Raw genomic sequence first — 137,458 nt, forward strand, 5'->3', positions numbered from 1 at the left:
GGATCACCCATAACTTTCCCAGAAAAATTGTTCTGTTAAAAGTTAGCTAACAACATTTTGGGCTGGATGAAAAATAATAATAATAAAAACAAACAAATAAATAAAACAATTAGCTGAGCTGGAACTCAAATCAGGCTTTGACTCCCAGTCCAAGGCTCTTTCCACTCTGCCATCATTGAATTCCATATTTTTAACTTTAGCCACTTCCACTTGTTAAGCTATAAAACAAATCACAACATAAGAACCTTGCACACTATATTGTTTATTACTTTCTATTTTTCAATAAAAAATAAACTACAATGATATTCTTGGGGCTCTCAATTTTTACTGGCTAGGAGCTATATTGGTAATGTGAAACTAATTCTCTCTCACTCTTGAGAATCCTCTTACAACACAGGCATTATGCCACCTGCCTCTAAGAAGGACATCGTTAGACACAGTGGGTGAGAAGCTCCTTGCTACCTCTCCTGTAATGATGTGAACTTATTGTCCATTCCTTTATAAAATAACCCCTGTCTTCCTCTCAGATTGCAAATCAAACTTGATGAGCGTCTGTACTAATGCTTCATTTTTCTCTCGTGGATACGGTCAACCTCATAATTAAATACAATTTCCCATTGATGTTACAAGCTTAGAGAACATTTTGGGTTCACCTTTAGCAAGTGGACACCACCTCATACAACTTGTGTCTTGCACTTATTTCTGGTGCCTTCTTCCTTTCCTACTTTATGTTTTTTTCTTTCATTTTTCCTATAAATCTGAAATTATTTTTATTTTGCTACACTGTATGCATATTTGTAAATACCTAAAACTCTTCAGGAACAAATCACTCAAGTAACTTAAGTTTTTGTATGTAATCATCTGATTTCTGGATACTTGGCTGTTCCTAAGAAAAACTCAGATATATCTTATTTTTTGGCTTCCTTTGGTTCACCCAGCCAATTTATAGTGTAACATCCTTGGAGTCTATAGGAGGTTTAGGACTGCTTCTGTGTGTCAAATACACATAAAAAGATCATGTACTCCTGAAGAAAGTTGTAAACAAGTTTCTCTATCTGAGAATTATTAGATCACAGAATATTTTGTTGAGGAAATAGTAGAAAGAAAAAATAAAGCCTTTCTTACTAGTCATTTTATTAAAAAAAAAAAAACATTAAACGAAGCATTAAAAATTATGCCATGGAAAAGAATGCTCTGCTGAAACCTGGATTGACTGGAAGCCCCAAGACTGTAGGTGAAATCTCTCATTCATAAATCAAATGATTGGATAAAGATTCTGCTTAAAAAGAAAATATTCATTCCTTTACATAATACTTTAGTCTCTTACAAAACATTTATTTAAAATATTTCAAATAGTGCCATCCAACTGCCTTTCCTTTCCACTGACCTCCTACCCAGCACCTTTAAATTGGGCAGCAGGAGACGTTGTACTGAACATATTATCTTCATAATTTCACAGGCCCCTCAGCTGGAGTTCAGGATCAATTCTCACACTTTAATCCTATCTGCCAAAGAATTTTTAAACTACATAACTGACAAATAACCTCAGCCATAATTTATGGATCTTTCCGCCACGGGAAATAGATAGTCATAGCTGGTTTTTAATACAAATCGCCTTACAATACTGTAAAAGCTGAGTAGTCTTACCAAGTCCACTAACTCCAAAACAAACAAAAACGGAACAGAAGAGCAATATCAAAACAACTGCTAGGTCTTGTGTCTTTAATGAAGGACAAATTCTGGACTTAGCCCCATTATATTTTTCATTCTTTGTCTGATATTATGGTATTTCTTCTTTTAAAATCTATTTTAAATTTTACCATACTCTTCCAATTCCTCCCCCAAAAGGGTATTCTGGACACATCATCATTTACCTTCCTAATTAGAATATCATTACTTTAGTAAAAACATGGTCTATAATGTATTTAAATGGTGTTTACTGAATTGTACATGCATATCTGGAAAAGATGACAATTTAAAAAAATCTTATTTATATATCAAGACTCCATAATGCCTATCCAAATTTTCCCATATATCCAATTGTTTATTTGACATCCACACCCAGGCTTTTCAAGGGAAGGACAGTACGTCCAAAACTACATTTATCACCTTCCCTCCCCATGTAGTCCTCTTTCCATGTTCATATTTCAGTGACTACCATGACCATCTTGCTTTTCCTCACTAAGCATATTTAAATCAATACCTGTTAAATAGCTCCTAAATCCATCTTCTCCCCACCTACCCCAGTGCTATCATAACCTCTTACTTGGATTAACATCATGATTCAACCTGGACTCTTCTGGATTTTGGTCTTAACACTCCTTCCGTTCATTCTCTAAACTCAACTAGAGAGATCATCCCAAAGTGCTGATACAATCATGTTGGGCCCCCATTTAAAACTCTTGGGTGTAGTTTTTGGTCTATTTCTTTCTTTCTAATTCTTTTAGAAGTTTAAAATCTTTTATATGGCTACAGGGTTCTTCCAGATCTGCTTTCTTCTCCAGCCTCACCATTCACCTCTGCTATCCATTGCTCTATCATATCAAGCCATCTTTATTTCTACAGTGGGCTTTGCATTCCTTTGGGCTCATTGTCATTCCTTTTTAGACAGGAAGTCTTCTTCAATGACCCTTCCTCTGCCAAAATTCACTTAGGTGTCCCTGCTGCTAGGTACTTGGATATGATTCCCTGTGTTACACTACTTGTCCACTGTATTTTAATTGCTTATCTCATGTCTGTATTTTGCCCACTAGATTGCAAGCTATCTGTGTCCTGTTCATCTGCTAATGCATAGTACCTAACATGTTATTTAATGCTTTTTCAGTACAATTTTATTTCTCATTCTCAAGCTTTCTTTCCATATTCTTTCCATAGCAATTTATGTTATAGCCTTATTGTTTGAATTATTTTAAAAAGTACTTACAGATATATTAAAGATTCAATTACATATGAAAATAAAAATATATTAGATGACTATTCAATTCTGTCAAAAATTTAAAGATACTCTTTATGGTAACATAAAAAAGGAACTTAAATTTGATAAAAACATTTTTATATTACTAAAAATAAGATCTTTGGAAAGCTTAGAGTATTTCTAGGTTATACTATTTCTTTTATTTTGTTTTTTCCTCATTGGAAAGATTTTTTTTTAATTAAACATATAATGTAGGAACTATTAACTTGATTTATATGCTGTAAATGATAAAGCTGAAAAGGGCTTTAAGAAGTTGTTCATCTGCCCTTTGATAAGGCTGCACTTAAAACTTTTCTAAGGTAAATCTGTTTAGTTCCAAAGTGACCCCAGAATGTATATTTTAAAAACAATATAGCTTGGGCTTTAATTATAACCAATATTTATATGAAGATAGAATGCAGTTCATTAAAGAATTTTATTTTGTTAATGAGTAATACCAATGCTTGACATTATAAAATACTGCAATGCATTTTACAGCAGACTTCTAAATAACTTCTTTTAAAAACTGAAATATTTATATATACATTCAGATAGCAAAGATAAAATATTGGTTGAATTTTTCCATTTGGAAAACCTTAGTGTTACTTTGAGCAACATGATAAAAATCTAAGTTTAACAAAGAGAGTAAGTTTGTAGTTCATTCCAGGCTTTGTGACCCCTTGCTTGTCTTTTCCTGTTTAGTTTTTAGCTTACTTGGTTACATAACCATTGCTTTTGCTTAAAGGTCAGCCAAGAGTAAAGTTATATCTTGCTGGAGGTGAGATGTAAACAATGTCTGATCTTGCCCTGCCATTTTTCTTAAATCTTTCACAGAGCTGGGTGAAATTGTGCCAGTATTCATAAAAGAAGATTATGTTTTAGAATCTGTATTGTATTATTCAATAAATATTTCAAGGTGTCTGCAAACAGGGATTAATGGGTATTATATTTCAGGAAACCAGAAAGGTATCAACCCAAAGAATTAAATAAAACATTCATGTTTGATGCTCATATAAACTGTAACTTAAAATAAAATGTGTGTAAACTTCCTTTTCCTTTTGTTTCATTTTCTTGTCATAAGATAATGCAGCATAAAATCAAATGAGAAAAAAAATGAAAGGTGATTTTTTAAAAATCTAAAATTGACCTTCACTCCGAAAAGTATTGCCTTTCTTCCATCATCACTGTTAACAGTCAGTGATGGAGTCTGTATGCAATTAAAACATCTGGATGAAAAATGCATGCTTCAGTGTTTCAGCAGTGTGTTTCACTGATACTGCACTGCATACTGGTGCAATTGCATACTGGTGCAATTGGAGGCATCTGGACATGAGAGAACAGTACTACAAAGTATGTCAACACAAATTTGGGGTGTAGTGTGTATTCAAACTTAAAATCATACTAAAATGACTGGAATTTATGGAAAAATTCTTGGCTTTTTAAAAACATTCTGTGTCATTGTTAGAAAAAAGTATATAATAAGTTGGATCTTCATTCAATGCTTGTACTTAAAAGATTCATTAATGATCTTAAATGGGTTTCTCATCTGTTGTAAAACTCCCACAAGAGCCAAATGCTCTGGTGTTTCTGTCTCTGTTCCCGCCTCTGAAAATTCTGTAAACAGGTCAGTTACCTACCTGGAATATTCTATAGTAATTTAATAGGTCTTTTCTCCTTATATGAAGTTCTTATATGATCATTTTAGGCACTACTCATTTTAGTGGCCAGTAACTAATGATTTGATATGCAGAATGCAATAAGCAATGTTGTTTTTTTTCAGTTGTTTGGGAATTTAATTTAACAAATTGTATTTATATAAATTGTAATAAAATAGAAGAATAGTTATTTCCTTATAAAAATATGGAATAGATAATAATTTTATTTGGAAAGAAAAAAATGACCCTTTCACAATTACTTCTTCCATGATCTCTTTGGAATTTACATCTATTTTCAACATAGAATTCTTTAAACATTCCACTTCTGTTTGAATGTCTGTAAAAGACAATCAACCACTTTCTCAGGTTTGTGAATAGTGTTCTAAAAGCCCTTATGGTTAGTCTGAAACTTCTTTCACCTATAATACAGTAAAAGTGAGACTTCTATCTCTTCTGTTTAATTTGTTAAGCTTCTTAGAGATTCTAACTTTGGCTAACATTATCACTGACTCTTTAACTGTAGTTTCAGAGTTTTTAGTAATATAAAAAATCACAATTATGTCTTATAAATCTGATTATGTCTTAGTTAATATTGTTTATTGTAATTTGGCACTACCCTTCTGGTTTTGAGTTTATAAATGTAATATACATTTAGGAAATTATTTACGTACATTACCTTTCTAGTAATCAAACGATGTGTAGATGATTTTTGGAATATTAAAAGTTGGTGCATTTTAACTCGAAAAAAAAGAAAAAAATTAATCACACTGTTATTCTGACTATGTGACAAAGGAGCTATGCTGGGAGAAAAAACCAGAAGGATATACCAAAATATTAATAGTAGAATAATAGCCTAGTTAAAATAATGTATACTGAAGAGCTTCCGCCAAAGCAATGGTTACCAAAACTGTCCTTTCATTATAATTATCTGAAAAATTTTTAAAAGATACAATTGCCCAGACTCTATTTTATGTCTATGGAATTAGAATCCCTGGGGCAGTGCTGGGTAATCTGTATTTTTAGTCCAAGGTTTTGTTTGTATTTGAAACCTGCCACTCTGAAGGGTATAGTATCTATTTGTTTCTTGAGAACACTCTGATTTGATCCCTTAAAGGAACCAAAACTTAACATGTCCTTCACATTTATTGAGAATGGCTATAAGAAATGGCAACATAGGATTTCTGCATATTTTGCAAAATTATCACTAAGAAAAGTCTCAACAGATGGATATTCATAGGATGATTGGACTGAGGAGTCACTTGCTCCATTTGTCCTGAGCCTAACTTAAAAGGCAAAGGTCAACATGATTGAAGGTCATCAAATTTAGATTTTCTACATTTTTATTTCAAATGGGATTTCTGTGTATGTTAAATGGGTTAAATTGTTATATATTTTAAATATATCAAAAAATGTTTAATCCTACTTTATCTCCTGATTTTTTAATATATCAGAGACTAAAACACTGAATCTCTCTCAACTTTGAATGATCCTGGCTAATAAATATCTTTTATTTAAAGTCTCATGAAAAGAATTTCCATTGAAGATTAGAGGTAATGACAAGGTTGTCTCTCCTGATGAACTGTGAGCCTGGGAGAGAACACAAATGCTGACCTGAGTTCAAAGATTGACAATAACAACTGGGACTCAGTTTAAGGTTTGTTTCTTCTTGATTTAAACCATCGACCCAGGAAACCAACAGGGCAGGTTTTTCATGAGATCAAGGAACCATGGGGGCAGATGTATATCTCCTTGTTGCTGCCCTTTCTCTCACAGCACCTGCATTTCAGTGGTAACTTCACTTTCAATGGTCACTGAAACCTTTGCAGAGTGAGGGATCAGTTAATTCAGAGAAGCCCAGGGCTACAGATTTCTACCTTTCATATACTAGTCTCCATGGGGGTGAGGGGCAGTAATTGGAATTTCAAGGTCACTGTAGAGTTGTCACTATGCTACAATGACATATTTCTGAGCTCTACTTTACCTTAATCCTGGGCCCAGAAGGGCCTACTCAAGCCTACCACAGGTGATACCTCATCATGTCATCATGTTACCTTTTTCCTTGGCTTCCTGGATCTTCTGTACTATTTTTGTGTTTGATCTCAGGTGCATATTCCAAGAGGGCAAGTAGTTGGCCTTGTTCATCATTGAATCTCTAATACCTTCAATCACAGTTGGCCCAGAGTAAGTGCTCAATAATTATTTATTAATTACATGAATGAATGCAGGAGATTCTCTTAACCTTAAAAAATTAACTTTTAAAATTTATAACATAGCTATTTTTGTCCCTTTTAAAAAGTCTCCTCAAATATCTATCTATCTATCTATCTATCTATCTATCTATCTATCTATCTATCTATCATCTATCTATCTATCTATCTATCATTTGAAAAATACTAGTTGTACCAAGACATATACCTTAATTTAGTTCTTTTTTACTTTTATTTTTTGTTAGTCAATCAATAATCTTCACTGTATGCGGAACACTATATTAGGCACTTAGGAAGATACAAAATATATATTATAGAAGACATAGCTTATAATGAGATTTAAAAAACCATTTAGTCATCTTCATATTCCTTGGAAAAATTAAATTTTATGAAGTATTAACATCTTTACAAAAATGAATTTACATGCAAGTATATATTTTTAGGTAAATATATAAGGAGGTAGTTACGTGCCTAATATTCAATACTGGTAAAAAATGTTATAATTACCCAAATCATAAGAGAATACATCCTCAATATAAGAGATTTAATATAATGTCAAAAAAGAAATACAAGCTAAAATAAGAAAATTTCTCTTTTACCCCCAACTCCTTATTTTCTATTTATTTCCCCTAAAATAACCTGAAAAGCACTATTAATAGTTTAGATAGGTTTCATTTATTACATTTTTAATGAACTTGTATTTCCACATGTTTGTATTTTCTATATCTTGCTTCTTTCACTCAGCAAAATTTGCTTTGGAGATCTTTCAAAGTTAGTACAAAATAGATTTATTCCATTCTGATAATGCTAAATTATTTGGTGTTAAACATTTGTTAAATTTTACCTAGTTGCATATTTTGTCAATAGGCATATATGAACAATGTTTTATTTTCTAGACTAATTTATATTTCATCATTTCATCATATTTCATTTTCTTGGCAAAGTACTAAGATGACCTCATTTTGAGAATATTTAGTACTTGAGATACCGATTGATATAAAATGTATTTTTTCATATTATATTCTTTTAATACAATAATAAATGGTGTTGTTAATTTATTGCCAACTTTTTAATATGCAAAGTGAATTATGGATCCTGTCTTTCTAATTATATAGCAGAATCAACCCCTCATGCAGAAGGATTGCTTTTTCTTCCTTTTGTCTAACTCCACCACTATGTATGTTGTGTTATTTGAGAATTGAATGTTTCTAGGCAGGGGGTTAAAAAAGAGAATACTTCTTAAGTAATCACTAATATATTTACAGAAAGCTAGAAAGATTTCCAGGAATAACTACCACAAAAGAGAATATTTTGGTTGTTGTTTGTCTCAAATTCATTTATCTCACTTTATTTGGATGAACCATGACCAATCTAACTGGATGTCACTTTAATAGAAAATTAAGCATTTACAATTCAGAAAGTATATGTCTTTTAATATATATTCCTAGTGTCCACTAACCTTCTCCTTTAACAAGTACATTGCAACAATATGTGTTCATGTCAGAAAACTCAATCAAAATTTGTAATTTTTTAAAGCAGGTAACAAGCCTAATCGAGGATAAAAAGTCATGCTCTCTAGCCCTAAAATGGATTTTTCTATGCTGAAAGTGTACAACCCGAGTGCTAATGGCCAGAGACTAGGAATATTCCAAACTGTATTATTCCGAAAGGCTGACTCAAGGAGGTCACCAGCCATAGAAACAAAAAGGAAGGGCACGATTAATTCTCATTTATAAAATGCAAGCATATCATGCCCACTGATCTAGATTTAGATCCAGGCTACAAAGTATTTTATGTGAAGAAATTATTAAATTTGCACATTAGCCTACTTTTAAGTCGTAATCAGTTTCTTTAGCAAAAATGTCCTAAGAGTGAGAAAGGGATTCCTGCTTTGCCCCAGAGAGCAATGTAGCGATTAATTCCACCACCTGAAGCAAAAGTACTCAGAGCGGAAGATCTGCCTTCTACACGACAATCCCAACTGAGAAAATAGTTTCTTTAAGTGTTCTTTAATATATTTTGTTTCTCACAATGTATCAGATTTCCAAAGCTTATGTTCCATATGAATTATCTTTCATATGCAGGTTACTTTCTAAATCTTAACAAATACTAAGCTGAACCATTCAACTCTTTGTATTTAATTCATTATAATTTGGTCTATTAGGAAGGTTAATTTCTAGTGGTATTTTGAGTTCTAAGAATGTATGTTTCCCATATAGAAGCTTTATTTTAAATACTTCACTTCCAAAAGAATGTATACGTTAGTTCAGAAATGCTTTCCCAGTCACTGAACTAAATATATAACTGAACCAAAGTTGAATTTCATGTGTAGCTCCTATCTACAGTTTTCCTTCTCAGCTTTAAATTAGATGGATTATAATACTGGAAATTTGATTAATTGTTTGTAAACAAAAACTACTTAGAGATTCTGTTGAGTATGTGTGTTTGAGGGCGGTGGTGGTGAGAATCAAGAGAAATTTTTTTTAAAACTACACTAGTCTTGGGTGTTATTTAATAAATCACTTGAAACCTAGCTTTTATCCTCAGTAGCAAAATGAAATTACTCTGTTAGAGATGATTGGTAAATATTAAAAGTCAAAGGAAATGATCCTTTTTCTTCAATCTTTCTTCTCCTTGATTTCACAGTAACATAGGTAACAGTGTTGGCATTTGTTTCCTGTATCAACAAGGACTTTTTGGTTACGAGTGACAAAAAGCCCAACTCAAACTTGCTTAAGCAAAAAGAGAATATATCGGTTCACAGAACTGGGAAGAAGAGAGATACTTCTGTTTTCAGGCAAACTGAATCCATAAACTAATAGAATTCTTGTCATCTCCCCGTCTCTCTTTCTGCGTGTCAGGCTATTTCTCTCCCACACGGAATGAATGGCTACTTGCAGCTTGAGTCATATTCTTATAGTTTGTGAATCACGGGGAAAGAGAATTTCTCTTTTCCAGTAACTGTAAGCCTCTGGGAAGGACTCTAGTTGGGATCAACTTTGGTCCATCATGATTACTCAGGCCAAGGTCATGTCCATCCCTGTGGCCACAGGGCAGCACACAATGATTGGAAACAGAAACAGAACCATGTAGAGTTGGGGAGGGGGTGTTAGTGCCCAAAGGACACAGAGGAGAGAGAAGGGGAAAGGTCTAAGGAAACACATCATTGCTCTTGATTCCCCTCTGGCATCTCTGATTTCTTTCTCCCCATGACTGCATTGGCTTTTCATCTTCTTTTTACCCAATGCCTCTCATTTAGACATTCTCTAACATTCTACTCTTTTAAAAAAATTATATTCTCCTCCACAAATATCTCTTCTTAACACACAGTCGCAACTAGTCCATCTATGCAGAAGCATTGTAAGTTTCTACCTTCAGACATCAGTACCATCATTATCTACTTGTCACGCAAGAAGATAAGTGTGAGTTATAAATTTATTCATCCTCAAGAATCTTATATACTATAGAAAAAATACAAGGATGTAACACCCATGATATGGCTAATTTTTCACTGATTTCTTAAATCTTGATAGAAAATTGTTATGAGCCACATTTTACTCTTTCCTAGCACCCCTGAGACTTAAATATGGAATTGACATTCTTGCCAATAAAGTTAGCTAAGAAATATAATTAATGGAAAGCACTGATTTTCACATATCAGAAACATCAAATACATATGCAGAAACTCCTGGAAAACTCATCCTTTGAAAGAGAAATCTTTGCAATATATTTTACATTATGGTACTGAGTCCAGTGACAGGAGTCCTTCCCACGATCTATATTAGTCACATCTTCAGTTCTTTCTCTCATACGCAATACATAACACACTCTGAAAGCAATCATAAAGGCCCTTTAATGTATCAGAGCAAAACATAACTCTGAGAAGTCGGCCTACCTGGTGTTCTGCTACAGGTGCTCTCACCCCATGTCTGCTAAACAAAGAACCACCACAGGGGAAGGAAGAGTGCATTTTGCCTAAAGTGGTCGCTTTATATTGCTCTCTCTGCCCTCTCACCCATTAGAGGGCAGCTGGGACACAATGTGGCAAGTGCCAAAAAGAGGAAGCAAGTGTTATAAGAGTAAAGGAAGAAGAGACTATTCTTTTGAAGGAACAGAGTAGACAGAAAAACAAGTTGAGGAGGAAGACAAGTACAATGTTGGACTTTTTCAATTTTGAGTTTTAAAAATATCCATCCAGAGATTGAAAATTGTAATCTAGGTAGGGCTCAGGTCAGAGATTTCTGCTAAAGATTGAAATATGCGAGTCATCCAGTTAAACAAATTCTACAAATGTTCAGCTGTGTAACTGAGCAAATCATTTCTCAGCACCCTGGTTTCCCTATCTTCGTAATGGGGAAAATGATATGTAATTATTAGGATTTTTGTGAGGATTACAAATTTATGTAGGAGAATTTCTCTGTTGAGATCTTATTAATAAGGGAGTCATTGTTATGACTATCCTAATTGCCATCATAGTGTGCTTGGCTTTGTGTCATGCTCAAAGAGCTCATCTTTTGCTGGGAGTAAATGAAGTTGCCAAGAAAGAGCCTCATAGAAAGGACCACTGTATTAGACTCTCCTGATGACTGTCATCACAGGTTATTTATCACCCTGTCCTGCCCCCTCTCTTTACATCTCCCAGGGCATCCATTCCTTCACTTTTATATCTTGAATCCCTCTATCAGCCAGGACTGCTGAAGTATTTGATGTCACTGATAGATTTCTGTTTTATTTCTAACAGTACTGCACATAGCTTATATTTACTAAGTACTGACGAAGTAATCCTTGCAACCACCCTGTAAGGAGAAAATTGAGTCCGCGTCATATCAAGTAACTGGCCCATGGTGACATAGAGTAAGTGACAGAGATGGAATATGAACCAAGATAGTCTGAAATAGGATCCCTCCATCTTTCCCACCTTCCTAAGTTGCCTCTTCTTATAAACAAAGTAATTGTTACCATTCCCTCTTTGCTCAAATTCTACCCATCATTTGATACATATTTCTAGCCTCAAATTTTCAGGAAAGCACTTCATGAATACTGTGACAATTGATGGTCTTCTTTAAACCTCGGTGTTCAAATACAACATCTTGCCCAGGAATATAAGATTTGGAGAATGGAAACTTCTATGTGAGTTACAATGATTGGTGCAAATAGTAGGACAATGAGAGTTTGGAAAGGCACAGAAATGGAAAAGAACCTAGTATGCAGAGGCATGGCAAAATCCTGGGTACCACTCAGGAGTGAACATGGATTGAGAGGAACAGTGGGGACCCTCCTGGGCTGGAGAAAATCAAGATAAAGGTGAATAAGGAGAGTTAAATTAGAGATTTGAATGATAGATTGAGGTTTTTAAACTTTATCTTGAGTTAGAAATAAAATACTAGAAAAGACTAATAATAATTCAAGATTTCAGGAAGACTTAATCCATGTTTTATATCTATAACGGATTAAAAAAGAGAAAAAAACAGAGTCAGGAAAACTATTAATAACAGAGAAGTTGTTGCAACAATCCAAGTATGGAGTAATAAGTGCCTAAAATGTGATGCTGGTGAGCAGAATGGAAAATAATTTGTTTTATAAAAATGGAAGAAGAAGAAAAGAAGAAGGAAGAGGAGAAGAAGGAAAAGGAGAAGGAGAAGAAGAAGGAGAATGTGTTGGTTCACAAAGCACTTGCAGAAAGACCCTAAGGAGCTTGCAGGGTCATGGGTTAAGATAAAGATAATTGGGAAATACAGTGCCTCACATCCACTTAGGTTCTTCAAATGTATGTGCTTTTTGAAGTGTTTTCCTTTTTAGTGGGGAAACAACAGGTGAAGAGCTTTGTAGAATTATGTCCCACTTTACTTTGCTTCTTATTTCAAGATGTGGATTTTCCCTAGTATTGAGAATTGTGGCTTTATCCATTTTTGTCATCTTACCATCCTTATTGTCTAGGTTTACAAGCCTACTTTTGAGGGCTCATTTAATATTAGAGGATCATGACATTGCTTTAATCTGACTTTTTTCTAGACTTCACTACTCTTTCCTGCTTGTTGAGAGAGGGGGCAGAAAATAGGAGAAAGAGAATTGTGGAATTTCAGGAAATATGTGATATCATTTATTTTCAGATGGTTAGCCCCATAAGGTAGAAGGTCTGTATTCCCAAACCACTCTATCTACGTTGACTTAGGCCACTTTCCCCTCCTCCTCAGGCAGAATTCATTTATTCTCTTTAATTATTTCCTTTGATTATTTATTTATTATAGCTTTGTCATATGTTGTCTTAGTTCTGTGCATATTGCAGTTACTACCATCAAGTATTGAGTCCTCAGGGAGAGTGGAAGTAAGACTTTTAAGATAGTTTCTCAAATTTTTTTAGAAGGAGATGGAGAAAAGGAAGGAGGAAAAAGAGAAAAAAGAACTTTTATTTAGGGAGATACAGATATATATATATATATATATTGTGTGTGTGTGTGTGTGTGTGTGTGTGTGTGTTTGTGTATGTGTGTAGCCAAAGAGGAAACTTGAATAACAATTAGTAAGAATTACACATGATCAATAATTTATACACTATGCACACACGTGCATACACACACACAGTGTCTGGCTGCTAAAAGCCTGAGGAATTATCTATTAGGAATATTTTGAATGTTTATCTATGGTATTGACAAAATTAGACCAATAAGACAATCTTTTTCTTTTTGATCATTCTAGACATAAGAAGATTCCTCCTTGGGTAACATAGTGGTGTTGTGTTATAAGGACTGAAGCTGATATGGTGAAGTGATAAATGATTTCCTATAGAATTAATGATTCAGCCAGGAGACAATGACAAGATGGAGCTGCATTACTGGGTCAGTAAATACAGTTTCTTTTTAAAGCACTACATCAACCCAGTTCTATTTGTTTGTGAGAACAATTGTTCCTCTTGGGTATCCCAAGGGGATTGGTTCCAGGATCCATTATAGATACTGAAATCCATGGATGCTCAAGTCCCTTACATAAAATGGCATAGTATTTTCACATCCTTCTGTATACATTAAATCTGTGGTCCCCAACCCTGGGGCTGCGGACCCATACATGTCCCCAGCCTGTTAGGGACCACTGCAGAGCTCCGAGGGCCTTCCATGAAACTTAGGAACTAGGGGGAGAACAGAGTGGGGGGGCATGGGGGGAGGTATACAGCAGGAGGTGAGCAGCCAGTGAGTGAGCTTCATCTGTATTTACAGCTGCTCCCCACGGCAGGCATCACCGCCTGAGCTCCACCCCCCAGCTCCGCCTCCTATCCCCACCACCAAAATTGTCTTCCATGAAACCAGTGCCAACCGGTGTCCCTGGTGCCAAAAAGGTTGGGGACCACTGCTTTAAATCATTTCTGAATTACTTGTAATACCTAATACAATTCTATTAATGCTATGAACTACAATGTAAATGCTATGTATTAATAAATATGTTATGCTACACTTTTCAATTTGGTTGATTGGTTGTTACTTTTGATACTAGTTTGGTTGAATCCATGGATATTAAACCCGCAGATATGGAGGGCAAACTGCATTTCTGAAACACCTCTATATTATCTCTGTATATAGATACCATTTGATGTTAGCACAGTTTACCTCTTTCATGACCCCTATTGCATATTGCCGTGGGCTTACTGTTAAATAATTTAAGGCAGAATCATCTTATTTGCTTTGAAATTCCCCATAGTACTAAGCTCAATCTTTAGACTATAGCAGGTATTTTTTATATGTTTTGTAAACTGAGTAGAATAAAATGAATTAATGTTAAGTGAAGTATTGCAAGAATGGAAAAACAAACACCGTTTGTAAATTAAATTTTATATCAAGCATATACATTCAATACATGTTCTATCAAAAGTTAGCTTGTTTTCTATTTTTTCTTCTTTTCATTGTTTTTGACCAGCATGTACTGAGTATATTTACCCAACACTGAAATGAATTATAAGAAATTTGAAAAACTGAAAGAAATACAAAAAAATATGGCACGTACTCTCAAGGAACTAACTTTCATGTCACATAGTGTCAACCCTATCTCAATTTTTATTTGCCTAATGTGTTTCTACTTTCAAAGACCATCTGTATCTGTATCTAGTTTTTCAGAATTATATCATCCTCTATAAACAGTGGAAACATTGCATTTTTTGTAGGAATTGAAACATAAGCCTCCATTTGTCATTTCTACTTTCATCCCTTACTTCATCTTTCCCTTTCTATTTAAAACAAAGATGAAATTAAATGGTATCTTTAAATACTAAGGTGACAAGTGAAATGATAAAAATTCAGAAGAAGCAATAGAACATGTTACGATCAGTCATACCTAGCTAAGGTGTGAATGTGTGAGAATATGTTTTATATGGGTCTATACTTCCTATATACCTCAAAATTGTATTATAATTTGAAAAAAATTGGAGTATCTACTTTGTCATCAATTAAGAAATATTCCATGACATTTGAGGTTGTACTACTATATAAATTTTGCTAGGATATAAATTCTGTAAAGAATTTAAGAGCTGACATTCTGGTCAGGTAGTTTTACAGATGAGGTAACATTGGCACAAGTCCCAGTGATGACAAATTTGCAAGGTAAAAGAGAAACTTTGAACAGAACCCCAAATTCATGACTCTCATCTAGTCTAGGGGTCTTTGTCTTACACTATGTTTCTAAAAATATCATGTAATATATTTTATTATTTCATTTTCTATACCAGGTATCTTTATTGTCACAGCAATTCTAACACAGTTGGATACGTACAGCTTTGTCTGAATGACACTAGATGAGGTTACAAAAAGGAGCAACATTTTAAGACATTCATTTATTTCATTTATTCAAAAATACTCAGAGTGCCTACTCTGAGCCAGGCAACTTGAAAGATACACAAAAAAGTTCTGAGGTATAACATAGACTTAGCTCCTGACCTTTAACAGCTGAGTGGCTCACATACTGGTTTTCATGGCTCACATACTGGTTTTCAAACTGTTTCTTTAAACCAGAGGTCCTCAAACTTTTTAAACAGGAGGCCAGTTAACTGTCCCGCAGACCGTTGGAGGGCCGGACTATAGTTTAAAAAAAACTATGAACAAATTCCTATGTACACTTCACATGTCTTATTTTGAAGTAAAAAAACAAACGGGCAAAAACACCTGCATGTGGCCTGCGGGCTGTAGTTTGAGGACGCCTGCTTTAAACCCTCCAGCACTATGGAAATACATCAATGATAAGACCAAAACTGAAGAAATTTCCACTAACCAATAAAAACTTTTAAAGTGGCTCATTTATTGATATATATTTTTTATTTAAAAAACAAAAAAATAAGTTTATTTCAAAGTATTATGGGGGTACAGATGTTTTTGGTTACATAGATCGCTTTTGTAATGCTTGAGTCAGGGTTAAAAGTGTGCCCATCACCAGGTAGTGTTCATTGTACCTGTGAGGTAGGTTTTCATTCATCCCCTCCTTCCACCTCCTTCTGGCTTGATTTCCACTGAGTTTTACTTCCCTCTATGCACACGTGTGCTTTTCAGTGAGTTCCAATTTAATAGTGAGTATAACAACAAAGATAAATAAATGGGACCTGATTAAATTAAAAAGCTTCTATACAGCCAAGGAAATAGTCAACACTTATTGATATTTATCTTTTTTGAACATGATCTTGGGAAGGATTTCATTTAAAGAAAAAATTCTAAATCTAGCCTAGTACGATTGACTAACTTATAGAAAACAATGAACTATATTTGGAATAAAAGGAGAACATGCCACTATTCATCCATAGTAACAGGCACTGTGTTCTCTAAAATATAAATGTATTATAAACACATTTCTGACTTTTTCTCTCTGTTTCTATTTTCAACACTCATTCCCATAGATAGTGTGATAATTTTAATAATTATGAAACTAAGCTGATCATCATGATGAAGAAAGAGCTACTTTCTCATAAATGTAAAGGTTTTTCATTTAAGATGATGTTTTCTCTTGGAATGATGTGACAGTTTTACTTTGCAGTTGATACAATATTGTATATAGGCATTTTGTAGTAGTCACATGAGTGGAATGAATGACTATTGGCTGGAAAAACATAATCTAGATTATGAAGTGACTTTAGAACACATTCCATTGGAATCCTCTGACTAGATGTCTTAGATTTCATTGTCATGTTAACATGCTTCCTGAGTACAGAGGTCTGTCTTGTTTGCTTTGTGATACTGTGAAATTTGATTTCATTGTAGTAATTCATAAGTACTCTGCCTTTCCAGAGAGTTCTTGGATTTCTTAACTGCTTGAAGTCATTCCGACTTCATCTTATGGCCCGGTAACACTATCCAAGGTATTTAAAATCACACAAAAACTCACAACTCTCATTGCTTTTATTTACTTAGTGACCAGCTAAACTTCAAAGATTCCTCAGAAATCTAAAAGACATGTTGAGTTGACATTATGAGTTTAGGTCATTTGGTTGATGAACAACTACCTAGCAATGATACCATATGATTTGTTAAATAGCTACAAATTTCATTTCATTTACATCTTGCACAATTTGGGAACTTTCATAAGTTTATCCAAACTTTTGCAATTATTACAGGACCTTTAAAAATAAGAGCTCTGAAATGAGTTCATAATGAAAATGTGTTGATTACAACTAAAGTTGCTAATTCTTTTACCCATGTAGTCCATAATCTGATGTTGATGATATCATCAAGAAGGATCCTATCTAAAAAAAAAGAAAAAACTTTCAATATGATAATGTAGTCCTCTGAAAACCTGAGTTTTCTATGAATTTCTACTCCAAAATATAGAAATAACATTTAATAAATAGTAGAAAAGTAATGTGTTTAAGTTAATAGCTTTTAAATATTATAACTATATTTTTATAAATATTTTACTATACATTCAACATGATGAACTCATAATATGTAAATGTATTCTACTCTTAATATGCATTAACAGCCTATGTTGATAATAGTTCCAAAGGAACTGTTATAAGAGATGCTCTGAATATGAATGAAGAATAATAGACATATGTTATGGGTTCAATATATAGTAAGGGTACAAAAGGAAGAATACATGGTTTTGTTAATCCTCATTCACTAAAAATGCGGAAGCAACAGAAAGAGACACGTGGTTTAAGTCTGAACACTTATTTGATATATAGCACAAATTTAGCAAGCCTTAGAGACTTCATTGATGCTGCACAGTAATGCTATCAGTAGGATTTGTTTTATAGAACATTAGCTAGTTCGTAAACATAAAAATAATATAGATTGAATAATATAATTCATATTTTAATAAAATGAAATACTTGGAAGACATTTGTACCTGTGATCTATTGATCAATGTATAGACTTAGAATGTCTGCTTCTGTTATGGAGGAATAATTTCCTAAGAGATTGATTCTCACTCAGATTATAGCCACAAATTTTAGAGAAAACACAAAAAACAATTTCCTTTCTTTTTCAAGAACTGTTAGCTGAAGGCCACCCTCAGTTCCTTGCTGTAGGGAAGATGGAGAAGTTTAGTGCACGAGAAAGAGAGAGAGAGAGAGAGAGAGAGAGAGAGAGAGAGAGAGAGAGAGAGAGAGAAAGAGAGAAATATCACATAAGATGGAAGGCTCAGACTTTTGAAATCTAATCATAGAAGAGATGTCCCATCACTTTTTTCTAATTATGTGCATTAGAAGCAAGTCACTAGGTCTACCTCACACTCAGAGGAAGGGACTGACTATACAGAAAGTGAGGATCAAGGAAGTTTGTCTTATAATGCTATCTACCAAGATATTTACTAATGGTGTCTAGGTAAGGAGATACTAAGTATAGAGTTTGCATGAGTTCTTTTATCATAATGTGGAGAAATTTTATATGATGCTACAAAGAAAATATAACAATGTTTAAATATATTTTCATAATGTAGAGTTGTAAGTGTATAATATAGACAGTGGTTGACAGGGGAACAATGTAATCTTCCAGAGTTATAAATTATTAAATTTGCATTACAATTTGTAAAGTTAATTAGTAAATGGTATATGGTCTACATAAAGTAACTTAGATTTGATTTTTTTTTTTTTTTTTTGAGACAGAGTCTCGCTTTGTTGTCCAGGCTAGAGTGAGTGCCGTGGCGTCAGCCTAGCTCACAGCAACCTCAAACTCCTGGGCTCGAGTGATCCTTCTGTCTCAGCCTCCCGAGTAGCTGGGACTACAGGCATGCGCCACCATGCCCGGCTAATTTTTTATATATATATATCAGTTGGCCAATTGATTTCTTTCTATTTATAGTAGAGACGGGGTCTCGCTCTTGCTCAGGCTGGTTTTGAACTCCTGACCTTGAGCAATCCGCCCGCCTCAGCCTCCCAAGAGCTAGGATTACAGGCGTGAGCCACAGCGCCCGGCCAGATTTGATTTTTTTTAGTTGACTGTATCATTTTGAGAAGTATAAATCTGTGCATGGTGTATTTTAATAGTTTATATAATATAGTAGGTAATATAGTAGATATAATTTGATAGTATGGACAGTTAATTGCTTGTTGGATTGATATTTCAATGAAAACTCATCCCAAACCACCAAAAATAATTATTTAACTTCAAAGTTAATTTTTTGAAGTATTGAATTTTTAAAAATTTATTAAATACATTACTATCACTATGCACTTAAAATATCTAGGGAAACAAATTTGAAAATATTTGTAATATAGGAAAAACGATATTTCTTTTATTCAATATTTTGAAATTACCATTGAGCTTTTACTGAATACACTAAATTATGTACACATAGACATGTAAACATATTATAAATATGTTATTATAAATATTATAAATATATTTATTAGTCAAGTTTCTGTATCATCTATATTATGGAAGCAAGATTTTTTTCAGTAAAGGTTATCACTTTTTGGAGGAATTTTAACAAACCAAAAGTATGATGTTAAACTCATCAGAGATCAAAATATGAATTTTCTTCATTTTATCTCACTTGAAATGTGCAATTTTTTAATGTATCTGTTGCCTTGGGTCAAAGGCCACTAGGGAAATATTTCAAACTCCTGGTTGTTTTGTTCCAATATTTCAGCTTTTTCTCTTGGGTTAAGGTTTAGAATTCTCTAATTAATCAAAAGTCTTCTCTTTGCCTATTGTTTCATTGTCTACCATGAGTGGAGAGACTGGCTGGGGGATACAACGTGGCTCCTTCACTTAAGAACCATTGTCTTCAAAGCATGACTTTAGGAAAGCTAAAGATAGGGAGTGATTTATGTTCCTTATGCTGAACTAAAAATTAATATCACAATTTGAGTTATTTAAGAATCCTCTATAGCCTTGTTTTGAAAGTAGCTGTGCTTACTTTGAGAATTATACTCAATTTTTAAAATGCCTTTAAAAAAGTGATGCTAAGAAAATTTCTTAACCTCTACAAGGATTGATTTATCAGGAAAAAAAATCTGGTGTCCCTAAGAAGTTGCTTCTGCCTGGTTTTGAACGCATTCACCCCGTTGTATGATAGAGATGTAGTCTTTGTAATGCTGAACGGTCATAGACAATGTCTGTCGGCCAGTATAAGAGAAGAGCATCCTGGGTCTTAGTACATACCAACTGGAACATTCTACAGTCATTCCAGCAATTTTAAATGGCATAGTTTCATTTTGTAATGGTTTATTCAACATCAGCTTTTTAATAATCTTTGGCATTAATGGCTATGTTTCATATGGTTTCCTTCCAACACAGTTTAACAATTATATCTTTATAACCACCACTCTCTTTCTTTCATTTAAAAAATTATCTTTTACTCATTAGTGGGCTCTCCAAATACGATCTTCTTGATCACAGAGAGACCCAGGATTTTCTGTTTTTCAGAACCTAAAAGATAAAGAGTTTAGGATAAGAAGAGACCAACCACACATAGGGCCTCTACCCAGTGTCACACTCCAGCAGCACTATGGGACCTGTGAAGTGCAGCAACATTACTTTAATATTGACAGTGCAGTTTATGGTGAAAATAAAAGTGAGCCTTCTAAGCATACTCTTTTTTTGCTATCAGATAGATTTTCCAAGTCCCATATAGCCAATAGAATCTTGGGCATACTTCAAATGGATTTTCATCTAATCACTTGGTGGGAAATAGCATGAATAGTCTTACTGTTACAGAGTAAAAACGTAAGTATAGAAAGCCCTCTAATAGAATTCTAAGATGAATTAAAAACTTCTGGAATGTATAAATGAGGCCTGATTTTGATACAGGTATATAGGTTATAAGAAAGATAGTAGAATAGGCATGAGGTTTGGAGTTCTCGGCATGTGCCCACTTCCACCTTCTCCCGCATGTTTGCACTTGCTGCTTCCTTATCCTTCCTCTCTTCCTTCCTGTGGTTAACTCCTCATCCAGGGTATCTTCTCCAAACCCAGTTCATTCTTCAAATTCCTCTCTCTTCAGATTGGGTTCTGTGCTGTCTCTCTGTACTACCACAGGTCCTAATTCTTCCCTCATGATATGAACTGTATTATATTTTATATTACTTTATTTTTATTTGTTTAACTTCAAAACAAGTTTTATTTGGGAAGAGCTTGTCATTTTGTTAAAGCTGCAAAAAGTTCTTTCACAATTACAGTTCTAGAGATCTGGTAATTTCCAAGATTTCAGTGTTCAAATGTATATTTCAAAATGAATAACAGGAGGAGGATCAAGATGGTGGACGAGAAACACTGCCAGAAACAGTGTCTCTGCAGAAAAGAGAGATTCCAGCAGAAATTAGAAAAAAGAAGCAAGAAGACGAGCATACAGCGGACGAGGGCCCGAAGGAGGGGTACCTGAGACCCCGGGAGACTCCACGGGAGGAGGCTGCGGAGGAGAACTGGAAGCTGAGACCACCGGAGCAGTGGGAAGGGTAGGAGGATAAATCACCTTTCCCCTCCCCTGCATTTGGGACTGCTGGTGGGCTCCCCAGCGGGTGGAGAGACCTGCGGACACCAGCCCAGAGACGGCCGCCGCCAGCCAGCGGTGAGCCTGTAGCCGACGTGGCACCAGACTCCCAAATCCCTCGGGGCACCTCCATGTGCACAGACCCGACCCACGCGGCAGGCGCCATATTGCCTCCTCCTCCCCTCCGCCGACCCTACCCGCGGCTGCCCAGAGAGACAATACAGCCACCAGCCAGAGGCACCTCCAGAGGGTGGGACCTTCTCTTTTTGGGACCCTACAGCTGACTCAGGGGAACTCAGACTGTGAGCTCCCTACCCGCCAGCCCTCCCAGGTGCTGGTGGCATGGTGTTCCCAGGAGAACGGTGCCGACCCAGAGGCTGAGAGACACAGACACAGCTTGGGCTCCCTGTGGGTGAACTGGGACCGGAACTCCTCTCCCTGGTGGGGATACAGTTTGAACTCTGGGACACAGAGGTCGGACATGCAGACCAGATCCCGTGCACCGAGGTTTAGCATTGCCCGGGGAACAGAAGGGATATTTGTGAACAGCCTGCTGAGGTGTGTGTGCCTCCAGGGGCAGATCAGCATCCTAGAGGGCAACCCTCCCACCAAAGGGAGACCGTGCGCCCAGCCCAGACAGTGTTTCTGTGCAGGGAACCTCCCCGCCAGCATCACAATCCGGGGAGGCCTGGTGGCATGTGGTCTGGCCTGCTGGCAGAGGCCCAGGAGTAGCTGCAGAGTTGAGGCCTGCTCCAGACTGCGGGTCTCAGACAGCCCCACCCCCACAAGCAGACTTTCTGGCTGAGCGGGACCATTCCAGCCCTGCCCTGACAGCTTTTCCTGGAAGCAGAGAACAGAACTTTGACCCCTGCTAACGGCATTGGTGGTATCTAAGGGCAGGCTTACCCAACCCAGCTCTGCCCAGAACAAGAGCTGATAACAGGACACAAAAACAACAGTATAGCCTATTCCTCCAAGCAAATGCCACCTACTGACAGGGACGGCATCCTGCACAGCCTTTTCACAGCACCCACTGACTCATTATACAGGGAGTGGTCGAATCTCACCCACAGACACCACCTAACGGCTCAGAAACTAAACAAGGCGTGTGAATACCCAAACAAAAACCTAAAGGAAAGAAACAACAACTGATCGACATGGGAAGAAATCAGCGAAGAACTCAGGTAATATGGAGAACCAAATGGAAAACACACCCCCAAAGAGGAGCACCAGCCCCTTAGAAATGGACACCAACCCAAATCAGGCAACCAAAATGACAGAAGAGGAATTTTGTCTGTGGATCATAAGAACACTCACCGAGCTGCAACAACAACTCAATAACCAACACAAAGAAACCACAAAAAGCCTCCAGGACCTAGAACAAAAGTTCACTAAAGAAATAGACACAATGAAGAAAAGTTTAACCGAACTCCTGGAAATGAAGAATCAATTCAGGCAACTACAAAATACAGTGGTAAGTCTCAAGAACAGGGTAGATCAAACAGAAGAAAGAATCTCAGAGCTTGAAGATAACACCCTCCAACTAAATAAAACCATCACAGAGAGAGAGCAGAGAAACAAGAGAAAAGAGCAAAGCCTACAAGAGATGTGGGATTATGTGAAGAAACCTAATGTGAGGGTCATAGGGTTACCAGAAGGGGAAGAGGACAACACCCAAGGGTTGGACAAGCTATTTGAAGATATAATAGAGGAAAATTTCCCAGGCCTTGCTCAAAATCTTGATATACAAGTTCAAGAAGCTCAGAGGACCCCTGGGAGACTCAATGCAAACAGGAAGACGTCACGACATGCAGTCATCAGACTGACCAAAATATCAACTAAAGAGGCCTTTCTAAGAGCTGTAAGACGAAAGAAGCAAGTGACATACAAGGGAAAGCCAATTCAAATAACACCAGACTTCTCTAATGAGACTTTACAAGCAAGGAGAGACTGAGGCCCCATTCTCACTCTTCTGAAACAAAACAATGCCCACCCTAGAATCTTATTCCCTGCAAAACTAAGCTTCATATATGAAGGAAAAATAAAGACATTCTCAGACAAGCAAAGTCTCAGAGAATTCACCAAGACAAGACCAGCCCTACAAGAAGTACTCAAAACAGTGCTACGCACGGAACAACATAATAAAAACTCACGAATATAAAAACAACCAAAACCCAAAGATTAAAGGCCAGATAATACAATGGCTCAAGAGAGAAATCAAAGCAACAACATCCAACCCAACAGAATGAACAGTAATCTACCTTACCTATCAGTTCTCTCAATAAATGTGAATGGCTTAAACTCTCCACTCAAGAGACATAGGCTGGCTGAATGGATAAGAAAATACAGGCCAAGTCTATGCTGTCTTCAGGAAACACATCTAACCTGCAAGGATGTATATAGACTAAAAGTAAAAGGGTAGAGATCAGTATTCTAGGCAAGTGGAAGCCAAAAGAAGGCTGGCATGGCAGTTCTAATTTCAGATGATTTAGTTTTTAAACCAACAAAAGTAGTGAAAGACAAAGAGGGTCATTATATAATGGTGAAGGGCACATTTCAACAAGAAGAGATAACAATTTTAAATATATATGCACCCAACTTAGGTGCACCCAGTTTCATCCAGTAAGCAAACCTTACTGGATCTAAGCAAATGGATTAATAGCAACTCCATAATCACCGGAGATTTCAACACCCCACTGACGGCACAAGATAGATCCTCCAAACAGAAAATTAATAAAGAAATGATGGACTTAAATAAAACCTTGGAACAACTGGGTCTGACTGACATCTACAGGACATTCTACCCAAAATCCACTGAATATACGTTCTTCTCATCAGCTCACGGGACATTCTCTAAGATTGACCATATCCTAGGACACAAAGTAAATCTCAAGAAATTTAAAAAAATAGAAATCATACCATGTACCTTCTCAGATCACAGTGGAATAAAAGTAGAAATCAACCTAACAGAAACTCACATTTCTACACAAAAATGTGGAAATTAAACAACCTCCTACTAAATGATTACTTCATAAATGAAGAAATCAAGATGGACATAAAAAAATTCTATACTCTTACACTGCTAGTGGGACTGCAAATTAGTTCAACCTCTGTGGAAAGCAATATGGAGATACCTTAAAGCAATACAAGTGAATCTACCATTTGATCCAGCAATCCCATTGCTGGGCATCTACACAAAAGATCCAATGACACTCTACAAAAAAGACACTTGCACTCGAATGTTTATAGCAGCACAATTCATAATTGCAAGGCTGTGGAAACAGCCCAAGTGCCCATCAATCCAAGAATGGATTAATAAAATGTAGTATATGTATACCATGGAGTACTATTCAGCTCTAAGAAACAATGGTGATATAGCACATCTTATATTTTTCTGGTTAGAGCTGGAACCCATACTATTAAGTGAAGTCTCCCAAGAATGGAAAAACAAGCACCACATATACTCACCAGCAAATTGGTATTAACTGAACAGCACCTAAGTGGTCACATAGGTACTGCAGTAATAGGGTATTGGGCAGGGGGGAGGGGGGCGGGTATATACATATATAATGAGTGAGATTGCACCATCTGGGGGATGGTCATGCTGGAGACTCAGACTTGTGGGGGGAGGGGGGGAAATGGGCATTTATTGAAACCTTAAAATCTGTACCCACATAATATGCCAAAATAAAAAAATAATTATTGTTTAAAAAAAATTAATAACAAAGCCAAACCCACACCAAAAGGAAATAGCTTTTAGATTGGTTTGGAATGTACAACCTTGATTTCAGCTTTTCTCAGAAACAGACCTACCGCTTCCTTGGAAAACAGGTAAGATGGAGTCAATGCCCACAGAAAGATATGTCTTTAAATAAGTTAGTCATTTGGCCAAGATTATTCACTCCTTAGAAAATACAGAAAGATAACAAGACCTAGCTGGCAAGGTATGTGGTACAGCACCATTCTCATAGGGAACTTACAGGGTGCTGGGGTCAGCAGTTGTTGGCTTATGGCACACAAAATAAGAGCAGTCACTGGAGGTGGGGAGAAAATGCTGAAGGGCAGGGAGCCAATCACAGTCTTGTCCAGCCCGTTAACTTGCTAAAAGGAGAGGCTGTGTTCTACAGCATCTTTGGGAGAACATTTGAGATAGTTCAAAAATAATAACAAAGGCCCGGTGTGGTGGCTCATGCTGGTAATCCTAGCACTCTAGGAGGTCGAGGCAGGCAGATCATTCGAGCTCAGGAGTTCGAGACCAGCCTAAGCAAGAGCGAGACTCCGTTTCTACTAAAAAAAATAGAAAGAAATTAGCTGGACAACTGAAATATATATATATATATAATTTAGCTGGGCATGGTGGCGCATGACTGTAGTCCCCGCTACTCCATAGGCTGAGGCAGGAGGATCAATTCAGCCCAGGAGTTTGAGGTTGCTGTGAGCTAGGCTGACACCAGGGCACTCTAGCCCAGGCAACAGAGTGTGACTCTGTCTCTAAAAAAAACAAAAATCACAAATAATAACAAAAACCCCAGTATTCTTCCCCAGAGGTTCTGTGTCTGAAAGGAAGGGGGACCTGGTCAAGGTTCCCACAGGGTACTTGTGCCTGCCATCCACTTCCGTCTCCATGTGATACAAAACATCAGCCAGGGTGTGCTCCACCACAGTGCCCCAGCCTTGTCTCTCATAGAGTGATAAGTGAAGTCCTTTGGAGAGTACTTGAAGCACGGTCCAAAGTTAATGGAAACCGTGCATCTCTTGTACAGCAAGATGGCTAGAAAGTAAATCTCCTCAAAAATATCTATGTAAGCCACACCTTGATTGACACCATTTGGGAATCCGCTTTAGGCTCTTCTCTCCTTTATTCACAAAGTCTTTTCCCTCAAAATATAAATAACTCTTGAACTTTATCAAAGCCTTATCTTCATAAGTATCAGGGAATGATTTGGCTGTCTGTGTCTGCAGGAAGGTTACTATAAAATCCCAGGACGTCTCCCTGTCCACAGCCAGAAGACTAGTGTTTGCCAGTGGACAAACTGGTGCAATTGGTTCCCTTTTTTGCTCCGCCAAGAATACCTAAACTTATCATAACCTAAGGGAGCTTGAAGATTACCTAAGGGCTGAAACCAACTCAGTCTGGCAGTGGTGTCTGGCGGCGTCTCATCCACAGTTTTATTTGGGAAGAGCTTGTCATTTTGTTAAAGCTGCAAAAAGTTCTTTCACAATTACAGTTCTAGAGATCTAGTAATTTCCAAGATTTCAGTGTTCAAATAATTTCAAAGTACCTGACACCTTTTCATACCCCATAAATGGCCTGCACCATCCAGTAACCCTTCTCTCCAATCACAGTCAGACGGTCATTGGAGATCTTTAACTGGGGAGTTTGATCATGTAGGGATAACAAAACCCGTTCATATAAGCAGGTTCTGTAGACGTCTCCAGGAATAGATTTTCCTGCCCAGCAGTCAAGTCGAAGCTTCTCAGGGTCAGGGGCACGGGGATCAGGCTCAGCTAGAACATACAGACAGCCGTCTTTGTTAACCGGGTGTTCCAAGGCGCAGCCATGAGGGGGAAGGCACTGAGCAGAAAACGAAGGGTCCCTCTGGGCCTTCTTGGTGGCCCTCTGGTCCCTCCATCCTGCTCCTCTTCCTTTTCCAGTGCTTCCTACTGTGATTCCCCCATTTAGATTCTCACTGGTAGACACTGCACTGCTTTGTTTTTGGTCGTCATAAAAAGAGCCGATGTTACTAGGATCCTGATCCAAAAGTCAAAATTTGGAGTAATTTTTCTCTGGGTCTACTTCCAGAACCAGGGTGTTTCTTTACCAAGAATACATCTTTTTATTTATTCACTGTTTTTAAAATGTTATTTGGCCAAATCATTTTCCCAGGTCTCTGTCTGGTCATCATGCACTCCCAGTATTTACCAATATATGGTATGATATCTTTATCTTTAGAGGACATGGTTTTGGATGTTCATCCTGTGTTGGGTACTGCCATGTGAGGTTGGCCAAAGCACTGAGGCACATTTCCTTCAAGTTTGCTTGCTTCCGGAAGAAATAGGTATTCCCACTATGATGGCATACACTGCAATAAAAACTGTAGTTGGTGATATATGTAGCTTGTCATTGACTGAAACATTGCTAAGTGATACATAACTATAGTTTAGTTACAATCTTGTTTTTATGATTTAGTGACTATTTCTTAAAACAAAATTTGGAGACATATAGGTACTGATTTAAATGTCAGAGTTGATATCTCCTCTCTTTACCTGAGAATCTAAATGACTTTAGGGGTCATATTAACAAAAGAATCCTCATCATCTATATCATTTTAAACATCTTTGTCATGATTACCATGCTAAGATTATGTTTAACTATAGCTTCAACAGATCAGTCATCATTTTCAATGGCCTCTTGCATTTACTGCTTTTCTGTAATTCTTATTCTCCTGGTATATCTAGGTTCACTTTCTATATATGAAGCATTGTCTGCTGCATATGTTATGACCATTTTCATTTCTGTCTTCCTTCGTGTTGCTCTTATCTGACGTGTACCACTGTATGCCTTAACATCTCATCTCCCTTCCTTCAAAACACAAGCAGGGAAGAGCAGTGACAGCAAGGAGAGACTCTGAAGGCCAGTGCCCCAGGCCAGGGAAGCCAGACAACTGAAAGGGACACTAACTGAGAGCTTGGAGGGGGAGGACACATCCAGTTAATTCAGCAACAGGAGATTTTATGCCCAGTTCTTTAGTCACACATCCACAATAGAAAAATATTTGAGCTCCTAAATATGACATCAAGTGTGCCCTTGTTTTTACCATTAGAAATGATGGATTCATTTACATGCATTATCCAGGTAACTGGAGCAAGAAGCCTGGATGTCGAGAAACTTAGGCTCCTAGTGCTGGCTCTGCAATTAACTCACTAAATGACCTTTGCCAAGTCATTTAACTTCTCTGAGGCTTTCACATTTCTGTAGTCTTGCAGGTGTTATCTCTTGTATCTGGAATTCCCTAACCTCTCTGACAGGCAAGCTTTTACTCATTGTCAACACTCAGTTTGGCATCATCTTCTCTCTGAACCATCCCCTGACTCCCCCCACCTACGCCTGAGCAGAGTTAGGTGCTACTTCCTCTGTGTGCCTGTAGTATGGTAATTATTTACGTGAATGTCCCTCGCCTACTCTGCTGCCTTCTTATACCCCTTGCCTTACAGACTATGAGCTCCCAGAAGACTAAAACAGTATTTTCTCTATTTTTGAAACCCCAGTGCCTGACATGTGGGTTGACATACAGTAAACAGTCAATATGTTTGTTGAACCTAGTGAATGAACTGTATGTCTTTATATTTCTTTATATGTCAAATGAAGGAGTTAGACAAGATTGCTGGTTTTGTAAACTTGCAAAACTGGAAGAAGCAGTTTAAAATGGAAGGGAAGGACCAATACATTATGGAGAAAAAGAAGAAAATGCTCTATTTGAAGTAAGGACTGGATTTCAGCAACCTGTCCACTTGACCTCTCCTCTTAGAATACAGTAGTAGGAGATGCAGCAAGACAATCCAATAATCTTGGCCCCAAATCATCATTACTAATTTCCCTTACAGCTATAAAATTGTTATTTTGTGAAATTCACTCGTTCAAATAGCAACATTTTTTATTTGAACATTTTTGAAGTAATTTTTCCTAAAATGTAAAAAAATATTGACCTGGCTCTATAAAACGTACAGCATGGCACTTACATAACTGACTCTTTTGTTTTGTTTTGTTTTTTTTGAGTCAGAGTCTCTGTTGCCCGGGCTAGAGTGCTATGGCATCAACATAGCTCACAGGAACCTCAAACTCCTGAGCTCAAGCAATCCGATCCTATTGCCTCAGCCTCCCGAGTAGCTGGGACTACAGACAAATGCCACCATGCCTGGCTAATTTTTTCTATATATTTTTAGTTGGCAAATTAATTTCTTTCTATTTTTAGTAGAGACAGGATCTCACTCTTGCTCAGGCTGGTTTCGAACTCCTGACCTTGAGGGATCCTCCTGCCTTGGCCTCCCAGAGTGCTAGGATTACAGGGGTTAGCCACTGCGCCCTGCCGTGACTCTTTTCTTAATGACCCAGGTCTTCATTAGGAACATTGAGTATTTCGCTGAGCCAAATTCACAGAGGCATTGTTATGACATATTTATTTTCCTGTATCTTCCTTGTTTGTCTGTTGTCATTTCTCCTGCTGTCCATATTACTAACTTAATAGCTTCCTTAGCTCGTATCTTCTCAAAGTTTCGGTGCCCTAAATTTTCTTCTTTTATTATAATAAGCTGTGAGCTAAAATAATGGAAAATAAAGTTTATTTAGAGGTATGTGTTCACAAAAGAATGAGTAGGATTTGAACAAGTTGATGGCTTTTGTGTTGTCACTTTGTGAGGATCATGAAGGTTGTTTAAGATATTTAGTGGGATGGTGTTATTTTTTGGTTTCCAAGTCCTTGGTTTTGCAGATTGCTAAAGTTGTGCTTCTACATAAATGAGGTATATATGTTTTCCAGAAAAACCATCCTTGGTAGGATCTGGGAATGACTGAATGAATGTACCTTGAATGATTCAAAGCATTTAAATCATTTTTTGTTTTACAAAGCAACTGATAAAATATTTGAGTATGCATCCCTAATGTATGCTCTCTTATAAATTATACCCAAGTACTTTTTTACTAATAGGTTATATACCTTATAAAAACATATCAAAAATATAAATGAAAAATGACAACATGAAAAGAAATATAAATACTCCTTCTAATATTTTCTGCCCACTTTCCACAAGATTGTCTAGTGCACCCTCTGGAATGCATACCCTACTTGTAAATCTCTGCTATATATATATGTATATATATATATATATATATATATATGTATATATATATATATGGATATTAACTTTGACTTTAGCTAGGCAAATAAGCCTCTGCCCAAGTACAAACTAATTTAGCTGATTTTCAAGACATCAAACCAAATTTCTTTATCTTTAGAGCTTAACATGTGTCGTAGCGTATAGTATGTGCACAATACATGTTTGATGAATGCCCATTGAAGAACTGACGAAGATTAAGAATAATTCATAAATTCTTTTAATTAGTTCTTTACTTTTGTCTGCCTAGCTCATGTCAGACCTCTTTTGCAATGTGATCGCATATTATTATATTATTATTGGCATGCACATCACTAAACAGGAATGGTTGTAAAGCACACTGGAATTTCAAAGGCAGGGGCCTTTGATCCAGGGGTAGGGCATATAACTCCTCTGGCAGGTTGGTCCCCATGGAAAGTTTCCACTCATCCAGATTACTGTAGCATAAGACATGGCAAAATCTATCTTAATAAAGACCATCTATGGGCATCTGGGATAGCGAGTGGGGCACTGGCAGTAGCAGTACTTAAACAATGGTGATTCTCCAAGCTGGAAAGATACCAATCTCTTTCCCCACACACTGGAAAGGGTGTGGGGAAAAGGAGAGGGGCCAGTAAGGACACGTTTGGGTTGAGTTTCAGGGCGTAGCTATGCTTAGGCCTTCTGCTTTCACTCTGCACACTCACCTTGGGCACTTGTATTACCACTTAGCTAGTGAAGTACCATCTATTTGCTTGTATTTCAGAAACGTACCCAGCAGCCTACTGGACAGTTCCCATTAGCTGTCTCAAAGGTACTATATCATTTACATGATTAACTCAACAGTTTTCCCCCAAACCTGTCTGTCCTGAATGTTTCCATCTCTGTAGATGGTATAACCACCATACAGCTAGATGCAGAACCCTGGAAGTTTTCCTTTATTCCTCTAACTCCCTCATCCTTTACCTTCATCTATTTGGCTCCATTTCTACTTCCAGCATCAGCTCTTGCCTCCTACTTGGACTTCCTAGATCCAATCTTGGTACCTCCAAATCATTTTACACATTTATACCAGGGTGGCATCCACAAATGGTAATTTGGATAATATATCCTCTGTGCTATGGTCTGAATGTTTGTGTCCTCCCAAAATTCATATCACTAAGTGAATCCTAATCACCAAAGTGATAGTATTAGTAAGGTAGGGCCTTGGGAGGTGATTAGGTCCTTGCATGGCAGAGAGCAGAGAACAAGAGGCAAGCTCTCTTGTGTGTTTTTATAAGGGTACTAATTACATTCAGGAGGGCTCCACTTTTATGACCTAATTACTTCCCAAGGGCCCCACCTCCTAATACCATCATATGTGGTGCTAGGATTTCAACATATGAATTTTGGGGAATGCAATCATTCAGCTCATGACATTGAGTGAAAGAATGATAGAATGAGGTAGAGGTACAGTCCTGGCAATTTACTTAAAGGGCTGATATAAGAATTCATTGAGATAATTTGTTTAAAGAGCAGGGCATGATTACTTGGTGTTTTGATGTGGCCTGTGTGATATAGTCATTATGCCATGCTTAACTGTACCCATCAAAATGCTTCTGCTATATAGTAGTAATAATATTTAGTACTTTTGAGTATCTTTTCCCATGTACAACATTCTTTCAAATGTTATAGGAGAACATTTATAACATTATAATGTGATATCTTATTTAATCCTCATAAAGAAACTCCATGATGCGTTTCTTATGAGGCAACCAAGACATAAAGGGGTCAACTAACTTCCCCAAAATCACATGACTGAACAAAGTTCAGCATTTGGGCATTTGGTGATTCTAGGACACAGACTCTCATTTCTAAACTATTAGAAATAAAATGATTCCTAATAGTTTTATTTGAGCTTTATTTCGTCCCCATTAAAGAATAAGATATTTAAATTTAATGCAAGGAGTATTTACCGACTCATTCACCATGTGTGCAACATTAACAACTGTGTGAGGTTAACAAATATTTATCACTGACTTTCTAGAAGAGTGCTGTAACTTCTTGATATTTCTGGACCTTAATATCTTTGTGAGAGAATTAAAAGAAACAAAGCGAGGGATAATAAAACAATAAAAAAGAATTTTCCAGAACATTCTGCATTCTAAACAACTCCTTTGAGTACAGATTACGTTTCAGTAGATAGTGAGGCTTCCTAAATGTTTGTTCGCTGATGATAATGCCCTCATCCTCAGAATTCATCTGCTTCCATCAAATCGGTTCTATAAAAAATAGTCCAGGCCCTTAGACAAGTTTTCAAGAGAGTGAAGGCACTTTCACACACACCATTTCTGAAATCTCCACATTTTTTTTTAAAGCATTTGGTAGTTATGGGTCATTGGGCAAAATGTCATTTGTCTTTGGAAGACTGTGGTCTGAATGACTGTCATCAGAAACTTTGAAGTCTGTTTTTTTCAGGATGATTGAAATCAAGTTTGAATGCACTGGCTACAGGTAAGAGATGGATTTTTTCCCTTCCATTGGAATCTACACCAATGGGCTTTTTGAGGAAATGAAATTCCTGGGCTATTATTAATAACACATCTAGAAAGAAAGTGAATCCAATGTCCATTTTCTCCAATTTTGATAAAATCACTGTGGTTCCTCTTATCGTAGAGAGTCAAAGAGTGAGTTCCTTCTAGCTTTCTACAAATGAATTCTGCATTTCACTCACAATGAAATAAATAACAAAAGTTATATGAATATATTATTAAAGTAATTTATATCTGTGAATTACTGTACACTTGTTATTGTTGGCTCATCAGATTAAGACACAATCACAACGTCTCATTTATGCACTGAGTGTTGATCAGTTTTTTACTTCCGACCACAAGTTTATCTCCCCACCAATACCACTGGTCCAGTGAGGCATGCAGCCTGCAATATAGGCCAGTCTGGAGACCTGAGCTAGGACACCCTCAAAGGCGTCAACTTTGCTTGCCTGGATGCCTGGGTTTACAAAACTGCAACTGGTTCTACTTGATCAGGGATTCTGGTTCTACCTAATCAGGAATCCTGTTTGACCAAAAAGTGATTTTAGAGTCAAAGATTAAGAGGTTAAACGCTCAGCTAGGGCTCAGGGTTTCAAATGCACTGTCCCACCAAGAAAGTATTTTTTCGTTTTTCCTTGTCACCTTAAAGATTTTTACTTCCCCTAGGGAATTCCCAGAGCTTCTGGGGAGACATATGGGCAGCCAGGGGCCAGCCCATTCGCTCCCTTTTCCCAGCCCGTGGAGGGCGTGTAGCGCCCGGGTGGGGAGCCCGCGCCAGCCCAGTCGCGCTTTGGCCTCCTGACCCAGACAGCCTCGGACGCGAGGGAGCGCTCGGCCAGCCTGGGTCGCGCACCGCCCCCGGCCTCGGGGCTGCCCGCCAAGAGTTCGAGGCCTCCCCAATCCGGATGTGATGAAAGGGAGCAACAGAGGGAGAAGTGTTGGAGTGTAGGAGTGGTGGACGGGGCGAAAGAGAGGCAGAGGGGGGAAAAGTCCCCCTGGGAGGGGAACTGGCCGGAGTGAGCAGGCTGGAAAGAGGGGGCGGAGTGCGCGGAGTCTGAGGAGCCGCCGCTCCGCAGTTGCCGCCACTGCGGCGTCTAGGCTGCGCCAGAGGGAGGCGGGGAGGGACGCGCAGGGGCGGCCGCCGCGGTCGTCAGGCCACCGGGGCGACATGCGGCCGCTGCCCGAGCCTCGCTAACTTCCCGGGCGGAAGAGGAGGAGGAGGAAGGGGCTGTGAGCGACTGGGGGGATGCCGAGGTAGGTGGTGGTCTCCGGGCCGAGGAGAGGAGGGCTTTGATCCCATCCCGAACCTCTCCCAAACCCCTACCTCTCTTCCCGGCGCCCGCCCGGCCCGGCTCCCCGCGGGACTCCCCGGGCACTCGGCCGCGGTCGACTCGCACTGGAACAGTTTTCCTCGCTACTTTCAAATCAAAACTTCCCGGGGTGGAGTTTGGGGGAGGGCAGCGGAGGGGGAGGGAATGTCCCGCAGGGGTGGTGTGCTCTTCTCTGAAAACATTTTTCTTTTCCCCACTCCAGAAGCAGTCAGTTCCCTGCACCCAACACCTAACAGCCCTCCCTCCGTGCGCCCCGCGGGGCGGCGGGCTCGGCGGCGGCGCGGCGGGCTCGGCGGAGCGGCCCATGTCCGGCGCGGGCGAAGCCGGCGCTCCCGGGCCCGCGGGGCCGCAGCGCGCGGCCGAGGCGGGCGGCGGCCGGCTCGGCGCCCCGGCCCAGGGTGAGTGCGCGCTTGCGAGTTGCGAGCTTCTTTCGTTATTGCATGTGTCAGTTTGCCCACACACTTACTGGTGGGGGGACGGTGAAGGTGCTGCGAGGACGGTTTCCAACCTCCTGGTTGTGAACTTTTGCACAGTTCGCATTATTCAAGCAAGTTCTCCAGGATTCCTGCCCTGGATCAACAACCGGATAAGAGGGCGGGATCCGCTGGTCCCTCCACTCCCCCTTCCTTCGGTTGGGAAGAAACAGGATGACCATGATTGCTTTTTTTCTTAAACATATGCATTTCTGGGTTTCTGGGCCTAAGACTCAGATGTAAGTTCTGAAGCACTTCCCTAAGTCTCTTCAGTTCTTGTGTCCTCAACAGATCCAGGACTGGCGCTGCTCTCTGAACAAGCATGCACCCTCCCTTTCACCTTCCTGTCTCTTGTGGGCTACTATGCAACCCATTTGATAATCCAGGTTTCTGTGACCAGTTGCTTTGGAATGGCTTATGCGTATGTTTTCAATAACTGTTTTGTTTTGAAATAAACATGTTTTAAAAGAAACACTTTTCAAGAATGAATTAGCTCCTTTGTGTTCTTCCAAAGTGTAAACACATACAGCCTATAAAAGTAAATAAGTACTCTTGCGTTTGGGAAACTTCCATAACAAGCTTATAAACAGGTTAGACAGTATCTTCCCTCTCTTGAGGTTTATATGCCTCAGGTTTTCACTGGGGACATAGAACAAGGTTCTTAAATTTCTCATGCATTTTACTTTAAGGATGGTTCTGATTTAAAGAGTTCTGACACTCATATATCAAAACTAAGTACTTTTCCAGGGCTCAAAGCCTACCTTATACCCTTGATTTTAAGCATATCTTGTAGCTTTTTTTCTCCTGTAATAATAATGTAGTGAGCTTCATAGGATTTTTTTTTAAGGCACAAAAAGTGGAAAAGAAGTTGTTAACTTAATGTTCAAGCCACCATAAGTAAAAGCAGAAAACATCCATGGTTAAATTATAATGTTCTGCCATCCAGGGCTGTTAAATTGAATTATATTTATCACTGTTTTTTGCTTCTAAAGAATGAGCCGTTTTTCTAAACAGAGAAAATAAAAACGATTAGCTGCAGAACATCAGAAAACTAGAATAATAAACATATGTTTTCCCAGAAGCAGCCCATGTTCTACATGTTGTATTGTCAACACAATCATTTTCCTGTCATTAGGCATGCCCTCAGTAGTCATATCGACTCATTGATGGGCTGTTTATGCTCACACTTGAGCTGTTAATCATTATTGTTAAACAAGTCATATGTCAAAAGTCAACATCAAACACCCAAGGAAAACAATTTGATTTGAAAATAGGTAATATCTACCACATCCAACTTTAATAATTTGCATTTTCAAATCAGCTGGAAGAACTTGCAGTGGTACTTAATGCACCTGTGCAGTGTGATGCGGTATGGTATGACGTGATCTAACCTTAAGAAGGAGGACATCTAGAATGGCTTGAAGTAGGATGCTTGCTGTGTAGGATGCTTGCATCACATACTATCAGTGTGGAAACTCTTGGGTTATATTTTACCTGAAAATTACCTTAGCTTCAGCAACATAGTTTACATGTTGCTTTTTTATTAGTTTAACTTTGACTTATAATATTCTTTAAGTAGGGATCAATTTAATCACAAATGTATTACAAAATTGATTTTTAAAAAAGGTAATCCTTGCAATCTTGTTAAAATATTGTATCTCAAACAGGTAGATTTCATAAGGTGTATTTAAAGAAGAAAATTTTGGTGAGTGGGTGGAGAAAAGCTTCAAGTGTAGCTTGCCATGGTTGGTTTTATTGGTAAAGATGTTTGTGGAGAAGCATTGCTCAAAGGCCACTATTAAGCCCTTTCTCGATTTCTCTTATCCTTTGTTTCTGGCCTTGGATTCTTTATCATCCTTTCTGAAGAATAGTTTAATAATTCTCCTGTAGGACATGGCCATGTAGTTCATTGAAACTTAATTTTATAATTCTGTATATTAAAGTCAGTGAGAAAAACTGAAGGCTTTGTAAAAGTTAACAGAAAATATCATTTCATGAAGGATAGGATCAAGTCTTCCTCTGCAAGCAGTTATATGTATAGGTATATTCAAAAGACATTGTAACCTATATATATATTCTGTATTATGTTGTATTGGGCTATCCATATTGTTAACCAAAGGCATGGAACCTTAAAGTTGAAAGTAATTTTAGGAATTCTCTAGTCTGAACGCCTTATCAAATCTAAGATGCTATTCTGTATCCTTTTTGGTGGTTGGTTAGTAGCCTACAGTGTAGCTCATTCTAAGTATCAGCCTTAAGAGTTAGGAAGATTTTCCTTATTAAGATTCTTACTCTCCTTCCTTAAAACTTCTACGTTTTTGATATGATTGTGCAAACCTTACTATTTGAAAGCATTATAAAGCACTAGAAGTCTTCCGCATGTGTTTTTAAAAGTTGTTACAGAGTAGGGACATAAGCTTGTGTGCTCCAGGCTGTCAGAGAGAACCAGGATGGTTGTCAGACAGTAGAGAGCAGTGGGGATTTCGGGAACTGGAGAACTCATGGGCTAGGAGGCAGCATTCCTGAGTTCTAGCTAATTTTTGTCATGTGAGTTAGTATCTTCCAGTATTTCAAGTGATACTGGAAATCTGGATCTTCATGTATCATCTCTCCATTTTTAAAAGTTGGCAACTAATTAAATATAATCTTTGTCTAGGCCAAACAAAACAACCACACCTGCAGGCTGGATGTGGCCTCTGAGCAGCTGATTTGTGATCTCTGTTGTAGAAAATAGAAATTAAATGTGTAGTTTAAAACTATTTTCCTATTTATGACTAGCTTGTGAAATATTGATTTACTTTCTAATGCAAAGTACCAGTATAAATGTCTTGATAGGTGGAGGACAATTTGGGCCATACTTAACTTTTATTTTAAAAAAGGATGGCTCTTGTATGTGTGCTTCCTCTAATGGTCATTTTTTTCCCTTTTTGATTAAGCACTTTAAAATTCTGTTATAAAGCAATATTAAAAGTGTAGGTATTTGCTCTTTGGCATACTAGTTACTAGAATCCCTATAATAGAAAGAACCTTTTAATTAAATGCTTCTTTCATAAGCTTGTGATTTATAACTAGAGGAATCTTTAGAAATAGTTTAGTCCAACCTGCTCATTTTTTTTAAATAAGGGAAAGGATGCCCAAAGAATTTAAGTGACTTGCTCAAGGTCTCATATACAGTAGCAAAAAATCAGGATGGAAGCACAAATTGTAAAATATATGTCATTGCGATAAATGCAGCTGAAGTAGAGAATCAATGCAACTTTTTTGTAGGGATGGACGTGTTGAAGATAATAGGCTTTGGATATTGTGAATCACTTGGGCCTGTTCCCATCCCTGTATCATCTCCCCAGCCCCCACCCCATTGCGTTTGCCAAGATGTAGACGGTTGGACTCTGAGTGCTGGAATATACTTTAATGTGATAATGTGTGATTTAATGCACTCTTCTCTCTTGGGAGAGTCCTCTGAGACTATTAGGCGGACTTTTCATAGCAGGATGCAAAATGCCAGTGAAGTTAATTAAAAATAATCTAAAATAGAAGCTAGGGAGAGAATCAAGTTGAAATTATATAAGAAGAGCTTTGACTTAGAAGCTTAACTGAATTGTCAGAAGTTTATAGTGGTTAATCGGATTTTCTTTTTGGGAAGCCTGTTTGTTTGAATGTATATAATTTATACTTGTAGGTATCTATATTCTACTTTTATCACATTATTTTATCCTCTTTTTTTTTTTTTTTTTTTTGAGACAGAGTCTCGCTTTGTTGTCCAGGCTAGAGTGAGTGCCCTGGCGTCAGCCTAGCTCACAGCAACCTCAAACTCCTGGGCTCGAGCGATCCTACTGCCTCAGCCTCCCGAGTAGCTGGGACTACAGGCATGCGCCACCATGCCCGGCTAATTTTTTTAAATATATATATCAGTTGGCCAATTAATTTCTTTCTATTTATAGTAGAGATGGGGTCTTGCTCTTGCTCAGGCTGGTTTTGAACTCCTGACCTTGAGCAATCCGCCCGACTTGGCCTCCCAGAGAGCTAGGATTACAGGCGTGAGCCACCGCGCCCGGCCAGTATTTTATCCTCTTAATTAAGGATGGCATTTCTCAAAATTTGTCATCTTTGGAAAGGGTCTAATCCTGTTTCTCAATTGGGGATGATTTTGCCCTCCAAAAGACATTTGGCAATATGTGGAGACATGTTTGGTGGTCATTACAGGGGTGAGGTGTGTGCCACTGTCATCTAGTGAGCGGAGGCCAGAGTCATTGCTAAGCATCCTACAGAGCATAGGATGGGAAGCCTTCCCAACAAAGAAGGACCTGGCCCAAAATGTATGTCAACAGTGTTGAGATGGAGAAACCCTGCTATACTAATCTCCCAAGGCAACTAAAGTTTTTGGCTCCACCCCAGACTTTCAGAAACTCCGGGTGTGAGACACAAGAATCTGTATTTTTAAACAAGTTCTAGGTGCTCCTTAACTTTAGTTGAGAATCACTGCTTTACATACTTTTATCTGTAAAAAGATGTTATATTGATAGACTTTTAAAAACAGTCTTTTTTTAAGGGGGTATAAGGGGGAGAGAAAAGGCTTCAAAAATCTTTTAAATAAAAGTTCCTTTTTTCAAGTTCCAAAGTTTAAATTGTTACCACTGTATGTAAATTCTCTAATAACACTCTCAAAAATTTTTATCACATACTCTAGATCATCCTCAAAATACTCCTGAATATTCATCTTCAAAAATGTTTATTTCTTTTCAAAATTATATGTACTATAATACAAATATATTTTGAGCATCATAAAAGAAATACATTAGTAAAATTAAAAAGTATAAGAGGATAAATGAATAGAATTTTAATACTTTCTTTTACTACCTCAGTAGATATTCTTGTCTTGTTACCCTGTACTTCTCTTTGGAGACCCTAGGATATGGGAAAACAAAAAAAGTCCCCATTTTTTACATGAGTTGTGTTCCTTTGTAAATTAGACTTTTGGAAACTGGATTATACTGTCTCATAGGAACAGCATGATAAATTATATTTAGTTCCATAATAAATCTGAAAAAATTGTTGGTAGTAAATTTCATTAATTTTTTTATTCTTACAATGATAAATCGCAGAGAACATACTATTATAAAACTGTGTTTATATAATAACACAAATTTAAATGTCCAAGAAAAAAATAAAATTGAATAGAAACTGGCTTAAGTCACTTTTTGAATATAGGTGCTTAAGGAAGGACAAACCTTAGTTAGAAAAATATAGGGAGACTTGTCTAGATTTGAAAGAGGATTTGGGTACATTTTCAAGCCCCTTAAAACTAACACTTTTAATTCTTTTTTATGTCTAAAGGAACTAATGTACGTTTTATACATTTAGTTATAGAAGTGCAAGTCCTAACAGCCGGGCATATTTATTTTCCCTTTGCTAAGAAAAAGAATCAAATGAGGAAGAGAAGGATGTAACTGGGAAAAGAACTAAGAAGGAATGAAGAAGGGAAATGGTTAGAGAAGATGTGTCTATAAATCTAAGAAAGTGTTTGGAGAGACTGAACTGTTTGAATTGAGAACCGAGAGGAAAAAAGCTGTAAGGAATAGCTTGGTGTGCACTGAGCCTGTGACTGATATTAGGGAAACAGGTGCTGTAGTAGAGATACAAAGAAAGTGTGATGGCAGAACATGAAGGAGAGAAAATGTCTCTAGTGGGGCATTTGGAAAAGCCTCAAGAGAAATTTTGGTTTGAGTTGCACCAGGAAGCATGCTTCGAGGACTCAGTGGTGTGGCAATGCATGGTAGAAAACAGGGCTCAGAGGGGATGGTTGCAGAATATTGGGTACTTCATTAAGACCATTGTATGGGCTGTATAAAGGGCCAGAGCATGGGGTAAGGTTGTAAAGAAGGGCAAAAGTCAGATGCATCAGGAGGGCCCTGATTCTCCTGTTGAGGAGCTTGAGCATCCTTTCTGTAGGTGGTGGGGAGCCACTGAAAGTTCTTGAGTAGGGGATGGACAGGACCCATTTGGTGTTTTTTAGGAAACACCAGATTCAGAGGATGGTTTTCGAGGGAGAGGCAAGAGTAGAGGCAGCAATTATCAGGAAGCTACTACAATAGCTTGACAAAAGATTAGGGGACCTAGGGCAGCATCAGTGAGAGTGGAATTAAGCAAAGGGACTTTAGAACAATAGCAAAAGTAGGATAGAACTCTGCCTAGTTTCGAGAACCCCTTGAGGGCATCGATGTTTACATATACATCTTTGAATCTCCTGAGTCCAAGCACAGTGTTCCCATTTCGATGACTTGGACTGACATGGTTGGATAAAATATTTAATATAGGAGGTGGTGGAAAAATAGACATTTAAGGTAATTTATAAATTTGCTTTATATCCTCAGTGGAAACATAGGAGAAGCTGTTGAGTCTTCTTTTGATAAGTTTGACTCCAGAGACTTTATCCCTCACCATGATAGCCAATGGGCAGCTGGAAAAGCAAATTTGTAGCTAGGAGCGTGGTGAGGAAGGGTCAGGCTCACAGACTAAGAAGTCACCACCCTGGAGCTGATGGATAAGCACATGAGTGAGGGAGTGGACTGAGGAATACATTTTGGAGAATGGCTACACTTCTAAAAGGAGTAGGAAAAGAATACAGAAGTTCATAATGCTGGTCACAGAAGCATGAGATGTTTGGTGCATGCAGAAGATGGAAAGAGTTGTGGGTTATTGAAGGAGAAACCAGGTGCATGGAGGGCTTCTGCTCATCAAGCACTAATGAGAAGAAAGCCTGGGAAAAGAAAGATTGAAGATGAAAGGGGATGCAATGGGTGGGTGTTGATGGTGCAGTGGGTGTTTGTATTAATAATTGCAATAGAAAAATTCTGGGAAAGAATGGGATAAAGAGGCGAGTCTTAGGACAGTTGAGAACATTCCATTTTGAGATAGGGATGGGAGAAAAGGATGGGTGATAATCTAGAGAAAATTTGATATGATAAAGAATATCAAAGGCCTGAATCTTCTCACTAAAGAGATGGTAACACTTGCTTAGAGCAAGGGAGGTTAGAATGAGTCAAGAAATTTGAGATTTGTGGAAAAGATTTGGAAGAGGGAAAAATTCAAGAGGGAGTGAATCTGGGGCAAACAAAAGGCTGCTCAGTAGCACTGAGGGCTTGACTAGGAATGAATGCCATGAATTCTAGTGAACAAGATCGGCATGGTTGAGTGACTTTCCCAGTGATGAGCATGTGGGAGCTTGAGAAGAGAAGCAGATATAATGGATTTTGGAATTAGCACAGGGCTGGAGGTTGGCAGGATTGAAGCAATGGGAAGACAAGGGATCTGTATCACGCGTATCAGAAGAGTGTGTTTGTATTATATGATCTCGTGTTCCAGGCTGGGAAGTGGAGCCAGAGACCAAAAATGCAATTGGCAGGCTGACACTTCTGGCGAGCAAAGCTTGTGGCTGTTGCTTTGTTTGGTCAGTTCACATACAAAGATTTAATATATATGATTGGGTAACCTTTACGTGGATTATGAGGGAAGCTGTGGAATTTTTGGGTGTGTAAAAGCTTTTCCTGTTTCTTTGAACCTTATTTCCTGGATCTTGTTGAGGTGATTTCATGGAAAGAGGGCCCAATAACAGCATGCAATTATTTTACATTTTTTTTTTTTTACATTATTACATTTTCATAGTAATAGAAGATTTGGGAAAAAATAAGGAAACATAAATTGATACAATCTAAAGTTGCGCCATTTGCAAATAGAAAATTATTTAGAACAACAAACAAAAGAGAGGAGAAATTCAGCCAAATTGTCTTTCTGAGATAATGTAAGTGTTAAAGACAGAGGATAAATCAAGTGATTTCTTGATTTGTAATAGTCTTTATTCAGTTTTTGTTATGAGAAGACTGATTCTGGACTGGCCTGAGTCTAGATTTTGGATGGTTTAACTTCAGTGATTCATTAGAGTGGATCAAAGATGGATGCTTCTATCTTAATCAGTGCAATGTATATGTAGCAGTATTTTGGATGCTTGTGTACTTTTTCTCTCTCTTCTTCCCTTCCTGTCTCCCTCTCTCCTTCCCTTCATTCCTCGCCCACCTTGCTGTGGCTTGCCAGTACATTTTACTGGAGTTACTTAAACTTTTATATCATCTTTTTACATTAGCATACATGTCCTGAAGGAGGAAAGCTTTTTAACCTTCAGTTTTTGAAATCGAATTATGTTTTATAGTTTCTACTTTCTAATCAGTCAGGGTTCACTAAGTAGGAACTATGAAAAGAATTATTTTAGCATGAATTTAATTTCGTTTGTGGTTTCTACTTGCAGTCCACTTCTGTTTTCAGATTCACACCCACATGATCTGAAGTAAGATGATTCATATACATGTGCCTCTATGTTCTATTTTTTAGTAGTTCCAGAAATGAAATCTGAAATCAGTTTTTACACTAGCACAAATATTTTACTATTGAGAGATTTTGAAGGGGAAAACACTGTTCACAGATATTTTTTGTGTGCCTACAAGGAAGGTTCTGTGATTAAGAATATATATTTTTTTCCACAAGGAATTTGTAAACTAGATGAGGATGGGATATGACTGTGTACCAAATTAAATTGCAGTCTCTTATTTAAATATCAATTCAAGATTACAGTAAGAGTCATGCTGCCAACTTACTTGTGTAATTCTAGAGCATATAAATTTAAGGGTTGAGAAAGAATCTTAGGATGGCATGAAGGAGTCAGTTTTGTCTGGATTAGACTGCTAGTGACCCCAGCTGAAGAATGCAGTTTGTAGTTGTGTGTGTGTGTGTGTGTGAATTATACAGAATTGAGCACTAACGGGAAAGCACCTTGTGGCTGAGCAGGCACTCTAAGCTACGTGGCAGAGTGCAAAGGCCCCAACTTCCTTTCTGTACTTTTGTACTATGAACATAGACCTATTCTATTCTTACTAACCTTTCACCACCTAAGCAACACACAGGATCTTTAGTAATATTCTCTGTGAGGGGTTATACTATTTATTTCTCATTGAATTACAAGGTGAAATTATCAAGCATGAGGATGGTATAGGAGTTTACAACCTTGAAAATATGTACAGTGTTAAAGTAACTATGTCAGTTTTCATCAATATGCAAATGTGTGTAATTCTTACTTCAGCTAAGTAGTAACATATTGAATCTTTGTGTTAGGAAAGTATTTCTGGTTGGAGGGGAAAGAGGTTGAGGCACTGGTAGTGGACATGGAGAAGAAAGTATAGATTTGAGAGAAATTGGGGAATTGTAACTTGCAGGATAATTCATTATGTAGGGATACAGGAAATAAAGGGAAAATAAAGACTTGAGGGTGATTCTGTGTCTACTGTTGACCAAGATATAGATCACAGTGGGAGAAGAAAAGTAGTGATGAATTTTGGGAAATGTTGAGTTTATATCCATGTAGAGTTATATCCATGTAGAGTTGAAATTTCAAATCTATGTCTCAGGACAATGATCATGGTTAAGATAATGGATCTACAAGTTGTCCTCCTGGAAATGACTAAAACTGTGGAAGCTGATGAGATCACAAAGATGGTAGAGCCAGAAGAATAAAGGTTGTGGGTTTAAAGGAGAATCCAAAGTATGTAGTGTCCTAGAGCAAGGGAGGAGGAGTGTCCAGAAGGTGAGAGCTGGGTAAGTGAAGTGTATGAGGGGCTCCTGTTTGGGCCTTTGTGACAATTAAGAGAGAGGACACATCTTCTGACTTCACATCCATGTCTGTCACTCTGAAGTCCAAGAAATCAATTTCAATATACTTCTAATTCATTCACTATTATTTTTTGTGTGCCTTCACCACTATTTGAAATGCTCTTCTGCATTCTCTCTTTATTTACTTCAAGATCAGACTGAAATTATAACACGGAAATGCCTTTACAGATTAAAAAAGCCTTCTTTGGTTTACTTTTGTTATCCATTGGCCTTCATTCTTGTAATAGTGCCAAATAAAGGGTTCATTGCTTAACCAGAGAGCTTGAGAAAAAAGTGCTCTTGACACATTAACTCTTAAAGTGAGAGTTAACAGAAAGTTTTTAAGACTGTGGCACTTACATGAGGGATCACACTGAAATTCAGACTAAAGATGGGTGTGTATTATCATTTTTAAAAAGGGGAAGATGGTAGAGTCCTCAATTCCTTTTTATAGTAGAGTTGACAGTCTGCTAATTAAGAGAACTGCTATAGATATGCCATCTCTGAATTTCAGTAATCAGTCAGACTCTCTCATATTAGCTTTCTAGACAAGATTAAGAAGACTACTACGCTTATGATAGTGAGTAGAATGTGAAGCCTTTGAAAACCCATTGAACGAACTGAGGGTATTTAGTACAAAGAAGGTAAGATAGAAGAAAATGAGATATTTTCTAATATGACACTGTCATGTGCAGAGAGGATTAGACTTGTTTGATTTTGTTTATGTTGATTTTGCAAAGAGCAAAGTATAATGAATCAACGAAAATTTTAGAAAAGTAGATATTAGCCAAATATGAGCATGGTCTGAATACTTGAAACAGCCCCAAACTAGAGTAAGCGATTTTTTGAGGCTGTTTCTCAATCTTTGCAAGTATTCATTGCTTCGGTCCTTGGCCTATTGGGAATGTTGGATGTTTATTGTCTTCATCTGAATTGATTTTATCAGGTTATTAGAGGAACCTCCAAGAGCCTGTCTAACTCCAAATTCCTTGAGCCTATAAATGTTTGGCTTTAGCATGAGTCATGAGTATACTTTTTGGTTAAATAAACATAATTAAACTATATTTGAGGAGGTAGGAGTTTACTGTGCCTCAGTGCCAGTCATCCTGAAAATGTATTCTTAGGGTAAGTACTATAGGTTTAGATGTAAAAGGTGCAGGGCATTAAGATGACTGAGTCAATATGCTCTGGTCCCCCATATTGTATTGCTGTTATCTAACTTCTTACCTTTTGTTAAAATGGAAAGTGCAGATTTCTCCTCACCTCATATGTTTAGAGCCCTGATTTATTGAGATGTATTTTAAATTAACTATGGCTACATTTTGTACCCATTCCTTTGCATATTCATGCTCAATTGTATATTCATATAATTTTGTAGTTGTTTTCCACTTTGTGTATATGTCACTCTTTTCTACCCAACCTAAATCTGTAAAAGTGATTGTCAATGTCGCTTTTTTCCTCTCTTTTGAACATATCATAAGCTTCTAAATACATATGAAGCCCTTTAAAGGAATGCATTTCAGTTCTTGCTCAGAAGTCTTATTATTTTTTTAAAATGCTGATAATAACAATTAAGTTGATTTAAGCATTCAATTCATTCAACAAACATTTATAATATATTTGTGCTTATATAATAACTTTCTTGTGTTTGCACAATTATGAAGCTTTATGCATATGTTCATCTGTTAAAATGCTTTGGTTATCTCAACATTTTTTGAACAATGTGATTTTAATCTATTTTAGAATGTTAGGCAAAGCAGGTTGGTTTTGCAATGTTCCTTAAAGGTCATTAGGCTTGAGGTTTTTTTTTTTTGATCAGTGAAGAAGTAAAATTCCAGAGCCTCCGGTCTTCCTGAAAGCTGCCTTATCTTTGGTTTTTTAAAGGTTACATTTGGGAAGCATTTGTAGAATTTCCACATTGTTCTGAGCCACTGGGAAAATACAGACCCAGATTTTTTACTTTTCGGAGAGATTTTAGTCTTAGATTACTTGAAATTTCATAAACTGGAATACACATAGATCATTGATCATAATGCTGGTTTTTGGATAAAACAGAAATTATTTAAAGTGATTTTGTTTATAGATAAAGAATGTGTGAATATTGATATATATTATGCAGATTATAAATGATTTGTTGTAGATTATCATCAAATATTTAATTGAAGAGTATGAGAGCTAATGTGCAAAAATCCACAATTTTAGCAAAAAGAGAGCTACTTATATTCTTTTCTATAAGGATATAAATATATTTTACACCGATTAAGTTTTATGAGGTTTTGTAAAGATTTCTGCCAAGTACCATTATTTATATTAGTCTTTTATGAAGTAAGCACAAATGAAATATGGATAACAGTTAGAAAATATTTGATGATTGGTTTGTGAATTTATACACACCTCTGCCTAGTTCAGCAGAATATTTGAGGTGGCTTATAAGAATATATTTTACAAAAAAGATTAAAACAGAATAATGGAAGATGTAGGTAACCTAGGAACTCCAAGCCTGAGGGAAAATCAGAATGTATAGGTATAGACTATAGGGTCAAACCTAGTTATTCAATTTTGTCTGTAAATTTGAGATAAAAAGAAAACTTTTTTTAGTCTGATTTTTATTGTCCATAGGGAAAAAAATAACATCTAGCTTCTCAGAGGAAGGAATACTTTTCCTTTTATTCAGTCTGGAAACAGATTTACTGTGTGGTTTTTCATATAGGATTTACTGAATGAGTACTGCTCTTAAGAGCCTCCCTGTGATACATTTATAGCAGGTTTTTAAAAGGTGCTTATTGTAATCACACTTAATATAATAATAATAGCCAGTGTGAATGAGCCCTTATTTTATATCAGACACTGTGCTTTCCTCGCATGACTCCATTTATTTCCATATCCACCTTATCAGGTAGGAAGGTACTGTTGTTATTCCCATTTTAAAGATGAAGAATCTGACAAAGATTAACTTGCCCAGGATCCACATCATTAGTGGTGGACTTAGGCACCCTGATTTCATTCATTTAATTAATTAATTAATTAATTAAGAGACAGGATCTTGCTTTGTCCTCAGCCTCCAGAGTAGCTGGGACTGCAGAAACACACCACTATGCCTGGTTAGGTTTTTTTTTTTATTTTTCGTAGAGAAGCAGTCTTCTGGCCTCAAGTGATAATACCCTGCTTGCAGATCCTGTGCCCTTAACCACTTCTCTAGTGCAGGGTACAGTTTAGGGATTAGTATTTCTGTCCCAGAGATGCTAATGAGAATCTTTGTATTCATCAGGAAGGTTTCAACTATCTGGGCATTTAGATGGCAATATTATTCCTATTTTTCTTTGAAAACTGTGGCATGCACAGAACTTCATATGTTTTAAAGTTCAATTAAATGTATATCTGTAGTAATTTTGACAAGCTCATTTCATCCTGAAGCAATATTCTTAGGTTCTTCTGTTCGTATTATTTGTGGAAAGCATTCAGGTATTGAGCTAATGCTATTGCTTGATCACAAACTGATGAAAAAATATCCCTCTTCAGTAGCTTGAACAGTTGTCTTATGGAAAAGGTTACGCTTACTTATTTCTACCTACCAAGAGCAGAACTAGAACTAGTATAGATGACCTGACAGCAGATTTATGTTCAAAATAAAGAATAACTTACTAATGCACCAAACTGACCAAGAATAAAGTGTGTTCCCTTATGAGGCACCTTTCCTTGAAATTTTGAGTGGCTGAATATTGCAATAGAACTTTATACGCTATTTTGGATATGAAGTTAGTTGAGCTGCGAGATCTTTTCCATCTCTGTATTTTATCATTCTGTTTCCAACTGAATATCTACCTCTTAGATTTACTGTTTTCTCATCAGTAAAACTGAGCTAATGTGCTTTTTTCCCCTTTATTACATCGTTGATGGTTTAAGAATCAAGTAAATATTATATATTAAAGTCTTTTGAAAACTGCTAATACTGTAATTGCAAAAATTCATTAATTCTTTCAACAAAAGAAAGCATTTTCATTTTTTTTTCTTTTTTTAAAACTTATTTAACAGCCACATGCCAGGTAAGTGGCTGTTATATGGTGTATATAATATTTTACATAAATTGCTTTATAATTTATTTTTAATGCTCTTAGATTTTTCTCTCTTGCTAATCACCATTCTATTATTTTATTCCTCAACTGTCTGAGATAACTAAAACTATCAAAGTTTTAAATTTGGATAATGCCAACTAGGTAAAATATTATAGAATTTTAAATTAAGAGGAGATTCTGTTTACCTGAGTATTTCCTATTCTCCTTCAACAGAAATAATTAAGATTGCAGAGGATTGCTTCCATCATTTATGCCTTTCTTTAGAAACAGGAAAAAAATAAAAAGTATTGATCCTGTAAGATAAATAGTCATTTCTGAGTAGGACATATTGTATTTAAATTGATCATTTGGAACCCTTATTTTTTTCCTTTGACTTATTCTTTTGGTTAATTCATGCTTGTCACTGTCTTTGAGAATTAAGTCAAATCCAATTCCCTACTCAAATGAACTCAACTCCAATGCCTTAGAAAAATTCCAGTCTTTTCTATGATTTTCTCTACTCCATTCTAAATACCCTTCAGCCTGTATATGAGATTTTGGCTCTATTGTTTAACCTTTGTGCAGATTCAGATTTACACAATTGTAGAGCCGGAAAGGCCTCTGCAGTCATCCAGCTCAATGCTCTAATTTCCCAATGAAGAGGATGAAGAGGATGAGGCTGGTTCCGGGAACACAGCTGGTCAGCTTTTGAGCCAGAACTGTGACCCAGAGCAGTTTTCATTACCTTCTGTTTTGTAGTTGCTTGATTGATTCATGTGTGTGTGTTTAGTCTCCCCAGAGAGAAGGATTCGATGTCAGGGACCTAGCCTTTTTTCCTCATCCAAAGATTCTTCCACATTTCTGTGTCCAGAGGAGGCACACTGGAATGCTTGGGAGTTAGCCTTTTGGAAGAAATTGCCATTGGTGTGGGAGTATCCTTTGGTCTAGTAATATTTTTAAAGTCTCTTCAATTTTTATTTTAATATCTAAGACATATTTCTTTCATCCCATCTATTAGTAGAATTGATTAGTATTATATATAATTCAGATTTTGTATTCTCATAGTTGTCCTAACATGGAGACAGAACTAAATACTTCTATGTTAATTAGATATTTAGATAAAAGTTTATTTTATAATTCCTTGGAATACTGTGACAAGGCAATGAGTGGCAAGATGTGTATCTTAATATTTTATATGCTCTTCTAATTTTTTCTAAGTAGTTCTGCAGTACAGGACAAAAGCTTACTTAGAACAGCGCCCTCAAACCTGGCCATGTATCATGATGACATCACCACCCCGCCCTACACGCCTGAATTGAGACCTCTGAGGTTTATATTTAAAGAGGTCTACAGTGATTCTGACTCAGAGCCAAAGTGGAGGACCATTGGCTTTGAAGGACAGCATTATCGAGATGATGAAGGGCCCCTTTTAAGATAAAATTGCTATGTTGGGGAGGAGTGCCTGTTGGATGTGTAAATAGAAACCTTGTTGAAAGGCATAGTCTGATTTCATACATCAGTGAAATCACCTGATTGCCTGTTTTACAGGCCTACTTAGTAGTTGAATTGCAACTGTGAACTTCCATACATCCAGAATGGAATTAATTAAACCAGAACTGTCTTCTGCTTCCCCATTCAGAAGTGACACAGAAAACTTACATCAATAACAGAAATCTATTATTAGAAACTGCCATTTTTGTCATTTTGATGACTAGTGGCTGACCCAACCAGTTGAAAGTTGTAGTAAGGTTGGTTCTGTGTTTGGATGGCATGGTGGCTGTGTTGGGATGTCTATCAATTAAATCTTGCTTTCTTTTCAGTGCATTTCTTCAGTGTTGTGTTATATGTAACTGATCACTATTTATGAGGTTGTCATATAGGTATTCCATTAAAATGTGTACATATTAAGGACATATTAATAAAATAATATGCATAGAGTAGAAAGTCATAGAACAGCCAAGTGGTCACAGAAGTTTTGTTTTACTAGTGGAGAACTGACAAAAGTCAATTTTAATTTTTTATTTTGACCCATTTCTGAGCCTTGCTTTGGGCTGGGTGCTGTGTATCATAGCAAAAGCCTGAGACCAACTTTTGAGCCAAGACATTTAGTTTTCAAAAGTTGGATACACTGATGATTGTGATTTTATTGTAATTGCATACTATTTATCATTTCTTAAATATAATGATACAGGATAATATATATTTTTTTGACCTGAGAAAGACACTGGGAATCAACTTTATTCTAGAATTTTACAGATAAGGAAACTTTTATTTAAAAAGTGTGATAAACTGTCCATTAATAAAAATGTAGATCAGGAAGAACTTTATTTTCCCCCTAGAGTGAGTCACATGATTGTATGTCTACATGTATATGGACCACATGTCATTTTTATGTATACAATGGAAAGTTGAAAGGGTCTGTGTTTAGCACTTGGATATTGGACATGATTCAAATATGAGTCAAGTGTATCTGGAGACTTTATTCAAACCTATTTTCTTTTAGTCAGCAATACTTCATAATGCCTTGTTTCATGAATTAATTTTAATGGAATTAAACTTGAACAGTTCAAAATTATATAATTAATTTCATTCAGCTTCAATTAAAGTTGCTAATTGAATCAAGCCTACTAGCATGACACCTGGCGGCAGTTAGCTACAAAACAGTAGCAGCAAGTATGTAGAATTCTGTTGATGAGCCGGTTCATGTGTACTAGTGAGTTTGTATAAAAATCTCTTTTATTGATAATCTCAGAAAGGCCTTGAGTTGACTGCAGCAGTGGAAAGATTTCTGGAGTTGTTTAAAAAAGTAAAGGTTTTAATTGAAACTAACACATCTCATGAAGATTACATTTTCTCCAGGATAATGCTGAGTAAATGTTACATAAATCTAGAACATATTGGTTTAGCGTGCTTTTAATTTATGTTTTACTGCTATTTGAATATGGCTTTGCTTTCTAAAAATACTTTGAATTTATGCCCTATTTTTTTCAGAGATCTTAGCCTCTAGACTTAGTCCTAAGTGGGTGTCCATCTATTTTCATGTGTTGAAATGTGTTTCATGGCAGAACTTTTCAATTGTTGTGAAATCTCCCTGGGGCATGAGAAGTTTTTGCATGTGCAGAAATTTTTTCCTTCCACTGGAAATGTTAACACAGTTGACTAACAACTTCTGTTTGAATCTCTTTCCTTTCTTTGCTTCCATGGCTTGACATCATCCAGATTCTCTTACTTCTCTAACTCCTTCCTAATTGTACAGACACTTCTCAGTACTCTTAATATATTCACTGTTTTGGTGAGCTCATTAATTTGCATGACTTCAGCAATTAAGTTTAGAAAGATGGCTGTTTCTGGTTATAACTTTTTTTCTGACTTGCAAATTCAAATGTCCAGTACTGAATGCATCCATGAAGGCCTGGGTTGCATCTTATGATTCATGGTATCCTTATAACCTAGCACAATGCCTACACATCTACTGTGTACAATTATATATATATATATATATATATATGATTTTTTTTTTAAGACAGATTCTCACTCTGTTGCCTGGGCTAGAGTGCCGTGGTGTAAGCCTAGCTCACAGCAACCTCAAACTCAAACTCCTGAGCTCAAGCGAGCCTTCTGCCTCAGCCAAATAGCTGGGACTATCGGCATGTACCACCATGCCCGGCTAATTTTTTCTCTATATTTTTAGTTGGCCAATTAATTTCTTTCTATTTTTAGTAGAGACAGGGTCTTGCTCTTTGCTCAGGCAGGTTTCAAACTCCTGACCTTGAGTGATCCACTCAACTCAGCCTCACAGAGTGCTAGGATTACAGGCGTGAGCCACCACACCCGGCCTAAATAAATATGTTTAAAAAGAATAAATTATTCTCCTTATATCCAAATTTTCCCAATCAAATCTAGACTGAGATTGGTCATCTCCAGCCCCATCTTCCTTGATTATCTGTACAAGTCTCTAGTTAATTTCTCACATTTATATCCTTTTCTGTTTGTTATCCAGTTAAACTCTCACCAACTTCTATGTGGACTTTGCTAAGTCTCTCTTTTAGTTTCTTTTACTTTGTTCTGCTTCTTAGATGTATCCATACTTTAGCAATTCTAAGGACATAAGTGTTGTGGAATCATCTGATTGTAGTCTCTTCTCGCCCAGTTGAAATAGAATCTTTAGTGGTGGGATCCAGGAATCTGTTTCTTTTAAAACTTCCAAGTGAATTAAGGTGCAGCCAGGATTGAGAACCACTGATGTGCACTGGTTTACTAATCTTTCTAATGCACAGCTCTGATTAGGCATTTCATAAAGCTTCAGTGGCTACTTTGACTTATTTTTTCTTGCTTTTAAATTAGGTTCAGATTTCTCACCTTTGCATTCAAATACCCACACTATGTCTGTAATCAAACTTTTATAGTCTTAGCTCCCAATGTCCCCCTTCAAGTACTTCACAGTCTAGAGAGTTGGAACCTTTGCCCAAGTGTCTGCTTTTGGAGTTTGCTCATGCTGTTTTTTAGCCTTTCTCCCACCTGTACTTTTTGAAATCCTACTGATCTTTTAAAGACCACCTAACATGCATCGTTTTCTATAGTACCTTTCTTGATCTCTGAATCCTGATGAGTATTTTTTTCATCCTTTGAACCTTTTTAATTCTCTGGACCTCTCATAGCATGAATTTTACCTTGTATTATAGTTTGCTTTTTGATTGATTTATGTTCCCCCAAAGACTTTACATTTTCTTACATATTGTCTTTTCCTCTGAGAACCTGTAAACCCACATATGAATCTCTATCCTAAATACCCTTCTCCGAGGATGCATTACACAGTCTTTGACTTTTTCCTAAGTTTCTGTAGAGTGCACTCTGTCTTTGTCTTCTATACTTCTTCCTACTCAGTCACTCTTCATTCAACTCCAGTCTGACTTTCATCCTAACCACTCATCACAATCTCTTCTCCTTTGATACTTTTGTGGCTGCCCCCACCCTGCATGCTTGTGGACTCATTCATTTTCATCCTTGATGTAACCTTTCCACGTTTCTCTATCATATCACTTGCTATGTTAGAATTATCTGTTTACTATAATCTTAATAGATTGTTTTTACTATGAACACCTCTGTTTCTTTAATGCTAGCAGATTGTAGATGCTCCATAAATATTTGTTATTGAGCCAGTAATATATGCAATAGTCACTCCATGTATACCTCTCTCATTTCCTTAAATTATGGAAGCCTTAGAAGTATTTAGAAAAAAATCTATAAACTAAAAAAAGGAGAGAAAAAGATGTAACCTTCAACAATAATAAATGTATATATATATTTTTTTTATTCAGGAAAATGTGATAAAGACAATACTGAAAAAGATATAACTCAAGCTACCAATAGCCACTTCACACATGGAGAGATACAAGACCAGTCCATTTGGGGAAATCCTCTTGATGGTGAACTTATCAGAAGTAAGTATTTTTAGGAAAAATTTGAGTGATTTGGGGATATGACTGTGATAATATGCTCTCAGTTAATTGTCCCGTATTGTTCTGCTGCAAATCTGTAAATCAACAGCTTATCAACAGTGTTTTTGTTAGTATTTTAAATTATAGAGCTAAAACTAGGATATAAATAATGCTGTCAACTTTCATCCTTTCATTAGAAAGGAGGAGTTGACCCATAAATTTTGGACTTTTCTCAGAGAGATTTAGTAAAAAATCACTTCCTTTTTGAGCAGCGATAAGTGGAAGTCAAACGACTCTAAGTATATGTGGATTATGAAACTGAAAAGAGAAAGACAGAACTAAAAGGTAAATGCTCTTGTGGTCTCTGTTCTCCTAGCCAAATGGTAACAAATTTTTTATAATTACTATTTTTAAAAAAATTTTTCAATCCTCTCCTTCTTCTTAAAATTGCTTTGTAGAATATAGACAAAATCTTTGGGTGTGTATGTGTATTTTACTCTCAAAATGCACTGAAATATATTTTTTGGGTGCTTTTCATAATGCTGATTGCATGTCATGTTCTGTTCTTGACCTTCTGGAGCTTATATTCTGGTTGCTAAATTTCCTCCAGGTGGGTTCAAAATGAATTTGCCACATAATGAATTATTCTATGTAGCAAACATATAGGAGCAAAGATCACTGCTGTGTCTCACCTGGAAGTGCACAGGAATACGTTTTTTGAAATTCTCATTCATGGCAACTAAATTACTATGTCTCATTCTTGGTTTTTCATAGTAGACAGAGGAGAAGAATTTATTTCTGGGAATCAAGTGTTGTTTTATTTTAATTTTAATTTTAAAAACTTAATTCTTTAGTTTATACAACTTCATAATATAGACCCTTTCTTGGGTTACATACTACACTTATTTTGAAACTTGGAAGGATGAGACCAACTTAGCAGGGAACAAACAATAACAAAAATTCTATTGAAGGAAATTTTCAGTATTCAAACAAAAGCTCTAAAAATGAGTGTCTTTTAGTTTTAATTTTAGAACAATTTTGGTTTTTATATACTTTTGTCTTGGAGAAGAGAGTAGGAAGGAAGGAAGTGAGACTCAGAAATTAGTGAGGAGCAAAATTTATCTTGCTTTCCCAAAAGAATCAAATAAACATTTTTTCAAGTAAGCATTTATCCCCCAGATGTATTTTGTTTGCCTTTTATCTAAACATTGACTCTGCTGGTGTTAAACTTATGGTTTGTGAGATACTGGCACATTTTATCTGTGATTTCCTAGCAAGTAGAGTTAGTAAGTGTTAGAAGAGGTAGGTCTTAGGGATAATTTTACCTTCACCTACCTGTTGGGAAGTAAGATTGTTTTCTCACTTTATTTTGTAGTAACAGAATTTTAAGTGTGTGTGTTTCATTTAATTGATTTATTTCCCTAATCTTCTTTTCCAAGGCCCACACTAGGAAAATGTGAATAAGATTTCTTAGGACAAAAACAAAAACAAAAAAATATACACTGTTGAATAAGGATATGGAGAGTCATGTTAATGTATTAGTCTTAAATGTGTTTGTGCTATGTGTTAAAATTCATTGTAGTCACAGATTTCATACTATTTAAAAGGATAGGTTTAAAATGAATTTTTCTAGTGCCTATACTGGTTAAGTGGACATTGATCAAAAATACTGTAAATTGCATGACAGAATTTCTTTACTGAGGTAATGATGTACTCTCTGCCATGCAACACTGGAACATTCAGGAACAACTGTCTAGTTTCCTACTGATGCACATTGAAGGAATGCAGAGATAGAGAGATTTATAGCCCCCTCCGAGAGGGCTGCTGGGAAAACTGACAGATGAATGGATATACAAAGGATAATGGCCAAAGACAATAGTGCCACCCCTGCTCGGAACAAGCTGGCAAGTGTTTCCAAATATTTGTGGGTGACATCTGACTGAATTCTGATTATAAATTTCAAAAACTCTGTTTTTGTTATTTTCACAGTCGCACTTTTTTAGACAAAGGCTACTTTGTTGGATCAACAGAAAAAAATTTGATATCTGGATTTGCAAAAGTGGAACATTTAATATCATCTTTAAAACTGACTCAATTCTGGATAGCATTTGAAAGTTTTGTATTGTGGTAGATTCTGCTATTCCAAGTGCCTGATAAAACTGCATGGCTGCCTGACTTTCCTTCTTTGGCTTTCCCCACAGGGTCCTTGGCCATCTCTGCATAATTTAATGTCTGTGTCTCTTAACTCCCAGGTTAGGGAGTTGTGTGTTTTCCTTTTGCTCCAGCATCTAGCACATTTCTGGGACCCACTAAATCTTTGGTAATAACAAGGGGCCCTGGAAAGGGAGACTCCAGCTCAGAGCTCCATGGGGGAGGAGAGGCACATCTGTGGTGAGTCAGGACTGGGCTGGCTCCCATTCCAGGAGTTCTGTGTGGCTCCCTGAGCACCGTGGAAGAGGCGGACAGCTGGCTCCCACGGAATTGATGTTAGTGTTCCCACTGTAGTGCGAGCTTGGCTGGATGCAGGGATCATCAGAAAAATGAGACCGGCTAGGGTGTGGGAACGTTTTCAAATGCACAGCCCACTCTTTTTCCAAGCTTCCATGGCACAGCTCAGCAGCTTAAGCAAGTGAAGGAGAGGGACTCTGTTGACTATGACTGCTTTTGCTTTCTGTGTTTCTGAGAGTGGTTAGTGAGGCTGGCAGATGTTAGTCTTCGTTGTCCCAGATGGGCTGCTGCCTTCTTTGTTGGACATTTAGGGCTTCGTTTACAGGGGACCGTTAGCTGTCAGTGTAATGAGGCTGTTTTTACTTTTCTTTGCTGAGAGTAACTGAGCGCTGGAAAGTCAAGGGAGTGGCTGCTTTGGAAATTGTATTCTAATTAAAGGGTGTATTCTCAGGCCTCATAAATGACATCCAAACTGAGAATAATTTCCAAATTATGCTGTGAACTTTAACCCTAACCTCAGTGGACCACCCGCTTGTGGCTCACACTTGGTTCATGCTCCACACAGAAGTTCTAGAAAACATTGCAGGTGGCAGATCTGGGGTCCTGCAGTCTTTCAGGGTGTGGGTTTCAAATCAGTCACCCTTGAGTTGCTAACTTATTAGAGAGAATTCTTTCTGGAAGTAATAAATAAAGAGAAGAAATCCATATGGAATCAAACATTTCGAATAAAATAGGCCACAGGCAATCTGGTCGGGGAATGTGCATTGTGATTTTCTTTCTTATGAAATTTAAATTTAAAAAGATAATCCCAGCCACTTAACGTTGTTTAAAAAATATTCTAAATCAAATTAATAAAGAATTAAAAGCACAATGGAGGTTTTGTGAGGAAATTTTATAATTGGAAAGTTTCTTTTTTATTTTATGATTTTTAAAATTCTTTTTACAGTTCAAAAGGCTTTCATATTCTGAGAAATTATTTTGGTGTATAATTATTTTCTGGGATGGGATTAAATTTTGGTGTTTATAACAGTACCTTTTTTATAAGAGCACCAGCTAAAACTTTGCCTTTTCCACTCAGATTAGCATATATGGTACAGTATATAATTTGGATCTATGCTTTGTTTTTATGATCATTGTTCCTCTGACTTAGTAAAATAAATGCTGCAGTAAAGTGACACCCTTAATTAATATTAATTTTTCTATTTAACCCATAATATGCATAAACTGATAACAGGCAATAGGCAACATTTCATGTTTTAATTAGACTAGAAAAGGAACAGAAGTAACATTTTGATCTCAGTCTTTGGGGGGATTTCTAAGGTAGGAAAGGGAGTGTGTGTGTGTGTGTGTGTGTGTGTTCCTGTGCTTACACTCAGGCATGTGTAATATTTTTCTTTAATTTAGGTCAAATTCTACTATTCTAATTATTTCCAGTAGAGAGCCTACATTTTTCTTTGTTCCTCTTTATAAAGTGCCTCAGGTCTCTATCTCAGGTTTTTCTAGTTCTTTCTGAAAATTCTTATTACTTAACTTTATCCTTGGACATTGCTTTTACATAAACGTCTCCTAATTCTAAATGTCATTACTTAACTCCAGAAATTTTCTTTAGCTTCTCTTCTGAAATAAATTTCCCATTAAATTAAACTATTTTGTTCAGCTAATTCTCTCCTTTGTGATTTTATAGAATTCCCATGGTCTGAAGCAAAGTTAGAATGCTCTACTTAAATGGTAATCCCCATTCTATTTAACCCATTTATTCATTTTGAAGAGTTTTTAGCTCTCATAATAGTAAGCACTTAATTGGCAGTAGAATGCCATCCCTTCTCTAACTCACACTTGCTCACCCTTAGGAGCTCCTGTATCATGCCTTTTCACTCATCCTGCTACTTGAAACCTTCCTCTTGGCATCATCTGCATTTCCTCTCAACATCAACAGGCTCTGTTATTAGGAACTCTATTATTTCTTGTCCTAGCCTTTGCCAACTTGCTACTGATCACCCCTTAATGAATACCATTTCATCACTTTAGGGAATGCCTACTTTATAATAAAGCACTGAAAGAAAAGCAGATACTGAGGTTTACTATTTATATACTTAAAACATTTTTTACTTTGATGATAAGGAAAGAGCATCCAGAGGTTTGTATTTAAATTTCTTTCATTGCTTAGCTCTCTTGTTTGAATATAAGTTTCAGTAAGTATTAATTTGGTTTTATTTAGAATCTACTTTATATAAAAAGGCTGTAAACAAGCCCCAGATAACTACCACCTAGTTAAGATTGGTAGACATAGCTTTCTTTCATGTTATGTTTCTTAGATAATCTAGTATTTTTTTCCCTAGTATTTCATGCTCATACTTTTTTGGAGCCCATACTGGGAGCGAGTCATTATGACTTTTGTCTTGCTTCGTGTTTTTGCCTCCTCCACTTGGCTCTCAGAAAAAATTCTCTATATTTCAATGTGCTGACCAAATGGTTATGTGATTTCACTTCACATGCTTTGATTATTGTTTTAGAAAGTAATCTTTTATCATCAGTTATTCTAAAATAAAACAAATGGTTTGGTTTCAAGTTTGGGTGGATAATCTTAAGTCATTTTTGATGGGCTACTGTATTTATCTCATTGGTCAGTGACAGCCTGTGACAGGCTGTGTTCTAGAATGGAGATCAAATTCTAGACATACTTCTTGCCCAGGGTGCATTATTCCATCCTCATCTTGGTTTTGCCCAGAACCTGGGGAGAACCATTGACCATCTTTTGTTTTGAGTGTCATAAGTTCAGGGGCTGGGAGGTCAGTGGAAACTGACTGCCAGGGTTCAGACCTTGACTGCATCATTACTGCTGGTGTTGGGCTGGTTACTTAACCTCTGTATGAGCCCTAACTTCTCATCTTTAAAAAGGAGGGGATAATGCTATGTACCCCATTGTTTTATTTTTGGAATATATAAGACAATGCATATTGTATGTTTCATTAGCACAGAACTGAGTAAGCACTCAATGACTTTGTCAGTTTTCATTATTATTATCCTTTTTCCCAAGTATCAGTTTTAAGGGTTTTTGTTTCTTTCTTTGTTTTAATTTTCTTTCTTTGTTTTAATTTCATCATAGCTCCACTGGGTACATAGACCAAGACTCTATTAGACCCTTGACATTACCCACAAAAATAACCAGCACATTGGTGGCTACCTGGTTTATGTTTAATAAATGCTTGGTGACTTAAGTGTATTGAATTAGTGACAGGAGAGAAGAGATGCTTTACCCATCTTGCTTTTATTATTTCAGACTTTAAAGTTCTGTGACAAAGATCCTAAATCACTGCATTTTTGCATTTATTTCTTTTAACTCCCTTCCTGCTCCTAAACCACACATAGTCTGTTCATGTCAAGTTCCAAGTATATATAGATGACATTAATGATACTAAAGCAATTAAGCTTTAAATTCAGCTCCTCTTCACTGATAAGGCTACTCTGTAGAGTGTTTGGTGAAGTTCTTATGGCAGGGGTCTAGAAAACATTCATTTTCCTTGGAGGTAGATAGGAATGACATTTTATTTAGGGTCCGTTTTCGAACACCTATTCCTTATATATCTTGCCTACATATAAGTAAAAATTTGTAGACTACTTTAGTTCCTGCCCTTCCTTTTTTGTCCCTCTCTCCTTTGCTCATTCCCTACTTTCCCCCCCTCCTTGCTTCTCTGTCTCTCTCTTCTCTCCCTCTCTCTCATACTTCCTTCTTCCTTTTCTCTCTCCTGTCCTCCCTCCATCTTTCCTTCTCCCTTCTCATATCTTTTTCTGACTTCCCCACAGATGTGTGTAATCCTACTGCATACATAGATGTTGGTCATCTGTTTAGAAGTGTATATAATGAAGTTTATTACTGTTTAGAGATTGTTACTGGGAATGAATCCTTCTAATATTTACCTCTGCTTGTCTGGATTTGTAAATTTGAATTTGCTCATGGATTTTAATGGGTTGTGAAATGACAAGTTGTATACAAACTAATTTGCAGAACGTAAAAAGAGACTGTTTTGAAGCTTATGGAAATAGATGTTTTAATGTGTACCTCTTTGTCTTTCCCCCAAAGTTGTTTTTGTTTGTCTTTTTCTAAATGCTTTCCACAATGCCTGGAGATTTGTTTTTTGTGAAGATTGTATGAGAATATTGTTAAAGTGCTTTGTATACTGTAAAGCACAATGTCTGGTATTATTATTGTTCTTCTTCTTACCACTACTATTGTTATTCTAATTTATTACTTTATCCTTCACTCTTTTTATATTCCATGGCATTTGATTTTTAATCTATATCTTCTCTTGGTCAAAGGTTTTCATTTCCTTCCTGATATTCCTAAATTCTTTTGGTAAGACATATGGGGTTAAGAGAATGACAGGTGCTGGGGATGAGGCCAAGGTTTTAGTTTGGACAGATGTTAGTTGTGATGAAATGACAATGGGACAAAGGATATTGTCTAAAGAAGGTTTGAAGTGATGGGTATAAGAAGGGTGGGGAAGGAAGTAAAAACATGAAGGGCCTTATAAATAAGGGAAAAAAGTGGAGTTAATAGTCCATAAAGGTTTCTATTGTTTAAGAAGCAAAACAAAACAAGTGTAGATGTAGTAACTGAATAGGATATGTGGAAAGAGAAGATGGATTATGAGAATGGAAAATGTGAATTTAAGATTTCCAAGGTAAAACAATCTTAGATGATGTGAAGGCCAAGGTTGTGAGGCTGGGTGACTGAGGTAGTTTCTACCAAACCCAGAACGCTGGGTTTGAAAGAGGCTTTGGAGTCTGCAAATTGCCATATTTAACAGTTGAGGAAGTAGAGACCTGGATGTTTGTTCCAATAACAAACAACTTCTATCCAATAAGATGCAAAGCTAGGATTTTATTTACGTTTCTTAGTATCAGTCTCTCAAATTCCTCATCCAGCCTTAATGGTTCAGGAGAAATAGCCAGTTGGTTATCTCTGGTTCTTTGCCGCTTTGTCCTAAGGTCAATCACCTGTTGTAGAGGAATGGAAGAGTAGCTTGATATTCTCTAAGAATATCAAGGCCCCGAAATGAATGAAAAATAATGCAGATTATTTGGAACCAGTTTTCATTATTGTAAGACTCTAAAGAATCTTCTCTATCTAGTTTAGTAGATATACAAAATTGGGATTAAAAAAAAAGACGTCAGTTTTTATATGTATATATGTTTATGTAAGGATAGGTTGATATAAAATAATATCAAATTATATTGTGTGTGTTTATATTTTTCTTAATGCAAGGCATACATCTGTGTCTTCACAATAGTTACCTTTAGGGACTTAGATGAAATTGAGTGGGAAAATATAGGTGAAGAGGACTTTCACTTAATATTCTGTATTCTCTCTTCTGTATTGTCGATTTTTTCCCCCTGGGAGAGAATTATTTTATTATATTAAAAGCAATAATATTTTTAAAAGAAAATTCTACACTATAGAAAAGATAATCAGGGTGAGGGCCCAGCTTTTCAACGTAGCAGTAGAGATTAGTCACCCACAGAGGATGCTTCAGGTTAGAGTTAGGCTAGGGGATTCAGCTTCCTTCAGGTTCTGCAGGAGACAGAACCAGCTCCATAATTTGGGAGATGGAGGGCAGTGCAGAATGAGAATTTAGGGCCTCTTCTTAAAAAATTATTATGAATTTCAAGACAGTGACTTGTGAAGCTCTTTGCAACTGCACATGTCTCACTTCCATGAAGCCGCACCTGGGCATTAAAGGAGTGGGGCTCCAGTTCCGGTGAGCATCAAGTCATGCTCCATACCTATTTGATCTTTTTTTCTCAGTAAGTTCCTCGAGTTCAGGAGTGAAAGAATTTTTCTGGGTTTGGGTATATCAGTTGGTATGTTTGTCACAAACATGAGTAGCTTGCGTAGCTGTATGGAGCAACTACCGTGGGCTCTGGGAGGCAGTGATTTTATTTAGCTTCAGTCAATAAATAGTAAGGGTGAGACCTGCTTCCAGTTTTATCCATGGCTCAGTACAGAAGGGGACTGGTGTATCAGAATGTGGGGGGCTGGTGGAAATCCCTTCTTGCCCCTTTTGGAAATCTTAGCACAGCTGGGAGTCAGTACTGTAACTTTTCCCATGATTCTTTCAACTAGCCCTTGAGGAGTTGGTGGTAAATCCATGTTCTACAGTTTTCCACCCAAAGCTGGATTCTTCCCAGATCCCTGGTTCTGTAACAGGGTATGCAGAAGTCTAGGGAAATCTCTTTTAAAACACTTGGATGTTAGTATTAGAGAGTGAAAATTATATTAAGTGAACCATAGAAGAGAGTGGGTGGAGAAATTTGTTCTGCTTTTGGAACATTATTTAATTAAATACATTTTCCATGGTTTTTGAGAATTTGTGAGAACTCAGATTGGATAATTTAAGGGGGGGGAAAGATTCGCACCATCTCAAATTGTCATGAATAATTGATTCATGCCAGTGTGATCATAATAAGACCATATATCTCATCTTTGGATGCTGCCCATCATTCCACTTCTGTATGAAAAAGACACTAATGTATCATTTCTATAGAGGCCTGTCTTTGCAGGTTACCTTCACCGTATGCCTTCTGCATTACAAAGGTGCTGTCATAATCACAAAGGTGAGTGATAATGTAGGCAGTGGCAGCAGCACCACACCCAATACATGGTGTGATTATGAGTAATCATCATTTTCTTACTATTCCTTGTGAGTTAGGTTCTTATTATTGCACTTCTCCCGTATCTAGTAGATTTTTAAGTCTTATCAAATAATTCTGCATACAAATATTTACAACTGGAAATGTAAAATCAAACCCATATTTTTGCATATTTAAGTTTTCAACATTTCATTCAATTTGAGGCCATTGGCTTTATACTTTTTAAAGAAAAAGAATAAAAGTCATTCCGTATTTTTTATTTAGATGTTTAAAACATCTCTTTTGATTTATAAATAAAAGGATTCCTTTTAAATTTATTAAATTTCAGAGATTTTACCCCAATGAAATTGTATGTGTATGTAGATAGATAGATAGATAGATAGATACATAGATAGAATTTTTTTATAGAGGATTTGAATAATACAAATTTTGCCATAAAGTCCACATTTCTTTGGATTAATTCAAGGCAGGCTGAACAATTTCATGCACCAAGATCTTCTAATTATTTCAGCATTAATTTGTGGCGAGATGCCAGTCTGGTACCTGGACAGTTGATACGAAGGGGACACTGATAGCACATTAATTCCCAGGTCACACTGAAAATCAAATGGCAGAGCCTTAAGATAGTCGGTCATTGTGCAAAATGGTGTTGAGTGTGATATGGCCGTGACTGTGTTCTGCTTTCCAGCTTAACTTATGTGATCCCTAACCACAGTCATCCCTCGGTATCTGTGGGGAATCGGTTCCCGGACCCCCCTTGAATACCAAAACCCACAGATGCTCAAGTCTCTTACATAAAAGGGCTTATTATTTGCATATAACCTAAGCATACTTTCCCATATACTTTAAATTATCTCTAGATTACGTATAATACCTAATGCAATGTAAATGCATTGTAAATAGCTGTTATACTGTGTTGTTTAGAAAATAATGACAAGAAAAAGAAAGTCTGTACATGTTCAGTACAGGTGCAAACATCCATTCTCCCTGTTCCCTGAATATTTTTGATCTATGGTTGGTTGAATTTGAGGAGGCAGAACCCACTGATATGAAGGGCTGACTTACAGTATCTTATTATATTTGACCTTCTAAGTCAAGACTTTCCAGTGTTTGACTGATGTAGAGCTTCCTTTAATTTCTTTGAAATCTAATCAGTTTTTTACTTCTTTAAGTCTATGACTTATCTATTTCACACTTGCTTCTTTACATATATGGACACACAATGGACCTTATCACTGAAATTTGCTCCATTCTAAAATTTTGAAATAGTAAATTTGCTTTTTCATTTCTTCCTGTTCTTTACCTTTGTAATAATTATGCCTAATCTACTAACTATGTTTATTTCCTCCATAGTATCTCATCTCCTTCTTGACTTTGCCTGACTTTTTTCTTGGCCAGCTGGAACCTGCAAATGATCTTTCATTATCTCCCTAAATTCCATGACCTTATGCCATGTCTTCAATGCTCACACTGAAACTATGGGAACAGACCACACTGTCAGTCTCCTCACTCGTGTTCCAGCAGGGCTGTGGATCATAGATGGAAAAGTTATATAGAGCTATGGTCCCCAGCCTTTTTGGCACCAGGGACTGGTTTCATGGAAGACAATTTTTCCATGGGGTTGGGGTAGGAGGATGGTTTCAGGATGATTCAAGTGTATTGCACTTATTGTGCAGTCAAACCTCTCTGCTAATGATAATCTGTATTTGTAGCCTCTCCCTAGCACTTGCATCACCGCCTCAGCTCCACCTCAGGTCATCGGGCATTAGATTCTCATAAGTAACATGCAACCTAGATCCTTCACATGTGTAGTTGACAGTAGAGTTCATGTTCCTGTGAGAATCTAATGCTGTGGCTGATGTGAGTGATGGGGGGCAGCTGTAAATACAGATGAAGTCTCTCTGGCTTGCCCACCACTCACCTCTTGCTGTTGGCCCAGTACTGGTCCACGGCCCCAGGGGTTAGGGACCGCAGATGTAGAGGCAGGATTCGCTTTAGTATAAATGTATGTTCTCTAATCTTAATTGATAGGTCTCTACTTCTCAATTTTTAGTTGATTCCCATTTGTGGTCCATTCTAGCCTTTTGATTTTATGACACTGTTCTATAAGGATTCCGATTATATTCTAGTTTCTTCATCACTGGGTCAATTTAGTTTATACTTAGGCACCAGGTCCTGATATGCAATCCCAATTCTAGTCTACATGGCTGATACTTTAGTTTATCTTGGTCTATGTCCTGGAATTATTAGTAAGTATTTACTACAACTACAATGGTCTTTTGGTACTGATAGGTCACTTTTCTCAATTTGTCCAGTGGTTTCTTCTCAGTCCTCATTCTCTGTAGCATTTGGCAGGATGTGTTTCCTGCTTGAAATTTCCTCCCTCTCTTGCCACTCTCCCCCACTTTCTGCCTCTGTAGTTACACTGGCTTCCTTTCCATCTCTCAGCTGCCTTTGGATTTCTTTCTGGCCCTGGGCTTTTGCATACCAGGTCTTTCTTCAGGCCTAATTGTCACTTGCAAGAGGCCTTCCCAGACCTCTCCATCTAAAATGGGTTTTCCTGTTTTTCACAGCACCCTTTCCTTTTTAGCTTTTGCCACAATTTGTAATTTATTTGTGCAATACGTGTCTAATGTCTGCTGCTCTAAGTTGCATCCCCAGCAATTAGCATAATTCCAGGACCATGATAAACTTTCAGTAAACGATTTTGGATGATTGCTTCTAGGAATAAAATAAATTTTGCTTTTTTTCCACACTGCTTCCTTTCATGAACTTTTGCCACAGCCAAAATATGTTCCTTGAGCTTCTTTCTGTTTGTCTTGTATTTCCCTTCATCCAGGCTTCACTCACGCACCCCACATCTCCAGCCCAGCAAGCAAAGCCTGTGTGATTTCCCTCCATTCTGGACTCATGGTGTTTATCTTTATCTCTCCTAAAAGATTCTTCAAATTGTAGTACATGTGTTTGTGACCCTCTTCCCCACACTGGACTGAAGGCTTCTTAAGCATAGGATTGGTGTCTCATTTAGCTCCGTAGCCCTCACATCTGTTAGCCCAGGGCCATGCAATGAGCTTTTTCCTAATGCTTCTATCTTAATTGTTGAATAAAGGAAAGTCTTTACCTTTTGACTACACTTAGCTTCTCTGTAGGAGACTGACAGCTTTCAATTAGTTAAGCTGTGATAATTTGTTTAAAATGTGGATTGACTATCTTTGCTTCTCTTAAGGAGCTAATTTTCTCAGTCCACAGTTCATGCATATTAAAGCATGTTTTTTTTATTAGTAATAGTAACAGTGTTAATTACTACAGCTTTTTACAGTTAATGAAGTTTTTTATATTGATAATCTAACTTGGCCTATCAGCAGCTATGTCAGGCAGGTGGAAATAAGTATTATTATCTATAGATCAGACTGAGCTCAGAAAAGTCATACAGCTAATATCCTGATTTCCAGCGTACATCTCTTAAGCCTAGAGTAATTCTTAGTAGGGGCTAGGGTAGAGGAAAGGGTAGGAACGTTGGGATGTTTATGACCTACTTGATTGTATTAAAATAACAGGTGAGGGGGCAGTTTTTCAAAATTATAGCCCTATTCCAAGCCTCAAATTCTAGTCCACTTCCCTAGTTGAAAATGACTGCTGTGTTTTACCACTGTTTTTACCACTTATTACTGATAAGACTGTGTCATGTCTTTATGTTACAGAAAAAAGTTGGGAAAATTGCAATATAATATTATTCCTTCAATATTTCATCCTTTATTGTGCTAAATTCAAGACAATTTCTGGGCTTAATTATTTATATTAATAATATATATGTACATATAATAGATATATAGAGAATATTGGAATATGCCCTTTTTTGCAATATGAAGATACATTAAAGAGAGGTTATTAAGTATGAAATGTCTGATTTCCTTAAGTAGTGGGATTGACAGTTGATATCTCTGACAATTCACTTTGCCAACTCTTGTTTTATTTTTACTGTTACATCCTCATTCTTTCAAACACATGGTTTGGCTCATGATTATCTTTCAAAATTTTTAAAGCAATTTTTGTGAAACCATGGATAAGTCAAAAGTTGAGTTATTTTAGACTATGAGTTCCATTGTGGAACCAATGCAGCAGACAGCTGGAAATGTCAACAAATTGTTTGGGAAGGATGTGGCTAATGAACGTGCAGTGCGTTGATGGTTTGAGAAATTCAGTTCTGGTGATTTTAATCTTGAAAATGAGCCACATGGGTGACCTGAGACCAAAATGGATAATGATGAGCTGAAAGCTGTAGGGGAAGCGAATCCATCTCAACCTATGTGTGAATTAGCAGCAAGGCTTGACGTTACTATTCCAATGATATTGGACCATTTGAAACAAATGGGCTAGGTAAAAAAAAAAAGCTGAATAGATGGGTACTGCATGAATTAAACAAGTATCAGAAGAGAAATCATCTCCAGGCTTGCCTTTCTTTGCTGTCATGACTTAAAGGCAAACCATTTGTATAGCATATTGTTATGTGTGATGAAAAATGTATTCTTTTTGACAGTCTCAAGCATTCAGCACAATGGTTGCATAAAGATAAAGTGCTGAAACACAATCCAAAACCGAATATTCATCCAAAAAAGCTAATGGTGTTTGTTTGATGGTCCAGTGCTGGTATTATCCACTACAGCTTCATGAAACCTGGTTAATCCATTACAGCAGATGTCTACTGCAACCACTTGAATGAAATGATGAGGATATTTGTTATTAAGCAGCCAAGATTGGTCTCAATAGAGACAGGCCAATTCTCTTACAAGACAACAGTTGACCACATGTTGCACAAACAATACTACTCAAACTATAGCACCTGCACCTGGAAACTCTATGTCCTCCACTATATTCACCAGACCTTACATCAACTGACTGCCACTTCTTCCAAGTTTGGACCACTTCTGGCAATTAAAAATATTCAATTCTCAACAAGCTGTGGAAAACGCCTTTTGAGATTTCATTGCCACTAGCTCTTCAGGCTTCTTCACTGCTGGCATAAGCAAGCTACTGTTAAGATGTGAAAACTGTGACAATAGTTTAGGTGTGTACTTGGTTAATTGTGCTACTTCTTGTTTGAGATATAATAAACTACACTTTTAATTTGAAATCAGACATTTCATATTTAATGACCTAATATAGTTCCCTTCTGCAGCAAGAAGAAATCTTGGTAACTGAAGCTGAAAATACAAAGTGGGACAGGAATATGATTCTATAGTCATATCCCTTTGTGTGAAGCAATGGTTTTCAACTCTTCCTGTTAGCTTAAAAAATATACTGATATCCAGAACCCACCTGAGACCTGAACTCATAATGATTATGAGTTAACTCATAATCGTTTGCGGGTAGGGCTCCAGGGGTCCTCAAACTGCAACATGTGCCCCGGCCGAGGACATTTATCCAGCCCACGGGGTGTTTTTGCTGCCACTGCCTGTCCTGCTTAGCAGCCGACTCTTCCCAGGCCCACAGTGCGCATGTGTGGAATGTGCGCCGCAAGCTCCAACGGCCCTCCAACGGTCTGAGGGACAGTGAACTGGCCCTGCTGGTGGGACTGCAAACTAGTTCAACCTCTGTGGAAAGCAATATGGAGATACCTTAAAGCGATACAACTGAATCTACCATTTGATCCAGCAATCCCATTGCTGGGCATCTACCCAAATGATCCAGTGACACTCTACAAAAAAGACACCTGCACTCGAATGTTTATAGCAGCACAATTCATAATTGCAAGGCTGTGGAAACAGCCCAAGTGCCCATCAATCAAAGAATGGATTAATAAAATGTGGTATATGTACACCATGGAGTACTATTCAGCTCTAAGAAACAATGGTGATATAGCACACCTTATATTTTCCTGGTTAGAGCTGGAACCCATACTACTAAGTGAAGTATCCCAAGAATGGAAAAACAAGCACCAGATATATTCTCCAGCAAACTGGTATTAACTGAGTAGCACCTAAGTGGACACATAGGTGCTACAGTAATAGGGTATTGGGCAGGTGGGAGGGGGGAGGGGGGCGGGTATATACATACATAGTGAGTGAGATGTGCACCATCTGGGGGATGGTCATGATGGAGACTCAGACTTTTGGGGGGAGGGGGGGAAATGGGCATTTATTGAAACCTTAAAATCTGTACCCCCATAATATGCCAAAATAAAATAATAATTAACTCTGGTTAAAAAAAAAAAAAAAAAAAAAAAAAAGTTTGAGGACCCCTGGCTTAGACATTCGTAAGCCCCCCAGGTGGTTCTGATCTGCAGCACAGAGTGAGAACCAATAAGGTTTTCGATTGAAAGTATTGCCCTAGAACAGATAGTCATTTATTTGAACATTCAAGGCCCTTGTTTGGAAGGTGGTTTCTTATAGTTATAATTGATGACCTATAGGAACTGATAGGTGTCACTGCCTGTTTGAGATAGCCTGTATTGGCTTCTTGGTTTAGCCCTTAGTGCTTTTGAGAAGTTGTTTTCTTGAGAAATGTTAACATTGTTCAGAATGTATTTCTTACTAGCACCACTTTAAGTTTTATAATACTGCAAAAGTGCTATTATAATTTGCACATGTAACCTGGTTAAATGGCACAATGAAAGGACTTCAAAATTTTTAGTTGCATTCATAAGGAATTATTTGATTATCTTAGGATTCTTGATATATTAAACTAAAATCAAGATTTATGTTCTATAAGAGTAAAATTTTTAAGGATGAAAAACTATTTTGCCTGTTTTTCTGAAGAATGAATAAATGCCAGCTTCTTTCATCTTCTTTTGCCATTGTGTCCTGAATTGGAGTAGGTTATCTCTTTGAGTTGAAACTTTCTGGAATAAGCAGCCTTCCAATCAAGTGTTTGTAGATAGATTGGAAATAATATCCCCCTAACTATTATAGCTAGAGTTTGTTCTTGGAGTAAAGCAAAGTCTCTTATAATAGAGATACAGTTTACCTAAGAGTCATATTAATAAGTAAAAAAAAATCAGCTTTTTGAATAATATATGAATTCATATGATATCACTGGTATCTAGGCATTTGGGACAATACATAATTAGTTTCAATTCCCTTTGAGAAGGAGATGTGGATGTTAAAATAAATTGCTGATGAAGCATATACTTTGGAGAACAGTGTATTTCAAAACTTTTGCAATATCAGCTATTTCTTTCAATGGTATGGAAATATAGTATAAGACTGAAAAGATTTATTAGGGGCAATTTTAAACCATTCTTATTGTATGAAAGTTCATAGTTTGCTCATTTAGGAGTAGTTACTAAAACAAAGACAATAGCAAATATTTATAGGCCTGCTTGGAAAACATTACTTTTGTACAACTTCTGGCACCATTGTTTGTAGCCAGTAAACCAACAATAATAATTTGCTTGTATAAGAATAATCCATATCACAGTGTTTAAGCATTTAATAGAGCTTGGTCATTTAATTATTAAAAAGTACTGTTTTATGAAATACTGAATAATGGGCTTATTCTAGAAAAATCAGCACTCAGAGTAAGAAAACTTAGTATTGTGAAATAAATATATTCTTAGGGAGAGTAGAAGGAATGGATCTTGTAATAAGTTAATTTTGTTAAGTAAAAGTGAAGAAACTGCCTCTGTGGGAAAAAACTATTTTGCTACCAGGAATAAATATTTTAAACTAAACTGTTCTTGCATATAAGAATTTATAATCACTCTCATCTTGAGATAGTTCCTTCAAAAGTTTCCATTTTGCTGTGGAAACTAACTAGGCCACTGTATACACATGTAGTATATGTAGTGTAAGACCATATGCAAGCACAATTTACCATCTACTCTTGATTTTTTGAGACATACAAAGTACCATACTGTCTCATCTTTTGCACAGCCCTTTGAAGTCTGTACTCTGAAATTGGTGCAGGTTATCATCATTATTTTAAATATGTTCAAAACTTTTTTTTCCTGAGAAATGGAGCCTTTTACTTAGCTGAGGATTCATTACTCCTCAGTCATCGTCTTTCTCAGGTTTGCTTATTTCGATAAACATTGGGTTCATGATCAGGTCCTTGTCCTCATTAAGCCTAGAGAAAATGAAGGGTTTGTTATAATACTTACTGGGAAGAACTCTTCAATTTAGTTTGTTTATCTGATGACATCTACAGTGTAGAAGTAAAAATATTTAAATGAGACAGTTTGCAGAGTACATACTTAATGTGCAAAAGACACAAATGTGTGGGAGTGTTCATTTTCTGCATTTATTTGTTTATTCCAGTAAAAACAAACACAAGACCAACCACTACTTCATGGGTCTAAAAGACAAAATTGGATAACTAAGCTTTCAGTCAGAATCTGCAGTTCTGGCATGACTGACTAGGTACTCATAGCCTGGTTAGTAACAGTGACAGATTTTAGTGTTCGTTTTTTGTGTATGAAACATTAAATTATAGTGAATTACTAATGGGTGGTTTAAAGTCCTAGAATAGCATTTCTTGGGAAGCAAAGATGATGTTAAATCATTTGGGGATGGTTTTATTCTTCTCCCTCTTACTTGATGGTATGATACTATTTTCACTTCTTTGCATAGTAATACAAATGTGAAAATATTTGTGGTTGGTCTCTTTGGAAGAGAGACTCATTAACCTGTGCATCTCCCACCCTCAGCGTATCCCTCTGATACTATTTTGGCATACAGCATGAAAACTTAGTTCCTTGGGAAAAAATCGTAAAGATGTTTCATTATTCAGAGAACTTAATTTTTATGAGTCTTCCTAAGGGCTGCTTCCACGTAGACAGTTTCCAGTCAGCCGGGCCTGCCGCAGTCCACTCTAGTGCCCTGGAACCAACTGCTGAAATCTCACACTGTTCAGGATTACGTGTGAAGACTTCGGGAGAACTGGAGGTGTCAGTGACCGCAGATACAAACATAGCGTGGTGCTTTTTTCAAATAAGGGAAGATAACACATGGAAGCCAATTAGCTTAACTTCCAATAGTCTAAATAGTTAAAATAATACTAGTAAAGCAACTGGAGGAAAAGTGAAAATAAAAAAATGGCCAAAAGCGTGACTCACATGTCAGCTGCTTCGTGTGTGATAGGCGTGAGGCTCCAGATTAGACAGAAAAGGGGCAGCCAGCGCATAGCACCAGCACACAGAGAAAGTGCTCTGCAGAAGGTGAGGGCTGGAGTCCTGTGATTTGGATTCTAATCAAGCTAAAATTCATTTGCTGTGGGACGCAGGGCAAGTCACTTTGTCTTTCATCTTTAACTTCTGCATCTTTGAAATATACGTGGAGGTAATCCCTTCCCTCAGCACCTCAATGAGTTAGTGAAGGGTCTGACGTAAAAACCCTAAATGGAAATATTTTGTTAAATCTCTACTTGGATATTAGTTACATATACTGATGAGAATAATCAGTACCTGGGTTAAATGAAGAAGGACAGGGCCAATGGAGTTATGCTGTGGGAAGAATGGCACCTCTTTCCATGTTCAGGCTGATCCAGAGATGCTAAACAGAGAAGCAGGAAAGAAAAGCAGAGCTTGACACTCTAGAGCCTCTTACTGATTGCCCAGGAGTTAGGGGAATCCAGCAGGCATGCTATGGCCTTTTTAATATAATCCTAAAAAAAAAAATCCCTGCAGAAACTTATCAACAGTATTTTCCACAAAAATGTGGGGAAATGAGTGACTGGACTGAATAGGTCCCTCTTTATTTTAAAATTAATTTTCAGTTTTAGATAGAATGAAATATCTCAATCAGATAGAAAAATATACAAAAGGATATTTCAACCACACAGTTTTAACAAGGTTTAATATTTTGTCCAGTATTCTTGTTTGTTTGTTTGTTTTAAAGAAATAAAACATTTTGTTCAACATAGGAGGTTCGACATAGATATTGCATTCATTTTGGAAATCCTACTTAAATGATAGTAAATTAATAATAATTTTTAAAAAGCCATACATTTAAGGAGAGAGAGAGGAAAAAAAAGATAAGGAAACCATGGTGGATCAGACATTTCAAGAATTTTCTGGAAGAAGGCAAGTAGATGGAGAAATAAGAGCTGATTTTGTGGTGCTGAGAAGCCAGAACTTAAATGTCAATATGACACAACATGGTGCTGCCCCCAAAGACTCAAAATTTGGAGGTCCCTGGGCTCGTGGAAGCTGGGATGGAATTTGGGTTTGAGAGGAGGGTCCAAGATTTAGACCATCAGATTTCCTCTGCACTGCCCTTCCCTGCTCTGGGCACTGGGCATAGCGGAGCAAGCACAGGAGTGGATGTCGTACTAAACACGGGCTGCTCAGTGGAGTCGACTCACTGAAGGACGAGACATCCTCCTTACCCCCTATGACACATACACAGTTGTAACCTCTTTCCTTCTTAATCAGCGATGGTTGTGAACCAGATATCATGAATTAGATGGAGAAAATGTTTTTTTAAATTATTTTTATTCACTTTTTTTTTAATTTTTGAAAAAAAAAATGGAAGAGAAATTTAACCTTATCTCCTGTTGGTTGCCGTCATCACTAGTAGCCTTGAGCTCCTGACACCTGGCTGAGGACAGAGGGGATAAGATATTTGTTCAGTTAATGACTGTTAGCTGTAGGTAGAAAGAAAAGTGCTCAGTTACTACTATCACTTCTGCAGGTTAATCTTGCTCCCAGTGAATGTTTCTATTGAAGGTCTCATACCTTCCACCCTCTCTTACTTCTTTCTCTAGAAAGAAGAAGAATGTTTTAATAATTATTTTCATAGATATTATTTAGATGGCTTAGATTCTAAATTGCAAGGTTCTAACAAAGTGGGCCTTTATGGTGATTTTTACGCAGATTGTTTTCTAGATATCATGTCATACACACATTGTTTTTCTACATGCTGACAATGAGTCATGAACCTATACTCTTGCAATATTAAAGATAAGAAGGTGCTTAGAAATCAGTGTGTTCAACCTCTGTGTTTCTCAGTTGACAAATTGAAGTGAAAGAGACAAGCAGTTTGTCCAAGAATACTCAAGTAGTCAGTGACAGAACCAGGGCTGTTATTTTTAAAATGATATTTGATTATCAACGAGATTATATGGTAACCACTTGCAATTTGTAAACCGGGATGTGGGATTTGAAAGGCTATATTAATAGAAAATAATTACTAGAAATTAATAGGAATTTTTTAAGGCTCCAGGTAGATAAACTTCTTCAATTCACTGTTGAATTGCCCATTTTGTTCTCTCCTAAGAGTTTGCCTTTATGATAAAAATTGCACTTGGTCAGCATTCTAACCACCCATGGTTCCAGTATTAGAATTATGATTCTCCAGTGGGATGTGCAAGGCAAGAGACACGAGAATCACTGGAGGAAAAGTCTGTTTCTTTTGAACCACAGAAGATATTAGTAAAGAATGTGTGGTGCTCAAATAAACTCAGTGGAGTTAGAAGACAGTTGCGAGCTACTGCTAGAGAATTATGTGTTTTAATTGAGTAAAGGAATCTGATTTAGGAAATTAGAATAAAATATGAAGGTACATACAAATCAAAGCAACAGTATCATTTTTAAAATCTGAGCCGATACATAAGAATAGCAGCATGATTCCCCCACAACCGTTCCTTTCATTAGTAAAGAACATCAAATCATTTGTTCTGTTCTCTCTAGCCTAAGAACAATTTTCACTCAATTTCAATGTAAATAGGTTTGTACATTTCAGGGAAATGGATGTATGTGTTTCTTTCTTGGAGAGTAATTAAAGTATAAGATTTCTATAAATGTGCTCTAATATTCCAAATTGTGGTTGTATTTTACATTTATAAACAGTTGATGGCCCCTTTATGTAACTTCCTGAGAACTCTTTTGTTGTGAGTGTCTTGATTCACAGTAAATATATAAGCCAGTTATACTACGAGTGGTCTTGTAAATGAATAATTTATTATGGTAATGGCTTATATGGTAAAGAATCACAATATCTGGAAGGAGACTGCCAGGAAGGGTTTATAGAAGCACATTTTGTGATTTTTCAAATATATTTGCTAATGTTTGTAGTTGGAATTAGGGAATAAGTGTACGGTCCAGAGGATGGGGTGTGTATTGTCCAGCCATGCTGGCTGTCTATCATGCCAGCAATGTGCTGCTTGCTTCAGGGCTTAGTGTGTGTTGTTAGGCTGGTCTGAGACCCTTCACTCCTTCCTTTGAAAGACCTTGTCCCCTTCGGGTCTCTGTTGTTGCAACACCTTTCCTAGCTATCGAAACTAAAATATTTTCCCTTGTTATTTTCTGCTAGTAGTATTTTTCTTTTATAGCAGTTTCTATAATTTAAAATGGTATGTCTGTTATTTGTTTATTCACATATTTAATGTCTTTTTGTTCACCTTTATTTAACTAGTCTTAGCACTGTATCTGGCATATAGTAGATGTTCAATAAATATTTGGTCAAAGAATGCACAACATAAAGGAAACATAATTTTATATATGATAGGCACTTCCATGACCTTTTTATCTTTAAGTGCTAAAATCTTTTTGTTGTTTCATTTTTTTATTAGCTCCATTTATTATTTATGAGTTTCTGGCTCCTGTTGGAATACAGAGTAATATTCTTCTACATATTGGTGAAATTAATGAGGTGATGAATAAATTTGATATTTTCATTTTTCCAGTTAGTTTGAATTAGAAATAATAATAATTATGCCCATGAATTATGTGTAAGTGGGGGTTTGGTGGTTTTAGGGGTTTGTAGGATGTAGACACTTGCTACAGGTTCTGAAAATCATCAGAGTTAAGAAGAAGAAATCCTATTATATTGGGGAGTGAAGAGAAAGGCAGTTGTGCTTATATTTTCCTATTTACTTATTTTCTAGGTGAACAGTATGCACTTATTAAGATTTTATTTAAATAATCCAAATGGGGGGCTACAGAAGAGCATTATTGTTTCTTTCTGTCCTTTGTTAATGTCATTTTTCTAAGTGGCCACTGTCCTCAATGCTGGAGCATATATTCAGAAGAATTGCGCTGTATGTACATAGCACTTGCGTGTGGCATTTATAAATGCTTGTTGAGGGGCTCTGTGAATGAAAGAATGGCATGTTTCTTGCTATGGAGGAGTATACAGTTTAGTGGAAAGAGCAGACCTTTAGACAAATTTTGCTCTAGGGACAGAGAAGAGGGAACCACAAACTTCCCCATTTAAAAAAGGAGGAGAGTAGATGACATTTGATCTGGGTGTTGAGGTAGTATAGCGCATTACAAGGAGAGGAGTAGTAGATGCAAGGCCTGGAGGCATGAAAAGACTATATGTTTGAGAAATAGGGGAAATTTAGTGTATCTAGAGCAAGGAAAAATAAGAGAAAACGATGGGATATGAGATTGGGGCAATATTGTGAAGGGTTTGGCAAAGCTTACGGAGTTCTTATTTTATCCTCGAGATAAGTAAACACTGGACCTTTCATCTAGGGCATTAATATAAACAGATTTTGTTTTGCTTTTAGTTTTTAGAAATATATTTTTTTGGTAGTGGTCTGGAAGATGGGCTGGAAGAGAAAATCTGGAGGCAGGAAACCTTGGTTAGGAGACTAAGATACCCTGGATAAGAGGTGATGAGGACTTAAACTGATGTTGGCAAGGAAGATGGAGGGAAGAGGATGGATTATAGAGCACAGTTGACATTTGAGAGATATTTGTGTGCAAGGCACCTAGCTAAAGGGCTTGCTGATTCAGTAGATGACAGGTGGTGGGGAATGAGTAGAGACAGTCCAGTTTTGTAATCTGGGATAATCTTCCAAATGTAATTTCCTGTCTCTTTAACCTCTAGCACTTACCGCAAAGTCTTCTGGGGGATGGACATGCTTAAAGTTCTGACTCGGGCAGGGCAAAGGCAATATATTTAACCTAAACATTTGTACTCCTGTAAAATCCTGAAAAAGAAAACATCTTTTGGATAGTATTAGGTGCTCAGTAAAAGTTTATTGCATGCGAATGAGTTTTCTTTTCTTTATCTTTCATTCTATCTTTCCCTAATTTATTGTTTCATTTTTTTCTCTGATTTTATCCTTGTTTTCTGACACTGTTTCTGTTTTGTTTTTGTTTTCCCCCTAGAAGAGTACTTTGATTAAAATGTATCACATGTAAAAAGGAATGGCATGTCTCTGTACAATGTTGCTTCAGGTTATAATTTTTCTTTCTATGAATACAGTACTTTGAAAGGATACTCTTTCTAAAGAGAGAGTTTAAAACTAAAATCTGTAGGTTTACTTAAAGTTACTTTAGAGTGTTATGTATTTGCCAGATGTTAAGGCATCGAAAATAGGGTTGACTAAATTTCAGAATTTCATAAATGAAAACATTTATTTCAACAAATTTAGAAAATAAACTCAGTTTTATTAGGATATATTAATTTGTTGTAACAAAATTAGTTTTTCCCCAAATGTCAGATAATGCTTAGTGTTCTGTGTTACCAAAGTGAATTCCCAAAGGTAAGGAATGATTTGTGAGCACCACGGGGCTTGACTGTGCTGAAATTATGACCCTGTTGTTACTTCTGATTTATGATTGGGAGAGTCTTCTCTCACTGTGCTCATTCCAGTGTCTTAGTGGGGGAAAAAACCCAAACTGGTGATGACATTTTACTATGATTATTTTCCCTATGTTTGGAACTAAACCATCAAGATGACATTTTTGAAATACCTACCTGCACTTAAGGCTGATGAGCCCTAGATGAAGTTGTCATCATGGAATTCTGCAGTTCAAATTCATATGACTGCAGGTCTTCACCAACAATATAATGAAAAGAACAGGTTATTTATGTCACTAAACACTATAATAAAATAGTGAAAGAGAATATTTGTAGTATAGCAGTTTACTTTAGAGCAATAGTTTCAAATTGGTTTGATTATCAGGATCACCTGGAAAGCCCTTTCCAGAGACTGTTTCTGGGATCCACTCCCTAGAAGGTTTTGGTGCAGTGCGGCAGGGGTGGGCCCCTGGAGGACATGTAGTTGTTGTATCTGAGAAGCAATAGTTAGGACAGTTTGCAGGACAGACTATTCTAGGAGATTCTTAAGAGACAGAATTTAGCTTCTGAGTGGAGTTAAGGAGTGAAGATATGAACATCCAGTCATTCAAGAAGGTATAGGCTTTTTAAAAAAATTAAATATACCTTCTTAAAGCAAATATGTAAAAAAGCCAACTTTTTTATGTTGGTATATATCTGGGTGTTATATATTATTTTCAGTACTATCCCGTGTTTAAAGTTGTTTATAAAATGTAGGGGCATGTGAAACTGTTGCCCTCTGAACTTTCACCTTCTTTCTTAAGAGATCACAGATTTTGTTCAAATGTCCAAAATCAGGGGGAAAAGATCCTGATTAGTCTCAGCCAATCACAGTCATTCTATTCCTCTTGCAAGTAAGTGATAAGCTTTGGGGTCAGCATGTGACCCAGTACTGACCAGTGAGATATGAGAGGACATCTCCTGGAGGGTTTCTGGGAATGGATTTTTGAATATTTTTTTTTTAAAAAAGACATTAAGTTGGACAGAGTGGAACGGTGCCTGTAATCCCCAGCTACTCTGGAGGGGCAGGGAGGATTGCCTGAGCCCAGGAGTTTGTGGCTGAAGTGAGCTATGATATTGCCACCGCACTCCAGCCTGGGCAACAGAGCAAGACCTCATCTCTTAAAAAAATAAAAAGACATTAAGACAGAGTACCCTCTTTTTTCAAGGGTTGACATCATTCCTGGATGAAATGCTTGGAAATGCATCACGAAGTCTTGTAACTAGGAGGGGAACAGTCACAGTCAGATGGGAAAGTTAAACACGCTGGAGATGACTATAAAAATATAGCACCTTTGTCTTGAATGGCATTAAGCTGTGAAATTAATAATACCAGAGCTGCCCTATCTTTGAATTTCTTATTATGCAAGATGATAAATACTTTTGAGCTCTATGAGGGCAAGGACTTTGTAACATCCCTCATTCCTAGAATGGTGCCTGACACCATAGTATATAATAACAAGTATTTTATGACTTATTTAAGTCAGTTTGTGGCCAAAGTTACCTTGACAGGTTTAGTGAGTTTTAGTGGCTAAATTAGGCAAAGAAATGTTTTTGTAAATGGTTGCAATCATGTTAATCTTTAAAAGTGGTTAATGAGTTTGTTTCTCTGTTTAGCCATTTGCTGATGCTTATGTTTGGAGTAACATTTTATTCCCACAAAGGATGAAGTTGTCTTTGTATTTTGATGAAGGCAAGAAGCTGAAATTCACATTCTTTAAATCAGGTCCCCCAAAAATGAAAGCATCTCTATATGGGGGACAGGATTTTAATCTCAGGAGGAGACAAGATGAGAATAATGAGAAAATAGTGTCAGTTTTTCCTTAATCATTTACATATTGAAAAAATTTTATTGTATTTAAGCTATCTGTTGTTCACATGTAAAAAAGGATTTAAAATGCATATGTGCTAATTTCTTCTGCAGGTTTGAAAAACTTTACTGCATCATTTTTCTGAATTGTTGTTAGGTTATGTGGGATAAGCAACTTGTACATGATCTTTGCCAGGCGTTGGGCGGATAATTAGGACCATCCCAGTCTTTGAGTTAATTCTTAGAACTTTGCTTGCAGTCCTAAATTTTTAAATTATGTCAGAGAGAGCATCTTTTATAATAAGAACTGTTACTAGATCTAAAGCACAAAGGTTTCCTTGTCACAGGCCACATTTTAAGGGGATTTATGGAAGACTTCCTAGTAACAACTCACCAATGAACTTTCAGGGTTATAAGCACTATTAAAGCTTCTGAGGGGTCTCCTATCCAAGTACTAACCAGAGAGGCAATGATATAAAATGTAACCAAAATGTTTGTACTCTCACAATATCCTGAAATAAAAAAAATAATAAATAAATCTTCTGGGGGGATTCGTAATAATAGAATTTGCTTTTCTTTTGATTTACCTAGTATTAGCTACCAGAGATAAATTTACTTTTTAAGTGTTCAGTGAGCAATCTGTAGGTTCCTCTACCAAACTATCTCCCTGTCTCCTAAGTGGAACTTCATTCACATTTGCACTACCCTAGTCTCAAGGAGATACCAGTTTCACCTGTACATTAAGTTGGATTTGCTTTTATTACAAGGAGGAAAAAAAAAAAAACAAAACTTTTAGATCTATAATTTGGCTCTGATTTTTCCTAGGCTGTTTTCAAAAAGGTTACTTAGCTAGTATTTTTGATGCATTTCTCGACACATAGTATGATATCTGTAGCTGAATCTTTAATTCCCTTGTTACAACAGAGAGAATTTCTAGGATCCTTGCTACAGTTCCACCATTCTCATATTATGCTTTTACAGCAATTCCCTAGACTCATGAAGGTGAAGGATGAAGTTTATAATGGTATTGAATACCAAACTGTTGCTTGATTTATTCAGGAAGGTTGTTATGTGCTGGGATCAAGTGACAGCTTAAAAGCTAGTATAATTCATCATCATCAGCTAATTTTCACTGGGTGTCCACTGGGTGCTGAACATCATACAAGGCTCTTTGTCAGCATATATGTGCCTGATAAGGTTGATGGAATTCTAAGAATATGGGATCTTGGCCTTAAGGAACTTTATATGTAAGGCAAGTCAGCAAACGCCCAGTGTTGTCAAGCTGTGTACAAAACGTATGTAACTAAAAACACTTTATTTTTATGGAAAGTTCATGTCAGTAAATTTAGGTCCCACTCTTGTTAATATTTAGGTTATTAAGTATGGAATATTCTATTTCCTTAAGTACTAAGTTTGACAATTGATATCTATGACATTTCACTTTGACATTTCTTTTTTTTTGTAATTGTGAAGGTACATCCTTATTCTTTCAAATGCACGTTTTGGCTTGTGATTATCTTTTAAAAAATTTTAGAACAATTTTTGTTAAATCATGAATAAGTCAGAAATTCGTGTTATTTTTGAATACACGTTCTGTCGTGAAACCAATGCAACACAGACAGCTGTTTGGGAAGAATGTGGCTAATGAATGCACAGCACCTTGATGGTTTGAGACACTCCATTCTGCTGATTTTAATCCTGAAAAGAGCCATGTCTGCAACCTGAGACCCAGGTGGGTAATGTTGAGCTGAAAGCTGTAGTGGAAGGAAATCCAACTCAACATACTCGTGAATTAGTGGCAAGGTTTGATGTTACTATTCCAACAATATTGGATCATTTGAAACAAATCGGCAATGTAAACAAGCTGGATAGATGGGGAACGCGTGAATTAAAAGAGCATCAGAGATATCGCCTCGAAGTTTGCTTTTCTTTGTGTTCCTTTTGACAATCACAAGAGTTCGGCACAATGGTTGGATAAAGATGAAGCACCAAAACATAGTCCAAAACCGAATATTTATCCAAGAAATCTAATGGTGTGTGTTTGGTGGTCCAGCAGTTGTATTATCCACTGACACTTCATGAAACCTGTTTATTTGATTACAGCAGATGTCTGCTACAACCAGTTGGACAAAATGCTGAGGATGCTTGTGATTAAGCAGCCGAGATTGGTCAATAAAGATAGGCCAATCCTCTCACAAGACAATATGCTGCAAAAACAATGCTGCTCAAACTGCAGAAGCTGGAATTGGAAAATTCTCTGTCATCCACCATATTCACCATACCTTGCACTAACTTACTACTACTTCTTCGAGGCTTTAGACCACTTTTTACAAAGAAAAGTATTCAATTCTCTACAAGCTGTGGAAAACAAATTTCACGATTTCATCGCCACTCGTTCTCCAGGCTTCTTCCCTGCAAGTTACCATTAAGATGGCAAAACTGTGTCAATAGTTTAGGTGCATACTTTGATTAATTGTACTGCTTCTTGTTTGAGGTGTAATAAACTAGATTTTTGATTCAAAATTGGATATTTCATATGTAATGACTTAACAACTATACTACTACCAGAAGAAAGAGGCAATGTTGGGTAGACCAAGAGCAGGTTAGTCTACTATGTTCCTGATTTGGGCTGACCAGCACACATTTGTGCCTGTGTACACATGCAGATACTTTTTGTTCCTATACATATAATTTCACAATGTTTCTACTTAATGAGATCCAGTTATGCCTCATAGAAGCATATGTGTACTTGACCTTTCCCCATTGAGAGTCAAATTAAAGTCACATCTAAATGATGCATCTAGAGCTGGTGTCATATTGTTCCACAGTCCTGTAGGTGATGTTTATTCCTTCTCTGAAATGATTCATAAATCTGACCTGGATTAAATTTGGCTGTAGTTCCTTAGGACCCTGCAACTTATGACTTAAACACACCTGTAATCGTGAAGGAAGTCTGCAATGCCCACAATGTAAACTCTGAAGGACAGTACTGGTCTAGGGAATATACCATATTGCCCTAGTTAGAGCTGGTACAGAAAATAATATGGCCAGGAACTTTCATAAGCATTTTGTTGAATTTCTTCCCAGACCTTGGCCTGGCTTCCATGGCTAGCAGATCTGTTTGCTGTATGATTGTTTGCTAAGAAGGTTTTCCCTGTTTGGTGTCCTTCATAGCCATTTCTGAGAAGGGGTTCAGGGAGGATTCGCTTGGAGTGGCCTTAGCAGTTCTTTTCTTGTTGGTAACAAGGACGCAGATTCAGGGATTGCCTTAAGATGAAACAGTAACAAGCCTTTATTTTCTAGGCTAGGGATTTTTCCAGCAATATAATTTCTTTAACATTTTTGTTGCTTATCAATATTACCAGTATCTTTTTTTTTTTTTTTTGGCAATGGAGGAAGATTTCATTTTTTGGTAATTGGTACCAAAAGTGTGTCAAATAATGATCTTTGCCTCTGATCCATTGCCTTGCCCCTTTGTTTTTGAGTTCCCTGTCTCCCTTAGTTTCAGTCTAATGACTTCCTGTCACTAGCTCTACCTCTGTGGGTGGTGAGGCTCCACCAGGGTTGGAGCTCCTTCCCTAGGCTTTCCCCCTTGTGAATCAGTTATCTGAACTCCTCATGGGCAGTGAGTGGGGAGGCACTTGAGTGAGCCTGGAGTTTTAGGCTTCAGTGGTTCTTCTTTTTCCTTCCTAATATTTCCTATTCCATTTTCTAACACTTTAATCAGCACACCAAATTTAAATCATAACAAATAATTTAGCTGCTGAAATTCATCTAACATAGATGATGATCTGAATTATAGTGGTCTCAGATCACTGGCTACCATGACTGTTGCTTATGTATGTGCATCTTTGAATTGCACAAAGGCAAGTGGGGGCTGAACTCCAGCCCTTCCTCTGCTCACCAAGGCTTGCACTCCAGCAAGGATTTTATTTTGAAATTTGTTTATACAGAAGGGAGCACCCTTTTGAATTTATACAATAGCAAATTTATTTGCATGTTGCTGGTTATGGCTGTATTGCTTGCAAGTAAAAACTATTTATTTTAATAAAGCTATTCATGTTTTCTATTTGGTTTTAAATTCAACCAATAGAATGGAGTTTGTTGTTTTATTGTAGCAACTACTGAAGGCCATGAGAAGTCCAATATACCAATACATGAGCAGTTTTCTGCACAGGATCCTAAAGCTTCACTCTTAATATACACACTATCTGCATCCAAAAAACTGATGGTAGCATATAGCAACTAACTACTTTTCAGCTGTTTGATATTAACTGCTGATTTTTCAAGTTAGGATGGAGTGATCTCATTGCTCCCATTTTCCCCTTTATTTAGCTAGCTTCACATTTCAACAATCTGCTCCTGATGCAGGTGTTTTTTAGATCAGTTTTTGGTTTCAACCTTTTTGCCTTGTATCCTTGCCTTATGAGGGAGCCTGTATCACAGAGAGGAGACTATAGAGACCAAAGGCAGGACGGGGCCTGAGACCCATATCAGAAAATAGTTCTGCATCTATACAAGTGTGTCAATATGTCCATTAAATTGAAACCTGCATGCTTAAGACCACCTAAGGGAGGTCTTCTTACGTGCTTTGGGGTCTCTAATGCTTGTTTGTATCCTTACATGAATTGCAACTTTGGCCTTATATTATGCCAGCTATTGTACCCCATAGTTTCTAGCTAATTTATCTGGGTAACAAGCATTAGCAAAAAGCTCCACTTGGAGAGACTATAGTAGAGAGTTTTGTTCTTCTTTGGTTTACAGTCTGGGGACTTTGTAGTTATACATGCCAATCTTACGAAAAAATGCTGATTGTTTGCCTTAAAAATCTTTGTATTTGAATTTATTTTTCTATGAAGTTGTATTTTTTCTGAAAGAAAAAAGATAGTTTACATATTTATTTGAAAAATGTTTATTTGCAAAAAAGGTTATGGGTTGATTTATAGAACAAAAAACTAGTAACAGAATATAAAAAAGTAAAAGCCAAATAGTAAATCAGAAAGAAAGGGGGGGGGGATTATGTTGAGGAGAATAAGGAAAGGAAAAAATAAGGGTAAGGGACTGGGAAGTTAGGCCTTAGGGATCTGTCATTTTCTCTCATTTTGCAAGTGAAAGTCCTAAGGCCCGGTGGGGGTGAAGGAGTGGATTGAAGTAACTTTCTCAAGACCACAGAACTGGGAAATACTGACTTTAGAATTAAAATCCTGGATTGTCTTATTCAAAGCCTACAGGCTTCCCACCATTTTTTGTTGCCAGTATCTCATTGGAGGAAAACTGTACCAGTTACACACAAATTATACTGATATAAATGTGACCAACTCATCCCAGATTGCCTGGGACTGACCTGATTTTAAAACTAACACTTCCCTATCCCAAGATCCCCCTGAGTCCTGTGCAAACTGAGATGGTTGGTCACCCGACCTGATACCTCATAGCCATGGTAAGGATGAAAATTTAATGGAATTTTATATAATTGTCTTTGAATGGAAAAGTAAAGCTGGATGGATACCTTTTGTTACAAAACTACATGAAATCATTATTATTCTTCAATAAAAGTCAGATCTTGCATTGTAAAAATTGTCTATGTTCTAAGATGCACCACAGGCTGTGGATGTGGCAGCAATCTTTCTACTGCTAGTAAAAGATTATTTATATTAGTAACAGAACTTCACTTAAACATTTCTTTCTTGTGAAATTTGGTATACTTTGAGTCATTTGGGCTAGGGGCAGTTTATGTATATTATATGTATATTCACAATACATAGTTGTTAATAGGCATTGATAGACATTATTAATGTTTTATAAAGAGGCCCATCGTTAATTTTGTGGCTTGAATAGGATCAAAGTTAATTTCTTATATGACAGTAGGAGATGAGCATTCTAGGTCTGTGAGAGGCTCTGCATGCTGCTGCCATTCAGATTCTTAATGTTCGGCTTCTACAGTATCCCTTAAGATATTTCCCTTTGCTGTGGTCAAAGCTAACTTGCTGCCAAGTGCAAAACAGAAAGTATAGAGAGGGCACACCCAGGTCTTACGGCCCAGGCCCCAAAGTGGCAGAAATAATTTCTGCTGTCATCCCTTCAGAGAGAACATTGCCACATGGCTGAACCTAACCGCAGGGAAAAGCTAGGATATGGGATAAGCCTTGTGCCCAGAACAATGGGGAAAATGGATTTGGGGAACAGTCTCCCCCTCCAGGCATTATTTAAGTGTGTCTAAGTACTTTTCAAATGTTTTTATGAAATGCAGAAAAATTAATGCCTCTCCAAACAACTCCTAAAGTTTTATCATTTTGTTTTGGGTAATATTAGCTCCCATTGTCATCTGGTGATTTATTTGCATTTATTTAATTGTCTGCAACAATTAAAACTGAATTAATGTTAAAAATGCTATAAAATGTGATATAATCATAAAACAATCCTTTTTACCTTGGGAATTTCCAGTCATATAGTCACAGAATTTAATCAGGATCCTCAAATAAAGTAATGTTCCAAAAAATGTCAGAATTCCAAAATATATTTCAGTATGTTAAGTATATACATTCAATAAAATGAAGATGGAAAATATGATATGTGATGAAAGAGATAAATGAAAAATTTTGGAACGCCCTTGGAGGGGAACTAAGGAAACATACATAAAATTCTAGAAGCTTCTAGACTATGTGAATGTTAGGATATGACATCTACCCAAGGTCTACATATTGAGAAAGGCTTGGATCAAACAGCTGGTGAAAAGAGCTGGATATTAGCACATTTATTTTAATTGATTTTAGCCTAAATTAACATTGTATAGTAATAAAAAAGTGATGTTATTTTATCATATTAGTGCAAATTGAAGTAACTTTTTATGTTCCTTTTAAAGCTCTTATTGCATATAGATGAATATTTAATATATATCATATTTGATATATAATATTATATATATGTAATCTCTGTCATCTGTTATATGTGGGTATTTGTTCTATAGTGACCATGGAGTAGCATTATACTGGGTGCCCAGTAAAAGCTTTGTAACTATTTCTGGAGAAGTAATTTAGATTTACACCCAGTCATTTTCACCTCCATATTCTATATTGATCATATTGTTACCGGCAATTATAAATCATGAACATTTAATGATGACATTTTTATATGTACAACAACTTGCATTGTTTAAGATTCAAGTTCAGATCTTTAGTTTAAGTGGCATGAGAATTCCTTTGTAATTTTATTAAATCTGACTTGTGTAAAGACACCAATGACTGGAGATGATTTTCACATGCTAATAGATTATATGCAATAGCAAAATGTTGCTTTATATTGCTACTCCGGCAGCTGAAGTTTCAAGTATAGTTATTACCAGCTACAATATCACCCAGTTTTTTTCTTAAAAAATTACCAAAAGAAGTTCATGCTATTGACTCATTTACTCCCATATTTATTATTCCTATTGAAAATCACTAGACCTAATTCTATTGGTTTCCCTCCTGATTGAAAACATTTGAACCTAGGAAGCACAGTATTTCTTAAGACATTTGTAACTATTCATCATGGATATTAAAATTACAATCATGCTGCATTGTGTGAGCAATGATTTTTTTTTAAAAAAAATCTTTACACATATGGTAAGCGGGTGACCAATGCTATCCAGGTTTGAAGATGCTGAATGCTCTTATAACTGGTATTTGAAATTTTGATGTGTATTGCATTCGTTACTGAATATCAAGAATACGTTTTTTTGCTGGTATAGAGTAAATTTAAAATGGGGTCTTTTGTAGAAGCACCCATCCTGTTTAGAATGATATAACAGATGCTGAATGTTCACATATCAAACAAAATGCCAGCTTTCTGTAGAAAAGAGGTGTCAAAAAGTTTCTTTGTACCTTTAACGCATGTGATTATGTAGTACAAAATGCAGAGTTTGTAAAATTTCTTGAATATACAGGCAAAAAAATGAATAATTCAAAACAACTCATAAGTTCTACATTCTATTGTCCCTTTATAACGCAGGCAGAAGATAACAGTGCGCTCCCAATAGAGCTGAATTTGCACAAGTTACACCTCTGAAAATGCCAGATGGTCTATGGTCTACTTTTGAGAGCTGTCACATATGTAAAGATTTGAAAAAAGAAAGACAGCTGAATGAGAGCAGTGGATCATTAAAGGGAGAGCGAGGGTCCCTAGGCATCACTTGTGTTTTAAGAAGCATTGTGTCGTTTCCATATTACTGTGCCTTTTTTTTAAAGCCATACACAACTTTTACACAATAAGGAAAAGAAATCTGTTCAAAGCCAAGTAGTTGTGATTTAATCGGTCAGGCGTTTTTGTTCTTTATTTAAAAATAAAATCATATTTTCTTCTTGATTTTAATTGGAATTTTACCATAAGTTTTAAGTCATACTCATAAAAAGTTATCAACAAAGTTAAATTTGATATCTGTTGAGATAACTAATATATCTAGGGCTTATCCAGTTTTGTTTTGACTTACATATCACATGCATCTGGCAAAATTATTCAAATAAGAAATTGTTTTAATATCACAAAACTGGAGTTAAGAGATAATATTTTGTTATCTGACCATAATATAAACTATCATAAAAATAGTTGACAGTGAAATAAAAAATAATGTACTACTATGTATCTGCAACAGAAATAGATATCACTTTGAAGATTGAAATGTAGATAAATCATTAAGGATATGTTAGAATATCATTCCAGCTATACCTGGTATTCACATACAGTCAATTTTGATGATAAAAAAAAGGTCAAATCTGTTCATTTTAGAATTTGGTGGCAGGAGACAGTTGTCGTTTACCACCATTATTTTTATTTATTGAGAATATTTATTAAAAAGTAATTCTACATTTATTTTGGATTATGGAATATTACAGAATGTTTTTGATTGACAAGGAGTCTTCCTAGCATTGGTCAATGACATTTCAACTTAATCAAGCTCTCAGATTGCTTGAATTATTCTTTTAGAGAAAAAGTGGTACAAAACATTCCATTTATTTGGTGAGATTACTGGAAAGTGCTTTGAAAAGAACACCAAATTAGGTTTAACTGTCTTTTTGGCATCCTTTTAAATACATATGCATAACTATCTTTATGTTCAATAGCAGTCATTAGAATGTCATTCCAGTTGATACAAGAAGTTTCAGAAGCAGCAAATTAATCTCTAAATCAAACGATTGCGCACCCTTAAGAAGTAGATCTTCTTTTGCAGATGCTTTGATTGTAGATTTTGGTTATGAAAAGGGCATGTATAGCTGCTAAACAGATTTGTATCTTTTAGACATCTATCCCCCTTTGTTTATCACTTAAGAACTGAAAAACTGTAAGAAGATTTCAAATATTAGTTTTATAAATCAGATATTAATGTTAGTAGACTTTGTACGAAAACATGCTTTTGTTTAAGTAAAAACTATGAATATGTTCTTCTTCTTCAAATATGCACATTCACGAGTATATATTTTTATATATTAGGATGTTTTTCTTCATGGTACATATGTGAACAAGAATTGAAGTAAACAGTGGTGTGCTAAAGACTTACCCAAATACAAACTGTCATCTGTCAAAAATAAGAACCAAGTCGTATCTATTTCCCAGACTACAGATAATCAGTTTCTTTTAGACATTTATCAACTTTATGTATAACTGTTATGGCTTTGCATGCAATACTTTTTCTAAGAGGAAGAATCATACGTAATTTACATTTCATGATTGTTCATAATCATAAACAGAGAAACAACTAATGAAAGCAGTAGTTTTAGATTTTGAAATTCCAGGAAAGCATAGAATAGTAAAATTTTCACAATGAATGTTTTTTGTTGTTGCTGGGTTTTTTTTGTTGAAAAGCTATGATTTATAGCTTTGCTTAAGATCTACACAATGAAGATAAATTATGATGTTAGTAATAACCTCATTAATTAAACAAATGTACACTGATAACTTTTGGGGGGCATCAGAACTTTAAGCTGCCCAAAACCAGAATCCATCTTGGCTGATTTAAATATAAAATGACTTTATTATCAGCACATAGACTCTCCCAGAGTTATACAGCCAAGGATCATATCCATCCATTCAGTAGGGCTTCTCTGATGGAAACTACTGCTGCACCATTGGACCACTGTTTTACTAGGAAGTGGACTTCAGAAGCTGCCCCACACTGCCAAGACCGATAAATGCCTCTCCACTGCCTGTGGGCAGAGGCTCCACTTCCCTGGTGTGGCTGACACCTTGCATGTCACTTCTAAATGCAAGCCATAGTTCTGCTTGGCAGAACTTAGATCACATACCTGCCCTCTAGCTGCAGAGTAGTATAGGATGTAATAGGGGAATTTACCAAAATCTGTGAGTATGTTCAGAAATGCTGGGCATACAAATGATGAATATTCATCCTTCTTGTTTTAGGATTCATTTTCCAAAGAATCCTATTTGCTTGTCCTTCCTTATATCATGCTGTTAATATAGTCTCTTGCATTTTCACTTTAAAGCTAAAAAAGTTTTGCTTTTCATACATAGGCATTTAATGTATCTGGAGTTTATCTGTTTGAGGTATACATGCACATACATGTACACACACCTACATATTTGGGACTCTACTGTTCCATTGGTCTATATGTCTCTGCCTGTTCCAACACCATAGTGCTTTTGTTACTTTAATTTTATAGTAAGATTTCATACCTGGTAAGTCAAGTCCCAGAACCCTTTTTCTTCCTTAAAATTTCCCTGGTGGCTCTTAATTACTCTTCCATATACATGTTTGGACCAGTTTGTCAAGTTCCATAAACAAGCCTGTTAGAAATGTTATGAGAATTACATTAAATAATAAATTAGACAGATTTATAATATTAACCGAATTAACATATTTATACTTTCTCCATTTACTTGCATTTCTTCTATGCCCTTCAATAATGTTTTGTAATTTTTGCCATAAAAACTCTACCCATTTTTTCCTAGTTTAATTCCTAGATACTTGTAGGGTTTTTTTGTTTGTGGGCTTTTTTTTTCTTTTTTTGCTATTGTGAAGAATGTCAATTTTTCTTGTATATTTGTTATTTGGTTACTGTTTTCATATAGGAACATTGTTGATTTTTATGTGGTTGTGTCTAAATCTTGCTAAATTCTTAGTTTTTCAGAAATTATAGTCTCTTACTTTATCCCCAGACCATTCAAATCTGTGCACATCTCAAAAATTTTATTTATTCCTTTCCAGAATACAGACCTATCAAAATTTTGTCTTGTTTATTGCCTTCACCAGGACCTCCAGTTAATGTTGCATAAGTGGGGTGAAGGTGGGCATTCTTTGCTTCATTCTGGCACAAATGGGAATAATCCTAAAGTGCTGCTACTTAATTTTGGTAAATAAATTTTATAAGATCAAGCAAGTTCTCTTGTATTCCTAACTTTTCATAAATGATTAATTTTTAAAATCAAATTAAAGAATAAATATAGAGAAGAGTTTCTTCTCTGGGATTTAAAATGGAATTTAAAAAAACCCACTATATTTCTCTCCGTATTGTCCAGCTTTGAATATCTGAATTCATCATTCCTTTCCTTTTATTTCAAAAGATAACTGAGTAGTTTATTATCGGTAGTAATGACAAAACACTGTTTTGTCTATTGCACCCCAAAGAGTGCCCAGCATAGAAAACAATCAAGATTTGCTGAATGAGTGTTAAAATACCTTTTCAAATTTCTAACTTACATTTCCTTACCAAAACCAGTATTTTTCTGCTCTTTTCTTATATCCTTGTGTAAAGTTACTTCTGATGATCCCACTTCCATTTTCCCTGTTAGTAAGTATATGCTTTTTCTATGTCTGTGCTTGTATTTTTCTTTCTTTGTTGCCTCTTCGGTTTTAGCATCATGGTTAAAACCCTAAATCTCTGGTACTGAATGTATTTTCATTATTGTAAAATATTAATCTATTTTTCTTAACTGTATAAATTTTTTCTTTCTTTTTTAGCCCAACCTCAGCGTTTGCCTCTGCTTCAAACTTCAGCACAGGAACCCAGCGAGGAGGAAATAAGCAAGATAAAGAACGGCCACACAAGTCTGAGCAATGGAAATGGAATTCACCACGGGGCCAAACACGTATCCGCAGATAATCGCAAACTTTCAGCACCTGTTTCTCAAAAAATGCATAGAAAAATTCAGTCCAGCTTGTCTGTAAACAACGATATCAGTAAAAAGAGCAAAGTAAATGCTGTCTTTTCCCAAAAGACAAGCTCTTCACCTGAAGGTAAGTTTGAGACATATGCATATTTTATCTCACCAGATGTAAAATCATGTTCACTAGTAATTATTTGATCAAGCAAACATAATTGAAGAATCTTGCTTATCCTTCAGACAAACAGGAATTTTGGTAAAATGCAGCTTAACTTCCCCAAAGGAAAGCACAGGATAGAAAAGGAAGCATTAGCAGCTGACATCCTGCTTTTAGATTATCGTCTTCTAGAGTGAAGTCATTACTTTAAATAAACTGCTATACTTCTTTTTTTAATGCTACATTTAAAAATATGAATACAACATTTTAGTGGCATACATGAGTGTTGTGTGTGTGTATATTTTTATCTCTCCCTGATGCAATATGTTATTCTATAGATCAGAGATAAGATTACCTGCTTGTATTTTCGTCGTGCAAATCAGTTCTTAAATATGCAAAGCTCAGATGAGAAAAAGATTGGATAATTTTCTTGCTTTTGCCAGGGAATGGGCCAGGTTATTTCTATGGCTTGACTGGCCAGGATCTTCCAGCCACCACATTGCCGCTGCCTCATCCCATTCAGCCTGACTGTGGTCTGGCCGTTAGCGCCTCCTTTGCAGGCACTTGGCTGTGCTCTCTGACCCCTGGGGAACTAGTTATTACCTCTTCAGTTCTACCTCATCCTGCCCTTGGCCAGGTTAAAGTCAGGTTAAATGTGATGAACCTGAGAAAGTTTTTCTTTATCGTAAAACAAATCCACGTGATGACAATTAACCTACAGACTCCTTTTACATGGTTCATTGTATTATGTTAAAAAAAGAAAAATCTCCCCTCATATTTAAGGTTCCAAATTTTTCCCAGCATATCTATGATCCTCTGCTATTCCTCCTTTCCCTCCTTTTGCAGTTCTTGGGCATCTAAAACCTTGAATCTGATATATATATATTTATATATATATACACATCTCTGATATATATGACCCTTTGCCTTTACCCTTCTATTCCCTTTCCCTTCCCTTTCTATTTTTGCCATGAAATCTTAAATAAGAGAAATTCTATGGAATGCCTCTGTGACGTTGGCCATGCTTATTCATAGACATAAATTGAGTTGTAAATAGGAAATTGTATTGAGAGTTACCAGTAATGAGTGGGGGAAAGGATATTACATTTTGGCTACAGGTGTCTCAAACTCCACTGAGGTAAAGTGTTAGGTTGATCAAATGATATGATAATAAATGGTCTGCATAGTTCTAGGTCAGTGACACTACTTTCCAAACTAATTAGATTGAAAGGGACTTGATTGACACTTTAAAATGAGTTTGACATGTAAGCTGCATGGTCATCTCTGAAGCATAGGTAGGCTGTTAACTAAACTGGCTCTCCAAGGAGTTGGGAAGGCAATGCAATTTTCTTTAGAGGATCTTCACTTCTAGGTGATTGGGTGAAATAATTGAATGCAATTGAAATCTACTTGTTTTATACATTTGAATTTACTTATTATGTCCCTAACCTCTTATTTTCCATTTGGTATTTACTTATTTTAGTATTAAATAATGGTAACATTTACATATTAATCCAACTTGAAATAGCTTATGGAATTTTTATACAATTTTTCATTTTGTTTTTAATGCCATGTCTGAATGTATTTCTGATGTAAGAATGCAGCTTCGTAAGTAACAAATGAAGGAGGAGGAAAATCACCTGTCCATGAATGAAATACAGTTCTGCCCTTCCTCTTCCTCTCTCTGTCTCTGCCTCCTTCTCCCCTTCGTCCTTTCTCTTTCCCTTCTTCCTCTCCCCCTCTCATGTACACACCCACACTATGGCCTACCACAAAGATCTGGATAAGAGAAGTTCCTTGTTAATCTGCTTTTATCTCAAAATATGTTCCAGATTGGGTTGGGGACATAATGAGTATGAAGTACAAGTAAAAATGTCTAAACATATTGTACAAAGTCCTATCCATAACTTCACTGTTAAGGCTGCAGGATTTAGTCAATTGTAGATTCCTTTTATTGTAATTGCTGGAATCTAGATTAAAATTGCATTGTCCATATTTTTCTCAAAGTTAGGTATTGCCATAAATTTTATCACCATTTAAGGTTGTGCTCTAAAATTGTGTTCTTTCTTCTGACTTTCAGTTTTGAAGTTAAGTTTTTTCTCTGGCAATGTGCTATAATAAAAAACAAAACAAGAAAAACCCCCACCAAACCGATAGATGGAAAATTATAAGGAAGAACACTCTGAACTCTGCCGCCAGCTTGCTGGGGGACTTGGGTTTCTGTGGACCTCTTTTTTCTATGAAATGAAGAGTTTGGATTAAAACATTTTAAAAATTAAGTTCAGTGCTGAGAGTCTGTGATTCTCCTTTTACAGCAAAGCTGCTTCACTCTCAGGACAGGTCTCTTGCTCTACAAAATATGTGATTCCTTGTTGAGTAGAGACCTAAAACCTGCTGCACAGAAAGGCAGTGGCAGAAACAGTTTTGGTGAACAGACATTGCACCTGAATTTCAGGAGGCCTAGATGTCAGAACAGTAGGCCTCGAACAGGCTTGACTTGCTGTGCAAATAAAAATGTTTAGAAATTATTTTTACAAAAGCAGAAACAATGAGGAGGCAGGATTTAATAGCTAGGAGTCTTTGTCCATTTGTGCCGCTATAACAAAATACCTGAGACTGGACACTTGATAAAGAGTAGAAATTTATTTTCTCACAGTTCTGGAGACTGGCACGTCCCAAGATCAAGGTGCTGGCAGGTTCAGCTCTCTGCTTCCAAGATGGTGCCTTATGGCTTCATCCTTTGAAGGAGAGGAACGCTGTGTCCTCACATGGCAGAAAGCAGGTCAAGAGATCAAAAACTTCGTGAAGCCTCTTTTATTAGGGTCTTAATCTTATTCACGGGTGAGAAGCCCTCATGGCAGAATCACCTCTTAAAGGCTCCACCTCTTGGTACAATCACATTGCATGTTACGTTTCAATGCCTGAATTTGGGAGAGGTTATATTCAAACCACAGCACTAGGCTTTCTTTTCAGTTTACTGTTTACCATTTTTCAGAAGTCTTCATCATCTGTTCTACTGACAGCAAATGAGCAAACCAGTAGCAAAATAATATAAACCCCAAACTCAAAAGCAGCTAACCATGCCCATTTTGACAATGTGTGTTATTTCTGGGTAGTACACAGTCCTTGTGGTTGTGATTTTTGTATTACACATAAATAATATCAACAACGAGAGGGGCATTTTTCTGGTTCTGATGATGGAATTAAATATTTAACTATTTCATAGTGTTTGATTAAGAGTACTAGGGGCCTCTTTGCTCTTCCAGACCAAGTTTGGAAAACACTGCTAAGATGTGGACCATTGATTATATAGATAGCAGTAAGGACTGACCCAGCTATGTAATTGAGTCTGTGGGTTGGTAAGATGTTTTAATATGTCTTTATCAGTGGGTCACGTAAGGCCTGAAAGCAAAGGGGCCCACACTTCAGCAGACTCCTGAAGTGATTTATACGGTTAGAGTGGCTTCTGTGTGCTACCTGCTTCTCTTGCATAAACTCATGTAATGTATTATGTGCAATTATCTAAGAGTAAACTGAGGCACAGAGAAGTTAAGTGAAGCTGCTAAAGTCAACTGATGCATGATAAAATTGAGATTCAAACCCACATGTTCTGTTGCACAGAACCTCCTAACCTTCATGCTGTTTTGCCTTATTAAAGTTTTCTGAGAAAAACATAATTTACTGGCCATTTCAACATCACATTGGACGTTAATGGTGTTACAGCTGCAGGTCAGGCAGGGATCTTATTAGTATACATTTGCCTCCTTACCAAAATTTTACACACCAGCTCTCACATCTGTGTTCTCTGTTTGTTTCCCTTTTTCTACTAGATTGTAAATTCCTAAAAAGACAAGACTGAGTCTGAATGAATTTTTTTTTTTAATTTACAGTGGTGCCCAGCATAAAAGCTTCATAGAGTTTCTCATGAGCTAATGAGTGATATGACTCTTTATTCCAAACCATTTTATCTTACTCTTCCTTGAAACTAGCACTGGAAAATAAAATGGATGCTCATGTTCACTAAAACATGTTCTTTTAAAAAGTCCCATTTTTGCAACAGAGATAAAAAAAAAAAGCCATGTGGGAAAATGGTGCACATTTTATTTAAAGGTTATTAAATTAGTAGATTTCTACCTGTTTTGTATAATTAAATATTTCCATACATACTTTAATTTTCTGATTGTATCATTCAGGTGGAGAATTTTAAGACTAAATGTTTAAGATTCTTGACCTTTGAAATAATTATAGTATAATTTAGTATCATATAATATTCAAATTGCCAAGGGTTTTCATTATATTTGAAGACACTTTTCTTATCATAGGAGTGGTAAATCCTAATGTGTTTTAGGTGTGCCAGTTACAGCTATATATTTTTGTAAAAATTAAGTTTCAAGAAAAATATTTTTAAAGAGATTTTATACTTTTCAGGAATTTTGGATAGTTTATACTCCATATTTGATAGTCTAGATTTAGTATTTATAGAGAGAAATACATACCCAATTGTAGCATGTCATTGAATATAAATGCTGAACAATAAATGCCTTGTGTATATAGCAGTAACTAGGATCATGTCACTGTTACTCACATAGAGGCAGTGTGGTCTGCTGATTAGAGCACAGGCTCTAGAACTGGTCTGCTTGGAGTCAAATACTGGCTTTTTCACTGACCGAGGATGTGTCGTTGGGCAGGTTACTTAACCTCTTTGTGCCTCAGTGTCTTGTCTGTAAAATGGGGATATTATTAGTACCTACTTCATCGGATTATTATGAAGAAGAATTGAGTTGATACTGCTCAGTGCTTAGAACATGGGCTGGCCCAGATATAGTATTTGATAAGTGTCAGCTGCTGTTATGATCACCATTATTAAGAAGCACAGAGGGCTCAGGAATGTGAATTTCCTGGAAACGGCAATGTCTGCATGAGGACCTGAAAGATGAGGCAGAGTTAGGTTAGGGAGTTGAGAGTAGAGGGAGGCATTCAAGGCCGAAGGAGCTTTATGAATTAATGTATCTACTCAGAGAACCATAAACAGTTTGCTGCTTCCGAGAAGCTAAATTAGGAGAGATGAGACTAGCAGATAGGAAAGGACCAGTCCAGAGGCAGACTCGGATGCTGTGTTCTCCTGAAGCTATCGCCAAGATACATATGTTTTCTCTGAAGGACATCATTTCATATCCCGTATATACTTTTTTGAAAAATTATGCTTTCTTTACTCTCCATAATATAAAAATTCCATGGTTGCAATTATGTAGAACCAGGGTGCCTTGTTCCTTGTAGTAAATACTGTTATATATTAACCTACACTGCACTTTGCACTCTGATTGCCTTTACAGGCTTTTTGTACATTAATAGTGAACCATTACCATACATACAATGATGAATTGATTTTAGACTTGTTGAGCTTGGGATACCAACAAGCTCTGCAGGAAACTTTTGGACCTATGCATGGACCGAAGCCCAGTTCTTCTTTTACTGGTTCTTTCTGCTTTCTTTTCTTTAAACTATTCTTTTAGCTTCTGTCCTCTGTGACCTTTCTTTATTTCCTTTTTAGGCTCCTCTTTCTCCTCTTTTTGTTGCATTTTCCCATTGCATTCACAGAGTAATGTTTCTCACGCTAGACCAGAGGGCTAAGACACACTCTCCAGTAGGAGGTATTCAGCTGTGATTTTCCAGGAGATAGTGTAGGTGGAACACACAGTTTTCAACCAGGACTCAGCAGGATTGGACAGGGCAGTTTCAAAAGCCCACTATGTGATTCAGAGATGCCCTGCCCCCTCCTTCCTTGAGAATTACTGGTAAAGTGGTAAAAATATCTTTCTGGGCCTTACTACTTCCCCTTCCCTTATCATCATCTGCAAACCCTGATCCAACTCCTTGCACCTGGAATTGTGCCTTCACCCCAATGCTTAGAAGTGTCCACACACATGGTTTGGTGACACCACTGCATGCCTTCATTTCTTCTCTCTCCTCAAGCTGGAGTGTTCTCATAACTCCCTTTGCCTTCTTGACCTCTACGCATTTCTTTTCATAACTCATCTTAGGCATCATCTCCTGATGCCCCATTTTGGGTTAATTGCCCGTCTTTGAGGTTTTCACAGCACCCTTGGGGTACAAAATTATACTGAAATTTATCTGTGTTACTGATTTCTTATACTCAAGGGTCATCTCATTGCAGGCAAAGACTCTGTCTTACTCATCTTTTAATTTCCAATCCATTGTCTAGTGCCTGGCTTACAAGAGTCCCCTAGATGTGGAAGTAAGTAAGGAGTGTAAATTGGAGCACAGAGGTACTTGTTCTTTAACATTCCATAGACATTGTGGTTGAAACTGCAGGAATGGTTGACATCCTCAAGGGAGAGAAAACGAAGAGATAAAAGGGAGTGCGGATACTTGAACTAAAAAAATTACAAGAAGAGACCCAGTAGAGGAGATTGGAGTCCAGAACTCCTGCCTGCCAACTGCATTAAGTTTCATATTGTTCCATATGGTTTTCACACAACTACATGTTCCCACATCCTGAAGCCAGGAAAAAAGTAAGAAAGGTAAAATTGAAATTGAGTTCTTTGTTCTTAGTTTCGTCCGTATTGTAAAATCTTATATTTATTTCCATAAGAAACTTCTGTTTTGAAGTATTTCTATAATTGTAGAAATACTACAGTAGTATTTTAGTGGAAGGACAATAATAGGACTTCATGATGTGACCATGGTGTTATAATCAGAGCTTCTAGAAACAAATTTTCTGTGACTTTGGCAAGATATGTCACTGCATTCCTCAAAATACTTAATTTGCTTGGATGGTGTTTTGTTTTGTTCTGTTTTCTCAGGCACAGTGCCTTCCATTCCATGTCAGAATAATGGTGTGGGAGAAAGGTTTAGAATTCTGCTTTCCAGTGCAGCATTTGCTAGTACTTTGGAAAATAAGATTTTTAGCAAATTTTGCTACTCAGCCAACACACTAAAAGGAACAATAGTAATACAATGAGGTGTGCCGTGTGGAAGAGTAGCCATAATCAAAGCTGACTATATCAAAATATAAATTATTCTCCACATATAAATCATTACTTTTTGTTTACTTGAAGTATTTGATCATCTGTTCTTAAATAATTAAATCAATTATCCATCAGAAGTATTTATGAGTAGTAGGAAGTGTTTCTGTGGGCCAAAAGTAAACATTTAAATACATTACCTTTAAAGCTTAGGAAAATAGCCTGACTATGTAATTTGTATTCTCACACCCATGCGTTTGAGGAGGAGCAAAGAAAAGATTTTCCAAGGTTCTGAAAAATACATAACTTAACATTGAAACTTAGAGACAACTCAAAATGTGCTTCGAATCTCAGAGGTCTTTTAAAATAACCAATAGCTTTGCAGACCATCTTAAAGAAGAGATAGAAGCTGTCAGCCACATATAGACTCTGCTTCCTTCACCTTTTATTTTTGATTTTATAGACAGGCTATCTTAGGCTGCTGCTCTCACGATTTATATTAGCTTAGCATTCACTCTGGAGATGGGTGGGGAGGAAATGAAACAATGGAGATACAGATAGATTGGCCAGGAAGCTTTGGGGTGTGAGGCGGTTGGATGAAGGGACTATTTAGAAACCAGGTTTCAGAATAATAAGCTAAATGGAAAGAATTGAATAACTTTTATGACCCTATAAACACATCAAGGGTTTTTTTTGTTTTTTTTTTTTTTTTAAATCTATAGTGATGAAAAGTTTAGGTGATTTTTTTTTTTCTTAAGGTCAAACAATAATATGTAGGCATAGCAGCCAGGCTGGAGATGAAAGTTTGCTTTCAGCCCAAGGGTTATGCCAAGGGCAGGCAGTTAAGGACCCAAGAGGTTTTCTTTAGGGGTTTAGGTCTGAATGAGGGGTCCTGGCCCAAGGTAAATGTGGGTAGAACTGGAACAGCAGTCAAATATGTATTCTGAGCAGGACTGCCATTAATGTTTTTAGTTCAGTTAGTTGATAAAATGAATAGAAATTAGGAAACCAGGAGAAATAGCTGAATGTAGTGTGGGGCTGAGTTTTAGACCTATTCAGTTTCAAATGAGGATACACAATCCAAGAGGAGAGTACAAAATGCATTTGGAAATACAAACTACAACTTGAAAGAAGAAGTTAGAACCAAGCATACTTCTTTATATTTGTTCTTGTAGAGGGGCTATTTGAAACTATGAATCTGGATGAGTTTTAAGTAGATATTTAAAAGAAAAGGTCAAATGGCTGGGAACTGAGTGACTCAGGGGTCACTGGAGGGTAGCCAGTATGGTGGGATGGGAATGAGGGTTCAGTCTGAGTGCTTGGGGGACAATCCCACGGGAAGGTCAGACATTTCTCCAGAGGCGATATCAGATAGACAGGAGGTCAGAGTAGTCCACACTGATAATGTAGCCTAGGGGAGATGTCACAGTGCAAAACGAAGGGGAAGATTATCTGGCTGAGAGGAAACAATATGAAAGGTGAGAGGAGAAACAGACTGGAGAGGAAGGTGTCAGGAAGTCAGGGAAAGAATGTTTTAAGTAGAGGAAGAGAACTGTACCAGAGTGCACCAGATACTGTTGATGAGTTCAGTAAGATGAATACTGAAATAATTCTGTTGAATATAATAACATGGATATCATTTGGTGACATTAAGAGCCATTTTTATGGAGAAGCCAGAAAGATGTGTGTTTTGGAATGTGAAGAAACATTAATGAGAAGAGTTCTAGAAAGACCAAAGTTCAGGGCAGAAGTGCAGGTCCAGTGAGGTTGTTTTGTTTGTTTTGTATTATTTTGATTTAAGATGGGAACAATTTGGGTATGTTTTACATTTGGGTACAAAAGATCCAGGAGAGATAAGTTAGAAAAGTTTGAAGATATAAGAAGGTAGTAATGATACCTTCTTGACAAGCCAGCATAGTTTAGATCTAGATTCAATACACTGAAATAAGTGACCAGGCAAAGCAAGAGAATTAAGCAACCGGAGCATTTACTGGTTGTTGACCTCAGTGGTTCTGCTCTGTATGGGTTGTGTGGTTGATTAATCTTAGAAGATTTCTGAGTAATTTCTGTGGAATGTCTTGGTATGAAGAAATGTAACCTTCGTTGATTAAAAAGCCTCTCTCAAGTCCCCACTCCTACCTCATTCCATGAGCATTAATTGCATTTTAACAAATAGGCATTGGCACAGCCCTGTAATTCTGAGTTCCAACGATCTGACTTTTGTGTTTTGGACCACAAATGGATGGAAGTTCATAGCTTCTTATAGTTGATACTCATAAGGTCCTTAATTGAATTTAATCATAGCTTTATGCATAGTATAGTATAAGAAATAAAACAAAACAAATAGGTTAAAAAAAACAGTTAAAGAGAAGAAAAGTATAGAAAAGATGATTAGGAAAACTACTGCATAATCCAGAAAAATAAACAGTTGGTTAATTTTAAAATATATTTAAAATAAACTTATGCTTTAGTATGTCCTATTCATCATTCAATATTTATCACAAGCAAAGGCTTAAAAAGGCTAACACTTAAGCACTTAAGCGTGGTGGTACACGCTTTTGTAGTCCCAGCTACTCTGGAGGCTAAGGTAGGAGGATCACTTGAGCTCAGAAGTTCGAGGTTGCAGTGAGCTGTGATTGTTCCACTGTACTGCAGCCTGGGTGACAGTGAGACCCTGTCTCAACAAAAATGGATTTTTTATTAATTGTGATAGTGCCTTACACAGTGATTCTTATCATTTTATATTTCATGGGCTTCTTTAAGAATCTGACAAAAGTGACGATTTTTTTTCTTCCAGATTTTTAAGAAAGGCAATGAAATCTTGTTAATAGCATGCTATTCTTGGAGGTGACCAAAGAGATTAGATATTTTCATATATCTTACTCAAAAATCAGATGTCCTTAAGGACTTAAGAATGAGGGGCCTAGTGAGCCCCGAGGTTTTTTATTTTGAGGTAAGAAGCCTGTGTCAGGCTTTGAGCCAATGCCATGATATGGCTTACCATTTTTAAACATCACATTGTCTTTTGTGCTGAAGGTAGACTCCAAATACCCAAGGGCAAAGAAGGGAGACCTGCTGTGACGCTATTGCAGTGATGATTCAGATGGCAGGTGATAGGGTTGGATTAGGGTGACAGAGGTGAAGGTGATGAGATATTTGTTGCATATGGATGTATTTTGAGAACAGAACAGGATTTACTAAAGAATGGAATTTTAGTGTGAGAGAAAGACAAGGATTAAGGATGACTCCAAGTGCTTTGGTCTGAGCAGTTGAAAGTATGAAGCTGCCATTAACTGAGATAAGAAGACTGTGGGAAGAATAGGGTTTGGGTCTTGGAAGAAGATAGGTTTGGTTTTGAATATGTTGGATTTGAGCTTCCCATTATACACACACACACACACACACACACACACACACACACACACACACAAGCTGTGGTATGGAATAGGTGCTTGGATAGGGTAGCCTGGAGTTTAGAGGAAAGGTCTGCAGCTTGAGATACACTTTGTGAATCATCAGGGTACAGAATGTACAATGGATAGGATTGCCTGGGGCTGGGGTTCCCAACTCTGGCATCTGGATATTTGGAGTAAAAGCTTCAGGGTAAAAGGAACAGGAAGTAAATACAACTCTGGGCTTTGCTCTCAGAAATTGTGATTTTCTTAGAGTGGAGTGGGTCTGAGGCCTTAGTGTCCTCTAGAAGCTTCCCTTATGATACTGATAGGAATGGAGAGCTAAGAACTACTGCCCAGAAAGAAGATAAAGTGCAGAGATAAAGCCTTGTAAAAACCGAGCCCTGGGCCACTCCATGAAGGAAAGATCAGAAAATAAAGAGAAACCGTGGAAAAAGTGTGGATGAGTAGTCACTGATGGAGAAGGGATAGAGAAAGACAACTTGGAAACCAAATGAGCAAAGTGTTAAAAGGGAGGGAATATGATCAAGTGTCACAGCAGTTGAGAAATCCAACAAGATGAATGAAGAATGACCCTTGAGATTGTCATGTGGATGTCATTTGTGACGTTCATACTTCTGGTGGTGTGATGGGGTGAGAGGGTGATTGAGAGAAATTCTAAAGAAAATGGGAAGAGAAATATTGAAGATAGCAAATCTAGGTTACTCTGGGCAAGGAGTCTTCCTAAAGGGGGATGGTAAAAGGGCTAGGAACTAAAGGGGAATGGTTTAGAAATGGGATATATTGGTTACATGCTGTTGAGCTAATAGAAGGTCGATGTAGCAGGAAGACGATGTTCTTGAGTAGGTATAAGGAGAGGGATCCAATACAAAGTACCCTGGGTGTTGTAATTGTGTGTGTGTGTGCGTGTGTGCGCGTGTGTGTGTGTGTGTGTGTGTGTGTGTGTTATCATCCCTCTCAGATTTAGATCATTAGAAGAAAGGAGCCATGCTTGGAGAACATTGTATTTTACAGTGACTGCTTTAGTCTTACACATTTGAGGGACTTTTTGTTTCTTTAACTGGAGATCTTTCCAGATGGCCAGTAGAATTTGGCATATTAGATTTACAAGTTTTGGAGACCATCTACCTAAGAAAATATTTTATCATTTGGAATGATGTTAAATGTACTAAAATTTTCTATTCGCTTTAGAAGGATTTCAAAAGATTTCTTAGTTACAGTAATAGCACTAGATACTGTATAATATCACAATTCAAAGGAAGGCAGTTTTGGGAATAGATACAGAATGTGCAGGATGTTTTGAATCTTCTGAAAAAACTGGCTAATGACTCATCAGTGTCTTGTAGTTTATAAAGGGTATATAGAGATAAATAGTATCCAACTATTATTCATTGCATATAATTTTTGTCTTCAGCTATTTGAGATAACCATCCTGTAGTAAAACTTCATCTCAGATACTCATGCTAAATGAAAATATTTTCTTTATATTTTTTATTTCACTTTAGCCTAAATTTGTGTAATGTATACCTTATTTCATGTCCAAATGTGGTCATGAAATGTGGTCTATTGAATACCATGTGGTCTAGATTGAATTAGAAATCTGCAAGAGGGAGAACATTTAAAATTTTAGGCTTAGCTGGACTATATTCATATTCCTTTGTCTTTAACTGAAACTGTTTTTATGATACTATATTCTGTATATTTTTATTATTGTATTTGATGCCTTCATAATTTTCCTGCTTTTTCCCTCAGTGTTTTATTACTACATTCTTTCAATTCCCTTTTTTTTGTGAGTTCCCACTTCTATTTCTGCATGCTCCAAAGATATTGTTTTCCTCACTAAATTGACACTAAAATATTTAAGAATAGAGGATTTTCATATTGGAAGAAAATTAACTTTGAACATAGAGTTTTTCAAAAAGAAGAGAAGATTCTGCAGGAATAGGAACAAAATGGTGCTTTTCCTGTTGAGGAGCAAGTCTGTTTCATGCTGTAGTAAGAGGACCTTCCATCCTTGCAGATCTGGCCTGCCAGGTCCAGAATTTTGGTTGTCTGATGTTCGTTGTTACTCCAAAGTACACCTTCTATTAATATCTCTCTCTCTGTCCATCTTGTCCTGCACCTGTCTCCCTTTCTTTCCTCGTTTATTTTTCTTGCTTGTGCTCTCTCTCCTCTCCTTACTGTTTCAGTTGAAAATTTTGCATGATTCCATTCAATTATAGATTACAATTTATAGGAACCCAGATAGCAGTGATTCATGACATTTTCAAAAATTATGCTTAAAACTTTTTCAGCTATTTTTATTCTTAGCTTGTATGCTTGTGAGTATGGGTATGTAGCTTAAAAGAAATAGCTCCAGAAATCTCCATCTAAGACCCAAGACTTTTTCAACAATGATGTTCGTTTCTAGATTGAATTAGATTCTCATGTATTGAGTTCATTTCTATTCTTTTAGAGCATATAGTTACTTTGCGGTTTGTTAGGTTTTCTTAAAAACCCAACAAACATTTTTTTAAACATTCCCAAATGACTCCCCACCCCACTCCCAAAACTAATTCATTTTACATAGAAATACTCATTTCTCTTAGAAATGTTTTCATTTTTCTAAATACTTAAATATAGTGCTAAACTATTATAGTTTTGAGAACCTTTTATAATTAATATGTATAATTCTCAACTAGTATAGGGTGAAATAGGATAGAAGGGAGTTCATGGTACAAAGTTGTCAAATTTCTGAAAAACCCCTGCATGATGAATTTTTTATATAGAAGGTTTAAGTTGACTACCCTAGAAGCAATTTGAAAGATTTACTTATGACCCTCTAGCTGAGGGGTCTTTAGCTTTGAGGGGTTCATGACTTGGATGAGAAAAAATAGTCAACTTAATTTCATTAACCTTGTAACTTAAAATGAAATTTAGTATTTCTCTTAATTATAAATGTAGCCAGTAAACCTCAGTAGCATTAGTAGTACCTGTGACTTTGGCCCTGATATTTTAATATCATATGACAGTTATTGCAGAAATCATGAAATATTGTTTATGCCAATCACTACTTTAAAATTATAGTAGTTATTAGACTGCTACTTGATCCTGTTGTGTGTTAAAAAGCAGCATACATTTATTCTACCTCAACTTTTAATATTATATCTATTTTGACATAATTGTTTTTCTTCAAAATCCTGTGCATTTTGTTTTACAAATTTAAAAATATTTTGTGTCCATGGCACACAAAATAACCCCCACAAAAACTAAAACTAAAAATGCCTGCCGTACCCCTTTGCAGGATCCTAAGTATCCTTTATAGTAAAAAACAATTTCTTTTATAACATACTTGTTTCGTAAATTGACATTTCTGTGTGCAGTTTTCACAATGCAGGCAACACAGATTATTTTAATAGCTTTGTTTGCTCATATTATATTGAAGTGATAATAAAGGACATATCCGAATTTCCACCTTAAAAATGATATTAATTAGTAAATTAGTAAGTAACTGTTGTTTTTGTGTTTACATTTTAATGTCATACTTTCACCAATACATAGTCAACAATGCCAAGATACAGAAGAATGGAGAAAATTAACTTCATAGTTTTTGTATGCTACAATTTGGGAAGTCTTAATTTAAGTCTCCATAAATAAGCACAGGAGAAAACACAGGAAATGCTTCGAAGTCAACAACTTGGTAACACATTTTTTTCAGGGCTCTTAGGCAGATCTTCCAGTGGGGTTTGAATGATATGCACCGCAGTGTGGCCTCGGGCCCCCTTCCAAGCACAGGACCCCGGTAATTTGTGCTGGTTTCCCTTCCTCTTGTACACTTGACTGAAGGGAAAATGGAAGGTGGTAGGCATCCTCTCAAGTGAATGTAGGAGGCAATTAGAAGAATAAAATAGAATAATTATAAAATAATTTGCTCAAGGAAATTAATCATGCTCCTCATTTTGAAAGAGAAAAAAAATTTCATACAAATAAATAGTGGTTGTCTCTTAGAAGATTGAGAAATCCAGGAGTTTGGGGGAAATATGAAGATAATTGAAAGAAAAGAGCAAAATGGATTGATATACTAGTTTTCCAAAGACATATTAAACCTGCCTAAATTTCTACCGTTGCTTCTCTTGGGAAATCAAACTGGAGAAACTGGACCTCTTGGGGAATAACATCCCCATAACATAACATAATTTAAAGTTGACACTAGAAGTTGAAGTTTATTTTTTTCCTAATAATTATGCTCAGTGTGGGATGCAGCAATTGCATTTTGGAATGACAGAAGAGTAGTTATTTTAGAAAGAACATTTCAACATCTATGGTAGGTATCTCCTAGAAAACGTGTTCTGTGGAGTGACAGGAGAAGTTAAAGTAAAACCCAAAGTCATTTTTTTCCTCAGGCCACACAAATGAATTGCATCAAATCAACAGGTATGTATTAAAAGCCTGCCATGTGCCAAGGTCTGTGTGCTAGTGTACATAGAGGAATTCCATTTTAGTTTTTAATCAAGTGCCTGTGATTTTTTTTTTCTGTTGACTTTTAAAAAATACATTTCTAGTCAGAAATAAGTATGAACCTACTGGCTCTTGAATGCCAGTTGACCACAAAAAATATATATACAGTATATATGTGTTGTGTGTGTGTGTGTGTGTGTGTGTTTAAAACTGGCCTCCATACATTTTTCCCCCTTTCCAGATTTTTATCTTTTGGTGAAACTTCTAACTTGATTGTGACCCTGTCATTCTGGCATACCTACCCTTCAGAACCCCAAATCTGGATTATCTGTCTTTTCAGCTTCTGTCAATGCCGGGGAGCTGAACACCACTGAGGAAACCTTGCTGACCATAAAAATCTCTATCGCTACACACGTACCGTCTCAGGTCTCACCTGGAGTCTCAGAATCCTGCAGCACATCTTTCTTATATCCCAAATTCATTCAACAAATCATCCTTGAGCACTTGCTCTGTGGCTGGCACTCTTCTAGGTACTGTACTTCGACACAGCAGCAAACCACAAAGACAAGCAGACCACAGTGGCTGTCTCATTTTGTTGCTGCTCTCTTCAAAGAAGCTCTCTGCAACTTTGCCTCACTCTCTAGGGGGAGAAGTGGCCATACAGCTTTTCCCCACAGTCCCTGTACCCTGGGCCTTACAAACTTACCTAAACCGGAAGCTGTTTTACCTTCCACTTCAAAGGAGGAGCCTGTCTTCCTGTCGTAGCACACATCCTGTCACTGCAGATCTGTCATCAGCTCACTCCGCTGAGTAGGCCCTTTCTACTCTAAGAGAGTTTCAGCTCTCTTCTTATCTAACAGTGTACGTGTGGTGATCGTGGGTAAGTGTGTGTGTGTCTCTTCCTGGATTCTGTATCCTGTCGTAGTTTTTCCTCACATTTCTCCCTCTCTTCACAGACAGATTTATTGAAAGGGTATCTGCATTCGTAGTCTCTGCTGCTTCACTTTTCAGTCCCTTCCCAACTCACTGCTATTCATTTACATCCTAAATACATCCCTGAAATGTCTCTGGTCAAACCAGTATTTGGCACAACCTCCTTGAAATATTTTTCTCTCTTGCTTCCATGGCACCTCCTTTTTCTAGAATTTCTACTCCTGTGTCTACTCCCCAGGCTGCTCTGCCAGCTCTCCTTCCTCAGTCCTTTCCTTAAATGTTGTTGTTCCCTCTCATCTCTTCTCTCTTCACTCAGTACCTCCTCCCTGGGCACCTGAATAATTTTAGTCACCATGAGAGTTTTGGCCTCCTTTAACCCCTTAGCCCAGGCCTATCTTCAAGCTCCAGAACAGTGTCTTCAGCTGCCACTTGAACATCTCCATTTGGGTCTCCTCAGCCTTTGCATGTCTCACATTCAGCATGTTATCTTTTAAACCAAACTGTTTTTCTTCCTTGGTAAATGGCTCCAGAAGCCAGGGGGGTCACATGTGACTCTTCTCTTCCCATCTCTGCCTCATCCGGTGTCTTATCTACTCAGGCTAATTCGACCTCCTTTGTATTTCCTCAAAGTCATCTTGCCTGACCTCACTGACACTACATTGTTATATATTATACAGCACTATTCCTGCTGCCTCATTTTTGTCAAGGAAAATTGAAGGCAGTTTACCTGGTTTCTCCAGCTCCAACAATACTGAGCCACTTGCATCTCCAACACTATCCTATTCTGGTATTTGTGCCTTTACATAACTCTCCCACCGGCTGGAACAAGCTTTGCTTTTTTTTTTTTTTCATCTAACATATACTTCTCTAAGGCATAGCTCAGGAATCACCCCAACTTCCTCCCTTTACCCTGTGCTATCTCCTCCCACCCCTAGTAGAGCTACATCTTACAAGTCTGACTTGGTTATTGACTATTCCATCCATTTGTGCCTCAGTTTCCTCATCTGTAAAATGGGACCAATAATAGTATTGATCTTACAAAAATGTTATAAGAGTTTATGTAAGTAAATGTTTGTAAACTGCTGACAGCAGTGGCTGGAACATAGTAAACAGTATATAAAAGGTTGCTAAATAAAAATAGAAATTAATACATTAAAACATGGAGACAATATATCTTGGTGATAAGAAAAGCTTTTGGAATCACACAGACCTAAATTCGAATCCCAGACCTTCCCTTACTAGCTTTGCACCTTGGATCATTTATATAAACTGCTTGAACCTCAGTTTCCTCATCTATAAAAAGATCCAAATGGCCATGTGGTGAGATTCTCTTTGATGCACAGACGAGGGCTGTGAGTCACTTACCACGTTAGTGCTCCTGACCATCATTTACTCCCATCCCCATGGGTTTATCTGAGTCACAACCGTTCCCACACTGTATGGTAATTATATTTTTATTTAACTATACATTGTGTTCCTTGAGATTCATCTCTGCAGTTTAGTCAGTGTCTAACATGTAGCCAGATGCTCATGGCATTTTATTGAATGAACATTTAACCACCAAGGCCTCATGTCTGGGTTCCTATGCTGGTCAGGAATGAGGACTATATTTATTCCCCTTTTTTCACCTCCTTTCAACTCACCACTTCAGAAAGTCTTCTGTGGCTAATACCATGTGACTCATATCCTCTATGGACCAGAGTACACAGTTTATACTTTGACCATTGCCTGTTGTTTATACGAAGCCTACTTTCTGGGCTCACATTCCATCTTTGCAACAGGGCAGTCAGGGCCTGTGTCCTCGCGGGTCCTGCACAGGATGGCCATCTGCTCCTGGGGCTCAGCCAACCTACAGTCAACTTATATTCAGCATTAATTGACTTGCCACTGTGCTTTGCATACTGCATTAAACCCAGTAATGGCCTCGTTCAAGGCCAAAAAAAGTCTCTGAGTTAGACTGTAAAATCTGCTGGTTATAGATAGAGTCTAGATTCTAGGGCTAGGTTTCTAGATTTTTAGTGAGTGAAAAGAACTTGGAGATTATTTTCCCCTTCATTGTGTGCCTGTTGACACTGAGCGAAATGACTTGTTCAAGATTACTCAGCCAATTAGTGACAGAGCTAAGACTAGAAAGCCAGTTTAATTTTCCAGTATCATGGTCCTCATAAATAGGGTGATACCTGACTGTGCCACTTGTGAAGATGAAACGGTGATCATTAATTGAAGCACCTTTGTTTTTGTGTCCCAAGTATGTTGTTAATAGCTTCATTGAAACCAAACATACCAACAGCAGTAACAGCCGCACTATATTATAGCCATTTATTTTTGTAGTTCAGGCTGAGTGGTACTAGTAGGTAATGAGCTGTGATTCAGGAAAAACTCAGTTGGGGGGTGGCCTGGATGGAATGCAGAGGATTTGGAAGCATCTCAGTAAGATGGTTTTTATTTTTATCTTCTTTTCCACAATTTAAAGGTGGTACACAGAGCTACATTTTTTTTTTTTTTTGGTATGGGAAAACCAGGTTTATCTGCTTTCATCAATTTTAGAGTATACTTGCAAACATGTTCATAGATTTTTTTTTTTTTTTTGGCTTCAGAATTGTCCACTAAATTAAGGTGGAGGTATTTATAGCTTATAATTTCAGTGTCATGCTGTCCTGTTCATCTGAGGCTTGTGATAGTGCCTTATGAAAAATCAAATGACATTAATAGATAACACGGGTGGAGAGGGAGGGATGTGGAAAGAGTAACAATGCCATCATTGATTCACAAATTAATTCCATAAATAATAGGATTTACCTCCTGTGCACTGCTTTGAAACGTGCTTTGGTGTCTCATTTTGCTGTAACATTTCACTCTGCTTGTTTCTCTTCATCTTGCCTGGCGTGTCTGTTAGACTGCTGTGCCTCTTTGGTTGGGGCCTGTCTTTTCTGTCGGGACTGGGGAGCTCATCCTGGGCCTCTCTAGGCGAGGCTCCTCCTGCCTGTGTGAGGCCTGTACTTCCTGCTGGGGTTGCTGCCCCTGCCTCTGAGGGCGCCTGCGGGAGCAGCCACTGCTGGGGACCTCTCAGCCTCTTAGATTGCAGGGGTGCCCTTTGGACTCTCACTGAGCCATGGTCGGTCAAGTGCCTGGAGAGTTGTTGTGCGTGCTCCCAATCCTGTGAATACTGTCAGCCTTCTCTTAGTGTGTGTGTTTCCTCCCAGGCTGCTGTGAAGACCTCATGTCATGGGTGACCTGGTCAAGTCTGTGCATCTCTATAATAGGCTAATGTCAGTGACTAAGAGGATCAGATATGGCCAGAGTGTTATTTTACTCACCATCATCATCATTGTAACCCTTTACGGAGTCTCCCAGTGTGGGTACATCATGGTTTAAAAAACAAAATAAAACAAAACTGATTCCTTTCATAATATACCTTGCACAATATTTAAACCAAAGACAAATAAGAAGAGGTAAAACCTAAATATATGAATTATGAAATAAACATAGTTGGGAAGATAACATTGGAAAAAATATTAAGTTAAGCATTTGGGAAAAATTTTTTAGAACATTTTTATGCAAATACATGTTTTTGTTAAAACTGGAGGATTTATTTTCATATATTTTGTCCTAGCCATAAACGGTATTGTTACCAACCTGAGCAGGCTTTTGGACATTGACTCTTTCTAGGAAAATGTTTTTAAGATCTAAAGTAGATTTTATTATTCAAAAATTATACTCAACCTTGTTATTATTTAAACTTCTGTTAGAGATATTTCAACTACCCAACTTAAAATATGGACATTGAATAGGTTCAAGTAAAGTACAGTCTTACTCTGTTTTTGCTTTCTAGCTTTGGGAGAAAATAAGTGGATAATAACTGAAATGTGGAAAAAATAAGTTATTATATCTAAATTTCCTGCTGTACCCAACCACAAGATTACTAATTCTTTCTGGACAGATTTATGCTTCATTCTTTTGCAAATTCTGTCTCTTAGTGTTGCCTTCCTGGTTCTTTCTCACTTTTCAAGTGTTTGAGCTGTGATGAGAGCCTTTTACAAATCTTCTTAGGTTAAAATAGAATGGCCCTATTTTGATATGGGAATCATACAGTGAATGGAACTTAGGTAGATGGACAGGTGTGGTTTTTCTAGAATAAATATTCTGCCATCTTTGTCTTTGCTATCACAATAATACTATTTAGTAAGCACTTGTTAAATCCTTTATTGAGCACTTTATATGTATTATTTCTTTTAATCTTCATCATAATCCTATGAGGACAGTCATATTATAACCAGCTATTAAGTTTGTGATCTTAAAATGTAGAAATTGAGCAAACAAATATAAAAATTATTTGCAAATATTATTTGCACCATTGATATTTTTTTAGCCTTTCTTTTCCTCCTCTCTGCCCAAACACCAACTTGATATGTAAAATGTTTTAAATAAACACCTCTAATAACTGAACTTTTACTCCTCTTCGGATTTCTTTGTGAAGCTTCCGGGAATCCAATGTCCTCTGCCATATATGTGATCTTCCTAGACTTTGTAAATGCATCTCTTTAGAAAGAACTACTTGGACCAGTGCTAGAGTTAAGTCATGACCGACAATTACTGGATCAGATTGTCTGAGAGTTTGGAATACTTGGTGATTCAACCATAGATCAGGCAACAGAATAAACGAATAAGAGAAACAAAAAAATCTGTGCTATCCACTTGCCGTAATTTAAAATACGAAAGTACTTCCCACAGGACTGGGATGGATTCTAGGATTTGGACATCTGGTAGGAAAGTTATTGAGGAGTCCCTTTGTGGGGCATTGGAGGACGGTGCTGTTTTGTTCCAAGGTTATTTTGACTTTGTTGAGAGGAAAAGTAATAGTAAAGATTATTGTGCAGTTTCCCAAAGTGTGGTTTTCTTTGTCCTGCAGTGGAAAATGTAGCTCTTTTCAAACTTTCTTTTTACCTTCTGACCTGTCTCACTTTGTTCCCCACTAGGAAAATGTTGACTGTGTTCTGGCGAAGACACATGGCCTCTCAGGACAGCCCTGTGCCAGAGAGTTCTGTGTAGGAGGCGCACTTTAGGCCAATTTATTCAGGCAGCAGGTCAGTCTAGGGCTGCTGGCCAGAAACGCCGTGCGTCCTCTGTCTTGGCGACATGGAGCTGCTTGGAGCTGAGCTACTGTGCGGTATTAGTAAATATTTCCTGCCCCCACACACACTTGAGGAGCAGAATCCTCCAGAGATGTCTGTCTGGTCCCTCACAGCTGGGTTTTCACAGAGGCTAGATACTCACTTAGCTATCTGGGCTGTGATTCAGGATAACCACCACCCACTTCTAGCTTGCTTTTTGATTTTGTATTGAGCAAGAACAGTTGCATTAAAGCAATATCTGGGAAGAGGAATGCCTCCACCTAGTCAAGCGCCTGCACAGTGAGTCTTGTTATTACCACCACTGGACAGATGTGAGTCTTAGCAGCTAAAGAATGGGGAACAACTGTGGGTGCTCTGTAGCTTTGATGATAAAGCTATAGAGTCGGGTTTGATCTCAAAGCAATTTCCTAAATTACTAATTACACGTAACTGACTACTCATGTTCTAATGTGCAGTTGATTCTTGACACATTGTTGATGTGTTAAATGCTAATGAACTTCTGTTTCTCCGTGTATAGTGTATGTGATAGGGGGCCTCATTAAGAATGTGTTTTCGGGGTGGGGGTTTAAAAAAAAGAAAAAAAAAGAAAGTATTTTCGAGCATTTTATTTCATAGGAAACTTTATTAGAGATTAGTCAAGATAAGGCAGATACACATCTGCATTCTCTTAAAAATGGGTTGTGGGTTATTCTCAGAATTCTCTACTCTGTCTTTTCCTGTACTCTGCTTGAGCTGTTTGGTATCTTTGTTCCAAGAAATTCAGAGCACCTGTCATACCACATCTTAAAAGAAGGCAACAAAAGAAATACAAGAGGCTTGTTTAGAGTATGGTTGAGTTTACTGTATAAATAGTTTTTTGATGACTCAATTATGCTTCCCTTTCACTTTAACAAACTGCCTTCTTCATATCTCCTACCGTATTTTTTTTTTTGCTACATACCGATTAGGTAAATCAATTTGGGCTAATTTCATTATAAACTGAATAGTTTTTACAAAAACTAATCTTCAGTTCCATCTTAAACAGAATAAAAGTTCAGTCCTAGACATTTTCCACCAGTTCTCCAAGATGCTATTTAAGTCGGTGCCAGTTGTTACCTTAATGGTGCTGGGGAGCTGGAGATATGCCAGTTGCATGGGAGTCACACCGATGACAGGACTCAAAAGATTTTGTTTGGGGTGTGTCTTCAGTAATTTATAATAGTTTTTGTTTTTGTTGTTGTTGTTGTTTTTGTTTGGCTTTGTCTTATAAATCAAATGTTGTGCTAAAGATTTCCTCTTATGCTTTGTTTTTAGCTACTTGGCTGCTGGTATGTTCCTTTGATTTCCTAAATTTATAGTGGTTGTCAGTGTTGTGCTGAGTTCTCCTGTAAGTACGCGAATTGTGCAATTCCTGCTTGCCCCAGTTGTGGACAGGCATCTTTCCCAGAACCCAGTTGGCTTCTCAAAGGTTAAACTCTTTTGGCCAAAACTGCAAAGAATGACCAACCAAATAAAACCATAAAAACTGAAAACCTCAAGAACAGGGAAAAAATAATTATTTCTGACTGTGAACCACATGGATGCAGAGGACCCATCTTTTTTAAAGTTCGTTTCTCTGTTTTAAAGCCATCTTCAGTTTGCTAATTCTTATAATCTTCTTTGCTTCAAATAGAACCAATATCTTCATGCCTTTTATGACTCCTGATTTCCCTTGGCAGTTGTGGGGGTAGGAACTATGACAACTATTTCTTCTTAGTTTATTTTAACCCTTTCATTACCCTTAGTCACAATCAAACTACTCTTTATAGAACACAACTCCAAAAAAACACCTTTTTGGCAATGAATAAGAATTAGATTATTTAATTGATTTGACAGAATTTAAAGATCTTTTTTTGTTTTATTTCTTAATTGTCATTTCTAGATATTTCTCTACTTATAAAGTACAGAAAATGAATGTGTTTCTATTGGATTTTTCTGTAGATACAGCTTGTTTAATATCTGTATAATCTTTAAAACACATTTTGGTTTGTGGCACATTAGGTACATGGTTTGGTTTTCAGAGTAGCCCACAGTAAATAATATAGGACCTTTGTTTTAAGATGATGTCTCTATTTTTTATAAGTTTTAAAATTTACATAAAGAGCTTAATCTTTTGACATCTCTGTCATTACCCTGTGTTTTAACACTAGAGTTCTTGGATCATGTCTATATAGCTCTTGTTCATGTAACTATGGACCATAATTTTTATGTTTTAGATTTATAGACTTGCTTCTTTTGATTGAGATATCATCCCTCTCTAGGCTACTCTCTTATGTCTATTTTATCAATGTGACTGGCAGTTTATTAATTCACCAACTCAGTGATGATATTGCTCTTACTTGTTGAAAGATAACATTTACTATCAACTTTCATTAAAGCTGAAATTCAGGATAATCTTTAGAAAAGAAAAGGAGTATGGAATAACACTAAAACAGATGAACGAAACAAATCAGCAGAAGGCTTTGGGTTTTAACTGATCTTCCTCCAAGAAAGATCAAGCAAGTGTTAGAAATGACCCCCTCATGTAGCAGCAGCATAGCATGCTGCATTAGAGCATGGACTTGGGAGGTGAGTGGCCTGGGTTCTGATCCTGGCTCTACTACTTACCACCTCAATGACCTTGGGAAAATTTCCTGAATTTTCTGCAAGTCTTTGCATTGGTAAAATAGGGATAATACCAGTACTACTTCTTAAGACTGTTATTAGTATTAAATGAATCAATATTTGTAAAGAGCTTAAAACAGAGTTTAATACAAAGTAAATTTCTTTATTTTCTTTAAATGCAAGAATTATGAAAACATTTCATTTCCTAAGATAACCCATTTCATTTTGAAAGTAGCAAATAAATACTGTTCCCACATTAATGCCAGATTTCACATTCTGGTAAAGCAACCACTCATAACTATTAGTTGTAGAGGTTTGGTTATGTTGAAGAAGATAGGTTAGAAAAAGAGTGTTTGATCTACTTAGAGTTAGGAACTATTAAAAAAATTTTCTTTGTCTACTAAAAATAAAATGACATTTTAACAGACTGAAATTAATTTGTACATCTGGTTTACTAAAAGTGGGAGTTAGGAGATTCATTTCTTGGCTTAGGATGTTCAATTTCTGCATGACATCTGTCATAGTAGTCTAAGATCTGAAAGAGGTACTGATCCTCAAAGGAATATATCCTATGAGCACCAATGAGTTGTTTAGTTGAGAATGTCACTCCCATCTCTCTTCCTCCTGAGGACTGTTGATGTCATACTGATCACATTCAGTCTCTCCTTCCTCACTGCTTATTGGATTCTTCCCCCTTTCTGGATGCAGGCATGGTCAGACTTCCTTGTTTTGAATCAGACATTACACCTTTTATTTCATTCTGCTACCAGATCTTGTTAATGCCTCCTCTTCTCTTTTAGTGTGTCAAAATTGCTTATCTGCCACTTAACTTCCTTAACCATGTAATCTCGTATCTCCAGCTAACTACAAGATTTGGATTTTCCTTCATCACCTCAAATTCTCAGGGTCTAAAAGTAACTCATCTCCTCTTTTTAAGTTTATTTTAAATAAGAAAAGTCACATGCTGAGAGAAAACAATCATATTTAGCAAAGGAAAGGTATCCTGAGTATATGAAAAACTTATACAAATCAATAATAAAAATGAGACAACTTAATAGAAAAATGAAGGAGAAACATGAAAACACTCAATACCCATTTCAAAGAAAAGTAAACATGAATGGCCCATGAACTTGAAAAGATGTCCAAAGTACTTAGTAAACAAGGAAATAAATGCAAAATAAAACCACCATGGGTTCCATTTCACACTCAACCAACTTGCACATATTAAAGTCCGTCAGTTTCATAGATTGGTGAGAATGTGGAGCAGTGAGCACTCTAATACTTGGTTGGTAGAAGTCAATTTGGTGTAATCACTTTGGAAACAAATCTGGTATTACCCAATAAGATTAAACATGTGCAATCTTGTGACCCAACAATCCTACTGCTAGTTATTTAGCGTGTGTGTTCTAGGGGACTTGTACAAAATTGTATCAAACAGCAATGTCTGGAACAGCAAAAACACTAGTAACCACCAAAATGTCCATAAATTGTAGAATGGATAAATCAATTATGATATATTAATTCAGTGGAATACTATACACCTGAAAGATGAGTGAATGACGTGAATCAATATGTGTAAATCTCAAACATGTCATGTTGAGCCAAGAATGCTACTCACAGGAGCACATGCAGTATGGCTTCCATTCTGATATATTGTATAGGGATATTTACAGACACTGTTGTAAAAAATACAATGAAAAGGAAAGAGTCGCTCAATATTTAAGGCAGTAATTGTCTCTCCTGCGAAGAAGATGTATTCAGGAAGGGACCAAAGGAAGCTTCAGATGTTGTAACTTATTTCTAAAGCTAGGTGGGACAAACATTCTTTCCCCTTTAAAAAGAGAGACATGGCATATGGATGACGTCTGATGACTTTTATGACTAGTTGTATAAAGAATCTACATGCTCAATAACTATTCTGAGGTTTCAGCAATACTTGGTTAAATGTTCTTTAATATCAAGTGAATTTTGGTAAATTCCCTCGCTCAGTCTTGAAATTTAAGCATTCCACAATGGAAGAGAAAGTTAAGGTCTCAATGAAGTATTGTTGGAATTAATTAATATGGGTATTCATTTGAAGATACATTGAATAAAACTGGCTTGCTGCCAGTTAAATGCTATTTTCTTAATAATAATAAAGCCAGCACTTTGTAACATTTCAGATATTTTGCAAACCATGATGCTAATACAATCCTGGAAAAACTTAACTGAAGAGACATAAAAGACTACTGAGATTAAAGTATAGAAAGATAACTGATAGAGAGAAAACACATATACTCTTTAGAAATCCAGAACTTTGTAAGGTCATAGACTTGGATTCATGCAGGTTGATTTCAGGGTTCTCCTGAAGTGATTGGGCACTAGCAAAAACCAACATTAGGGGAAGATGGAGAGACTTGGAGACTCTTAAAACTCTATGATTTTTTTTTTTTTCACATTGCTACCTGTGAGAGTGGGTTTGGCACTAACAAGGAAAAAAGAAAGAAAAGATTGGTGTGTCCTGTTACCTTTTAATTCTACAAGCAACTCTGGAGTTTCCCTTTTTAGTTCTCTGACCTCCCCTTTCACCATCTGGCATGTGAAGAGCATGACTTTGTATTTCTACATCTCCTCCTTTCATTCTCAGAATTCTCTACAAAGTTAGAGACTGCAGAGAAACAGGGGGGTGTTCTAGGAGTTGGGGAGTTCATGATGGGCTGGTTAGGGATAGTCCTGTAGCGTTGTGAGACTGCCCTAGGAACTTGGTGTTTGAAGCATCTGTAGTAGAGGAATTTGCAGCAGAGGAATTCTGTCACTTCACGTCTACATCTTCCTTTGCCACCAAAGGAAGTCGGAAAGCAATGTTACTGTGTCATTATTCACATTTGTTAAGGTACAAAACCCTTTGTTAGAAATAGGCAAAGAAATTATTCCAAAACCAATGGATAGACCCAACCAGAGCATCTCACTCTTTTCTTTGAATTCTTGTGAAATTTAAAAGAAAGAAAATTGAAACCATGAAAGTGAGTCAATTGTATTGGAAAGTAAAATATATTGATTCCAGTTCAATGGATACTGGTTTAACTATTGAATTAATTATTCAATGATATGCAAAATATTTCATGTTTAAATTTTTTTCTTTCCAGTTTTAGAGCAGGTTGGTAGAGCAATTAAAGGAAAGTTCTATTTCTCAAGGACTTTAATAAATATCATGGAACTGTGTTATCCTATTACTCTCAGTGTTACTGAGAGTAATAGGATATAGGAAAGATGGGTAAAGGGCATAGACAAGTAGTACCTAGGACCAAGGCCCACTGCACAGTGTGTGAGAGTGATAATCTAACACACATGCACACACTGCAGCTCCTTTTCCAAAGGCAGTATCTAATAATAGTTGTAAAGATTACTCATCTAGAATTTAACTTAAGCTCTTTTTTGAGCTTCCTGCTTCATTTGGATTGTGGCTTATTTGATTATTTTGATCAATTTTTATTCAGTCTATTGATGCCATGTATTTTGTGTTCCTTGTTTTTTTTTTTTTTTTTTCCTCACTATGTGGTTTCCTCATAACTGAAAATGAAGATTGCTGTGTCCACTGTATCCTGGCATGCTTGTTCTGTGAATTCCTGACCCTCTGCAATATTGTCCTGGGACAAGCGTCGTGTGGCATCTGCACCTCAGAAGCCTGCTGCTGTTGCTGTGGAGACGAAATGGGGGATGACTGTAACTGCCCTTGTGACATGGACTGTGGCATCATGGACGCCTGTTGTGAATCATCAGACTGTTTGGAAATCTGCATGGAATGCTGTGGAATCTGTTTTCCTTCATAAATATTTATCTTTTGTTTGTGTTAAAACTGGAGAGTGTTTTAATTCTTTTTTTTTCTTTTGAGGGGGCGGAAAAGCACATGGTAAGATTCTCATAAAGCAACGTGGTATTTGCACTGTTAACTTGTTATTTTAAGTAATCTCTGAATGCCTTTTTTCTTTAACCAAATCTATATGGTTTAATATGTGAATTTTCAACTACTTTTTTAGTTTTCTAAACTTCTTAATAGGTTACAATAACTTAGGGACCTTTGGACACCCCCTCATATTAAATGTCTCCTCCTTTCTATTGCTATTTCTGTTTCTTCTAACCATTCTTAGGAGTCCCTCTCTCCAAATATATTATTTCCAAATATATTATTTAAACTGGACAGTTTATGTTTGGGTGTGTATCTATTGATGGTTAAAGGTAAGCATTCTTTGCTTTAAAGTACACTTTGGGGAAAAAACCCACATAATAGTTAGGCCATCAGTGTTGATATCTGCACTCCCGTTCCTTGCCTTCTCCATTTACTCAACCCACCTTGAGTGCCTGCTGTGTAGACTTTCTTGCCCAGACTGTGGAGATGGGTATCATTCCTCTCCTGTCCACAGGAATATGCAGTTTAGTAGAGGAAAGAGACCTGTAAAGAATGAACCATACTAAAAGACATATTGAAATGAAGACTACAAGAGAGGTAAACTAAAAAGGCTGTAGGAAAACACAGAAAGCAGCTACCAGAATATTCAGAAAGTCTTCAAGGAGGATGTGGCATTTGAGGAAGCTTCTTAGGTAGAGTGAATCATCTTCTACTTGAATGAATTATTTAGATTTATGACAAAGTTTTAGATGGACAGCCTGGACTGTGCCTTTAACTAGTTAAAAGAAAAATGTCGTCAGCATATTTTGTTTTTGTGTGTGGCAGAAATACAGCTTTTTAAAGCAATAAAATTTAAATTCACTGAAAATATGCATTTTATTACCTATAATTTAAATGCTATGATAATTTTTGATGAAAGAATAATGCTATTATTTATAAAGCAATTATTTATAAATAATAGCTATTTTTTATAAAGAAGATTGAATATTTTTTGACAAATTGCATTTAAATTAAAATTGCATTATATTAAAATCCCAGTGTTCTGATTTTGATTTATTCAAAGAATTTCTTTTATTTTGAGAGCTCTATGTCTTTTTTTTGAGGTAGAGATATGGTTCATTTGTTTTGGTTTGTTTGTTAACCAATGTTATATTTTATACATACAGTTAATATTAAATGCAATCCATTCCTTCCAATGCACTAGAGGGATTCTAGACATCCACTAGTGTGACCAAATCTCAGTATTGCAATTTTATGTTAAATTAAACTAATATGGCAGGTTATAAAGATCCTTAAGTATAAAGAAATAAGTCAATTACAAGACTAATTATGTAGTTACTGAGACATAGAGACTGTGTGGCTCAGATGAAAGGGAGAGTAAATTTTCATACAATTTGGTCTCCTACTCAGTTTGATCTCTCCAAAATTATAGTTTGGTTTCATTTAATATAATTCCTTGTAGAAGTTTTAAAAGTGTACTTTGGGATTAATAATTATTTTCAGTTTTTCTGGCTGAATATCAAATTGGTAATAACCACAAAAGCATACTTTTAGGAAGCCTTTAGCAAATCTAGACTTTTAAGAGAGATTTTTAACCTGAAGCATGAGAACATCACCTATGGTTTTTCCTTTGAAATGAAGCCAGGTTTCTAGTTATATCCTTACTTAAAGGGCTTAAGAAATAAAAAAAAATGTTAGCAAACTCTTGAATCTCTCCTTTAGTGCTATTTACACACACACAAAGCCTTTAAATTGTTAGATTTAAATAGAATTCTAGTAAATAGCTGTTTTCCTTTTTTGTCCTCTAAAGAATTTATTTCATGTGTTACATCAAATATAAGGAGATCTTTGTACTATTTCACAATAATCAGAATCTGAATATTTACATATACCCCAAATTAACTTATGCTTATATATTAGAATGTAAGAGTATCATCTGTTTATGAGCACATAAAGCCTCCTAATGACCTGGAATTGTTAGAGTATTTGACTTTTTCTTTTTATCCTGCAGAGTATTTCAGTGAAGTGGGTTGTCTAATATTTAAATATATCCTGCTACTATTTGTGATAAAAATATTAGCACATTTGAAATAATGTTTCTCCATAACAGAGAACATTAATGGATACCAGAATTTTATTTTCATATTTATATTCATAGTATTTTTCCTCTATTGTCTACTCCAGGCATTCATTCCATAAAGCATCTTGTATAATTTCAAAAATAAAATAAGAAAGTAGGCAAATGTGAAAATAGTTTCAATACATTTTAGGATTTCTGTATGTAAAATGTTTTGTTGAATTATATGGCAATTGTGACTAAGTGCTGTAATTTACAGTTACAGATTTGTTCTGTTTTTAAATGTGGAAACCTAATCTTAAATATTTTTAAACTGGACCTGTATTATCCTGAACATATTATTTTAAAATAAAAAAAAATACTTCTTTATCTTTATTGTGCTTTAGCATACTTTCATATCTAATTGATATATTGATTTGTATTTGAATGAATTCAACCATAATTTAAAATCTGAGGGTTTTTTTTTATCCTGTTACATCCTTTTCTGAAGATCTACTAGTCTGTTTATGTAAATCACATGACTCATGCCCATAAATGAACTGTGAAAGATACAGATCTTTATAGTTTAAATCATAAAGTTTAGTTGATATATGACTTCAAAAAATAGTGTTCTTTTAAAAATTCACAATATTTAAAAATACAAATTTCATACATTTTTTTAGTAAATTGGTTTCATTTATTGACTTTGGAATTATGTTTCAACTTATAAAATTAAGGTATTTTTTAATATATGCTGTGATTGAACACCAAGATAAAAGTACATAACGATGTAGGAAATTGGGTATTAGATTTAATGAATTTCACACAAAAGTAAATCATCAAAAGCATTTCCATCTAGGGATTTTAGTGGCACCAGTTTTGTAAATGTCTTGCATTTAATATTTAACTAAAACAATTTAGTATGACTTTATTTAGAAGGCTTTTTATTTAGAAAAGTAATTTTATTTTTGTATTCTTACAGTGTATTAAATGTATCTATTTTCCACACCTGAATAGTCAGTTTATCTGAGCAGTTCAAGAGTAACCAAGGCAACCTTATGTAATAACTTTCCATTCTTATCCATACAAACTCTATCAGTGCCCTAGATTCTGTGTTTTAAACGTTAGACATCACTGCCTAACATAGATGAGACTCAAACCCAGAGACTCTGTGTCTTGCCTTCTTGAATACTATAGTTAAATGCTTAGATTTACCCAACTACCTAATGAATAAGTTTATTTATTAATAAGGTTATTTTTCAAATTATTCAAGACCTTTATGCCCCTTCCAATTACTTGTGATTCGTAGGCCTGTAGGATTGCTGCATCTAATCTGACAGGCAAGATAAAATTTCATCAAATACTATAATACTCATTTTTCTCTTCCTTTTACACTAATGCAGGAGAGCATATCATTTTTGTTTTAAACAATAGTTAATATATTGAATAGAGTTTATTCCACATTTACTATTTATATTTTTAATCAAAGATCGGGTATTGCAACAGAGTCCTTTCAACACATTATCTCCATGTGCCCCTTATAACAATAAATTTATAGTGAGTATTTTCTTTTTGCTTGGATTGGTACTAGGAACCTCAAGGAAGTCACATAGTCCTCAGGAAGTGTCAACCCAGGGAAAAAGTTTGGCACCTCCCATGAGAAAAGCATTTCAACAGTGAGACTACTAATATTAACTTACCTATATAAGATTACTTTTAGAGGTTTTGGTAAAAATGGAAGATGTCATGGAGAAGGGATAACATTGTGATGCAGCCCTAATGTGGAGGGTGAGTCTTGCAAAAACCATCATTGGTGATTATATCCACTGTATTTTTACACTGCAAAATTCCCAGTGATCAGTGATTGCTCCCTTTAAAGGGCTGTGACTCAAAATATTGTATATATGATCAAATTTTAATGAATTCAATAGGCAATCAGGAAATGAAGAGGTTTATAAACAAAGTCATGGCCAAGCTTCACCTGGAAAGCAGGGTCTCTAGGCAAGCAGAATCTGCTTCGCCCGTTCTTTATCAAGCTGAAGCAACAGCATGACATTTTCCACTAGGGCCACAACTATAGCTCCTAAGCAGCCAGATGTCAACAAAAGTAGTTTCCTGCCTTTGGATTGAACTATTGCCTAGTTCTAGTTTCATTGTTTATTTGTTTGTCCATTATTTATACCCTCAACCCCTAACCACATCCCATTTTGATGCTCACCAAAAAAGAATCGTTAATTTCGTTGTGACACGACTGTGAAGGAATCATTTTAGGTAACCATCCTTTGACACATTACCAACATGGGGTATAGATATATGTGCTAAAGACAAAGTGGAGCTCTGCAATTAGATGTTCACTTCCAGGCAGGTCTTTGTGTAAGGTTTAGTTGAGAATGTAATTATTAAGAAAATGGTGAAAAGCAAATTCAAACAAATTCTAAGTTTAGCTTGAAAAATTGAAAAGGTTCTTAAGTTCTGTCTGATGCATAAAGGGGTAGAAGCAAAGGAATTATGTTCCAAAGCCAAGAAAGAGGGTGTACAAAAGCAACTGATCCACTTGACATAGTTCATAGCCCTTTGCAGAGGAATAAAAGCCTGTTGAGCAGGGAACCAAAAGATCTCATTATAGGATGAAGCCAAGCCATATTAAAGCTTGTGCACTAGTAACTATGTCTAAAAACAGCCTGCTGTTTTATATTGAACCAATACATTTCTTAACTTGGTAGGTTGCAGTGTAAAGATGTACAGAGCCTGTCTGCTGGATGCTATGCCAATTACAGATATGGTGGAGTGGTGTCAAATACCTACAAACAGTTATTATCGCAAGTAATCTTAGAGTGAAACAAAAGAAGTTTTAAAATGTCATCTCAAAACCTAGAAAGCACAGTTCATCATGTGTGTTTGACTCTTAGAGTCTTGAAATCACCTTTATTATATAGTTTAATGTGGACGTCGTATGATTCCTCAATCAGAATGCACAATTCTTTCAAGGACATGAATAGTTCCTGAGAGAGAAGGAGAATATCTTTTAAAAGTAACACCTTTAGATATGACAAAGCATCTCTGATCAGCTCTGCAGAAAGTACGTTTTATTGGTATTGAGGTGAAGGAGGAGTGAAATACCCACGAATGCTTATTATATTAGATTTTGTTAGATCATCAGAAAGAATAATTGGGCATATTTACACAATTACATTTTAGTAAACTATTATGCCAGCTTCACTATAACACATATTCTGATTAGAAGTACATTAAATCTCAATCCAAAAGCAGTTTAGCTGCTGCGGACATTATTTTTTTTTATCTAATTATTCACAAATTAATGAATAAAATTAAATTCCAATCACTGAAGAAACTGAAGCAATGGTGAGAATCAGAACTACAGATTAGTTAAAGCAAAGATATGCAATGCATAACAGAATTAAAGCATTTCTTTTATTCAAACCCGGTGCTTAAAAAAGAACAAATCCATCATCTTGAAATTTGACTTGTAGCTTGACATTAAAAATAATATGAGTAGAATTTTCAGTGGGGTAAGCACAAAACTAGTTCAAGTTGTGTCACTCTCAATTACTGTACTCAGGTGGTGTACCCATTAAAATTCCCACTTGTGGGTTCCGCTCACTATGCAAATGGGGTCATTACCTGGAGAATTTAATTGGTTATGACACTGGGAGTAGGACTTTTCCTTTCAAAATAAACCCACTTACACACATTTTCACTAGAAATTTGATTGTTATATATACTTTGGATTGTTTTGCTCTATAAATATTTACTAAAATTAGACTGTCCTTGCTTACACATTTCTTACAGATAACTCAAAATGGATCCAAATTACTTTGATATGGTTTTGTTTATTTGTCTATAAGGCTAGTTAAAATGAATCTTTTGTAATTCATATTGCTTATCAATATATTCTTTCTAGTATCTCTATCTTTCAAAGCATCCACCAGATGTGGGTATATTTCCAATAAAGGTTTTCATCATTTAACACAGTGATGTTTTCTTTTTTATAATAGCTCTAAATATTTAAATTGAGAGGTTTTTTATATTTTTCTCCTTTTTTGTCACTTAAAAAATATGCAGTTAAAGAGATCTACCCTCTTAGATGTTTTATTTTTATATATATACATATATATGTATATATAAAATATTGCTGAAGAGCCATGTCTATAACCCTTGCAGGGTCTTTATACTCACTGAGAGGATGGAGTGGGGACGTTTGTCAGAGTCAGTACCACAGACGATTCCACCATGAGCCATGGGACTATTGAATTTAAAGTGAACAAACAGCAAATTAGTGTGAAAAGTGCAGGGCTTCATACACCTACCATCTGTTTTCATCGACTGTGGTAACTTCAACTGGAGGAACTCGAGTTTATGGCTAACTAACAAGGACATTGAGAATGGCCTGAATTTACAACAAGCCCTGAAATTACAAGGTGGTTTCCTGGATTGAATATTAAACTGTACATCCAGGAATTTAGCTCCTAGACACTGACTCTAACAGCAGTTCCCAGAATGAATTTGAAGTAGGAACACGGTTTCTCTAAGTATTAATGGGATAGTCTCAAAGAAGCACTAACAGTTCTTTAACATAGGGGCTATGCAGTCTAAATTTTTGTTACCACACCAAGTTTTACAACAAGCCAATAATTTATCTCTAGTTTATCTGGACCTAAAGAGAATATTTTTCCTTTAATGTAAAGAGAATATTCTAAAATCAGAGAAAAATAATTCCAAGCATATAGAAGAGGAAATACTACAAATTCATAACTGGACCATTGGGCAGGATTTTTAACATCTGTCACTATGGGAAATTTCCCATAGAATATCAAATATGGATCCAAGTCTCTGACATTCATTTTTCTATGATATTTCTAATTGTGCCCGGAGGATAAGACAGAGTTGGCGCATCCAATAAATATAATCATTTACATGCACAGAGCTCCCTTTGAAGTTAATAGGACCTATGGAAAGGGGAGTTATGCACCACGAAAACGAAGTTCAACGTGAATCTAGTTCTTTCTTTTTAACATGCAGTAGTATTGCCAGCGCATTTGGATTTTCTTACTGCTTATCTTTCTTTTGTATGTGATGTTTAAGTTGGAGTTGAGTGAAGTGCTCCCTCCATGTGTAGAGGAAAGATAGCCAAAGAGAGAGGATGTGATGATTGGCAAGCATACACCCAGGGACCAGCTTTATAAGATAGCATCCAAAAGTGATAGGGCCTGACATTTGTAGAGCTTGTTTAACGTTTCAAAAAGAAACCATATCCTTTTCCTCATTTGATCTTCACAACACTATGATTCTTCTAGGATATACATTTTTACTTCCATTTTACAGATGACAAATCTAGAAGAGATTGCTTTAGTTTACTTCCTAAAGTCACATTGTTAGTTACTAATAGAGCTAGGAAACCTAAATCCTAGATTTTTCCATTAGATCCATTCTTCTTTTTTAAGAATTTGTGTTATTATTTTTTCTCTTCTTAATTTCAGAATATTATGGGGGTACAAATGTCTTGGTTACATGGATTGTTTTTGTACTGCTTGAGTCAAAGTTGTAAGTGTGCCCATCACCTAGATATTGTACATTGTACCCGTTAGGTATAATTTCACCCATCCCCTTCCCCCTCCTCCCCACTGCCTGATTTCCATTGAGTTTTACTTCCATCTGTGCACATGAGTGCTGATCAGTTAGTTTCAATTTAATAGTGAGTACATGTGGTGTTTGTTTTTTCATTCTTGTGATTCTTCACTTAGGAGAATGGTCTCCAGTTCCATTCAGATTGTTGCAAAGGTATTAATCCATTTATTTTATAGCTGAGTAGTAGTACTCCATGGTGTACAAAGACCAAATTTTATTAATCCACTCATGAAATGATGAGCACTTGGGTTGATTCCACATCTTTGTGATTGTGAATTGTGCTGCTATAAACATTCAAGTGCAGGTGTCTTTTTGGTAAAATGACTTTTTTTCCTACCCAGTAGTGGGATTACTGGATCGAATGGTAGATAGGTCTACTTTTAGTTGTTTGAGAAATCTCCATACCAGTTTACGTAGAGATTGCACTAATTTGTGGTCCTACCAACAGTGCATACATTTCTTATAAAATCTTATGTATTACTCAGTATAATAAATAGACTCAATCGCAACTGCTCTGCTTGAAGCTGGGGTGGATACATAGGGATCTAAAGTATTGCCTGCCTTGTTTCTGGTCTCCCATCTTTTCCACCCTGCATGGCTATCTTGGCTTGGGCTCTAAGAGTGAATGAATAGCAAAATAACTAGTGTGCTACTTACCTCTCATTACGTGTATTGATCGAAAAGTCAGTGCACCCACACTATGTTACATCTGTGCTTTCTTATCAATGATGTCCTTTTTCTTTTTAGGTTGGATGAGAAGTCAAGAGTTAGATGTTCTTCATAAGATTGTGTGTTGCTCATTCTCTATTTACCCCTTCAGATCTGTTTTCTGTCTCTGCCTTTTTATGTGCCAATCTCCCTTTCTGGTTTCTCACTGGCTTTGGCTAATGGGAGACAATGGCGGGAAATCAAAGGGTGGGAGGAGAGTGAGGTGAAGGTATTAACTCCCACCTTACCCCTTGGCCTCCTTCCTTCTAGACAGTGGTTTGACAGTGGCTCTATTCCTCCACATTGGGGGTTCCCTTACACTGGCTCCTCCCCTGTAACTACCGCTCCCTCCACTCAGGCAAGGGGACATAAGGGTTTCCCAAGGTTGCTAGTTCCTGGGACTTTAAACTCTTTTGTTGGTTTCCCTACACTTGACTGTTTCTCTGCAAATAGTCCCCTTTATTAAACTCCCTTCAATTAAGCCCTTTGAGTGAGCCATCTGTTTCCTGCCAGTACTCTGAATAATGAGGTAGTGAGGAAGAGTGAGTTTGTGTTGCACGTGTTGTTTGAATCCAATCTTGTTATCATGTATTTCTAAGATTTATCAAAATAATGTAAGTTCTGGGGTTTCTTGGATATTTGTATCTAACATGAACAGTTGCTCAAATAATTAATATAGGATTGCAAGAACTACATTAGACACTCCAGAAATTTGCTCAACAGTTTTGGTTTGATAATCGCACAGTCCCCCATGCTGACATTTGACACTATAAGAAGTTGGGGGTGGGGGAGAGAAAGTATCATTACCATGAGTGACACAAAGTTTACAATTGAGTATACAATGCTTTAGGATTCCTAGAGGTGATAAGGTTTTCTTTTGTTCCTCACAGCCTAAAATGAGTCAACATCATTATCAACATAAACAGACCTCTTGCAGAAATCCTAGCCTGGAATTTAATCCACCAGAAATGTTCTATTTGGAGAGATTTTTTTGTATAACTATAATCAATAGCAATAAAACAAATTAATATGATATCTATATGCCTTTAGCACCAAACACTTCCAAGCTAAACTAGGTCCAATATCAAGCCTCAGATATTTAGTTCAACTGTAGGTTAGTAAACTGGCAACATTTTTATTGAGGTCTCAAATATTCCCTTACTTAGTCAAGGAGCATTTACTGGTCACCTGTGTGGCCAGACTCTGTACTGGAAGTGACGATAGCATGGTGTTCCTCAAAGAGTTCTTAGGTTAGAGAGGGAGCGTGCACATTAATTTGATAGAATTAAAGAGTTAGAATAGACACAAGTATAATTGCTATGAGAGTAGTCATGATTAAGACTCTCTAGGAGAGTCAGGAACGTTTCCCAGAAGAGCAAGTATTCAAACCAGGAGCCCAACCTCAGGTGCATTCTGAGGTTGCAGTTGTGTTGCAGCAGGTTGGAGAGTAGGGGTGATGGGAGGAAGCAAAGCTGAGTCCAGTGAGGCAGCACCTTAAATGCCTTGCTGAAGGCTCTAGACTCTATCCTGTAGGCAATGTGGAGACTGAGGATCTTAACCAAGGAAATGGTGAGATCAAATTTATATTTTGATCACATTTTTATGGGGGCAGTAGTGTGGATGATAGAATAGAGGGGATCAGGAATGAGCTTGGACAGGCATTTGAAAGCTTGTGCATTCATCTACACACACAAAAGATGGTGAGAGCCTGAACTAAGCATTGGCTGAGGCATTGATTCGAGAGAGGGAATCGAACTAAATACTTTTCTGGGAGAGAATTAAAAGACTATCCCAGGCGAAGGGGCATGTTAAATGTGCCCTGTGTTTATGTGCAAAACCAAATCAAATGTATGAATATTAAATAAAAGTCAAATTCATAGGAGTTTTAAAGGACATTCATGTTTCAGGCCATAAATGTCATGTTTTCCTTAAACAAGGTAATGGATTTGAAAGTGCTTTGTAAACAGTTTCACCAATATTAGGAACTTCCATCATAAGGATAGTATATGAGTTGCTCAGGTGGGTGAACTAACAAGATAAATGCCAGAGGGGAATCTTCCAGTTCCCTAGTATGCTAATGCTGTATGCAAACCAATGGATACAGGGGTGGGGAGAGGTGTGAGAAAGGCAAGGAGAGAGGAGATGTGGACAAAGGATATTCAAAGTGCCTGGCATATTAAAGCTGTTTAATTATATATTTTTAAGATTTTTAATTCAATGGGTGAATGAGTGCATATACATGCATATTATAGCTTGAATAAGTTATATCATGTGCAGAATCAGATATGCAGTACTAAGCATTGGATGACAATTACAAGCATAATAACTGGAAAGAAGAAAAATTTCCACAGGGCTATACACACACACTGGCTTGGCCATTTTTGACTAAATCAACAGATTACTACTGACCTCTTATGGATTACTAACCAACTGGTTGAATGAGTCATTCTTTAACTGGCTTAATGAATAAGTCCAATTCCAGTCATAAGTCTTAGGTACTGTATGACCCAGATCTCTTTGGTCAGCCTCCAGCGGCTCTAAAATGAATGAGTAATTCTTCCAAAGTTATATTTTTGCCAGCTTTTGTCTTTTTAGACAACCTGATTCACAGTTCTCAACTGGGCATGTTCCAATTTTTTGTGTTAGTCTAGGAGGGTGTTTACTGGCCCTAAGAGGTTGCCTAATTTGTCTTACATTATATGCATCACACATCATGTTTTCTTAGTCCTAATAAAATGATCCAAACTATTAACTATTTAACTATTTTATTTTCACAGTAAATTACTAAAAGGTCATGGAATGAAATTCTGTTTTTTAAAAAAATAATTACATTGAAATGTAAATATTTAAATTCGCATTGCAAATACCAATGAAATTTCAAGGTCTTTAAAATATAGGTGCTTACTAAAAATAATGAGGGGGAAGAAGAGCCACCAGGGCAAGAGCAAGTCACTAGGGTTTTGTTGTTGTTGTGTTTTTAAATTTTATTTTATTATTATCTCTAGTGGTAGAGGCTGGTGCTGAAAGGGAATCACAATGTAGCTCCAAAGGCAGAAGTTCAAGTTGCATGTGGGAACTGGATCATCAAATAGGAGATGACAGCTTTTATCTGTACCCGAAAATATTTATTTTTGAAATAATTGTTGAAACTATGAGGGGAGGGGCAAGGCAGTGGGAAACCATCCAGCAATGTATGGAAAAATTGTCAGATTCTTAAAAGGTTTCAAATTCTGATTCCCTGTTTTTGTATTGAGGGAACATGTCATAGAATAGGAGTCATGTGCTGAGGCTTTCCACTTATTAGGAAGTCAAAAGTTTGTCATTCATTTGGATTATATTTTCTTTTAAGCAAAACAATCTTTAGTCTCTTAAAGCTAAAATATGATAAATTATACTGAAGTGTATAGATAATGCAGATATTTATGCGGAGGTTATTGCAAAATCTATTTATTTTTAAAATGCTAGTGTTAGCATTTTAATCACTTCTTTTTTAAATAAGAGCATCCACATAAGACCAATGACTATTTCCGTGGGGAGCACGGTTAAAATTCAATAAGAGAAAACATTTTACTTTTATGCATTCTTAAATCTCAATAGATATATGATTTTGAAAAGCACCAAAATGTTGTAATATCTTCCTGATGAAAAAGTTATATTTTTTTCTATGTTCATTAAAAGTTCCCATTATTTGTAAGCTGGCAGACTGTCTTCAAAAAGTTTTTTTTAATGAAAAAAAAGGGGGGGACAATACATCGCATAATTACATTCCCAGTTTGCATTAATAAAGTATTATACTTGTAAGTTTTACAACTAGAAGTAGCACTGTGGTTGTCATATGTTACAGTACACACAATTTGATTGTTACAGAGCAGACATCTGCCAGAAACATTTCAGTTTAGCATGATGAATTTACCTTAGCCCTGTCAAGAATCACATTACAATGCCAAAGTATTGCTTTGAATATATGTTGAAAAACAGAAATAAATTTGTTGAGGTAGGGTTTCAAATCCCCTCAGAATCATGTCATTACTGTTATTGTGGCTAGGCACATGCAAGCTCAAGTTACTCCGTGGGGGATTTACCAATAGTGAATGTCACTCATTTAATCAGGACAGCTAAAGAAAAGATATTGTTGACTGTGGGTGATGCAAGGAGTTTATCAGCATCACAGCAAGGATTCTAGCATACTCCATTTACATAAAAGTATAAGGATATTTAAAACATAATTCCTTTCCGAGCCACTTAAACATATTCACATGGGAAGTTGCTTATCTGTAACCCTTTTTTTACTGCTAATGATATGTTTTTCTGAAAGACTTTGCCTAACTCTAATAAAGACTATATTTGCCTCAAAATACTGAATTATAGCCTTTGTTTGTTCAAATAGTGGAATTTACACTTTCCTTGTGTGTGAAGTGCAAGGTTATTATAAGGCAGACAGTAGGAGCTTCAAACAACCGGCAGATTCCTCCAAATTCACTCGGGAACTACTGACACGTTCATTTCCAGTGTCTTTGGGAGCCTAGCTAGATCATAGTCTCCTCAACAGCATGCCTCAGAAATGCCAGCTGAAATTTTACTCTAATTTCTGGAAAGGCTTGTGAATTCTATCAAGAATTTGCTGCTCACTGTGGGAAGATTTTATGGTGTAGACATGACCACATGATAGGCTTCTTACTACCCTAGCAACTTTTAAAGTCTAAGATGCAGAATAAAGACTACTGCCTTAATAATACCAAAGGGGCACAGCCACATAGGCAAGATTGTGAGCAAGGTTCACAGTTTAACTACCATAAAATTTAGCTGCCGCTTTCATTTGAGAAATGTGGCAGATAAAAGCAGTTTCAATATTGCACCATTGCATTAATGTAGATGTCGCACAGATATATTAAATTTTTTCCTCTCAGCACCATGCTCTAAGAAAGTAGTAAAAGTATTATGTTTGCATGATACTGATTTGACATGTAGTCTGAGAAATATATGAAATGTATTTTTAAAGGACTTGGCTTATGAAAAGTCATATCTGAGGGAGTGTGGAATCAATTCTCAGGGATAGTTTATGGTCCAGGAACTCTTACAAGGTAATGGGAGAAACTGGAGTATATATATATATATACATATATATATATATATTAATATCCTACATTGAAAAAAGAAATATTAATATCCTATATTGAACTTCATCATGAGAGAGGAATAAAATGTATATAATCCCTTTTTAAGTTTATATTTACAACATGTCAACAGTATTCACTTAGTCTAAAAATCAGGTTGTCATTTTCCAGTTTGCCTTTTGTATCTTCTAGATTCTTTCAAGTCAGCTAGAAATACAGATTTCTGTCATATTCTGGTAACCTAATATATAAAAAGATCCTAGAAAACAACTTTCAAGGGTGTATTCATATAAACAGAAACAAATATATATAGTATGTATATATTATTTGTACATAGGAGATATATATATATTTATATATATCTGCTTGTTATATATATCTGCTTGTTCAATGCAACCACTTATATCCTGGAAAAGTGTCCAGAATAACTGTTATGAAGAAGATTTTCTGACACTTCTATAGCAAAATCTGATTATAATATAGACATGGGAATTCTAGCTGTCTCCTCCCAAGAGGAGGAACCCATGGCAAAATAGCCCAGATAAACAGAAAGCATGGCAGATAGAGAACAGATAAATAAAATTATACTGTACTAAGAAAATATTAATAGATACCATTGGAAGTGTGTCAAAAAATTTATAGAACAGCAAATTGTGGTACAACAGGCTATCATATCACTGCAGAATAGCAGAAAAAGAACACTGTACTCGTGGGGAAAATATTCTTTTTATTAGAACTATGGAAAATCCTTTTTTGTATGAATTTAGAAAGTTGGGACATCATAACTAGTCTGGTATCTCTCCAACATATCTTCTATATTAAAATCAAAATAGATTTCAAGTCTGCCTATTTGCCTTCTATAGTCTGGCAAAGGGTATTAATACTATAAATCAAAACTATTTCCTCTGAAGTTACTTGTATGATGAAGCATGTTGAATTTTTCATTTGCAAAAGTTTCAGAGACATTTTGGCAGCCTAATACCACTACTCATGGGGCTCCATCACTGGCTTTTAAATTAGGTAAAATATGAGAAACTCAGAAACTGACACTCAACATTCTTTCTGAGACACAAGCTTGCAGCACCAACGTTCTTAAGAGGAAAATTGCAGTCTATGAAACATTTCCAAAAATAGAAAATATCATTTAAATCACTTAATAGTATTGTGTACATGTTCCTTTTATGTGCACAATCATTTTAAAGAATAATTTGAAATATTAAGCTAAATTAATTCTGAAAATACAGGAGTTTGTATGCATAGTAGCAGGACCTTGGAAAAAATAACACTAATCACCTGTGGGATGATTTTTTTTTTTACTATAGCAACATCCCTGAACCTGAGCATCTATCGGCATCATATGTATTACTCTTCTCTTTGCATTCTGTCTGTGGACATTTTTCTTATGACTTCTGGCTTTCCTTTTATACTTGAGGTCTATTTTCATCCATCACTTTGCATTCTTCCCCCAGATTGCCTATTTATAAATAAGACCTCCTTAGTCCATCTTCCTTCTTTCCCTGTGCTTTTCTTCAACATCCTCTTTCCTCTTGACATTCTTGGTATCATTCAATTAATTTGGCACACATTTTTTTAAGTGGCCACTTTCTTCTAGGCACTGGGAAGACAAGATAAATCAGAGGTGGCCCCTGCATTTATGGAGCACACAGTAGACTTAGGGAAATAAAGAAGTGAAAAAGTCATTAAAATACATTGTAAGAAGACAGAGAAATGTGAAAATTGTATGGGATTGCAGAATACTGAAGCTTGAGAGGAACACGAATTATGATGGAAATGTCATTTGAGTCAGTTCTTGAAAGATGATATAAGGCAGATAAGAGAGAAGAGGAAGGACCACTGAGGCAGGAGGAACAGCATCTATAAATATATGAAGTGGTGAAGAGCACAGAATGTTCTAAGACCAGGGAATGTTCAATGTATACAAGGAGAACAGGGTAGGAGATGAGACTGAAAATAAACTGTGGCTAAATTGTGGAGGTTTTTCCAAAATTTTATGCCATGCAAAGTAATTTAGATTGTATCCTATATGCAGTAATTTAAAGCCCTAAGTGCAGTTTCAGGTTTTTGGTATAGATAGATCATTTAGGAAAATAGAGTGGGAGATATTGGAAATGAGGGAGAGAGAAGAGAGAAAGTGAGACCAGATATGAGTCTGTTACAATAGAGAGGTAAGCAATTGTCTAGAAGCCAATGCTACTGAGGCTATAGCAGTGGGTTAAAGAGAGGTTGGGGGAGGGGTGGAAAGATGAGACATTCAGAAGATAAACTGATGATCAAACAGATGGGACTTAGTAATAGGATGTGAGAATGAGAAAGAGTAAAGAGTCATGGACAACACCAGGTTTTTATCTTGAAGAACTGCCTTATATTATTGTCACTTAACAAATATAAGGAACATTAGATGAATGGAATGTACTAAAAATGAAGGCCTAATGCAATATGGAAGTTAAATTATTCATGCAGTTTGACATGTAGGATGGGATCTCGAAAAAGAGGTCAGGACTAGAAAAGTAAATTTGAGAGTTGTTTTAGCCTGGATAGGATTGTCCTGAAAGAAGAGCCTGAAGCAAGAATACACACACAGTTTATTTGGGAGGTGATCCTGCAAGCAAGACATAGGGAATAGGAAAACAGAGACCAGCAAGGAGGAAACACCAGTTTAAGAGCATTATTGAGGCTGTCACTGTGGGTAGTGGTGCTCAACTCCACCAGTACTGCTGAGAAAGGACTCTTCCCAGAAATGTGCATCTGAAGGACAGCAGGGCAGGGACGTTAATGCATAAAGCCTTACTCCATTGGCTAACATTTCTTCCAGTGGTAACATCCCACATTTCCAAGCTACACTTATACTCTGGCCAATCTTGCTTCTGGTTGAGCTAGAACTCTTGGTGCAGAAAACTAATAAGGGGCTTATTGATGCTAGATTTGGTCAGGATGAAATAGGTAGAAGCCCACATGGAACTGTCCACACCATTCACAGCTGAAAACAGATTTGGCACTTACAGGATGTGAGTCAGGAAATCAGATGTGTGTGCTATAAGAGACAACTAAAAATAAGTGCTAGTTGGAGCTGCTAGACTTGATGAGATCACTAGAGTAAACATAAAGACCAGTACCTTTTGAAATGCCCAGATTTCATTGCAAATCCATTGAAGTACTTGTATTTATTTGTATATGCACTTTGCTGGAAAATAAGTTCATAGTTTTCACCAAGTTCTCAAAGTGGTTCTTGATCCAGAATAGTTTAAGAAATACAAATTTGGAGCAGGAATGGAGGCATAAGAAAAGAAATTTTGGAAAAACAATGTTTAAGCCAAAGAGGAAAAGATGGAAAAAGAAATAAGCAACTAGGCTTTGGAATAAAGGATTGAGTTAGATCTGGGCTCTGTAACTTACTGCTATGTGAATTTGAGCAGGTTATTACATTTTCTGAGCCTTATAATACTCCTCTGTAAAACAGATAAAATGGAGATAATAATGCATATCACAGTGGTGGTGTGAGTATGCAATGGGAAAGGGGTGCCAGATACTTAGGATAAAGCAAATACTCATTACATGAAGAATTGTCAGAAAGGTAGAAAAATAGGAAGAAACAGTGTAATAGAATCCATTCAAAAGTTTCAAAAAGAAGCAAATAATAGTTTTAATCAGGTAAATAAATAAAATATATTAAAAATGGTGTATTGAATTTTTGATGACTTTCAAGAACAATCAAAATTCAATGGATGGATAGAGGTGTTCAGGATAGTAGTGTGTTGAGCAGCAAATATTGAATTGTCCAAGCAGACTTATACAAATCAGACATCACACCCAGTATCAAGCTTTACAAATCATTTTAAAGATATTCTCAAGAAGCACAGATGAAGCAGAAAGTTTTAGGACATATGTATGGTTCCTCAGGCTCTTCTTTTTACATTACATGTATTATCACTGGCCCAGAATCATGTAGGAGCCCTCCAAATAAAGTCTTTCAGGGTTACTTTACACAGTTGGGAGCATTTAAGTTATGAAACATCTTCATTTTATACCCAAGAGAGTTCTATAATTTATGAGACATCCTCCAAGGAGCAATGCCTCATAAATCTATAGATCCTGGGTGTATTTACTATAAATAAACCTTTACTCAGAGATATTCTACTAAGGGAATTCTGTGAATAAATTCTCTTTCTCCTAGCAAATAGTATTAGTCTATTTACATGGAAGTCCAATGGATAAGGAGATTAGATCAATTGACTTTTCCTTATTTTCTTTCACCTAGGGGTTCTCTCCACCCACAAAGAGACTGAATGGATCACAAGTCAACTGCTTGAACTCTTTTCTTCTCAATACACTACTCATTGTCACACCCACCTCTAACCCAAATGCCCAATCACATTTCTCTTTCAGTAGGTAAGTATTTTCCTCTGGAATGATTTTGGTATATATTTTCCAGAACTTTCTTTAGATATTTATATACTTATTTATGTATATTGAGTCAAAAATGAGTTTATAGTGTGTATATATTCATATATGCACATGCATATAGATAATCATATTTATATCTTCATGCACACATATGTAGTTTTGAGATTTTCTTTTTTTTTTTTTGCTTGAACAGTATGCCTTGGAGATCTTTCCACAGCATTTCATGGAGTCTTACCTCAATCTTTTAACAATGTCAACAAATCTTTTACTTGCCAGTTAAAAGTTAATCTGCCATAATTTCAAGGATGCTGGTAGAAGACACAAGACTGATG

The 137,458-nt window shown here is 36.5% G+C and overlaps 1 protein-coding gene and 1 pseudogene across 1 annotated transcript; one reads left to right on the forward strand and one right to left on the reverse strand.

Annotated features, from left to right (window-relative positions):
• Positions 1-20,579: 20,579 nt before the first annotated feature.
• Positions 20,580-32,825, reverse strand: LOC105855260 (set1/Ash2 histone methyltransferase complex subunit ASH2-like; annotated as a pseudogene).
• A 237-nt stretch (positions 32,826-33,062) lies between these two features.
• On the forward strand, positions 33,063-121,623 carry MDFIC (MyoD family inhibitor domain containing). Its single transcript, XM_012736134.3, is given in 9 exon segments — positions 33,063-33,077; positions 34,065-34,235; positions 34,238-34,280; positions 34,283-34,369; positions 34,649-34,727; positions 34,729-34,844; positions 53,983-54,105; positions 91,472-91,747; positions 118,856-121,623. Coding segments are annotated over 9 exon segments (1,158 nt in total). The 3' UTR covers positions 119,104-121,623.
• The last annotated feature ends 15,835 nt before the right edge of the window (positions 121,624-137,458 follow it).

The sequence above is a fragment of the Microcebus murinus genome, chromosome 9, assembly GCF_040939455.1.
Source record: "Microcebus murinus isolate Inina chromosome 9, M.murinus_Inina_mat1.0, whole genome shotgun sequence".
Lineage (NCBI taxonomy): Eukaryota > Metazoa > Chordata > Mammalia > Primates > Cheirogaleidae > Microcebus > Microcebus murinus.